General features: G+C 42.4%; 2 protein-coding genes and 1 long non-coding RNA gene across 8 annotated transcripts; all 3 read left to right on the forward strand.

Moving 5' to 3' along the window:
• The first annotated feature begins 4,313 nt into the window (after window positions 1-4,313).
• Window positions 4,314-74,194, forward strand: LOC116412109 (B-cell receptor CD22-like). Of its 5 annotated transcripts, none has more exons than XM_031905668.1 (13): window positions 4,314-4,418; window positions 13,458-13,537; window positions 16,336-16,695; window positions 19,317-19,610; window positions 21,447-21,719; window positions 22,069-22,335; window positions 22,530-22,632; window positions 25,021-25,081; window positions 25,708-25,779; window positions 67,262-67,333; window positions 71,934-72,005; window positions 72,630-72,701; window positions 73,531-74,194. In XM_031905668.1, the coding sequence occupies exons 2-13, from the start codon at window positions 13,483-13,485 to the stop codon at window positions 73,561-73,563; spliced, it is 1,734 nt and encodes a 577-aa protein (XP_031761528.1). In that variant the 5' UTR covers window positions 4,314-4,418; window positions 13,458-13,482; the 3' UTR covers window positions 73,564-74,194. The 5 variants fall into 5 exon arrangements, with proteins under 5 accessions (XP_031761528.1, XP_031761526.1, XP_031761530.1 ...); XM_031905666.1 differs by lacking the exon at window positions 4,314-4,418 and adding an exon at window positions 6,553-6,695; XM_031905670.1 differs by lacking the exons at window positions 4,314-4,418; window positions 67,262-67,333; window positions 71,934-72,005; window positions 72,630-72,701 and adding exons at window positions 6,553-6,695; window positions 26,458-26,520.
• On the forward strand, window positions 35,029-50,226 carry LOC116412111. Its single transcript, XR_004223560.1, has 3 exons — window positions 35,029-35,231; window positions 47,230-47,309; window positions 49,913-50,226. It is a non-coding gene; the product is annotated as an uncharacterized LOC116412111 (long non-coding RNA).
• A 26,253-nt stretch (window positions 74,195-100,447) lies between the features above and the next one.
• LOC101730487 (B-cell receptor CD22) lies at window positions 100,448-119,521 on the forward strand. 2 transcript variants are annotated; one of them, XM_004919781.4, is made up of 10 exons: window positions 100,448-100,629; window positions 103,071-103,433; window positions 106,441-106,734; window positions 109,848-110,120; window positions 111,263-111,529; window positions 112,158-112,272; window positions 115,809-115,863; window positions 117,610-117,668; window positions 118,678-118,741; window positions 119,095-119,521. In XM_004919781.4, the coding sequence occupies exons 1-10, from the start codon at window positions 100,575-100,577 to the stop codon at window positions 119,200-119,202; spliced, it is 1,653 nt and encodes a 550-aa protein (XP_004919838.2). In that variant the 5' UTR covers window positions 100,448-100,574; the 3' UTR covers window positions 119,203-119,521. The 2 variants fall into 2 exon arrangements, with proteins under 2 accessions (XP_004919838.2, XP_004919839.2); XM_004919782.4 differs by having other exon boundaries at window positions 112,158-112,260.
• Window positions 119,522-126,002: the final 6,481 nt, after the last annotated feature.

The raw sequence follows: 126,002 nt of genomic DNA on the forward strand, positions 1-126,002 counted from the left end.
TTAGCGCGCGATTCGCCATAGTATTATCGCGTGCGTTAAGTCGCCATTTTCGCATGCGGTATTTCTCGCACTAGTTATAATGCATGCGTTAATTTCCACGCTGAAAAGAATACGATCGCATGATTCACTATCACTTAGGCGCGCTAAATATCGCATTCAGCTATGGGAAAATTAACACCTACTACAGGCAGGCGAAAATTATAGAAAAGTACAGTAAATGAGTTTTTGCAATAAAATATGGACTTACAGTGTTATTTATACAAGTCTGTGTCTTTTTACTCAATTGGCATGTATGGAATTTCGCTACTAATATACAGTACTATAGCGGTAAAAATTTAGTCGCCAAAATATACAGTGCAATAGCGGTAAATATTTAGTCGCACAAAATACATTACTAGGTATAATAATTATAGAAAAGTACAGTAAATGAGCTTTTGCCAATAAAATATGGACTTACAGTGTTATTTATTCAAGTCTGTGTTTCCCCTAGAGTGACGCAGCCGCCAGTTTGCAGGGAAATGGTCATTTTTAATACAGTAATTTTCTGCAAGTATTGGCGTGTATGGCTAACATGGCGTGCGTTCATTTGCGCGACTATATATATGCGGCTACAAGTGATGAAATGTTTCGCCAGGCATGGATTTGCAGCGAATTTTTGGACGTGCGGCGCATTTTTCCGCAGCAAATTTTTTCATGCGTTTCGCAAAACAATCCGCCAATGGCAAAACTCATTAAAAAATTTGCCACGCGAAAATTCCCCGCACGTCCAAAAATTGATACAAGCATCAAAAAATAATAGTCGCGAGCAACAAATTTTTTGCCCGCACAACATTTTTGCCGTTTCAGGGATCTTTCAAAATTAGTACGTAGCGTATTTTCTGCCAAGTGTGATAACTCTAGCACTTCTTTTTTTTTCTTACTTATATTTTTATTGTTTTTTGGGGTTCTTTTTTTGCAAATAAACATTTATACAGCACCTCTCTAGCACTCTGCGCTCTCCCAGGGCAAAATGTTGCCATTTTTATGCTGCTGATTGTCACGTGCGTAATGTCGCGACAATTAGCGCATGTGATAAATAGCATGCATGCGAAAAATACCACGCACGCTATTTATCGCGACAAAAATATCGCATGAAATACTGCACGTAAAATAGCACGAGTATGCTTATAGTGAATCGTGCGGAAAGTCACGGAAATTAAGACGCGATAAAATTTTTACCGCACGCTATATAATATATATATATAATAGCGCACGTTTTATCGCACTTTAGTGAATCAGGCCCAGTATATCTATAACATACTATTAAAGCTATAAAAATAGGTTAAAGGCTTTAACTTAAACCAAAAGGTGATACCATCCATTGAGTTTAAATGGAATTACTACAGGAAAGGGTGACCCACTGGGACTCAGAGGCCGGGCTTGGGTGAATTGGGACACTTTACAGAACAAGAGAGGAAGAAGGGAATCCACACACTTCAATAAAGAACATTCATACAAAGAAAACAATGAATTTCACTATTTAACTGTTTTAGTTTTATTGTATTTTCTTATTGTTTGTGTTTTCTCACTCCTCCTGTCCCATTATAGTATTAGTTGTTGGAATGTGTATAATTAAAGGGGGGGGTCACCTTCTGGTTAACATTTAGGGGCACATTTACTAATCCACAAACGTCCTAAAAGCGCCCGAATGCGTTTTTTTCGTAATGATCTGTCGTGACAATTCGCAAAAGTCATAATGGCTATGGAAAGGTCGCGACAATTCACGAAAGTCGTAATGGCTATGGAAAGGTCGCGACAATTCACAAAAGTCGTAATGGCTATGAAAAAGTCGCGACAATTCACGAAAGTCGTAATGGCTATGAAAAAGTCGCGACAATTCACGAAAGTCATAATGGCTATTAAAAAGTCGCGACAATTCACGAAAGTCATAATGGCTATTAAAAAGTCGCGACAATTCACGAAAGTCGTAATGGCTATGAAAAAGTCGCGACAATTCACGAAAGTCGTAATGGCTATGAAAAAGTTGCGACAATTCACGAAAGTCGTAATGGCTATGAAAAAGTCGCGACAATTCACGAAAGTCATAATGGCTATGAAAAAGTCGCGACAATTCACGCAAGTCGTAACGGCTACGAAAAAGTTGCGACGGTGACGAAAAAATCGCAAAAAATACAAAAAAAGTCACAAAATGTTCGTTTCCAATCCGATTTTTTACCGTTCAGGATTCGGATTCATGGATTAGTAAATCAGCCCCTTAGGATGTTATAGAATGGCCTATTCTTAGCAACTTTTCAATTGTCTTCATTTCTTGTAGTTTTCAGCTTTCAAATAGGGGTCGCTGACCCCGGCAGCCATAAAACTATTGCTCTGTTATGGGATGAGAACAGGAAGCCAGTGGGGTGCAGACAGTGCCGGACTGGCCCACCAGGATACCAGGAAAACTCCCGGGGGGCCCAGGTGTCAGTGGGCCCTCCTGCTCACCCAACCATTTGCCTTGTATGCCTATACCATGGCCATTACTCAATTCTATATGAGAAGAAATAGAAGAAATGAAGGAAAGGAGAGATAATAGTATGTAAAAAGAAGTAATTAAGAGACAGAGTGAAGAGAGAAGGGGGAAAGTGGGCCTAAGGTCTAAGCTTTTCTGGTGGGCCCTTGGCAGTCCAGTCCGACACTGGGTGCAGAGGGGCCAGTGAGGTACCAAGGAGTAGACGAGGGTGGGGGTTAGACATACAGAAGTGAAGGGCAAATGGAACCAAGGCAAGTTCCAAGTTCCAAGGCAAGAATCAAACCTAAGTTGAGACAGGCAGCAATCTTGGAGAGTCAAATAGGCAAGTCCCAACAAGAGTGACCAGTCAGGGACCTCAAAATAGGCCCGAATGTTTAGTGCCATGATCAATAAAACATCACTAAGCTCAGCATAATGACACTCCACGTCAAGGCATATGGGTATGTCATTGTGTAAGGGAGACCCGCCATGTTTGCACCCAATGAACAGGTAGGTCCGGGAATGGGAAAGAGTCAAACACCAAGTGGGTAGGTGAGTATACTTACAAAAGCTTAGAGAGTTAGACTAAAACTTGTGCATTAATGAGTTTTGCACTGAAAATGAAATAAAGACTTCATTCTGGTTGGGGGAAACAATACTATTTTGTGCAAAAAAATGGCTCTATGCCCCCAGCCACAGGAGGGAGATCCCAGTGTGGGCAGCCATGTTGTGACACTAACATGCAAATGACACTTAGTGCCCCAGAATCAGACATGGGGATAAAGGGACAGACTTGTTCAGTGCTGGGAAACTGTGCTTATTGCTCCCAACTCCAATTGCAGGAACAGAGAACAGGGAGCCGGATTTACTCACATCAGCTGGGATTCTCATTGGGGGATTATTTTGCATATTTATGCAGCCACTGGCTCTGGAGAGCTGGGAAAAGTTTCATTAAACAATGCAAAAACTCTAAAACCCACATTACATTACATGGCAACACAGGAACCAGTGCAGTCTGCATATTATGATTCTTATTATTAATCAGATTCTATGGCAGATATTACCTGATGTGCTGTTTTGATAATTTACTACGTTCCCTAAGCTCCGCCTCCTAACAGCAGCCCAGAGCAAACTGAGCATGTGCAAGCCCTAAATTTTAACTAACAACGTAACAAGATGGCAGCCCCCTGTGGACAATTTTGAAAGCATAAATCATTAGGCTTCTCAATCCCTGGGCTTGTGCAGTAAGTACATAATGTTTATAGTATTTATTTAGTATTAGTTTAGTATTTAGTTGTCCTTTAATGTAGCTGTTGGCCCTGGGGAGCTGGGGCTCTCACACACATGCACATAATGAGCAAACTGGGGCACTAAGTATCATTTGTATGTTAGTGTCACAATATGGCCGCCCACACTGGGAGCCCCTCCTGTTGCTGGGGGCACAGTGCCCCAAAGGAGCATTTTTTGCACAAAATGGTATTGTTTCCCCCCAACCAGAGTGAAGCATCTATTAGCTGAAATTCTGATTTTTAAATTAGCTCTCTGCACTAGTGATGGCCCCGCCCCTCTGTGATGCTCTGAATTGTAATTTTTGGGTGCAAGGTTGGGGTGGCATCCTAAAGGCCGCCTTGGGGTGGCAGGGACACCAGACATGCCCCTCTGGGTACCACTATGGAACACATGGCTATATTAATTTAGTGTGAAGCTCCCAGAAATTGACTAGCTTTACTGGCAGACAGCATGGGACCAGTGGGCCAGTCTGACCCTGAATACAATGCATTATACTCCCCGACTACTTGTGAGAAGAAGGAAGTAACGTCTAATAAACCACTTCCCTAAAGTAACAGTAAGTGATATTATGCCTTGTGCCCGGACCCTCCGTGCCTTTACCCACGGTCCCACACCCAGGCTGGATATGAGGTGAACACTGGTAAGTACTCTGGTTATTATACTCATATAGATAGATTAGGCACAACTCATAGAATGAAAAATCTACTTTACAACTCACTTATTTGAGCTTTTGTGTGAAAGGTTATTATATACTAACATTTCCCTGCTGAATTGTGCTTAGTACAGGGGAATCCCTATGTGCCATAGTTTTATGGTATCTCTCTGTACAGGCTATGAGCAAACTTAGGGGGCTGTTCCTGCTGAATTGTGCTTAGTACAGGGGAATCCCTATGTGCCATAGTTTTATGGTATCTCTCTGTACAGGCTATGAGCAAACTTAGGGGGCTGTTCCTGCTGAATTGTGCTTAGTACAGGGGGAATCCCTATGTGCCATAGTTTTATGGTATCTCTCTGTACAGGCTATGAGCAAACTTAGGGGGCTGTTCCTGCTGAATTGTGCTTAGTACAGGGGAATCCCTATGTGCCATAGTTTTACGGTATCTCTCTGTAAAGGCTATGAGCAAACTTAGGGGGCTGTTCCTGCTGAATTGTGCTTAGTACAGGGGAATCCCTATGCTGCCATAGTTCTATGGTATCTCTCTGTACAGGCTATGAGCAAACTTAGGGGGCTGTTCCTGCTGAATTGTGCTTAGTACAGGGGAATCCCTATGCTGCCATAGTTCTATGGTATCTCTCTGTACAGGCTATGAGCAAGCAAGCAGGTTGAGATAGAAGGGGAGCAGCAGTGAGTAAATGCTTCTGGGCACCACCAAATTCTGTTTAGGGACTAAACTCTGGGAGCGCTGCCTGTTTTTCAAACACTTAATGAAATTAAATATCAGTGATTCAGTTGGTGCATTATATTCCCCAAGAAACGGTCAAAGAGGTTGGACATGGCACGGGGGCCGCTGGCATATTGGGCAGTGTTGAAAAAATGCTGGGTGATGCGCTTGGCACAGCAATAGCAGAGTTACAGATTTTCAGGCCATAATGAAGTTTTCATACAGCAGCTTAGGGTGTTTATTATATGTATGAATAAGAAAAAACTAAAAAATCTTTAGCGGTTACAGGAAAGGAAACTTCCCCTTGTGCAGCGGGGGGGTCTGTTTAGGGAAACACAGGCATCTGATATGGGGGCAGAATATTGCATTGATTCATTATCTGCTAATAGCTGCCCGAGCCGTTACTGGCTCAAAGGGGCTGCTTCCTCGCCCAAGGTGGGGGGACATTGTGGAGGCGGTAATAGTGAGAAGAGGGACTGGACCAGGGGAACTGGAAGAGGGATTGGACCACCCCACCACTGTGCCCATAGCATTCTGCCTACCCCTAGTGCTTGCCCTGCTAGAAAGGTTCCCACTGGAGGTTGGAACATTGTAGCAGGAATTTGCTTCCATTCAGCCACATGAGTTTTAATGCGGCTGGCACTGATATTGGGCACTGATATTGGAAATCCCCCCCAAAATTCACCAAACCACAAAAAATTTGTAAAACTTGGCTGCTGCGTGACTTGATTCAGCCGTAATGTATTTGACTTTTTTATGTGACCACAACTTTTTTTGCACTTTTTTGTGGCCAATTTTTGGGGCCATTCCGCAAAAAATGGTGAAATGCGGAATTCATGCCTGGCGAAAAATTATTTACTAGAGTTCCAGACAAGCAGATAATTGCCAGGACCAATGTCCTAACTACCCCCCTTTGGTATTAGAATGACAGACAGATGGTCAGATGAGAGGCAGATGGTTCGGCACTTCCGCTTCTGCCACTTCCTCTTAACTTCCTCTGTGGTCAGCGGCTTCACTGAAGTTTCACTTATTGTTGGAGAGATATTAATCCTTCTGTAGTGGGTCATGTATGTATGTTATTTAATGATTTATTAGAGTGTGAGGGTATGCATTTATTTCTAAATGACACTGTTTACATGGCAAATAATTCATTCTACCGATTAAAATGTTATTCTTGAACCAACAAATTTATTTGTATCCAATGTTCTGATAAAACCAGAATAATATGGGTTAGGCCTGGTGTGTTTGGTGTCTATGAAAAGAGAATTCCATTTCCCACATAATGCTCATGGTTCCATAATTAGGTGTATACCCATAAGTATTTGAGGCTGGAAAATAAAATAGTCACCAGATGGTGATCCGCCCTCACCTTTCTCATTGGACAGGGGCGTGACCTACCCTGTAACCTGTATATCAATGGCCCAGACAACTGGGAAGTTATATGCCTTTGGGGGCCGAGCTGCTCGGGAGGTATATGTCGCTATTTCTCCGTCCCCCCGGAAACAGGAATTACATAGGACCATTCTATTGGTGATGTATGTAGGTTTCTGCATTTTTTATCCCTTTTTAATTTATAACTGTTTTGTATAGTGATGAGTGAATCTGAGCGGAAAATTCTTTTGTTTCATGGCTATTCTTTTGTTGCCCGTGGCTATTCTTTTGTTGCCCGCGGCTATTCTTTTGTCGCCCGTGGCTATTCTTTTGTTGCATGGCTATTCTTTTGTTGCCCGCGGCTATTCTTTTGTTGCACGGCTATTCTTTTGTTGCATGGCTATTCTTTTGTTGCCCGCGGCTATTCTTTTGTTGCACGGCTATTCTTTTGTTGCATGGCTATTCTTTTGTTGCCCGCGGCTATTCTTTTGTTGCACGGCTATTCTTTTGTCGCCCGCGGCTATTCTTTTGTTGCATGGCTATTCTTTTGTTTCCCGCAGCTATTCTTTTGTTGCACGGCTATTCTTTTGTCGCCCGCGGCTATTCTTTTGTTGCACAGCTATTCTTTTGTCGTCCGCGGCTATTCTTTTGTTGCACGGCTATTCTTTTGTCGCCCATGGCTATGCTTTTGTTACAGGGCTATTCTTTTGTTGCACGGCTATTCTTTTGTTTCATGGCTATTCTTTTGTTGCCCGTGGCTATTCTTTTGTTGCCCGTGGCTATTCTTTTGTTGCACGGCTATTCTTTTGTTTCATGGCTATTCTTTTGTTGCCCGTGGCTATTCTTTTGTTGCCCGCGGCTATTCTTTTGTTGCATGACTATTCTTTTGTCGCCCGCGGCTATTCTTTTGTTGCACAGCTATTCTTTTGTCGCCCGCGGCTATTCTTTTGTTGCACGGCTATTCTTTTGTCGCCCGCGGCTATTCTTTTGTTGCATGGCTATTCTTTTGTTGCACGGCTATTCTTTTGTTTCATGGCTATTCTTTTGTTGCCCGCGGCTATTCTTTTGTTGCATGGCTATTCTTTTGTCGCCCACGGCTATTCTTTTGTTGCATGGCTATTCTTTTGTCGCCCGCGGCTATTCTTTTGTTGCATGGCTATTCTTTTGTCGCCCGCGGCTATTCTTTTGTTGCACGGCTATTCTTTTGTTGCCTGCGGCTATTCTTTTGTTGCACGGCTATTCTTTTGTCGCCCGCGGCTATTCTTTTGTTGCATGGCTATTCTTTTGTCGCCCGCGGCTATTCTTTTGCTGCATGGCTATTCTTTTGTCGCCCGCGGCTATTCTTTTGTTGCATGGCTATTCTTTTGTTTCCCGCAGCTATTCTTTTGTTGCACGGCTATTCTTTTGTCGTCCGCGGCTATTCTTTTGTTGCACGGCTATTCTTTTGTCGCCCACGGCTATGCTTTTGTTACAGGGCTATTCTTTTGTTGCACGGCTATTCTTTTGTTTCATGGCTATTCTTTTGTTGCCCGTGGCTATTCTTTTGTTGCCCGTGGCTATTCTTTTGTTGCACGGCTATTCTTTTGTTTCATGGCTATTCTTTTGTTGCCCGTGGCTATTCTTTTGTTGCCCGCGGCTATTCTTTTGTTGCATGACTATTCTTTTGTCGCCCGCGGCTATTCTTTTGTTGCACAGCTATTCTTTTGTCGCCCGCGGCTATTCTTTTGTTGCACGGCTATTCTTTTGTCGCCCGCGGCTATTCTTTTGTTGCATGGCTATTCTTTTGTTGCACGGCTATTCTTTTGTTTCATGGCTATTCTTTTGTTGCCCGCGGCTATTCTTTTGTTGCATGGCTATTCTTTTGTCGCCCACGGCTATTCTTTTGTTGCATGGCTATTCTTTTGTCGCCCGCGGCTATTCTTTTGTTGCATGGCTATTCTTTTGTCGCCCGCGGCTATTCTTTTGTTGCACGGCTATTCTTTTGTTGCCTGCGGCTATTCTTTTGTTGCACGGCTATTCTTTTGTCGCCCGCGGCTATTCTTTTGTTGCATGGCTATTCTTTTGTCGCCCGCGGCTATTCTTTTGTCGCCCGCGGCTATTCTTTTGCTGCATGGCTATTCTTTTGTTGCACGGCTATTCTTTTTTTGCATGGCTATTCTTTTGTTGCATGGCTATTCTTTTGTTGCCCCTGCCTATTCTTTTGTTGCACGGCTATTCTTTTGTCGCCCGCGGCTATTCTTTTGTTGCATGGCTATTCTTTTGTTTCCCGCGGCTATTCTTTTGTTGCACGGCTATTCTTTTGTCACCCGCGGCTATTCTTTTGTTGCACAGCTATTCTTTTGTCGCCCGCGGCTATTCTTTTGTTGCACGGCTATTCTTTTGTCGCCCACGGCTATGCTTTTGTTACAGGGCTATTCTTTTGTTGCACGGCTATTCTTTTGTTTCATGGCTATTCTTTTGTTGCCCGTGGCTATTCTTTTGTTGCCCGCGGCTATTCTTTTGTTGCATGGCTATTCTTTTGTCGCCCGCGGCTATTCTTTTGTTGCACAGCTATTCTTTTGTCGCCCGCGGCTATTCTTTTGTTGCACGGCTATTCTTTTGTCGCCCGCAGCTATTCTTTTGTTGCATGGCTATTCTTTTGTTGCACGGCTATTCTTTTGTTTCATGGCTATTCTTTTGTTGCCCGCGGCTATTCTTTTGTTGCATGGCTATTCTTTTGTCGCCCACGGCTATTCTTTTGTTGCATGGCTATTCTTTTGTCGCCCGCAGCTATTCTTTTGTTGCACGGCTATTCTTTTGTTGCCCGCGGCTATTCTTTTGTTGCACGGCTATTCTTTTGTCGCCCGCGGCTATTCTTTTGTTGCATGGCTATTCTTTTGTTGCACGGCTATTCTTTTTTTGCATGGCTATTCTTTTGTTGCATGGCTATTCTTTTGTTGCCCCTGGCTATTCTTTTGTTGCACGGCTATTCTTTTGTCGCCCGCGGCTATTCTTTTGTTGCCCGCGGCTATTCTTTTGTTGCATGGCTATTCTTTTGTTGCACGGCTATTCTTTTGTCACCCGCGGCTATTCATTTGTTGCATGGCTATTCTTTTGTTGCCCGCAGCTATTCTTTTGTTGCCCGCGGCTATTCTTTTGTTGCACGGCTATTCTTTTGTCGCCCGCAGCTATTCTTTTGTTGCACAGCTATTCTTTTGTCGCCCGCGGCTATTCTTTTGTTGCACGGCTATTCTTTTGTTGCCCGCGGCTATTCTTTTGTCGTCTGCGGCTATTCTTTAGTTGCACGGCTATTCTTTTGTCGCGCGACAAATTTTTCCTCTGCAAATTTTTTCATCCATTTCGCGAAGCAATCCGCCGATCACTAGTAACTTGTATGCCATTTTGTAACATTCACTGTTTTTATATAATATATGCACTGTCCACTTTGGATTATTAAATATAAAATTTAATAAGTTTGTCTTTGTGCTCTAAATAAACCTTTATGCCTTAAGCAGAGTGTGTATGTTAAATGTGTTTTAACCCCTTGCTAGTTATAAGGAAAGTGTGTCTGCTTAACCCTTCCTTTGCTTGCGGGAAAGTTGTGTGTTGTCTGTAGACTAACTTGCATTGTCTGTGGGAGTGTCTGTGAGAGTGTTTAGCTAAGAAGTTTAGGGTGCTTTGCCTTTGTGAAGCGTCAGGGTGCAATAGAATATCTAGACTTGGGTGCTTGTAGCCTTTAAACGCGGTGGTGGCAGTTTGTAAGTTCTGGTGGGTCGGGGCTGTTTGGGGTCAATTGCATGAGTTAGCGAGAAACTGTGTAGTTGATGTGTTAACCCTTACAGCCATCCGCCTGGTCTTGTACGACTGTGGTGGTGTTTGTGACAAAGTTGAATAAGAGTATTTGGGTTTTTCAACCCAACATAATGAACGAGTGAGGCTGAGATGGGGTAGTTAGACCAGGAGCTCAGTAAGGCAGGGTCGGATGTGAGTAATTATTTTTAAACTGAAGTATTGCTTCATACAGCGTGCAGATCCATATTTTTATATATACAGTAACAGTGAGACAAAAGGGGCTGAGTATTAACATAATGTTGGTTAAACCATAATTAAATATATTTAAAAGAAATCCATTTCAAGCCAGGAATGATGTGAAGTATTTTAAAATGAAGTGGCTCATTGATGAACAGTGGGCATGCTGGGGGGGGGAGTAATGATAGCGCAGTTGCCTATACCAACCAATACATTCTAACTGATGCTAGGTTGTTCATGATAACTAATCTAGTGCAATTAAGCACTTATCCTAGGAAAAGGGCCCTAATTCCAGAAATTGTGTGTGTGCGGTGCATTCCTCTGTGGTTTGCTTAAAGTGCAGCAATGTGTGCACCACATTTAGTGCTGAATATCAAGTAAACACTTGTTGGTGTTTTCCAAGTGGCATTTCATTATTCTGCTATTCAGTAGGCACACCTTACTAAATGCAGGTGAAAGCATTAAAGGAGAACTAAAGGTAAAAACTCAGGAAGCTTTATCAGAAAGAAATTCACAGAAGCCCCCTATCAAAAGAAATGCAGGATTTCTTTTCTTCTTTTGTGGAAACATGTTCTTCTGTGTCAGACTTCCTGCTCTTAGAAATATCCTTCAGGGCATGGAAGGAGTCTGCTCAGTTTGCTCCTCTCTCCCCAGACCTTCTCCTCCTCCCCTCCCATAAGAATTCACTCCCTCTCCCATTAGAACCTTTCTTACTCGGGTGCCACAGTCAAATATAAAAAGACTTGGGGAGCAACACAAGCACCATAAAAGTTCATGGAGGTGCCAAATAAGGGCTGTGATTGGCTATTAGGCAGCCTCTATGCACCCTATCAGCTTACAGGGGCTTTATTTGGTAGGAAATCTTGTTTTTATTCAACCAAAACTTGCCCCTAAGTCAGGAATTTAAAAATAACTACCTGCTTTGGGGGCACTGAGAGCAACATCCAAGGGGTTGGTGAGCAACATGTTGCCCCGAGTCACTGCATTAGAATATACTCCCCCCTCCCGACACTGTGTAATCTGAGCAGCTAGAGCTGCAGCACGGAAGCTACTGAGACCAAGCTAAAATGGCAGCTGCTATCTTAAACAGACAGGGAGATTCTATGGCTGTTTACTCAGGTATGGTAAAGCTTTCTGCAGAATAAATATAGCATTCTAGCTTGCACTACTGTAGCTAATCTGTTGCAATAAAATGCCAAAATGCTTTTCCTTCTGTTTTAATGCAACCCTGTGTCATAGATGGTTTAAGCTTACTGTTTTAGCAGTATGACATAACTACTTACACTCACTTGTGTCACTAGGGGTTTAATAGTAATATTCAGGTTTGTTATATTTTAAATATAAAAATGAAATATCACCTAGCAGGTAGGTAGATGGTAGAAAAAAAGTTGAAGTTGATGGATGTGGAGGTGCTACTATGATACAAACTCACAGACTATAGAGGAGACAGACACGGCAACTGCTGGGGGGACAGGAACTTTAGGGGGCAAGTGGGCTTTGACTGCTAAACAGCTGCAATATATGTTCATGGAAAAAAATATCTTGTTCCCAGAGTTTAGGGGCCCAGTGATGTTGCTACAGAGCAGAATAACCAACTATATAATTTAGTATATAGAAATATAAACAGTTAATTTTACTCTATAATAAGTAGTTCATATAATTAGTTTTAGTAATTAATGTGCTAATAAGTCAGTTCATTGGAGGGGCAGTGGAGTTTGCCCTAAGTTCAGCCCCTTCTCTCCTGCCTGCCCCGTCACACTGCCCTGCCCACTCATTGCTTCATATGGAAGTTACATACGTTTCAGTTCCTGTATAATCATTACAAACCCCAGGAGGGTGATCTAATGTGGTTTGTGGGCAATGTGCTATTGTTGTCTTCTGCTAGTCTGCAGCTCAGGATCTCTTGGTAGAGGACATTCTATGTTCTGGCCCTGCTGATGTAGGATAATAGAAAGACTATATCCAGAGAGTTGAAGCGGGCCTGGAAAAGTCCTACCTGTCCAGTGTCGGACTGGGGTGCCCACCAGAAAACCTTAGACCTTAGGCCCAATATCCAGACCACCTTTTCTTCCCTGTTCACTCACTTTAATTTCCTAATTACGTCTTTTTACATACTATTATCTATCCTTTCCTCTATTTATTCTGAGTAAAGGCCATGGTTTAGGGCTAACAAGGCAAATAGTTGGGTGAGCAGGAGGGACCACTGACACCTGGTGGGCCATTCCGACACTGCACCTGTCCCTCCTTGATGGCGGCTGTGAGCCCCAGAAGGCAAATACAGCTTTAGTATTACAGCAGGATTGGGTGCAAAATACTATTACATTTAGAAATAAAGATCATTATAACCCTATCCTTATAGATTGCAAGCTCTTTTAGGCAGGGCCCTCTTCAAATCTTGTATTGGTTATTGGTTGCTTTGTATGTAATTATGTCCAATATATAATCCCACTTAATCATCATATTTTAAAAGTATTTTCTTTAATAATAAAACAGTACCCTGTAGTTGATGGGAACTAAGCTGCAAGAATCCATTTGGGTGGCAAAACCATCATATTGGGTTTATTAAATGTTTTTTAGTAAAAATCTAAGGTATGGAGATCCAAATTAAAGAATGGTCCCTTATCTGGAAAACCCCAGGACCTAAGTATTCTGGATCACAGATCCAATACCATATTGGATTATCATTGCCTTTCCAAGCCTGGGAAGATTCAGTACAATACATGAGCTAATTCTATGATATCCGGGCTAAGAGGCAGGCTGTGTTATTTTACTATCTCAGGTACCTCCATACATTATTTGTGTTGTGTCCCTCTTTTACAAATAGATTTAAGTTGGATGCATTAAGCTAAATACATATACAGTTATTTCTTTATTCATTTTCAGTAATTATATATATTTCTGTGTGCTGTTTAATGCAGGAAGAAGGAGAGTTGTGGGGGAGACATGATGGAGCGCTACAGGCACTTACACAGGATCATTCTCATGGTTGTTCTTCAAGGTAAATCCAACCCTGAACCATAATCTACAGATAATCAAATGTTAGGAAATATTTTGTGATTTGTATGTCTCTCAGCCCAGATTACAGCAAGGAAGAGGGAGGAAGAAGGGGGAGAGGGAGAAGGGAAGGGAGGAGGGAGAAGGGAAGGGGAGAGAGGAGCAAGCTTTGCAGACTCACACCCATGCCCCGGAGGTTTGAGCTGAGAGAAGTAAATCTGATACAGAAGCCCATGTGTACATAATAGAAGCAAAGGAATGTCATGTTCCTTTTGACAGAGGAATCAGAGCAGCAGTTATGTGAGTATTTATGACTGTATAGAGCACTCTGATAAAGCTTAGGTCCATCAGCCTTGTTAGCCATGACAGGAGTTTGCTGGTCTGAAGATCCAGTCATTAAGAGGTTTTTTATGGCCACGCTAAAACTAAGACCTCCAGTGGGATCCTTTACTCCACCTTGGGACTTATTGTTTTGAAGTCTTTAGCCTCACCTCCTTTTGAACCTCTGGTCCAGGCCTCAGTTTGGAATTTGACCTTGAAGACCTTGTTTTTGGTGGCTATTTCATCGGCAGCTAGGGTGAGTCTTCTGCAGGCTTTGTCCATAACTATTTCCTCAGCAGCTAGGGTGAGTCTTCTGCAGGCTTTGTCCATAACTATTTCCTCAGCAGCTAGGGTGAGTCTTCTGCAAGCTTTGTCCATAACTATTTCCTCAGCAGCTAGGGTGAGTCTTCTGCAAGCTTTGTCCATAACTATTTCCTCAGCAGCTAGGGTGAGTCTTCTGCAAGCTTTGTCCATAACTATTTCCTCAGCAGCTAGGGTGAGTCTTCTCCAGGCTTTGTCCATAAGTCAGGAAAAGATGACTTTTCTGCCAGACAAGATTGTCCTGAAGCCGGACATCGCTTTTCTCCCTAAACTTGTTTCTACATTTCATTTAAATTCAGAAATTATCCTCCCTTCACTGTCAGTTGATTTGTCTTCCTCGGGAGATTCTCTATTCTCAAACCTGGATCTGGTTAGAAAGGTAAAACCCTTCAGAAGATCAAATAATTTGTTCATTATCCCATCAGGGGCCAGAAAAGGTCTGGTTGCCTCCACATCCTCTATGTCCAGATGGTTGGTGATCCTGAGTTCAAAGGCCTATCAGCTACAGGGCAAGCTAGCTCCTACTGGGATTAGGGCACACTTAACTAGGGCAGTGGCAACATCCTGGGCAGCGGTGGCGGAAGTTCCTATTGATTGAATTTGTCATACGGAGTCTTGGAAGTCAGCCCAAACCTTCATGAGTCACTGTTGTCTCAATGTTGGCTCTGGAGGTGTAGAGTTTGCTTCTGGAGTCCTCTGGTTCTATAACTCTAATTAAATCTTTTCTGCATTCATCTGTGGATTTTTTTTATTGCCCATCCAATTTGGTTATAATGCTGGGTACATCCCAGTGTTTATGTTGACATATAGTGGCTAGGAATAAGGAAAATTGTTTTCATACTGTAATTTTTCTTTCCAGCCACTAAATATGTCAACATACCCTCCCTTCTTGGACTTTATTATTAGACTGCTGGTTCCAGGAGGGGGGGGTTGTGTATGGTCTGTGCATGGGGGCAGGGAATCTACCCAGTGTTGATGTTGACATATTTAGTAGCTAGGAAGGGAAAATTACAGTAAGTATGAAAACAATTTTCCTTATTTTAGATGCTGAAATCCAGCTGCAAAACAGTTCTTCCCTGCATTATTTGAAATCCTGGCAGGGGAGGAGGGACTAAAACATTAATGTTATAAATTGTAACAACTTCTCCACAGCTTACAGACAGCATGCAGGAACTACATAACCCACAATGCATTGCACTGGGATGTTCCTTTCTTTATTGACATCACATGTGCAGCAGGGGATTGTGGGATTGGGAGGAGGCAGGCTGAAGGCAGGCTGAAGGCAGGCTGAGGACAGGCGACTACTGTTACATTTTATTTGAGTCACAGAGTAGTCAGCCAGATCAGCAGGGGAACAGGGGGCGGGGCTTAGGGAACTGTTCCAACAATATTATTACATTAAAAATCATGAAAAAGCTGCATAGTTTTTAATTGATGTTTATTGCAAAGTTGCTTGAAATTATGTTCAATTTTCAAAAAAGCTTACTTTGTGTTTGGGTGGATTTCCCCTTTAAGACACAATGGAGCCCTGTGCCTGCTCTTCTGAGATGTGCTGCCAATTATTGTGACTCTTTGGGGGGAATTCACAAAAGTGCTGATATTGAGACAAAATACAAAGTAAAAGTGGGGATAGATTTGTCGGATTTTCCACCTTATTCTCAAACCTCTCCACTTTTGTGGAAAAAGAAATGACAAACGGCAAATGAAATGCAGAATCCTGCTGGTAAAATCCTTCCCCCGAGGCTCCTGTCGCTGTGGGACTGGGTTTGTGGCACCGACAGATTTACTGAGAGCTAAATTCATAAAAAAATGTCGGTATAATGACAAAATCTGAAAACTGCCTGTTTATAAGACAAATTCACAAAAGTGGAGAATTAGGTGGAAAATCCGACAAATTTATCTCCACTTTTATTTTGTCTCAATATCAGCACTTTTGTGATTTCCCCCCCCTAATGTTGAGCAAATTTGCCTGTGGGCAGTAACCCATAGCAACCAGTTAACAACTGGCATTTTTCAGTCAGCTGCAGGTAGAACAATGAATGCAACAATTTGATTGGTTGTGATGTGTTGTTAATAAAGGCCCTCAGTTGTGTAATGTATCACAGCTTTGTGCTACAGTCTATGTGCTGTTTGTGTTGCACTAATGTGTCTGTTTCTCAGGGGGGTTCCCAGGTTCGTACAGTCAGGATTGGGCCCTTACCCTCCCTGAATCCATCAGAGCATTGAGAGGATCCTGTGTGGTGATTCCCTGCACATTCACCCTCCCCAGGGGCTATGGAGACTTCAATATGGTTTGGTACATAGAAAACCATCTTCAGCCTGACAATAAAATATTCAGCCAACAGAATCCCTCTGATGTGAGTGAGGGTTACAGAGGCCGCACTTCCCTGGTCGGCAATGAGCCAAACAGCTGCTCCCTGAGGATTAATGATGTGCAAGAAAATGGCACTTATTATCCCTATATATATGGGAACTGTCTTATCATCAGTGAGTGTGAGAAAGTGCAGGTTACAGTCTCAGGTAAGCCGCTCCATGGGACACATAGGGGCACCCACATAATCTCCCCCCACAGTCACAATCAGTAAATATATTTTGGGTCTGTAGGGTAGCGAGCACTTACCTACACCCAACGAGGCTTGTTACAAATAGTGGAGCTGTGAATGTTTGTAATGAGAAACTGAAACCCAGAAACAAACAACAACTATATTCTGTGCAAAGGAATACGGCTGCTGTATGTACAGAATCCCTTGAAATTAAATTGTCCAACTAACACCGAGTGATATCTATTAAAAGGTGAATACAAATTTTGCCTGGGGAAAGCACAGCTCTGCTCTGTATGAATAGGATTATCAGAATCCTCCTCTGGTGATCTGTTTGCTCGGCACCAGTATTGGCCCCAGCCGTGCTGGAGAATGTAACCATTATACAGGTATGGGATCCCTTATCCGGAAACCCGTTATCCAGAAAGCTCAGAATTACAGAAAGCCCATCTCCCATAGACTCCATTTTAATCAAATAATTCAGAATTTTAAAACTGATTTCCTTTTTCTCTGTAGTAATAAAACAGTACCTTGTAATTGATCCCAACTAAGATATAATTACCCCTTATTGGGGGCAGAACAGTCCTATTGGGTTTATTTAATGGTTAAATGATTCCCTTTTCTCTGTAATAATAAAACAGTACCTGTACTTGATCCCAACTAAGATATAATTACCCATTATTGGGGCAGAACAGCCCTATTGGGTTTATTTAATGGTTAAATGATTCCCTTTTCTCTGTAATAATAAAACAGTACCTGTACTTGATCCCAACTAAGATATAATTACCCCTTATTGGGGGCAGAACAGCCCTATTGGGTTTATTTCATGGTTAAATGATTCCCTTTTCTCTGTAATAATAAAACAGTACCTGTACTTGATCCCAACTAAGATATAATTACCCCTTATTGGGGCAAAACAGCCCTATTGGGTTTATTTCATGGTTAAATTATTCCCTTTTCTCTGTAATAATAAAACAGTACCTTGTAATTGATCCAAACTAAGATATAAAGAATCCCTATTGGATGGAAAACAATCCTATTAGGTTTATTTAATCTTTTATTGATTCTTTAGTAGACTTAAGGTATGGAGATTCAAATTACAGAAAGACCCCTTATCCAGAATACCCTTGGTCCCGAGCATTCTGGATAATGGGTCCTATACCTGTATAAGATATTTGTGCAAATGGTTCCTATACATGCACGGCCTGGGTGCAGTCATGACTTCTGCAGACTTCTGCAGTCAAGTGGGTACTGGTTGCCCAGGTTCCCGGGCTTACATTAGCCTTATACACACACCATGACAAAGGGGTGCTTCAACCCTTTAAAGAAGTATGTTATAGAATGTACTATTCCTAGCAACTTTGCAATTGGTCTTTATTATTTTTTATAGTTATTGAATTCTATGCCTTTGTTGGCTACATCTTTCCAGCGTTCACATAGGGGTCACTGACCCCGGCAGCCAAAACTACTACTCATTGAGGCTACAATTTTATTTTTATTGATACTTTTTAATCTTTATCTTTCTATTTAGTCCCTCTCCTATTCATAGTGCAGTCTCTCATTCACACTACTGCGTGGTTGCTCGGGTAAACAAGACCCTGGCAACCTGATGCTGAAACTCCAAACTGGGGAGCTGCTGAACAAAAAGCTAAATAAGTGAAAAACTACAAAAAATGAAGACCATTTGCAAATTGTCTCAGAAAATCACGTTATATAAAAACTTCATTTAAAGGTGAACAACTGCTTTAATGGCAACTGATTATAAGAACAGTTTTTTTTTCCCAGAAAACTCATTGTTTTTTCTATAGTTTACTGTTTTGTTTATTCCTTTATATGCTATCATAATTAATGTAGGTGTTATTTTTCACTCACTGAATGTCTCTACTAAGATGGGGGTTCATATATTTTCACCAATATATAGGCGTAGATGTCATGCATATCTATTAAAAACACACGGCTGTGCTTAGCAATTCTTATCAATACTTACAAAAACCCTCAATGATATTATTGGGAAATTGTTTTAGAATTAATTTTATCTCCTTTCTTCTTTATTAAGATTTGCCTAATGGTTGTATAAGGGGAACAGAGATGAGTGAACAAAGTGTATTTATATTGCAATAGTCATTTATTGTTACCTTCCTGTATGGCTAAAATGGGGTAAAGATATATGTGACAAAGAAAAGAGAGAATAAAGACTGGCTGAGTTATTATGTGTATATAGAATATTCCATACAAGTAAATGACTGGCAATCTGTTGACAAAGATATACTTTCTTATGTAAGGCGCAATATTAATCTATATTCACTAAGTGCCACTTAAATAAGGCTTGCATTTATATTCATTTGTTATAATTGGTACAGAAAATCTCCTTACCTTCATACCTACCATCATAGGCAATCTGGAATTCATTACATGGGGTTTAATGGGAGGGATATTCTGAATAAATGTCTTGTGTTTGCTTTTTGAAAAGTTGTGTTGTGCCACGTCGTAAATGACAGATATGAGGAAACTGGATGATATGAGTAATGGCTGGCAATGCTGTAATCCTACACAGGTTTCATTATTCATAAAAATAGTTACTGAGTGGATGATTTCTTTTAGATGTTCCCAGTAGGCCAGGAATACAGATACCCACAGATCTAACTGAGGGGGTATGTGCCCCCATCCCCTGCTCTGTAGAACACACGTGCCCCCCCAGGCCCCCTACTCTACAGTGGAACACAGCTGGGTATAAACTCACTGACAGGCAGCAGAGCCTTAAGGATGGAGTATGGAAAGCTGAGTCTGTAATGGAATATCTCCCCTCCTACCGGGATCATGGGGCTGAACTTGAATGTGAAGCTACGTATCCAAATGGGCTCAGATCCAAAAGCTTGGTCACTTTGAACATAAACTGTAAGTACTGACTGATCAGAAGAAATGGATCTCATTCATACAATATTTAATGACAGCTGCAGTAGTAGTAATAATAATAATAATAATAAAAATGGGATGGTGACTACAGATGTCAAGATACTGACAGCAATGATCTTACCTCTCCATCAGGGATGGATTTAGGTCCGGTGCTGCCCTAGGCATTGGACCTAAATCTGCCTCTGTGTCATGCACGTGACGTCACTCACAGTGAATGTCCCCACCCCCTACCCCCTTACCCCCCCCCAGCTCCGTCACCAGAAAAAAAAGAGAATACATGCTGCCGCCATAGGCACCGGCCCTCGGGTGCCCCATTATAAATATGGCCCTTCTCATCATTACTCTTTTTCTATAACTAACTAATTCAAGTTAAGATTTGTAGCAATTTGTTGAGTCCCCTGTAGACGTGCCTTGTAAGCAAATAACAGCAATTTTTTTTAATGTCTTTTGAGTGTTCACCACTAAAACAGTTGGATTTGACTGTTCAGTTGAGTGGAATCAGTTCTAATGAATTAGAACATTTAAAAAAGATAAATAAAAAAAAAGGTTTGGACTGGGCCACCTTAGCACCAGGAAAAAACCCGGTGGCCCAGGCCGATACTTGTCCGCGCTCCCCCAGCCGCTGGTGTCCCTCCCTGACAAGTGAATTTCACTTATGCATACCCTCCAACTGTCCCGCTTTCTGCGGGACTGTCCCGGTTTTATAGCGCATAATAGATTGTGGAAACGCGGGACATACTTTGAACTATCAAACACAGCGGGATGTGCTGGCTGTAGATGGCTGCTCTGGCTTCTTCTGCTTCTGGTGGCGTCAGGCCCTTTTATAGGGTTGCGCCCCTTGCGTATGTGTGACGTAATTATGCACGGGGCGCAACCTTATAAAAGGACCTGTCGCCACCGCAGAAGAAGGCACGTTCATGGGGGCTGCTGTCTAAGGGGGCTGCTGTGTAAGGGGGCTAATGTGTAAGGGGGCTGCTGTGTAAGGGGGCTGCTGTGTAAGGGGGCTGCTGTGAAAGGGGGCTAATGTGAAAGGGGGCTGCTGTGTAAGGGGGCTAATGTGTAAGGGGGCACTGTCTATGGGGGCCATTGGGGGCACTTACTATGGGGACTATTGGGGGCACTGTGAATGGGGGTACTGTCTATGGGGGCTATTGGGGCACTTACTATGAGGGCTATTAGGGGCACTTTCTAGGGGGGCATTGTGTATGGGGGTACTTTCTATGGGGGCACTGTGTATGGGGGTACTTTCTATGGGGGCACTGTGTATGGGGGCTACTGTCTATGGGGTCAATTGGGGGTGCTTTTTGTGGGGGTTACTGTCTATGGGGTACTGTCTTTGGGGCACTGTGTATGGGGGTACTGTCTATGGGGGCACTGTGTATGAGGAGTACTGTCTATTGGGCAATTGGGGGCACTGTGTATGAGGGGTACTGTCTATTGGGCCATTGGGGGCACTGCGTATGGGGGGTACTGACTTTTGGGCCATTGGGGTCACTGTGTATGGGGGGGCAAAGCTGGTACATAGTTATAACTCACTTATAACTGACTGCCTTGTATTTTATATGTAGGAGTTGCTATATTGTTTTAGTGCAGTTTGAGGGTATAGCACGTTTTGCATCTGATCCCGCCATTTCAACTATATAAAAGGAGAATTTTTTGGAAAAAAATGGGGGTGTGGTAATTGGGGCATGGTCACAAAAGTGGGCGTTTATATATTCCAATGGGCCCCCAAACAGGTGTAATCATTGGCCATTCCCCCTGCAGCTGAACCACCGTCCTCACCCCCCATGGCTGATAAATTTATTTCTCTTTTACCAGATTCTCCGAAAAAAACAGTAATTATTATATCTGATGGGAAGAAGGAAAGGAAAGAAGGTGATGCCGTGAATTTAACCTGTGCCAGTGATGCCAACCCTGCTGCCAATGCCTTTACCTGGTACAACAATAAGAGAGATGGAACTGTAGAGCTGAGGGAGGAGCAGGGGCGGAGCATAACTGTGACTGTGGGGCGGGGCAGAGAGACATTCTCCTGCACTGCAAGGAACCCACTGGGAACTGGGAATTCCACTCTCTCTGAGCTGCAGGTTTTATGTAAGTATTATACAGGTTTATGGGAGAATTATGTGATCTGAACCAACCAAAAGCCTAATTACAGATGCAAGAGAATTCACCAATGAGAATGGTGCTTACTAACTCCATGGATTCCATTGCACTGTAATGGGTTGTTGAATGTGAAAAGTAGCAGAAATATTTTATTGAATTATATTTATTTATATATAATACAATGTAGTAAATATGGCAACATAAAATTCAATATAAGGCGCTCAACAGCAGAATTCTAAATCACTTGTATGTGATTTATACATCGGTGCATTATGAGAAGTCGGACCGAACCAATAACAGAAAGTTGATATAACTGTATTTACCAATGTTTCTTCAGATAAAGCCAAAAATGTCACAATAGAAGGAAAAGATGAAGTGAAGGAAGGAGCAGCCCTGGAGCTTGAATGCCATTTCTCAGACTATAACCCACCAACAACTCAGTACAGCTACAGCTGGTATCTAAATGGGAATCCTGTGAATGGGGAGACTGGCAGAATATTACAGATAAATAACATTACAGAGTCCCATTCTGGCAACTACAGCTGCAATGTGCAGAACCGAGCGGGACCTTCCTATTCCCCAGGCTTTGCTGTCACAGTCATGTGTAAGTATTACAGTGTGTGTGTTACACTAACAGCAACTGGGCTTAATAAAGACCCCAAAAGTAAAGTAATTAGAAAAAGTTCCATGGATATCAAGGCAAAACTTTTTTTTGGTGTGCAGGTTCATTTCTGCTATGAAGGAATAATGGAATAACAGTGTTACCGTCAATAAAAACCTTTGTTTCTTTTCTTGCAGCTGCACCGACAGGAGAGGGACTGCCCATGAGCATTATACTCGGGGGCGGAGCTGGTGCTGTATTGGTCATACTATTGGCTCTAGGCCTTTATTTATTCCTTAGGTATGTGATTTGACTATCTTTGTAAGGGATTATACAGAAAGCCATGGATATGGATAACATGGGCCTGCGACAATACAGAAACCAGGCAGCAGCAAAGTGTATTGTTCTGTAAACCCTTTTTGGATGTAAATACAGCTAGATATGGGTTAGCGCATGGGGTACACTGAATTTTTATTAAGAGTGTTGATGAACTGCACTCCCACTGCCCTATGTTATCATATAAAATAAGGACACCAGAAGCTCTTTATGCAGCAAAACAGAACTGAACTTGTTTATTGTCCAAGACAATGATCCCCGGGGTTATGCAGCATGTGTGCCACACTCTTCCTGCCCTATACTTCATGTGTGTGCCATACTCTGCCTGCCCTATGCTGCCTGTGTGTGCCATACTCTGCCTGCCCTATGCTGCCTGTGTGTGCCATACTCTGCCTGCGCTATGCTGCCTGTGTGTGCCAAACTCTGCCTACCCCATGCTGCCTGTGTGTGCCATACTCTGCCTGCCCTATGCTGCCTGTGTGTGCCATACTCTGCCTGCCCTACCCTGCCTGTGTGTGCCATAACAGAACTGAACTTGTTTATTGTCCAAGACAATGATCCCCAGGGTTATGCAGCATGTGTGCCACACTCTTGCTGCCCTATACTGCCTGTGTGTGCCATACTCTGCCTGCCCTATACTACCTGTGTGTGCGTCATACTCTGCCTGCCCTATGCTGCCTGTGTGTGCCGTACTCTGCCTGCCCTATGCTACCTGTGTGTGCCATACTCTGCCTGACCTACCCTGCCTGTGTGTGCCATATTCTGCCTACCCCATGCTGCCTGTGTGTGCCATTCTCTGCCTGCCATATGCTGCCTGTGTGTTCCATACTCTGCCTACCCCATGCTGTCTGTGTGTGCCATACTCTGCCTGCCCTATGCTGCCTATGTGTGCCATACTCTGCCTGCCCTACCCTGCCTGTGTGTGCCATAACAGAACTGAACTTGTTTATTGTCCAAGACAATGATCCCCAGGGTTATGCAGCATGTGTGCCACACTCTTCCTGCCCTATACTGCCTGTGTGTGCCATACTCTGCCTGCCCAATACTGCCTGTGTGTGCCATACTCTGCCTGCCCTACCATGCCTGTGTGTGCCATACTCTGCCTGCCCTATGCTACCTGTGTGTGCCATACTCTGCCTGCCCTACCCTGCCTGTGTGTGCCATACTCTGCCTACCCCATGCTGCCTGTGTGTGCCATACTCTGCCTGGCCTATGCTGCCTGTGTGTGCCATACTCTGCCTACCCCATGTTGCCTGTGTGTGCCATACTCTGCCTACCCTATGCTGCCTGTGTGTGCCATACTCTGCCTGCCCTACCCTGCCTGTGTGTGCCATACTCTGCCTGTCCTATGCTGCCTGTGTATGCCATACTCTGCCTGCCCTATGCTGCCTGTGTGTGCCATACTCTGCCTCCCCCATGCTGCTTGTGTGTGCCATACTCTGCCTGCCCTATGCTGCCTGTGTGTGCCATACTCTGCCTCCCTTACCCTGCCTGTGTGTGCCATACTCTGCCTGCCCTATGCTGCCTGTTTGGGCCATACTCTGCCTGCCCTATGCTGCCTGTGTGTGTCATACTCTGCCTGCCCTATGCTGCCTGTGTGTGCCATACTCTGCCTGCCCTATGCTGCCTGTGTGTGCCATACTCTGCCTACCACATGCTGCCTGTGTGTGCCATACTCTGCCTGCCCTATGCTGCCTGTGTGTGCCATACTCTGCCTGCCCTATGCTGCCTGTGTGTGCCATACTCAGCCTACCACATGCTGCCTGTGTGTGCCATACTCTGCCTGCCCTATGCTGCCTGTGTGTGCCATATTCTGCCTGCCCTATGCTGCCTGTGGGAGGTGAATCTGGTAGGGGTTTGTTTTGGGAGTTTGTTAGCAGTTAGAAATAGCAATTGAATGGTCACTAAGGTGTGTTATTATGTGCTGGGAGTTGCTGTGCTATGACATGATATAATATTTTCACTTATGAATGATGGTTGAAATCCCCGCAGTGAGCACCAACTATTTGGGTTTTTGCTGCACTACCTCCATTAATGTGGGCATGGTCTTAAAAGCTTGTGTGGGTGTGGTTTGAAGTGGGTGCAGTTTAAAAAAAATGAGTGGTCAAAACTGGTTTCCATTAGCGGCCCTCCACTATGGCATTTGGCACCATAGAAGTTGGGCAGCACTGATATAGAACATGCTAATAGCAAAGAGGATACATGGGGCATATTAACCCTATGGGTCCCTACAGTTCTTTTGTTTAAAAATGCATTTTTTATCGTACTGTAATTCATCTTAAACTGACCAGTGCTCTGTCTTATTTTCAGCCTAATTATAGAATTAATAGACAAACTTTTCTCCCCAAACAGAGCCAAAAAGTCACAGAAAGGGGGAGAGTCAGGAGGCTGGGGAGCGGAGACTGATATTCAGGTGAGACCATAACAGTTACATGTGTCTGATTAAAGGGACAGTAAACCATAAAAAAGAATATGGATAGAAATGTTTAGCTATGTGTTTCTTGTACCAGCCCAATGTTACCAACGCTCTATAGAAATAAAGCCCCATGCCCCTGAAGATGCCCACAGTAGCTCTCCATCTTTTGCCTTGCCCAACTACTGCACATGCTCAGTCTGCTCTTGGCTGATGTCAGTGACCTGAGCTTAGGGATCGACTCACAATATTCTTCTTTCCTATGCCGGCTTCCTCTAGTCACTGCCTGGTCACTATTGAACATGCATAGAAGCCAACCAATCACAGTCCTGTCTGGCTGCTCCCTAAAAAACTTAAGTCCTGCTCTGGCACTTTGAGCTTGGAGCTAGACTTTAGCTGAATCCTTAAGTGTGTCGCTATGTTGTGACACTAACATGCAAATCATACTTAGTTCCCCAGCTTGCTCATTATGTGCATGTGTGTGAGAGCCCCAGCTCCCCAGGGCAAACAGCTTTAAGGAATGGAGATCTAAATTATGGAAAGAACCCTTATTAGGGAAACCCCAGGTCTGTGAGCATTCTGGATAATGTTCCTTATACCTGTATTTTGTTGATGTATTTTTACAGAATTCCCAGCCCACTGAGAGTCCCTACACTGCCCTACAGACAAGAGACACGGCCGTGTATTATGGAATCAAGGTAAAGTAAACTGGGGAGATATGATATTATTTCATCCCAAGTATGAATATGGGTCTTTCAGCTGATTTCCCTGATGGGTCACCTATCTGGAAATATAACAGGGATGTTAAAGAGAAGAAATGCTTATAGACAGTTACTGACACATACAGTAAATATACAGAACATACATTAGATGGGGGGAATCCAGATCTCCCTGATGATAAGGGGCAGGTGGGTCTGGGCCAGAAGAACACATCCCCTGCAGGTTGGGTGCCCTCACCCCACCCATGGTGCCATTATGGCCCACTTCTGCCTTCTTATGCCTGCCCCATTGGTGAGATGGGCAGATCAGACGTGGGTATATAAATACACTGGGTTGGCAGTGGGACAGTTGGGGTCTGTCGTGGGTCGTTTTTTTGTCATTACTGGTTCCTTATCAATTTATTGAAATTTTTCTTGAGATTGAATTTGTTACTGAGTTATTATTTTAGCCACACCATCTAGTGTAGCCTCTTTATCATGCATTTGCCTGTAGCTGGGAGACCTGGCCTTTATGTGTGGAACTAATGGGCTACAGGATAGAGGGTGTTATGTATTAGGAATATCCTGAATCTGATCTGTATTGTTTAACTGTTAACTTCTAAATTATTAGGGATCAAAACCTATAATGTAGTCAATATGTTTCTGCTGAATCCCCAGGCCACTGAGGGTCCCTACTCTGCCCTACAGATAAAAGACACGGCCGTGTATGAAGAAATCAAGGTAAAACACATTGGGCATATTTTATATTTTTCTATCCTATGAATAGGAATTGTATGGGAAGCGCTGGGACTGACCAAGGAGCCTTTTAACTGGTTTTCCTGGTTGGTCACCTGACTGCACGGTGCGAAGGATACGGTTATTGATAATCAAATATATATAGGAAAAAAAACATTCAACACAAACTGTACAATTCTGTTTGGTAATGGGCTAAAGGGGCAGGTATAGTGATTGAGATTTAACTTGTCCTTTACTTACATTATAAATGGAAATCAGTACCCCCTGTTTTAAAATATAAAGGGTAAGTGACAAAGCAATTGCACGACCTTGGAAATAAATTTCTCGGCATGTCAAGACTTAAAGGGGCACTAAACCCTGCTGCACAGCGCTGCTCAACCAAACCTTACTCAGCTGTTACTGGACTACAAATCCCAGAATAATGTAACATATAATGAAGGGTGAGGCATGCTGGGAGCTGTAGTCCAGCAACATCAGGGTTGTATTCTTAAGGCTGATGCCACACGAGGCGTAGGGCTGAAATTTTCGGCAAGACGAAAAATGCTAGCCGAAAATTCAGCCCTACGCCTGCTGCTTGTGCTTGCACCCGAATGAATGAGATATGCTCGGGTGCAGGCACATGTAGCCGATATACGCAAGAAAACGCAAGAGAATGCAAAGTCTCGCGTTTTCATGCGTATATTGGCTACATGTGTCTGCACCCGAGCGTATCTCATTCATTCGGGCGCAGGCACAAGTAGCAGGCGTAGGGCTGAATTTTCGGCTAGCATTTTTCCTCTTGCCGAAAATTTCAGCCCTACGCCTCGTGTGGCATCAGCCTAAAGCAATATTGCCCAATAAAACTTTCCCCCATTAAAATGCAAGAAATCCCCCAATGAGAATCCCAGCTGATGTGAGTAAATCCGGCTCCCTGTTCTCTGTTCCTGCAATTGGAGTTGGGAGCAATAAGCACAGTTTCCCAGCACTGAACAAGTCTGTCCCTTTATCCCCATGTCTGATTCCTGTGCCATATAATGACGGGAAAAATGCCATCATTATCTCTATATGTAAGGTACCAGCAAGGGGCCTGACACAGTGCTGGGAATCAGCATTCTCATTGGTCACTTCTCTTGCACTTATAATCAGATGGTTGCTCAGTAGAATGCTCATTGGGGAATTTCCTTGCATCTATAATGACGTTTTTTGACAACTTCTATAGCAAAACTAGGGGGCGCAGTGGGGCAGCATAAGACAGTTGGAGAATAAAATCATCTAAAACAGTCTAAAAGCCAGGGCCGGATTTCACTTCTGTGCACCCCGAAGCCGCCCCCGCTGGTCCCCACCACCCACGAGTGCGCATGCGCGATCGTGCAACACCCTCCACACAGCCCCCCCCCCCCCCCCCCCCCGCGAGTGCACATGCACAATCGCACATTTAAAGCAGGCCTCTCCACAAATCTGGGCCTGCTAAAAGCATTATGGATAATAGATCCCATACCTGTATTATTATTACTCAGTTATACAAATTTTTCACCTCAGTGTTTGTACATTTAGTTTTGTACATTACTGTATTTCTTTTGTTTTTCAGCCACAAATCCCTCAGCAGAACAGATCCAAATGAGCGCAACCAGGGGAGGCCGACCATGGAGCTGAGCGCATGTAAAACACAAACAATCTTCAGAGGGGCCCGGTTTACAGAGATCCAAACAAAAAATTGTTTTTTAAAATTATTTTTTTAGCATACTTAATGGAGATCCAAATTATAGAAAGACCAATTATCCGGAAAACCCCAGGTCCCGAGCGTTCTGGATATCAGGTCCCATACCTGTACTGTATATTTGTAAACTGTAACGAGCAGGGCCTCTTTACCTCTTTCATAGGTCAGTATTAGTATAAAGTCTCATACATTGCCCGTACAGTGCTGCTTTATATTATACACCTGTTATTAATAATAATAATAATATGCTGAATATAAGTAATAAAGCTGCTGCTTGCTGGTCACTGGAGATCCTGGTTCCCTATGGAAGACAGGGAAGGGCCACACATGACACTAGAGCGCAGGGCAGGTACCTGAGAGATGATGAGATCTCTGACTTCAATGGAAATCCCAAGTCATTTCCCAGTTCTGGATCAATTTACCTGCTATAAAGTAATGTTATGTTCTGCTGCTGCTGGATTAATTACATATGGGGGATAGTGGCATGCAGTGTATTGTACAGAGTTATTATTATTGTGTCCAATACATTTATTTATTTGCAGTTTTATTCTGGGCCAATGTGTGCAGATCTGCATGTTTAATAATATTGTCTCCCCCCCCCCCTCGGCCAACATTAGTTCATGTGGGGGGTATGCAGCTTACTTGAGGGAAGACCATGGCCCTATGGGTTGAATGATGAACATAGAACCCCTAAGAAGTCAGTGAGGCCAACGTTTGGGCCACCTACAGGCCAATATGTATATGGCAAGCGTCAGTCTTCTCTATGTAACACAAGGCTTAGCTGTGCCGTATAATCATATCCCAACAGGGTCCCTTTCCCTGATCTTATTCTGAGAAACACCTGATTCAGTTCTCTCTGAAAGGCAAATGATCAGTTTTACATGCATTTTTAATTACTGTAGGTTTACTTACCCTTTAAGACATCTCTGGTAACAGTTCCAAATAACAGGAAAATAGGAAGGAACAAACCAACACAGGCAAAGAGGGAAACTCATTTTTAAATATATTTGAAAAAAACAAACAGTAAAAATATGAAATCAAGGGAAATAAAATGTCAGGGGAACTATTTGCAAATTCCCCATTTAGAACATCCGACTGGTTTCTCTCACGGAGATTACACCCAGACATGAGAGACTGTAATAGTTCCACTGGTTGGATAGTATGGATACAGCTTCATATTAATAGCTATAAATCCCAACCTGATTGTATACTGATTGGTTTAATCAATTAGAGTGTGATTTATACCATGTATATACAGTATATATATATATGTGTGTGTAAATTACCATTTTGTCTGTGAGCCTATGATTAAATGCTGGGTAAGCATAAAACGCGTTAGGCTTTGTACATGGGGTTTATTTTAACGGATTGTAATAAAGTGATTATTTTCTAACTTTGGTATCGTGTCAGATTTATATTTTGTAGGTGTTTCCCTCTTTGGCCACCAGAGGGTATAGTTTGCACCTTGTATAGTTTTGATCCATAGCGATACTAATTTAATTGACTATGCCAGGTTTTGGCTTTTGAGGAGAATAAATCCCAGTTTTGTCTCAAAAATACTAGCAGGGGTATGGAAGAAGCAGAGCCCACAGTCGGGGGGAGGGGACAGGGACCCCGGACCATAGGGTGGCTGTGAACCGGGCCCCTCCGAAGATTTCTTTTGTGGTTTTTGTTACACCTCTGAATACTACGACACTGCGTATGAGGAGTAGGACTTGAGAGCAGAAGAAGCCAAAAATCCCTCCAATGTAAATGTAAAGGAGAACCTGTCTGTTCCCACAATGGAGCCCCATCCCAGCATTACTGACAGGCCCCCACACTCTGACACAACTTACATTAACTGTGTAACACCCCTAACTAAAGCGAGAAACATGAACAAGGGCTCACCTCAGCAAACTTGCATCTCCTTATACTGTATATAGTTTGCATAGACAGTTTCCAGGACTACATATCCCAGCATGCCTCAGAGCTGAGGACCTGGTTGGGGCTTTGAATCCACCAATGATAAGAAAAGGCACAAAATGTTGTGAGGACCAGCTTTCTGGACTATAAAAAGGGGAGAAAAGGGTATGCTGAGGAGAAATTGCTGACTGCCTGCTGTACCTGCTCTGAGTGGAAAAGCTGCCAGAGGGGAGAGAGGCCTGCAGGGATCCTGACCCAGGAGAAGCTGCTACAGGGAGAAGCTGCTACAGGGAGAAGCTGCTACAGGGGGAATCTGCTACAGGGAGAAGCTGCTACAGGGAGAAGCTGCTACAGGGAGAAGCTGCTACAGGGAGAAGTTGGTACAGGGAGAAGCTGCTACAGGGAGAAGCTGCTACAGGGAGAAGTTGGTACAGGGAGAAGCTGCTACAGGGAGAAGCTGCTACAGGTATACGCTGAGCCTACTCTCCCAGCTTAGGACTCGCACCTGTAACAGAGCTATCAGTGCCAGCCAGAAAGGGAGCAGGGGAAGCTGCCGCTGTTGGTAGGAAAGTCCCCGGCTGACAGGCTGCTCAGAGGCCCAGGGGATTACAGAGCTGCCTGCGTCCCATCTGAGCTCTGCTACTAAAGGTGATACAGTGATTTAGGCACAGACTGTGAGTAACCTGCAGCACTACTCACTATTGGCAGCGCCGGATTTCTAAATGACGCGCCCCGAGGCCGCCCCAATTCGGCGCCCCCTACCGCCCCCACCCGCCGTGCGAGCGCGCATGCGCAAACCACCTCCTCCTTCCCTGCCGCCGCGCTAACGCGCATGCGCATGCGCCAAAGTTAAAACTCCCATACGGAGCAGTGGGGAGAGGTCCCCATTGCTCCGTATGGGAGCAAAATTTTAAAAATTTGCGTGCGGCGGGGCGGCATGCCGCCCCTATGTTTATGCCGCCCTAGGCCCGGGCCTTTGTGGCCTCGCCACAAATCCGGGCCTGACTATTGGGGAACTGTGTACTATTAACATACCTCCCAACATTTGAAAAATGAAAATTTTTTTGACCACGCCCCCTTTTGTGGTCACGCCCCAATTACCACACCCCATTTAAAAAAAAATACCCCTTTTATATAGATCAAATGGCGGGAGCAGACGAAAATGTGCTATACCCTCATACTGAACGACCTAAGGAAAACAATATAGCAACTCCTACATATAAATACAAGTATAGAGAGAAGGCAGTCAGTTATAAGTGAGTTCTAACTATGTACCAGTTTTTCCCCCATACACAGTAGCCCCCAATACACAGTGCCCCAATACACAGTAGCCCCCACATACACAGTAGCCCGCCCCATACACAGTAGCCCGCCCCATACACAGTAGCCCGCCCCATACACAGTAGCCCGCCCCATACACAGTAGCCCCCCCATACACAGTAGCCCCCCATACACAGTAGCCCCCCATACACAGTAGCCCCCCCATACACAGTAGCCCCCAATACCACAGTACCCCCATACACAGTAGCCCCCAATACACAGTAGTCTCCCATACACAGTACCCCCCATACACAGTGCCCCCATACACAGTGCCCCCTATACACAGTAGCCCCCTATACACAGTGTCCCCCTATACACAGTAGCTCCCAATACACAGTGCCCCTATACACAGTAGCCCCCAATACACAGTGCCCCAATACACAGTGCCCCAATACACAGTAGCCCCCAATACACAGTACCCCCATACACAGTACCATCCAATACACAGTAGTCCCCAATACACAGTAGCCCCCAATACACAGTACCCCCATACACAGTACCATCCAATACACAGTAGCCCCCAATACACAGTAGTCTCCCATACACAGTGCCCCCTATACACAGTAGCCCCCTATACACAGTGTCCCCCTATACACAGTAGCCCCCAATACACAGTGCCCCTATACACAGTAGCCCCCCAATACACAGTGCCCCACAATACACAGTGTCCCCCAATACACAGTGTCCCCCTATCACAGTGCCCCCCTATCACAGTAGCCCCCTATCACAGTACCTCCCATAGGTGCTCCGCCTTCGTTATGCCTCTCCTTGCGCTGCGCGACAGTCTCTTTTATAAGGTTGCGCCCGTGCGTAATGACGTCACACCCACAGGCGCAACCTTATAAAAGGGACTGTCGCGCAGCGCAAGGAGAGGCATAACGAAGCAGCTGACGAAGCGTGAACATCCGGCACAGCAAGCGCATCCCGCTGTGCCAGATAGTTCCATGAATGTTCCGCAATGCGGGACATTCATGGAACTATCCGGGACAGCGGGATGCGCCATAAAGAGTGGGACTGTCCCGTGAAAAGCGGGACAGTTGGGGGGTATGTATTAACCCATAGGAGTTAACCCAATTGTTGCTGAACTATACTCTCAGCCAAATGACTTCTCACCTGGAAGGAAAGTGTTTCCTCACTAAGTTGTCAGAGTTATACGGCTAACCGGCAAATGAAAGGAACAGTGTCATTGGCCAATAACTTAAACTCAATAAGGGCCCCAACGTGCACAAATCATCTGGGACTGTGACAGGGGAATAAGCTAAAGGATTTAGTACATATCACAGGTTTATATTTGCTGCATACTCTATATAGCTATCTATATATCTTTGGTATATTGTTATATATATTGCTTTACTATTTCCAATTATAGTCAGATGCCTGCTGATTGTTTGTTACACTTAATAAAGAAAAGGGATCTTATTGTTACCATTATTGTTGTCAGTCATTGGGGTGTCACTGAGCGTGCTGGAGTTACCCATACATACAGGTATAGGACCCGTTATCCAGAATGCTCGGGACCAAGGGTATTCCGGATAATTACCCCCAATAAGGGGTAATTATATCTTAGTTGGGATCAAGTACAGGTACTGTTTTATTATTACAGAGAAAAGGGAATCATTTAACCATGAAATAAACCCAATAGGGCTGTTCTGCCCCAATAAGGGGTAATTATATCTTAGTTGGGATCAAGTACAGGTACTGTTTAATTATTACAGAGAAAAGGGAATCATTTAACCATGAAATAAACCCAATAGGGCTGTTCTGCCCCCAATAAGGGGTAATTATATCTTAGTTGGGATCAAGTACAGGTACTGTTTTATTATTACAGAGAAAAGGGAATCATTTAACCATTAAATAAACCCAATAGGGCTGTTCTGCCCCCAATAAGGGGTAATTATATCTTAGTTGGGATCAAGTACAGGTACTGTTTTATTATTACAGAGAAAAGGGAATCATTTAACCATTAAATAAACCCAATAGGGCTGTTCTGCCCCCAATAAGGGGTAATTATATCTTAGTTGGGATCAAGTACAGGTACTGCTTTATTATTACAGAGAAAAAGGGAATCCGTTTTAAAATTCTGAATTATTTGATTAAAATGGAGTCTATGGGAGACGAGCTTTCCGTAATTTGGAGATTTCTGGATAATGGGTTTCCGGATAAGGGATCCTATACCTGTATTAGTCTCACCCAAGGGTGTGCTACAAATAAATGTTGCCCCATTTATCGAAGGTTTCCCACTAAATGCGAGGGTGCCAGAGTGGTAACACGCGCAACAATTTTTGAAAACTTTTGTACAAGGATCCACAGTCACACAGGGCACATTCTTCAAACAGAGGCGCCTCAATATCCACGGTGTATAGATGGTAAATTGCCATTCAAACTGGTTAAATACACATCACCGACTACAGCTAGTCTCAAGTATTTACTTACGTTGCCCTTCCTTCTGTCCATTCGCCCCTTTCCACCTTCATCTGTGGTTATAAATGTGTACAGAGGGCCATGTGTGATGATGTCATCACATGATGACATTTCTGCCGTGTGATGATATTGGGGGAGGATCAGAGGATTTCTACCCAGAGTACCTGCTGGGGTACTAACCCATTCTCACTCCTGGGTGGGGCACAGGCTGCCCATACTAGCTGTTCTCTCTGCATCTCAATTTTGCCAGCTTTTCTGGGAAAAAAATACCAGCCTTCCCATACATTTTTCTCTATTAATAACATTGGCATCAAGCATCATTTTTACCAGTTAGGCCAGTAAAATACCAGCCAGGTGGCACCCCTACTCTCACCCCACAAGCTACCCCTGTCCTGCCTAAACCTGGCAGCTTATCCACCCAGGGTGCTTCTGTTTTTCTGCTGAGTAACATAGACATACACAGCCTATTTATTATAGTGAGAGCACAAACTCTGAACTGAGTGTCAGTCACTTTGCATATGCAAATCAGCATGCCTGGGAAGGAACATAGTGTTTGTGCAGAGGTTCCCCTGTACATATCATGTTGTTCTGCCTATACACCTACTGGCACAGTTTGGCCTCTCCCCGTGTGTAATGCACACAAACCCCCATGCAACTGCTTCATAAACACTGAATTCAGTTTCTCTATGTTCTGTCAATGTTTCCATCCTTTCTATCAAGGTGGAAGGAAAAGTCACACAATAAGGATTCAGCTAAAGTCTCACCCCAAGCTCAAAGTACCAGAGTGGGACTGGAGTTTTTTAGGGAGCAGCCAGACAGGACTGTGATTGGTTGGCCTGTATGCATGTTTAATAGTGAACAGGCAGTGACTAGAGCAAGCCGGCATAGGAAAGAAGAATATTGTGAGTCGATCCCTAAGCTCAGGTCACTGACATCAGCCAAGAGCAGACTGAGCATGTGCAGTAGTTGGGCAAAAGATGGAGAGCTACTGTGGGCATCTTCAGGGGCATGGGGCTTTATTTCTATAGAGTGTTGGTGGCTTTGGGCTGGTACAAGGGCATAAAACATAGCTAAACATTTCTAGCCATAGTTTTGTTTTAGACTTTAGTTCTCCTTTACTTTAGTGTGAGGCTCCCAGAAACTGGCTAGCTTTACAGGAAGACAGCATGGGACCAGTGGGCCAGTCTTACCCTTAATGCCATAGAGTCACCTCTTCAGTCTCTTCCTCAGAAGAAGGAAGTAACGTCTAATAAACCACTTCCCTAAAGTAACAGTAAGTAATATTATGCCTTGTGCCCGGACCCTCCGTGCCTTTACCCACGGTCCCACACCCAGGCTGGATATGAGGTGAACACTGGTATGTACTCTGGTTATTATACTCATATAGATAGATTAGGCACAACTCATAGAATGAAAAATCTACTTTACAACTCACTTATTTAAGCGTTTCTTTGAAAGGTCATTATATACTAACATTTCCCTGCTGAATTGTGCTTAGTACAGGGGAATCCCTATGTGCCATAGTTTTATGGTATCTCTCTGTACAGGCTATGTGTTAGTCCTACCATTGTACCATTAGGAAGACATAACACAATTAGATGATATTAATGTAATTGAACCCTTGATGCCCCTCCTGGATTACTAGTAAATTTGTGATCTTTGGAAATGGTTGCCTTGAAAGGAACGGCAGGTTGAGATAGACGGGGAACAGCAGTGAGTAAATGCTTCTGGGCACCACCAAATTCTGTTTAGAGACATCAAAACAAAAAAACACTTAATGAAATTAAATATCAGTCAGTGATTCAGTTGGTGCATTATATTCCCCAAGAAACGGTCAAAGAGATTGGACATGGCACATTGGCAAAAGGGGGCCGGGGTGAATGGCCCTAAAGCAATGGCAGAGTTAAAGATTTTCAGGCTTTGGGTTATCCAATAAATGTCGCTGTTTCATTCGGGGTGACCCCATTATTATGCTAGTCAAGTTTGGGGGGTGCAGCTTCAAAGCTGTAAGAGTGGCAGCAGTTTGAAAATCTTTCCTGTCAAAGTCAATGGAAAAATCGGGGGGTTCGGAGCGGCGCCACAAAAGGACGGGGGGCGGGATCACTTAGAAAAGCACAAGCAACCTGCTCTGCTATAGGGCGAAGATGTGTGGGGAGTTTGGGTGTTGTATCTTTAACACTTGTTTGGCTATTAAGGGGTTAAACCAGGCTAGTAGTGATAGGAGAGCATGTGTTACATGTGACCCTCTTTCTTAGGATGGACCTTCATTTGGTCGAAGAGACCTTAACAGAGCTGAGGGTGTAGCTGAACTAAAACTCACTGTAGCTGTGTAGTGCAATTGGTAAGAATGGATGCCAGAAAGGTTCTTGCTTGCTGAACTAGTAACAAATTTATTGTCAGAGACAAAGATGGTAAGCAGGGTTATCAGATACTCACAATGCATGCAGATATAGAGGGTAGATGACAATATCCCTTTAGGACAAGCAAATGAGGGTACCACTGGTATATGCCACCTCTTGGTAGAGTCTGGGCAGGGTAAGTACACCTGTCAACCAAATACCCTCTTGGGAGATAGCCCTGGATAGATATCTCTTCCTCAGGTTGATAACCTCTAGCATATGAGTCCTCCGTGTGACTAGGGATCAGGGTTTATTCTAACCTGTCTCCTATCTCTACTCCGTGGCCCTATTGCTGAGGCAACATTGCCGGATGGAAGGGTACTTCCAGAACACTAATTCTCCTTTGGTGGGGCTATTAGGCTGCCCTTGCTTGCTAGATGCTAACTATCTCATTTCTCCTAGAGAGTGCTATTACAAAACTGTTGTGTTACTTAAACCTCATTCACAGGACCCTGTCCCAGACTTCTCCAGATGGTATGGTGGTCTCTGGGATAGTATGGCTTTACTGGGGCCTGTTGCTGCACCCAGGCTCAGTGGGGCTGTTCTCAGGTAGCAGACAGGCAGCCAAAGAGGAAGTCACACCTCCTTGCTAGACACTATATCAGTCTGTAAGGGGCGTGTACAACCATAATAACCAATAAGGGATAGTATTAGTGCAAACTAGATACATGGGACTCTGCCCAGTAACAGTAATAGAAAGAACTAGTAGAGAATTAAAGCCATAGGAGTGCTAAACCCTATGGGTCCCTACATACCCCTAAAACTGTAGGAGGGGTAGTGAAAATGGGGGGCACTAAGCATAATAATAAGAAAAAGCGGAAGAATAAACTGAATTCGAAGAACAGTCTGTGGGTTTTTCAACCCAACATTATGCACGGGTGAGGCTGAGATGGGGTAGTTAGACCAGGAGCTCAGTAAGGCAGGGATGGATGGGAGTAATTATTTCTAAACTGAAGTATTGCTTCATACAGTGTGCAGATCCTTATTTTTATATATACAGTAACAGTGAGACAAAAGGGGCTGAATATCAACATAATGTTGGTTAAACCATCATTAAATATATTTGAAAAAAAATCTATTTCAAGCCAGGAATGATGTGAAGTATTTAAAAATGAAGTGGCTCATCAATGAACAGTGGGCATGCTGGGGGGGGAGTAATGATAGCGCACCGAATTTAATGCTGAAGTGCTGAATATCGAGTAAACACTTGTTGGTGTTTTCCAACTGGCATTTCATTATTCTGCTATTCAATAGGCACACCTTACTAAAGGCAGGTGAAAGCATTAAAGGAGAACTAAAGGTAAAAACTAAGTTAGCTTTATCAGAAAGGTCTATGTGAATACAGCCATAAGCACTCACAGAAGTCCTCTATCAAAAGAAACACAGGATTTCTTTTCTTCTTTTGTGTAAACATGTTATTCTGTGTCAGACTTCCTGCTCTCAGAAATATCCTTCAGGGCATGGAAGGAGTCTGCTCAGTTTGCTGCTCTCTCCCCAGACCTTCTCCTCCTCCCCCTCCCATAAGAATTCACTCCCTCTCCCATTAGAATTAACATCCCCCCTCCCAACACTGTGTAATCTGAGCCGCTAGAGCTGCAGCAGGAAGCTACTGAGATCAAGCTACAATGGCAGCTGCTTTCTTAAACAAACAGAGAGATTCTATGGCTGTTTATTCAGGTATGGTAAAGCTTTCTGCAGAATTAATATAACATTCTAGCTTGCACTACTGTAGCTAATATGTTGCAATAAAATGCCAAAAGGTTTTTCCTTCTCCTTTAATGCAACCCTGTATCATAGATGGTTTAAGCTTACTGGTTTAGCAGTATGACATAACTACTTAGACTCATTTGTGTCACTAGGGGTTTAATAGTAATATTCAGGTTTGTTATATTTTAAATATAAACATTAAATATCACCTAGCAGGTAGGTAGATGGTAGAAAAAAAGTTGAAGTTGATGGATGTGGAGGTGCTACTATGATACAAACTCACAGACTATAGAGGAGACAGACACGGCAACTGCTGGGGGGACAAGAACTTTAGGGGGCAAGTGGGCTTTGACTGCTAAACAGCTGCAATATATGTTCATGGAAAAAAATATCTTGTTCCCAGAGTTTAGGGGCCCAGTGATGTTGCTAGAGAGCAGAATAACCAGCTATATAATTTAGTATATAGCAATATAAACAGTTAATTTTACTCTATAATAAGTAGTTCATATAATTAGTTGTAATAATTAATGTGCTAGTAAGTCAGTTCATTGGAGGGTCAATGGAGTTTGCACTAAGTTCAGCCCCTTCTCTCCTGCCTGCCCCGTCACACTGCCCTGCTTATTGCTTCATATGGAAGTTACATACGTTTCTATGTAAGTTTAGTCAGTTTCTGTATAATCATTACAAACCCCCAGGAGGGTGATCTGATGTGGTTTGTGGGCAATGTGCTATTGTTGTCTTCTGCTAGTCTGCAGCTCAGGATCTCTTGGTAGAGAACAGTCTATGTTCTGGCCCTGCTGATGTAGGATAATAAGAAGACTATATCCGAAAGTTTGACCGGGCCTGGAAAAGTCCTACCTGTCCAATGTCGGACTGGGGTGCCAAGGGCTCACCAGAAAACCTTAGACCTTAGACCCACTCTCCAGACAAACTTTCCTTCCATGTTCACTCAACAAAATTTCCTAATTACGTCTTTCTACATAATATTATCTATCCTTTTCTCTATTTATTCTGAATAAAGGCCATGGTTTAGGCTAACAAGGCAAATATGTTTTTGTATACTTTATTTAGCCTTGGAGTGCTCCCACAACCCCTTTTTGTGTAACAAGGCAAATAGTTGGGTGAGCAGGAGGGACCACTGACACCTGGGCCCACTAGGAGTTTTCCTGGTATCCTGGTGGGCCAGTCCGACACTATACCTGTCCCTTACTAATGGCAGCTGTGAGCCCCAGGAGGCAAATACAGCTTTAGTATTACAGCAGGATTGGGTGCAAAATACTGTTACATATAGAAATAAAGATCATTATAACCCTATCCTTATAGATTGTAAGCTCTTTTGGGCAGGGCCCTCTTCAAATTTGTATTGGTTTTTGTATTGGTTATTGATTGCTTTGTATGTTACTCTGTATGTCGAATATATAATCCCACTTATTGTACAGCGCTGCGGGATATGTTGGTGCTTTATAAATACATGTTAATAACAATAATATAGTGAACAAAGTACCCCCTATTGTAACATATAGGGATATTATAAGCCCCAGAGGAGTTCCTTATAATATATAGTGAATAAAGTACCCCCTATTGTAACATATAGGGATATTATAAGTCACAGAAGAGTTCCTTATAATATATAGTGAATAAAGTACCCCCTATTGTAACATATAAGGATATTATAAGTCACAGAGGAGTTCCTTATAATATATAGTGAATAAAGTGCCCCCTATTGTAACATATAGGGATATTATAAGTCACAGAGGAGTTCCTTATAATATATAGTTAATAAAGTACCCCCTATTGTAACATATAGGGATATTATAGGTCACAGGGGAGTTCCTTATAATATATAGTGAATAAAGTGCCCCCCATTGTAACATATAGGGATATTATAAGTCCCCGAGGAGTTCCTTATAATATATAGTGAATAAAATGCCCCCTATTGTAACATATAGGGATATTATAAGCCCCAGAGGAGTTCCTTATAATATATAGTGAATAAAGTGCCCCCTATTGTAACATATAGGGATATTATAAGCCCCAGAGGAGTTCCTTATAATATATAGTGAATAAAGTGCCCCCTATTGTAACATATAGGGATATTATAAGCCCCCGAGGGGTTCCTTATAATATATAGTGAATAAAGTACCCCCTATTGTAACATATAGGGATATTATAAGCCCCCGAGGAGTTCCTTATAATATATAGTGAATAAAGTCCCCCCTATTGTAACATATAGGGATATTATAAGTCACAGAAGAGTTCCTTATAATATATAGTGAATAAAGTGCCCCCTATTGTAACATATAGGGATATTATAAGTCACAGAAGAGTTCCTTATAATATATAGTGAATAAAGTACCCCTTATTGTAACATATAAGGATATTATAAGTCACAGAGGAGTTCCTTATAATATATAGTGAATAAAGTGCCCCCTATTGTAACATATAGGGATATTATAAGTCCCCGAGGAGTTCCTTATAATATATAGTGAATAAAATGCCCCCTATTGTAACATATAGGGATATTATAAGCCCCAGAGGAGTTCCTTATAATATATAGTGAATAAAGTGCCCCCTATTGTAACATATAGGGATATTATAAGTCCCCCGAGGAGTTCCTTATAATATATAGTGAATAAAGTGCCCCCTATTGTAACATATAGGGATATTATAAGTCCCCGAGGAGTTCCTTATAATATATAGTGAATAAAATGCCCCCTATTGTAACATATAGGGATATTATAAGCCCCAGAGGAGTTCCTTATAATATATAGTGAATAAAGTGCCCCCTATTGTAACATATAGGGATATTATAAGCCCCAGAGGAGTTCCTTATAATATATAGTGAATAAAGTGCCCCCTATTGTAACATATAGGGATATTATAAGCCCCCGAGGGGTTCCTTATAATATATAGTGAATAAAGTACCCCCTATTGTAACATATAGGGATATTATAAGCCCCCGAGGAGTTCCTTATAATATATAGTGAATAAAGTCCCCCCTATTGTAACATATAGGGATATTATAAGTCACAGAAGAGTTCCTTATAATATATAGTGAATAAAGTACCCCTTATTGTAACATATAAGGATATTATAAGTCACAGAGGAGTTCCTTATAATATATAGTGAATAAAGTGCCCCCTATTGTAACATATAGGGATATTATAAGTCACAGAAGAGTTCCTTATAATATATAGTGAATAAAGTACCCCTTATTGTAACATATAAGGATATTATAAGTCACAGAGGAGTTCCTTATAATATATAGTGAATAAAGTGCCCCCTATTGTAACATATAGGGATATTATAAGTCCCCGAGGAGTTCCTTATAATATATAGTGAATAAAATGCCCCCTATTGTAACATATAGGGATATTATAAGCCCCAGAGGAGTTCCTTATAATATATAGTGAATAAAGTGCCCCCTATTGTAACATATAGGGATATTATAAGCCCCCGAGGGGTTCCTTATAATATATAGTGAATAAAGTACCCCCTATTGTAACATATAGGGATATTATAAGCCCCCGAGGAGTTCCTTATAATATATAGTGAATAAAGTCCCCCCTATTGTAACATATAGGGATATTATAAGTCACAGAAGAGTTCCTTATAATATATAGTGAATAAAGTACCCCTTATTGTAACATATAAGGATATTATAAGTCACAGAGGAGTTCCTTATAATATATAGTGAATAAAGTGCCCCCTATTGTAACATATAGGGATATTATAAGTCACAGAAGAGTTCCTTATAATATATAGTGAATAAAGTACCCCTTATTGTAACATATAAGGATATTATAAGTCACAGAGGAGTTCCTTATAATATATAGTGAATAAAGTGCCCCCTATTGTAACATATAGGGATATTATAAGTCCCCGAGGAGTTCCTTATAATATATAGTGAATAAAATGCCCCCTATTGTAACATATAGGGATATTATAAGCCCCAGAGGAGTTCCTTATAATATATAGTGAATAAAGTGCCCCCTATTGTAACATATAGGGATATTATAAGTCCCCCGAGGAGTTCCTTATAATATATAGTGAATAAAGTGCCCCCTATTGTAACATATAGGGATATTATAGGTCACAGGGGAGTTCCTTATAATATATAGTGAATAAAGTGCCCCCCATTGTAACATATAGGGATATTATAGGTCACAGGGGAGTTCCTTATAATATATAGTGAATAAAGTGCCCCCCATTGTAACATATAGGGATATTATAAGTCACTGAGGAGTTCCATGACCATATAAAGGTATATGGGCTAAAGGCTGAGTGCTTTTATACAGGTCATGAAACTCTGAGGTGACTTCTAATATACTCATATTGTACAACAGGGGGTATTTTGTTTATTATAATATACAAGTTTTAGTGAGTCCTGTGACAAAAACTCCAATTATGACTGATGACATCACTAAGCATTGTTTATAAAGATATAATTTACAGTTTGGTCCCATAGGGAAATGGTCAAACTGTATATTATAATAATAATAATAACCTCTAGTGACAGTGGCGTAACTAACTATACAGCAGACTGCTGTATTTTAGTCCCCCCTTCCCAACCCCTCTCCAACTTTTTTTTTTAAAAAGAGCAGTGTGGGCCTGGAGGTTCAGAGCAGTGTGGCCTGGAGTAGGGCAGGGGAGGAGGGACTCCCCAAAAGATTTATTTGCAGGGGTGCCTGGCATGAAATTATTAGCGAATGTTTTTACCAGGTATGGATTTTCTGGCAAAAAAAGTCAAGGTCGAGTCACATAAATTGAGTCAAAAATGCCCTAATCCTATCCTGAAAACCATTTGTTATTTTGAATGCTTTAGAAGAAAATACCTGTTAAACTTGGCTTCCGGTCATTTGAACAAAGGCGATATGGCGATGCCGGGGGAAAGTATCCGGAGATGCATCATTTATGCGGCGATCGATTGATCAAACCTAGCCTGACTCCTTCCTATACAGAAGGAAGGCTAGGCTCAATCAATCGATCGCCACATAGCAGACGCTTCCCCTGAAACTTTCCCTGGATCGCCGCATCGCCTTTGTTCAAAATTTTTAGTGTTACTTTTCCTTTAAAAATATCACCAAGGGGGTTTTGATCCTCCAGTTTGTAATGTAATAACCTATAGATCAATTGGAACATTGAAAACTGAGGAGTTGTGTCCCTGGGTAATGGGTAAAAGTGAATATCTGCTTCCCAGTACTGGATAAGGGCTGCACCCAAAATGATGGCCTTCACCCCATATTATTATCTGTCTGCCCCTCCCTATAGGCACTGCTTGCTGTTCTTTTCACTAATGCATCCTTAGCTGATCATATACAGAATTATATGTATTGGATCTGTTTTCTGCAACCAGTGAGCTAGAAAGCTCTGAAATACAGAAAGGTCATTTCCTATAGCGTCTAAGCAACCAACTATCATATTTTAACTCCTTTACTGCCAAGCACGTATGGCATACGTGCTGGCAGTAAAAGGGCTTAAACGCCAACGACGTGTCTCATACGTCGTTGGCGTTTAAGCGCTGCCCTCTGCAGCGGCGGCATGTGCCGCTGCTGCAGAGGGCTTCTAACAATGACAGCCCCCCTGGGCAATGTGCCAGGGGGGCTGTCATCAGGGTCCTGCGAGCCGATCGCTCGCAGGACCCTCCAGGAAGCAGCAGATGCGATTGCATCGCATCTGCTGCTTCCTGCTTCCTCCCTCTCCCCCAGCGCCGGCCCAAATGAGGAAGGAGGCGATCGGTCTTCAGGAACAGGTAAGGAGTTTTTTTTTTATTGCATTTACACACTTTTACACACTTATACACACATTTACATACATTTATACACACTTACATACATTTACACACACTTACAGCACACATTTTAGCATTTTTTTTTTTTTTTTCATTTTTCACACTTTTATACACTTATTTACACTCATATACACACTTACACACTATCACACAACTTTTACACATGTACACACATGTATACACAAACACTTTGGTTTTTTTTGTTTTGGTTTTTTTTTTTTTTTTTTCATTTTACCACTTTGTTTTTATTTTCTTTTACCTAAAAACTGTTTATTTTGACAGCGTAACTATTGGATCAGATATTCTGGCCACTAATTACACTGTCATGTAACTTATTTTGTTGTTTCACTGATTTGCACAATTTTTGTGGTTTTATCACATTTTATCCCTATATAAGTGTTCCTGATCTGTTTTTAGCGTAGCTTTGCCAGGTGTAACTTTGGTGTACAAAAATAACTTTACCTATTTTGAATTCATCAGAATGTGTACTTTCCAAAAATATATGGTTTTCTGGGGGTCACTGTATAGTTAGGGGGGGGTTACTGCACATAATACACTGACAGGGGGCTCTGTGTGCAAAAGCTGAGTTGGCAGGCGAGAAATCCTTATGCGCTATTTTCATTTTGGGTTCAGTACATACCGCAGACTTTGGTATATCTATGCATATTGGGCATCAATCTGTTCAGTAGACCTCTGGTGTTCCTATTTGGGGTGACTTGCCTTTGTACGCAAGAAATTGTGTGAGATAAATGCGGCAAATTGCAACATTTTTAGGCGATTTTCTGAAATCTCATAAAAACCGATAACTTTAGGAAAGCTTTGCGGCTTGGTACTTTGGTGTAGAAAGGACTCTTTACCCTTGTTGGATTTGTCAGAATGTGTACTTTCCAAAAATATATGGTTTTGTGGGGGTCTCTGTATAGTTAGGGGAAGTTTTGGCACATAATACACTGACAGGGGGCTCTGTGTGCAAAAGCTGAGCTGGCAGGCGAGAAATCCTTATGCGCTATTTTCATTTTGGGTTCAGTACATACCGCAGACTTTGGTATATCTATGCATATTGGGCATCAAACTGTTCAGTAGGCCTCTGGTGTTCCTTTTTGTGGTGATTTGTCTTTATCTGATCTTTATCAAGAAATTGTGAGAGATAAATGCGGCAAATTGCAACATTTTTATGCGATTTTCGAAAATGTCATATAAATCTGCAAACTTAGGAAAGCTTTACAGCTTGGTACTTTGTAGCAATAAGAAATATTTACCCATTATAGATTCGGGGGGATGTGTATTTTCCAAAAATATATGGCTTTCTGGGGTGAATGTACTTTTTTTGTAGCATTATCCCGCATAAAGGATGTAAATGTGTTGATTTTGCAGGAGCTGAAATGATAGATCATATGGGGGTATGTTCCCATTGGGGCCCCTACATGCCACATACTTAGGTAAACCTATACATATTGGGCATCAAACTGTTCAGTGGACCCCTGGCGTTCAAATTTAGGGTGTTTTATCTTGGTACCTAACACTATGTGGGAGATAAGATGCTGCAAAGTGGAAGCTTTGAGGGGATTTTTGGAAATGTCATCAAAATTGCTAACTTTAGAAAAGCTGTGCGGCTTGGTACTTTGGAGTAGAAAGACATGGGTACCCATTTTAGATTCGGGGGAATGTGTACTTTCCAAAAATATATGGCTTTCTGGGGTGAGCGTACTTTTTTGTAGCTTTATCTCACATATAATGATGTAAATGTGTTGATTTTGCAGAAGCTGAAATGACAGAAATGACAGTATATATGGGGGTATGTTCACATTGGGGCCCCTACATGCCACATACTTAGGTAAACCTATACATATTGGGCATCATACTGTTCAGTGGACCCCTGGCGTTCAAATTCAGGGTGTTTTATCTTGGTACCTAATGCTATGTGGGAGATAAGATGCTTCAAAGTGGAAGCTTTGAGGGGATTTTTGGAAATGTCATCAAAATTGCTAACTTTAGAAAAGCTGTGCGGCTTGGTACTTTGGAGTAGAAAGACATGGGTACCCATTTTAGATTCGGGGGAATGTGTACTTTCCAAAAATATATGACTTTCTGGGGTGAGCGTACTTTTTACTAGCTTCATCCCACATATAATGATGTAAATGTGTTGATTTTGCAGAAGCTGAAATGACAGAAATGACAGTTCATATGGGGTATGTTCACATTGGGGCCCCTACATGCCACATACTTAGGTAAACCTATACATATTGGGCATCAAACTGTTCAGTGGACCCCAGGCATTCATATTTAGGGTGTTTTATTTGGTTACTTTATGACCTGTAGGAGATAAGATACTATAGACTAGAAGCTTTGAAGCGATTTTTAAAAAAAATCACAAATTTTGATAAAAACCAATAACTTTAGGAAAGCATTGCGACTTGATAGTTTGGAGTAGACAGACAGTTGTGCCTATTCTGTATTCCCCAGAATCTGTTCTTTCCAAAAATGTACAATTTTCTGGGATAAACCTTCTGTTAGTGGAATTTTGGCCTTGAAATCCAAAGTATGCAGTTTTTTTGGAGCAGTGCTTTGGGAATTTGGTAGTGTACTGCTGGGAGTTTTTGACCTATACAAGTGAGAAATCTCCATAAAACTATATATATTTGGTATTGGCACGTTCAGGAGACATGGGACTTTCCAAATCAGTTGTATATTCGTGCATAAAATAATTTTTGTTTCTAGTATGTGTGATTATATTATGTAAAATTTGATTTTTTTTGCATTTTTAGACATTTAGAAGCCTATATCTTGTTACAGAATTGGAATTACACAAAAATTCTACCATATTTTGAAAGCTTAGGTTGTTCTGAAAAAAACGATATATTGTTTTCCTTGGTAAACTAAAAGTCCCCCCGAGGAAAGGCCCCTAAAGTGAAACAGTGCAAAATGTTCAAAAACTGTCTGGCAATACAAGTTCCGCTTTGACCAAAATGGCTGGCAGTAAAAGGGTTAAAAGCATTTTCTTTACACTAATTTATAAATAATAATAATAATAAAACAGTACCATGTAGTTGATGGAAACTAAGTTGCAAGAATCCATTTGGGTGGCAAAATCATCATATTGGGTTTACTTAAATGGTTTTTAGTAAACCTAAGGTATGGAGATCCAAATTAAAGAGTGGCCCCTATCTGGAAAACCCCAGGACCCAAATATTCTGGATAACAGATCCAATACCATATTGGATTATCATTGCCTTTCCAAGCCTGGGAAGATTCAGTACAATACACAAGCTAATTCTATGATATCCCGGCTAAGAGGCAGGCTATGTTTTTACTATCTCAGGTACCTCCATACATTATTTGTGTTGTGTCCCTCTTTTACAAATAGATTTAAGTTGGATGCATTGAACTAAATACATATAAAATTATTTCTTTATTTATTTTCAGTAATTAGATATATTTCTGTGTGCTGTTTAATGCAGGAAGAAGGAGAGTTGTGGGGGAGACATGATGGAGTGCTACAGGCACTTACACAGGATCATTCTCATGGTTGTTCTGCAAGGTAAAGTCAACCCTGACCCATAACCTACACATAATCCAGGAATAGGAAACAGTTTGTGATTTGTATGTCTCTCAGTTCAGATTACAGGGAGGATGGAGGAGGGAGGGGGAGGGGGAGAGGCAGGAGTGATGGGAGAAGGGAGGAAGGAGGAGAAGAGGGAGAAGGGAAGGGCAAAGGGAGAGAGGAGCAAGCTGTTCAGGCTCACACCCATGCCCCGGAGGTTTGAGCTGAGAGAAGGAAATCTGATACAGAAGCCCATGTGTAAACAATAGAAGCAAAGGAATGTCAGACCCAATCATCCTGACCGACACAACACCCCCAAGTCCCCAGCCCCATGCCATATTTACTTAAGGTTGGATTTTCTCCACATTCAACAGTTCCCAGGTGTATTTTTGCACCTTTTTTTTGACGTGATTTGCCAATGATGAAATGCAGAATTGCACAGTGAATCCATGCCTGGCAAAAATAAGTCACTCATCACTATTAAGTACATAATTTCAGTTGCCAAAGCTGTTTCTCTTTGGATTGACAGCATAGACATGGCATTAAAAGATGGAGCTGATAAACAAGATATTTCAGACGGGTTATCTGAGCTTAAACAAGCCTTTGTCTGTGGCTGAGTCTGTGTTCGTTACCTTTTGAAGGGGAGAGGCTCTTTGGCTCAAAACTGGACGACATAATCTCTAAATCTTTAGGAGGAAAGAGTCTGTTTCTCCCACAGGAGAAAAAGAAGCAAAAGAGTCAGTCCTTTCTTTTTCAAGGATCTGGAAGAGGCTCATCTGACACGGCGAGGTCAAACTTTAAAGAAGCAGTAAGACCCTTTTCTTAGGCTGGTTCCAGCACAGGGGCTGGGCGTGGCAGGGGGAAGTCAGCCCATTCATCCAAGATGTCTTCCTGACTATTTTTGCATGGAAAACTTCAAGGTAGCGGCCAGACTCGCGAGTTTTTCTGAACAGTGGGAGAAGACTATTTCAGACCTCTGGGTCCTGTTGGTTATCACGTGGGGTTATCAAATAGAGTTTTCCTCTCTTCCAAATCGAGGCGTTTTCATTGTGTCTCCAATCCCAAGATCTCCACAAAAAAAGGGGTACTTTAGAGTAGTATCTGCAGCGGCTGTTGTTCGAGGAAGTCATTTTTGCCAGTTCCAGAAGAAGAAAAGGGCCAATGCTTTTATTCCATTCTGTTTCTGGTGAGGAAATCTTCAGGGGGGCTGGAGGCTCATTTTAGATCTGAAAAGACTGAACTCCTTCGTAGTTCCAAAGAAGGTGTAGAGTTTGCTTCTGGAGTCCTCCCGTCCTATGAATATTTTCTGCATTCATCTGTGGAATTTTTTTATTGCCCACCCAATTTGGTTATAACACTGGGTACATCCCAGTGTTTATGCTGGCATATAGTGGACTTTATTATTAGACTGCTGACCCCAGGAGGGGGTGTGTGTGTATGGTCTGTGTATGGGGGCAGGGAATCTACCCAGTGTTGATGTTGACATATTTAGTGGCTAGGAAGGGAAAATTACAGTAAGTATGAAAACATATGTTCCTTATTTTAGATGCTGAAATCCAGCTGTAAAACAGTTTCTCTTTCTTCATTATTTGAAATCCTGGCAGGGGAGGAGGGACTAAAACACTGATGTTACAAATTGTAACAACTTCTCCACAGCTTACAGACAGCATGCAGGAACTACATAACCCACAATGCATTGCACTGGGATGTTCCTTTTCTTATTGACATCATGTGTGCAGCAGGGAATTGTGGGATTGGGAGGATTCTAGCTGAAGGCAGTTAGCCAGATCAGCAGGGGAACAGGGGGCGGGGCTTAGGGAACTGTTCCAACAATATTATTACATTAAAAATCATGAAAAAGCTGCATAGTTTTTAACTGATGTTTATTGCAAAGTTGCTTGAAATTATGTTCAATTTTCAAAAAAGCTTACATTGTGTTTGGGTGGAGTTCCCCTTTAAGACACAATGGAGCCCTGTGCCTGCTCTTCTGAGATGTGCTGAGAATTATTGTGACTCTTTGGGGGGAATTCACAAAAGTGCTGATATTGAGACAAAATAAAAGTGGGGATAGATTTGTCGGATTTTCCACCTTATTCACAAACCTCTCCACTTTTGTGGAAAAGAAATGACAAACGGCAAATGAAATGCAAAATCCTGCTGGTAAAATCCTTCCCCCGAGGCTCCTGTCGCTGTGGGACTGGGTTTGTGGCACCGACAGATTTACTAAGAGCTAAAGGCAAATTCATAAAAAAAGTCGGGAAAATTACAAAATCTGAAAACTGTCTGTTTATAAGACAAATTCACAAAAGTGGAGAATTAGGTGGAAAATCCGACAAATTTATCTCCACTTTTATTTTGTCTCAATATCACCACTTTTGTGAATTCCCCCCCTAGTGTTGAGCAAATTTGCCTGTGGGCAGTAACCCATAGCAACCAGTTAGCAACTGGCATTTTTCAGTCAGCTGCAGGTAGAACAATGAATGCAACAATTTGATGGGTTTTCATGTGTTGTTGATAAAGGCCCTCAGTTGTGTAATGTGTCACAGCTTTGTGCTACAGTCTCTGTATATTTGTGTTGCACTAATGTGTCTGTTTCTCAGGGGGGTTCCCAGGTTCGTACAGTCAGGATTGGGCCATTACCCTCCCTGAATCCATCAGAGCATTGAGAGGATCCTGTGTGGTGATTCCCTGCACATTTACCCGCCCCAGGGGCAACAAGGACTTCAGTCTGGTTTGGTACAAGGAAATCCTTCTTCCTGACATTAAAATATTCAGCCAACAGGATCCCTCTGATGTGAGTGAGGGTTACAGACGCCGCACTTCCCTGGTCGGCAATGAGCCAAACAGCTGCTCCCTGAGGATTAATGATGTGCAAGAAAGTGGCAGTTATTATCCCTATATACATGGGAACTGTCATGTCACCAGTGCGTGTCAGACAGTGAGGGTTACAGTCTCAGGTAAGCCGCTCCATGGGACACATAGGGGCACCCACATAATCTCCCCCCACAGTCACAATCAGTAAATATATTGTGGGTCTGTAGGGTAGCGAGCACTTACCTACATCCAACGAGGCTTGTTACAAATAGTGGAGCCGTGAATGTTTGTAATGAGAAACTGAAGCCCAGAGACAAACAACAACTATATTCTGTGCAGGAATACGGCTGCTGTATGTACAGAATCCCTTGAAATTAACCTTTTTAGTGCCATAGGACGTAGATTCTACGTCCTAGGCACTAAAGGACCAAAGTGCCATAGAACGTAGAATCTACGTCCTATGGCACTTTCGGGTTTACAAGCGCTGCGCTCGCTTTTAAAGCAGCGCAGCGCTTGTAAAGCCTGCACAACCCCCTAGGCAACGAGCAAGTAAGGTCATACTCACGGATCCGGTCGCCCAGCCGCACCGATCCGGTCCCTTAGCCAATGACAGCAGTGGACACGCATTGATGACGTGTCCACTGCTGTCCCTTTAAATGTCGCCGCCCCCGCGTCGCCTCTTCACTCCTGCTGTGCACGTGTGACTGCTGGAGCCCCCCTGCTGCCTTCCTGCTGCCTTCCTGCTGGATTGGTCGCCCTGATTGCCTGCCTGCATTGTGTGAGCTGAACTACAACTCTCTAACCACTGTTTATTTTGCTTATTTTATCTCAACTGTCTAAAAATTTTTTTTTTTTTTTTTTTTCCATTTCTTCTTCTATCTTTGTCATTATTACACTTTTACACACATACACACTTATTTACAACTTTCCAAAGCACACACAGACACTTACACACACACTTACACTTAGAAAAAAAAAAAAAAAAAAAAAAAAAAAACTTTCTTTCTTTTCTTTTCTTTCTTTCTTTGCTTCCTTTGGCAGTCTTTTTTTTTACTAAAACTTTATTTCTGATCTTGCTCTATAATTATCTGATTTATTTGGTTGCATTTTAGTGTTTTTTTTGGCATTTTCATAATTGATTTCTGTTTTTATTGCACTGTAACTTTTGTATTGCTATTGGGTGCTGAATTTGCAGTGACGTTGGTGGATCCAGGGCTCTGGCCACCGATTTCATTGCAATTATTGTTCTTCTGTTGGTTTAGGTGGTTTTATTCGGTTTTACTGATTTTATGGTGTTTTATCCTTGCATTGTTCTTTATTGTGTGTTTAGTGCCCCAAAAAAGGTTGCTTTTGCAGTGACATTGGTGGATCCAGGGCTCTGACCACCGATTTCATTGCAATTATTGTTCTTCTGTTGGTTTAGGTGGTTTTATTCGGTTTTACTGATTTTATGGTGTTTTATCTTTGCATTGTTCTTTATTGTGTGTTTAGTGCCCCAAAAAAGGTTGCTTTTGCAGTGACATTGGTGGATCCAGGGCTCTGACCACCGATTTCATTGCAATTATTGTTCTTCTGTTGGTTTAGGTGGTTTTATTCGGTTTTACTGATTTTATGGTGTTTTATCTTTGCATTGTTCTTTATTGTGTGTTTAGTGCCCCAAAAAAGGTTGCTTTTGCAGTGACATAGGTGGATCCAGGGCTCTGACCACCAATTTCATTGCAATTATTGTTCTTCTGTTGGTTTAGGTGGTTTTATTGGGTTTTACTGATTTTATGGTGTTTTATCTTTGCATTGTTCTTTATTGTGTGTTTAGTGCCCCAAAAAAGGTTGCTTTTGCAGTGACATTAGTGGATCCAGGGCTCTGACCACTGATTTCATTGCAATTATTGTTCTTTGATTGCTTTTAGTGGTTTTATTCCATTTGATTTCAGTTGTTCTAGAAAGGTCCAGAGGTGCTAAGTTCAGATTGTTCTGGTAGTTTCTATTGCCAAAGGTTAACTCCTGGTCATCTCTTGCTGGCTTGAGTTTATCAAAAGGTTACAGTGAGTTTTTTTTTCTAGCTTCTCCTATTACAAGTGTTCTCCTATTACATTATTACATCATTACAAGTGTTGTCTTGCTTTTTTTTTTTTTTTTTTTGCTTGCTTGTTTTGACTTTGCCTGCTGATTGCTAGATTTGTAGTTGTCTGTATATTTCTGGCACAATGGCCAAACGGTTTTACAGCACAGAGGAAGCTGCTAGGTATTGCATGGACTCCAGCTCAGAAGAATTTAGCGATTCTGGGTCTGAGTATGTTCCATCTGACCACTCTACTGAGGAATCAGAGATAGACGATAGTGACACGGTTAGCGCAGAGTTTAGTAGTGGTGGCACGCTTACTGCTGAAGAGGCAGAGGCTAGTGGTAGTGCCCAAGATGTACCCATGGATGTAGAAGAGGGTGAGGGTAGCACTGATGCAGCAGTTGGAGAGCCTGCGTGGGGGCCTCCCTGTAATTATGTCCCTGAAATTCCCCCTTTCACTGCAGTCCCTGGCCTCAGTGTGGACACCACTAATTTTGAAATTATAGATTTTTTTAATCTCTATATTACAGAGGCCATCCTACAGGACATGGTCCGTTACACAAATTTGTATGCTGAGCAGTATCTTGCCAGCAACCCTTTACCGGGTTTTTCAAGAGCCCAGGCATGGTATCCCACAAATATAAACGAAATAAAAAGATTCCTGGCTCTTACATTGGCAATGGGACTCGTAGAACGTAATTCTTTAGCTTCCTACTGGGATACCAATACAGTCCTTTCCATCCCTCTTTTTTCAGCCGTTATGGCAAGAAACCGTTATCAAATTTTATTGCGGTTTCTTCACTTTAACGACAACACAACGGCTGTTGCCCCTAATGAGCCCGGTTATGACAGGCTTTATAAATTGAGGCCCCTTATAGATAGCCTGTCTCAGCGCTTCGCAGAGGTTTACACCCCCTCCCAAAATGTCTGTGTAGATGAGTCCCTTTTGCTCTTCAAAGGGCGCCTAAAATTTCGCCAATATATCCCTAGTAAGCGTTCTCGCTATGGGATTAAATTTTACAAACTCTGTGAAAGCAGCACGGGCTACACTAGTTATTTCATGCTGTATGAGGGAAAGGACACTAATTTGGACCCCCCCGGTTGTCCCACTGACTTGACTACCAGTGGTAAAATTGTTTGGGAGCTCATAACTCCACTGCTGGGCCGAGGTTACCACTTATACGTGGATAACTTTTACACAGGCATCCCTTTATTTAGAGCCCTAAATTCTTTGGACACCCCAGCCTGCGGCACAGTCCACCGTAACCGCAAAGGACTGCCCAGGGAATTGCTGGATAAGAAACTGAAGCGTGGAGAAGTACATGCTCTAAGAAGCAATGAGCTCTTGGCCATAAAATATTCAGACACCAAAGTTGTTCTTATGCTTACTACTATCCACGATGAGACCATGATTGTCCAACACAGAAGTGGCGGTAGGCCCTCAAAAACAAAGCCCCTGTGTAGTAAAGAATATAGTAAGCATATGGGTGGTGTTGATAAATCCGACCAAATACAACATTATTATAATGCCACCCGAAAAACCAGGGCCTGGTACAAAAAAGCAGCAATTTATATGATCCAAATGGCCCTTTATAATTCTTATGTCGTTTACAAGGCGGCAGTACCAGGCCCCAGATTGTCTTATTATAATTATTTGCTGCAGTTGCTCCCTGCCTTGTTGTTTGGTGATGTAGAGGAGGTTCCTGACATGCCAGGTAATGACAATGTTGCCCGAATGGTGGGTAAGCATTTTATAGCACAAATTCCACCAACACCTAATAAAAGATATGCCCAGAGAAAATGTAAGGTTTGCCGTTCCAAGGGTGTTAGGCGAGATGTCCGGTATTATTGTCCCAAGTGTCCTAGCAAGCCTGCTTTGTGTTTCCACCCATGTTTTGAAGTGTACCATACTGTGGTACACTATGAGAGGACTTGAATTTTGTGTTTTTATAGGTAGGTTATGGTTCTCTGGGTTTGTTGGTGGAATAAGGATTTAGCATATCAGAATAGTGGACTTGGCATGTTCTAGGTTTTTATGCACAAGGTTGCAGGCCTCCAAACTTAGCTGTGCTGGCAAAGTGACGCTGTTTTTTATTTATTGAGTTTATCTATTCTGGCAGGTCCGTACTTTACTTATAACTAGGTTATAGATATATGTGATGAAAAGTTTGGTAAGGTGTGTCATATTATTGGCAAAAGTTTTTTTTTTTTTAGTAAAGTAGGGTTTTATGGTATGTGATTTTGTTTTTTGCACAGGTTGTCAGAAAAACAGTGTGTGCTTGTAGCTTGTGGTTGTTTAGACTTGTTCTTGGGCATTCAGATTTTTGTGTTTGAGCTATGGTTATTCAGGCTAGTTGCAGTGTTTCTTTGGTTATGGGGTAGGACTTGTATTGTGCTGTTGGTATAGCGAACTGAGGTGCTGGGTGACTGACAGGGCGCATGATAAAACTTGTGGTGTGTGATGAATCAATGAGATGTTTTTATCTCTAAAGCTGATGCCACAAGTCCTTTTACTGGCACCTCAAAAGCATGCCTGTCAGCGCAGTTATCTGTGCATAGTTTTGTATTATATACTTTGTATTTCTGGGCAGCATTTAACTACTGTAAGTGTAGGCCTTAAGTTTTTTGCAAAGGTTCTTGAGCACAGGATGACAGATACATTACGGTTTTTTGTGCTTGTAGTACAAATTGAATATCTACTGTATGTTCTGGTTAGGTTACACAAGTTGCAGTGGCTCTCTAAATATAAAAACTTTGCGTAATACTGGTGTGCCACTGGTGACTGCTGCACGGCACGTAATGGTGCACATAATTTTATCTCTGATGCTAATGCCCCAAGCTTTATTGTTGGCACCTTTAGTGCAACTTCTAAGGACACTTGCATCATTTATGGGCCAAATTACTATTGATTTTTTTGGCAAATATCCTTCTAAATGTGGTGCAGATTTTGTCATTTCTAAAGTAGTGTAGGAAGAAGCAAAAAACTGGTATCATAACACCACAGGAAAGATGGAACTCAAATCAAAGATGCTCCGCTAAACTGAAATAGGTGAGTAAAGTACAATTTAGGGGTTTATTTGGGGGGGGGGGTTAAAGTTAAAAAACTGCAAGGGGTGCATAGAGTGCAGCCCCAATATTATGCATTTTCAGGTTTGGCGGCCATGTACTTATGTGCAACCAGACATATGGGGTGTAATTTTATTCAGGGTAACTTGCTAATTGATACTGAGCAAGTTTTTTGATAGTTGCCATTGAGATTTTGGGGAGAAATCTAACTTTATATTTTTTTTCAGACTAAAGTCCAGCTTGTATAGGGAACTGCATCCACAATTTTGCCTGTAGAAAACCAAGAATGGTGTTTCTAAATAGCTGAAGTTGTCTATTTCAATGTATAGTTTATATGGGTTTTTTCACAGGTAAGGGGCAATTTTGTCTGAAAAACTTTGAGATGTGCACATAAATTGCAGCCCCATTATTATGCATTGCCCCTGTTTTGGGGCATTTGGTGGCTGCATCTTTATGTGCACCCATACATATGGCATATCGTTTTATTCAGGGGAACTTGCAGATTGATGTCTAGTAAGTTTTTGGTAGTTGCCATGGAGATTTTGGGGAGAAATCTAGGTTTGTATCTGGTTTTTCCTTGATTTCTGACCAAAGCGCTGACTTCTGCAAGGGACCACGGCCACAATTTTCCATGTAGAAAGAGGAGAGTGGTGTCTCTGAATAGCTGAAGTTGTCTATTTTTAATCAATGTATAGTTTATATGGGTTTTTTCACAGGTAAGGGGCAATTTTGTCTGAAAAACTTTGAGATGTGCACATAAATTGCAGCCCCATTGTAATGCATTGCCCCTGTTTTGGGGCATTTGGTGGCCACGTCTTTATGTGCACCCATACATATGGGGTATCGTTTTATTCAGGGGAACTTGCAGATTGATGTTTAGTAAGTTTTTGGTAGTTGCCATGGAGATTTTGGGGAGAAATCTAGGTTTGTATCTGTTTTTTTCTTGATTTCTGACCAAAGCGCTGACTTCTGCAAGGGACTGCGGCCACAATTTTCCATGTAGAAAGAGGAGAGTGGTGTTTCTGAATAGCTGAAGGTGTGCACTTTTCAGAAATATATAGTTTGTGGGGGTTATTTTACAGGTAGGGGGGTTAACACTGAAAAACTGCAGGAAGTGCACATAGAGTGCAGCCCCCAAAATTTCAACTGAAATTGCCCTTATGCATTGCCCCTGTTTTGGGGCATTTGGTGGCCACGTCTTTATGTGCACCCATACATATGGGGTATCGTTTTATTCAGGGGAACTTGCAGATTGATGTTTAGTAAGTTTTTGGTAGTTGCCATGGAGATTTTGGGGAGAAATCTAGGTTTGTATCTGTTTTTTTCTTGATTTCTGACCAAAGCGCTGACTTCTGCAAGGGACTGTGGCCACAATTTTCCATGTAGAAAGAGGAGAGTGGTGTTTCTGAATAGCTGAAGGTGTGCACTTTTCAGAAATATATAGTTTGTGGGGGTTATTTTACAGGTAGGGGGGTTAACACTGAAAAACTGCAGGAAGTGCACATAGAGCGCAGCCCCCAAAATTTCAACTGAAATTGCCCTTATGCATTGCCCCTGTTTTGGGGCATTTGGTGGCCACGTCTTTATGTGCACCCATACATATGGGGTATCGTTTTATTCAGGGGAACTTGCAGATTGATGTTTAGTAAGTTTTTAGTAGTTGCCATGGAGATTTTGGGGAGAAATCTAGGTTTGTATCTGTTTTTTTCTTGATTTCTGACCAAAGTGCTGACTTCTGCAAGGGACTGCGGCCACAATTTTCCATGTAGAAAGAGGAGAGTGGCGTCTCTGAATAGCTGAAGGTGTGCACTTTTCAGAAATATATAGTTTGTGGGGGTTATTTTACAGGTAGGGGGGGTTAACACTGAAAAACTGCAGGAAGTGCACATAGAGCGCAGCCCCCAAAATTTCAACTGAAATTGCCCTTATGCATTGCCCCTGTTTTGGGGCATTTGGTGGCCACGTCTTTATGTGCACCCATACATATGGGGTATCGTTTTATTCAGGGGAACTTGCAGATTGATGTTTAGTAAGTTTTTAGTAGTTGCCATGGAGATTTTGGGGAGAAATCTAGGTTTGTATCTGTTTTTTTCTTGATTTCTGACCAAAGTGCTGACTTCTGCAAGGGACTGCGGCCACAATTTTCCATGTAGAAAGAGGAGAGTGGTGTCTCTGAATAGCTGAAGGTGTGCACTTTTCAGAAATATATAGTTTGTGGGGGTTATTTTACAGGTAGGGGGGGTTAACACTGAAAAACTGCAGGAAGTGCACATAGAGCGCAGCCCCCAAAATTTCAACTGAAATTGCCCTTATGCATTGCCCCTGTTTTGGGGCATTTGGTGGCCACGTCTTTATGTGCACCCATACATATGGGGTATCGTTTTATTCAGGGGAACTTGCAGATTGATGTTTAGTAAGTTTTTAGTAGTTGCCATGGAGATTTTGGGGAGAAATCTAGGTTTGTATCTGTTTTTTTCTTGATTTCTGACCAAAGCGCTGACTTCTGCAAGGGACTGCGGCCACAATTTTCCATGTAGAAAGAGGAGAGTGGTGTTTCTGAATAGCTGAAGGTGTGCACTTTTCAGAAATATATAGTTTGTGGGGGTTATTTTACAGGTAGGGGGGGTTAACACTGAAAAACTGCAGGAAGTGCACATAGAGTGCAGCCCCCAAAATTTCAACTGAAATTGCCCTTATGCATTGCCCCTGTTTTGGGGCATTTGGTGGCCACGTCTTTATGTGCACCCATACATATGGGGTATCGTTTTATTCAGGGGAACTTGCAGATTGATGTTTAGTAAGTTTTTAGTAGTTGCCATGGAGATTTTGGGGAGAAATCTAGGTTTGTATCTGTTTTTTTCTTGATTTCTGACCAAAGCGCTGACTTCTGCAAGGGACTGCGGCCACAATTTTCCATGTAGAAAGAGGAGAGTGGTGTTTCTGAATAGCTGAAGGTGTGCACTTTTCAGAAATATATAGTTTGTGGGGGTTATTTTACAGGTAGGGGGGGTTAACACTGAAAAACTGCAGGAAGTGCACATAGAGTGCAGCCCCCAAAATTTCAACTGAAATTGCCCTTATGCATTGCCCCTGTTTTGGGGCATTTGGTGGCCACGTCTTTATGTGCTCCCATACATATGGGGTATCGTTTTATTCAGGGGAACTTGCAGATTGATGTTTAGTAAGTTTTTAGTAGTTGCCATGGAGATTTTGGGGAGAAATCTAGGTTTGTATCTGTTTTTTTCTTGATTTCTGACCAAAGCGCTGACTTCTGCAAGGGACTGCGGCCACAATTTTCCATGTAGAAAGAGGAGAGTGGTGTCTCTGAATAGCTGAAGGTGTGCACTTTTCAGAAATATATAGTTTGTGGGGGTTATTTTACAGGTAGGGGGGGTTAACACTGAAAAACTGCAGGAAGTGCACATAGAGCGCAGCCCCCAAAATTTCAACTGAAATTGCCCTTATGCATTGCCCCTGTTTTGGGGCATTTGGTGGCCACGTCTTTATGTGCACCCATACATATGGGGTATCGTTTTATTCAGGGGAACTTGCAGATTGATGTTTAGTAAGTTTTTGGTAGTTGCCATGGAGATTTTGGGGAGAAATCTAGGTTTGTATCTGTTTTTTTCTTGATTTCTGACCAAAGTGCTGACTTCTGCAAGGGACTGCGGCCACAATTTTCCATGTAGAAAGAGGAGAGTGGCGTCTGTGAATAGCTGAAGGTGTGCACTTTTCAGACATATATAGTTTGTGGGGGTTATTTCACAAGTAGGGGGGGTTAACACTGAAAAACTGCAGGTAGTGCACATGGAGCACAGCACCCACATTTTTAGCTGTAATTGCCCTTGTGCATTGCCCCTGCTTTGGAGTGTTTGATGCCCATGTCTTTATGTGCACCCATACATATGGGGCATCATTTTATTCAGGAGAAGTTTGTCTTTCAAATTTGCCTTTGTTAGAAAATTTTTATGACATTTTTTTTGTCAAATCCACATTTGATCATGCGTCCAAGTTTACGTTTTAGAAAAAAAAAAAAATGTCAAAAAAAGTTCCAAATTTCACAATGCACTGACAAAAGGTATTTGGCTTTTGAGTGAAAACTACATTGCACCTGGAAACCTGAAGGTCTGTAGTTTCTAAAGATACCAAACATGAGGGGATATTCTAGATTTACATATAAGTTATGCTGCATCAACTGTTACAAGCGCTTTTCCGCTTTGTTCTGGTGTGATATTGTACTAAGTATTGCTTTAGTTTGGGGGTTACTTCTGGACAGGAACTGTGGGGTACCACCACATATTTGGTATCGTTGGACTTGGGAGTATCAGGGCTTTTACAAACAACAAAAAAAAGTGTGTAAAATTAACTTTTCTATGGAAAAAAAACTCAAAATATACAGAAATTTTTCATAATTTTATTTTTTTTTTACATATTTCACCCAAAATACACATCATATCTCCAGAAAAATTATAAAATTTGGTATGTATGTCGAAGCCCAATTAGTGACGAAAAAAACAATATATAATTTCCCTAGTTTCATGGAGGTTTTCCTACCAAAAAACATTTTTAAAGTGAATGAGTACAAAATGCTTAAAAAACGTCTGGCACTGGGGGGAACTGAAATGACGAATTCGGCTGGCACTTAAAGGGTTAAAGGAGAACTAAAGTCTAAAAAAAGAATATGGCTAGAAATGTTTAGCTATGAGTTTTGAGCCCCTGTACCAGCCCAAAGCCACCAACGCTCTATAGAAATAAAGCCCCATGCCCCTGAAGATGCCCATAGTAGCTCTCCATCTTTTGCTCTGCCCAACTACTGCACATGCTCAGTCTGCTCTTGGCTGATGTCAGTGACCTGAGCTTAGGGACCGACTCACAATATTCTTCTTTCAACTGCCGGCTTGCTCTAGTCACTGCCTGGTCACTATTAAACATGCATACAGGCCAACCAATCACAGTCCTGTCTGGCTGCTCCCTATAAAACTCCAGTCCTGCTCTGGCACTTTGAGCTTGAGGTAAACCAATTGCAAATTGTATCAGAATAGCAATGTCTACATTATATAAAAACTTAATTTAAAGGTGCACAACTCCTTTAATGGCAACTGATTATAAGAACTGTTTTTTCCCCAGAAAATTTTCATTGTTTTTTTCTATAGTTCCCTGTTTTGTTTATTCCTTTATATGCTATCATAATTAATGTAGGTGTTATTTTTCACTCACTGAATGTCTCTACTAAGATGGGGGTTCATATATTTTCACCAATATATAGGTGTAGATGTCATGCATATCTATTAAAAACACACGGCTGTGCTGATCAATTCTTATCAATACTTACAAAACACCTCAATGATATTATTGGGAAATTGTTTTAGAATTAATTTTCTCTCCTTTCTTCTTTACTAAATGGTCTAATGGTTGTATAAGGGGAACAGAGATGAGTGAACAAAGTGTATTTATATTGCAATAGTCATTTATTGTTACCTTCCTGTATGGCTAAAATGAGAGTAATGGCTGGCAATGCTGGAATCCTACATAGGTTTCATTATATAGTAACTGAATAAATGATTTCTTTTAGATGTTCCCAATGAGCCAGCAATACAGATACCCACAGATCTAACTGAGGGGGAACGTACCCCCATCTCCTGCTCTGTAGAACACACGTGCCCCCCCAGCCCCCCTACTCTACAGTGGAACAGAGCTGGGTATAAACTCACTGAAAGGCAGCAGAGCCTTAAGGATGGGGTATGGAAAGCTGAGACTGTAATGGAATATCTCCCCTCCTACCGGGATCATGGGGCTGAACTTGAATGTGAAGCTACGTATCCAAATGGGCTCAGATCCCAACGCCGGGTCACTATAAACATCAGATGTAAGTACTGACTGATGAGAAGAAATGTATCTCATTCATACAGTATTTAATGACAGCTGAAGTAGCAATAATGATAATAATAAAAATGGGATTGTGACTACAGAAGTCCAGATACTGACAGCAATAATCTTACCTTTCCATCAGGGATGTATTTAGGTCCGGTGCTGCCCTAGGCCCTGGACCTAAATCTGCCCCTGTGTCATGCACGTGACATCACTCACAGTGAATGTCCCCAACCCCCTTACCCCCCCCCAGCTCCGTCACCAGAAAAAAAAAGAGAATACATGCTGCCACCTTAGGCACCGGCCCTTGGGTGCCCCATTATAAATATGGCCCTGCTCTCCATTACTCTTTTTCTATAACTATCACTAATTCAAGTTAAGATTACTTTCATGTACAGAACACTAAGAAATTTCTCATATTTACTCATCTTATTGTAATATGATTGTAATCATGACAGTATGATCCTCAGGTTCGGACTGGGCCACTGTGGCACCGGGAAAAACCCCAGTGGGCCCTGGCAGCCCAGACCGATACTTGTCAGCGTTCCCCCAACCGCTGGTGTCCCTCCCCGACATGTGAGTTTCACTTACGCGCACTCAGGGGAGGACATTAGGCGGGTGGGGAGGACGTCGGTGGGTGTTGGGGGCCCCTGCGGCAGGTTAGGAAGGGCTGCAGGGGCCCCTGTGGGGGGTGTGGGACCCTGGGGCTGCTGCCCCCAGTCCAACCCTGGATCCAATTATTAGAAATATGTTCCTTTTTCAAATGCTTCCTATTATTTTAAAGTTAAACTCTTTGCCCCAGTGAAACACGCCTAACTGCTGATTCATTGAAAATAAAATGTATTACCCACCATGTGGCAGCTCAGTGAGACTTGTCGGTGACTCTATAACCAGAGCTTTTTATGTCCAAGTCATGCTAGAGGAATATTAGCTTAAAAAAAATGTAATTTAAAAAGAGTATTTGTATATTTGGGAAACACTGAAAATGTTACCAAGAGTTAGAAGGTTAGTAACTGGGCTTACTGCGCTGCTATGGGGAAACGTGAGAGCTTGGAAAAATATACGTTTCAGAAAAACTGTTACAAAACAATAGAAAGAAATAAAGATAAACATATTTATGTATTTATACTTTAGTGGTCAGTAGCCCCCAGATCCCTCCTGGAGCAGAGCCCCCAGCACAGCACGTGTCCCTATCATGTTGTGAACTGCCTTTTTATTTTATGTGAAACTGCTGCCAAATAGTCCCCCCAGACTATATTCCAATGGGCCCCCAAACAAGTGTGACCATTGGCCTTTCCCCCTGCAGCTGAACCACCATCCTCACCCCCCCCCCTTCCCCCCCGGTGGCTGCTAAACATAGGGGGATTTTCAATAAGGTGCTGTGCTCTGATTGGATCCTTCTTCTTGTGGATTCTCCAATCAGAGCACAGCTTTTTTTGACAGGCAGTAAAATTGACCAATCAAGGTGCAGATGCACACAGGGATCAGGAGACAGTGCAGAATTGAAGACTAAAAAAAGAAGAATCTGCAGCTGTAACTTTACCCAAGAACCAACTTTGAACTTTTGCTGCAGTTTTCATCCCACAGGCACTATACACAGGTACTATACACAGGCACTATACACAGGTACTATACCCAGGTACTATACACAGGTACTATACCCAGGCACTATACACAGGTACTATACCCAGGCACTATACACAGGCACTATACACAGGTACTATACCCAGGCACTATACACAGGTACTATACCCAGGCACTATACACAGGCACTATACACAGGTACTATACACAGGTACTATACACAGGTACTATACACAGGTACTATACACAGGCACTATACACAGGCACTATACACAGGCACTATACACAGGTACTATACCCAGGCACTATACACAGGTACTATACCCAGGCACTATACACAGGCACTATACACAGGTACTATACACAGGCACTGTACACAGGCACTGTACACAGGCACTGTACACAGGCACTATACACAGGTACTATACACAGGCACTATACACAGGCACTATACCCAGGTACTATACCCAGGCACTATACCCAGGTACTGTACACAGGCACTGTACACAGGCACTGTACACAGGCACTATACCCAGGCACTATACCCAGGTACTATACACAGGTACTGTACACAGGCACTGTACACAGGCACTGTACACAGGCACTATACCCAGGTACTATACACAGGCACTATACACAGGTACTATACACAGGCACTATACACAGGTACTATACACAGGTACTATACACAGGCACTGTACACAGGTACTGTACACGGGTACTATACACAGGCACTGTACACAGGCACTGTACACAGGCACTATACACAGGCACTATACACAGGCACTGTACACAGGCACTATACACAGGTACTATACCCAGGTACTATACACAGGTACTATACACAGGCACTATACACAGGCACTATACACAGGCACTATACACAGGCACTATACCCAGGTACTATACACAGGCACTATACACAGGTACTATACACAGGCACTGTACACAGGCACTATACACAGGCACTGTACACAGGCACTGTACACAGGCACTATACCCAGGCACTATGCACAAGTACTATACTGTATATGTTCTAAAGGCTGACCCACTAGCCCCACTGACCCACCTGACATCTATAATATCCCTATCCTCTACCCTAACAGATGGAGGGTAAGTTAACTTTTCCCCCTGACAAAGCTCATTGTGCTTTTATATATTTGTTATGGTTTTTTGCACTTTCTACTTTTCTTTTACTTTTGTCATTGTTTTTTTCATTTCTAGTTAGTTACAGTGGGGCCAATGTTGTGTATCAGTGCCAGTGTTATAGTTCCAGGGCCTGAATATCTGACCTCAGTACCCACTGCTCCTCATGGCATATAATGTGCTGGTTTTGTATATAAAGGCTGCGTCTCACTGTATATAATGTGCCTGGGGTGTCAGTACCTGCTGCCTCTTTCTCTATAAAGCTAACTTAAACACATCTAAGGGGTGGTTCACTTTTAAGTTAACTTGTAGTATGTTATAGAATGGCCTATTCATAGCAACTTTGCAATTGGTCTTCCTAGTTAATTTGTTATAGTTTTTGAATAATTTGCCTTTCGCTTCTGCCTCTTTCCAGCTTTCAAATGAGGGTCACTGACCAAAAAGTATTGCTCTGTGAAGCTACAGTTTTATTTTTCCATGCAGGCCCCTTAACTATTCATATTCCCATCTCTTGTTTAAACCACTACCTGGTAAATAAGACCCTAGCAACCAGATAGCTGCTGAAATACCAAATGGAGAGCTGCTGAACAAAAAGCTAAATAACCGAAAAACCATTAAAAATAAAAGAGGACCAATTGCAAATTGTCTCAGAATATCAATGTCTACATCATATTAAAAGTTAATTTAAAGGTGAACTACCCCTTTAAGCTAACTGATCACAAACACAAATGTATAGAGAACCCCTAACAGAAGTGCACATATGAATGCTTTTACATCCTAAGCATTTTAGGGTTAAAAAAAAGCACCCCCAGCCGCACTTTTGCGCAGTGTCCCTGGGAGTCAGTGGGAACCACAAGAGGTAGTTGGGAGGTTAATTTTTTACACCAGCAGCGAATCCACTAAATCTCACATTAGCTGTAGGTCAGTCTGTGTAAGGGCCATCTTTAGCCTCCCCAAACCAAAAAGTCACCCTCTGCCTATGCTGCTTAATATGATTTTTATTTTTTACCAGATTCTCCAAAAAATGTAGCAGTTGTTATATCTGATGGGAAGAAGGAAAGGAAAGAGGGCGATGCAGTGAGTTTAACCTGTGCCAGTGATGCCAACCCTGCTGCCAATGCCTTTACCTGGTACAACAATAAGAGAGATGGAACTGTAGAGCTGAGGGAGGAGCAGGGGCGGAGCATAACTGTGACTGTGGGGCGGGGCAGAGAGACATTCTCCTGCACTGCAAGGAACCCACTGGGAACTGGGAATTCCACTCTCTCTGAGCTGCAGGTTTTGTGTAAGTATTATACAAGTTTATGGGAGAATTATTGTTTCTGCTACAGATAATGTGATCTGAACTAACCAAAAGCTTAATTACAAATGCAAGAAAATTCACCAATGAGAATGGTGCTTATTAACTATATTGCACTATAATGGGTTGTTGAATGTAAAATGTAGTGGAAATGTTTTATTGAATTATATTTATTTATATATAATACAACTTTGAAAATATGGCCCCATAAAATCAATATAAGGCTCCCAACAGCAGAATTCTAAAGCAATTGTATGTGATTCATACATCGGTGCATTATGAGAAGTCGGACCGAACCAATACCAGAAAGTTGATGTAACTGTATTTACCAATGTTTCTTCAGATAAAGCCATAAATGTCACAATAAAAGGAAAAGATGAAGTGAAGGAAGGAGCAGCCCTGGAGCTTGAATGCCATTTCTCAGACTATAACCCACCAACAACTCAGTACAGCTACAGCTGGTATCTAAATGGGAATCCTGTGAATGGGGAGACTGGCAGAATATTACAGATAAATAACATTACAGAGTCCCATTCTGGCACCTACAGCTGCAATGTGCAGAACCGAGCGGGACCTTCCTATTCCCCAGGCTTTGCTATTACACTGATGTGTAAGTATTACAGTGTGTGTGTTACACTAACAGCAACTGGGCTTAATAAAGATCCCCACAGTCAATTAATATTAGAAAAAGTTCCATGGATATCAAGGCAAAACTTTTTTTTTGGTGCGCAAGTTCATTTCTGCTATGAAGGAATAATGGAATAACAGTGTTACCGTCAATGAAAACCTTTGTTTCTTTTCTTGCAGCTGCACAGATAGAAGAGGGACTGCCCATGAGGATTATACTCGGGGGCGGAGCTGGTGCTGTATTGGTCATAATATTGGTTCTGGGTCTTTATTTATTCCTTAGGTATGTGATTTGACTATCTTTGTAAGGGATTATACAGAAAGCCATGGATATGGATAACATGGGCCTGGGACAAAACAGAAACCAGGCAGCAGCAAAGTGTATTGTTCTGTAACCCCTTTTTGAATGTAAATACAGACAAGTCCAGGTAGATATAGGTTAGCGCATGGGGTACACTGAATTTTTATTAAGAGTGTTGATGAACTGCACTCCCACTGCCCGATGTAATCATATAAAATAAGGACACCAGAAGCTCTTTATGCAGCAAAAACTAACTGAACGTTTATTGTCCAAGACAATGATCCTGAGGGTTATGCAGCATGTGTGCCATACTCTGCCTGCCCTATGCTGCCTGTGTGTGCCATACTCTGCCTGCCCTATGCTGCCTGTGTGTGCCATACTCTGCCTGCCCTATGCTGCCTGTGTGTGCCATACTCTGCCTGCCTTACACTGCCTGTGTGTGCCATACTCTGCCTGCCCTATGCTGCCTGTGTGTGCCATACTCTGCCTTCCCTATGCTGCCTGTGTGTGCCATACTCTGCCTTCCCTATGCTGCCTGTGTGTGCCATACTCTGCCTTCCCTATGCTGCCTGTGTGTGCTATACTCTGCCTGCCCTATGCTGCCTGTGGGAGGTGAATCTGGCAGGGGTTTGTTTTGGGAGTTTGTTAGCAGTTAGAAATAGCAATTGAATGGTCACTAAGGTGTGTAATTATGTGCTGGGAGTTGCTGTGCTATGACATGATATAATTTTTTCACATATAAATGATGGTTGAAATCCCCACAGTGAGCACCAACTATCTGGGTTTTTTCTGCACTACCACCATTAATGTGGGCATGGTCTTAAAAGCTTATGTGGGTGTGGTTTGAAGTGGGTGCAGTTTATAAAAAATGAGTGGTCAAAACTGGTTTCCATTAGCGGCCCTCCACTATGCATGTTAGAGAAATTCTGGCATTGGGCACCACAGAAGTTGGGCAGCACTGATATAGACCATGCTAATAGCAAATAGGATACATGGGACATATTAACCCTATGGGTCCCTACAGTTCTTTTGTTTAAAAATGCATTTTTTATCGTACTGTAATTCATCTTAAACTGACCAGTACTCTGTCTTATTTCCAGCCTAATTATAGAATTAATAGACGACTTTTCTCCCCAAACAGAGCCAGAAAGTCACAGAAAGGGGGAGATGTATTTTTACAGAATTCCCAGCCCACTGAGAGTCCCTACACTGCCCAAGAGACAAGAGACCCGGCCGTGTATTATATAATCACGGTAAAGTAAACTGGGGAGATATGATATTATTTTATCCCAAGTATGAATATGGGTCTTTCAGCTGATTCCCCTGATGGGTCACCTATATAGAAATATAACAGGCATAGGCGGATTTTCAATAAGGCTTGGGGAGGCTAAGCCTCCCCAAACCTGCTTTGGCATCTTAAAACCTGGCTCCCTTGCTGCACTGTCCTGCAAATCTTCCCCGGGTTCTGCAGAAATCAGCTGTGCTCTGATTGGATCTTTCTTCTTGTGGATTCTATAATCAGAGCACAGCTTTCTTGACAGGCAGTAAAACTGACCAATCAAGGCGCAGATGCAGACAGGGATTGGGAGATTTTGCAATTTGAATTGAAGACAAAAAAAAGAAGAATCTGCAGCTGTAAACTTTACCCAAGAACCAACTTTGAACTTTTGCTGCAGTTTTAATCCCACAGGCACTATACACAGGTACTATACACAGGTACTATACACAGGCACTATACACAGGCACTATACACAGGTACTATACCCAGGTACTATACACAGGTACTATACCCAGGTACTATACACAGGCACTATACCCAGGCACTATACACAGGCACTATACCCAGGCACTATACCCAGGCACTATACCCAGGCACTATACACAGGCACTATACCCAGGCACTATACACAGGCACTATACCCAGGCACTATACACAGGCACTGTACCCAGGCACTATACACAGGCACTGTACCCAGGTACTATACACAGGCACTATACCCAGGCACTATACACAGGTACTATACACAGGTACTATACACAGGCACTATACCCAGGCACTATACACAGGCACTGTACCCAGGTACTATACACAGGCACTATACCCAGGCACTATACACAGGCACTATACACAGGCACTATACACAGGTACTATACACAGGTACTATACACAGGCACTATACACAGGTACTATACACAGGCACTATACACAGGCACTATACACAGGTACTGTACACAGGTACTGTACACAGGCACTGTACCCAGGTACTATACACAGGCACTATACACAGATACTATACACAGGCACTATACACAGGCACTATACACAGGCACTATACACAGGCACTATACACAGGTACTGTACACAGGCACTGTACCCAGGTACTATACACAGGCACTATACACAGATACTATACCCAGGCACTATACCCAGGCACTATACACAGGCACTATACACAGGCACTATACACAGGCACTATACACAGGCACTATACACAGGCACTATACACAGGTACTATACACAGGCACTGTACACAGGCACTATACACAGGTACTATACACAGGCACTATACCCAGGCACTATACACAGGTACTATACAGAGGCACTGTACCCAGTCACTATACACAGGCACTATACACAGGTACTATACACAGGTACTATACACAGGTACTATACACAGGCACTATACACAGGCACTATACACACGTACTGTACACAAGTACTATACTTTATATGTTCTAAAGACTGACCCACTAGCTGAAATTAAATTGTTTTTTGTCACCTGACATCTATAATATCCCTATCCCCTACCCTAACAGATGGAGGGTAAGTTAACTTTTTCCCCCTGACAAAGCTCATTGTGCTTTTATATATTTGTTATTTGCACTTTCTATATTTCTTTTACTTTTGTCATTGCTTTTTTCATTTCTAGTTAGTTACAGTGGGGCCAATGTTGTGTATCAGTGCCAGTGTTATAGTGCCAGGGCCTGAATATCTGCCATCAGTGCCCACTGCTCCTCATGGCATATAATGTGCTGGTTTTGTATATAAAGACTGCGTCTCACTGCATATAATGTGCTGGTTTTGTATATAAAGACTGCGTCTCACTGCATATATCGTATTTTTCGCCGTATAAGACGCACTTTTTCTTCCCCAAAACTGGGGGAGAAAAGTTGGTGCGTCTTATATGACAAATACAACAAATATTGACTCACATATAGGTGCCCTGTTCCCCGTGCTCCTCATATTCCCCAGAGCGAAGCCGTGCGCACGCGCGCCCATGTACCCGCCGGCGGGTGCACAGGCGCACATGCGCACGGCTTCGCTCTGGGGAATATGAGGAGCACGGGGAACAGGGCACCTATATGTGAGTCAATATGGCAGCACGCTCCGGGGACTGTAGGCGCCTGTCAGTCCGGCGCGCTCGCAACTATATACTACAGCACCCAAGAACACACACCCCCCGTGGATGGACGGGCGCACGGCTTCACACTTAGGGGAAAATAAGGAGCACGGGGAACTTGTTGTGGCACCTATATGTGAGTATATAGTAGTAGTATATAGTTTACACACATTGTATGTGAGGAGCATGGGGACTGCATTGGGAGGGGAGTTTAGTGTACGATCTTAAGCTGTTGGTGATTTAGAACTGATTTATTTTGGGGGAAATATAGATGGTGATTCAAGAGCTTCAGGTTACTCAATTAATTTGGTTCAGAATCTTTTTTTTCTAGATTTTCCTCCTTTAAAATTGGGTGTCTTATATTCCGGAGCGTCTTATATGGCGAAAAATACGGTAATGTGCTGGTTTTGTATATAGAGACTGCGTCTCACTGTATATAACGTGCATGGGATGTCAGTACCTGCTGCCTCTCTCTCTATAAAGCTAACTTAAACCCATCTAAAGGGGAAGTTCACTTTTAAGTTAACTTGTAGTATGTTATAAAATGGCCTATTCCTAGCAACTTTGCAATTGGTCTTCCAAGTTAATTATAGTTTTTGAATAATTTGCCTTTCGCTTCTGCCTCTTTCCAGCTTTCAAATGAGGGTCGCTGACCAAAAAGTATTGCTCTGTGAGGCTACAGTTTTACTTTTCCATGCAGGCCCCTTAACTATTCATATTCCCATCTCTTGTTTAAACCACTACCTGGTATATAAGACCCTAGCAACCAGATAGCTGCTGAAATACCAAATGGAGAGCTGCTGAACAATAAGCTAAATAACCGAAAAACCATTAAAAATAAAAGAGGACCAATTGCAACTTGTCTCAGGATATCAATGTCTACATCATATTCAAAGTTAATTTAAAGGTGAACTACCCCTTGAAGCTAACTGATCACAAACACAAATGTATAAAATGAATGCTTTTACATACTAAGCATTTTAGGGTTAAAAAAAGCACCCCCACCCGCACTTTTGCACAGTATCCCTGGGAGTCAGTGGGAATGGCAAGAGGTAGTTGGGAGGTTAATTTTTTACACCAGCAGCGAATCCACTAAGTCTCACATTAGCTGTAGGTCAGTCTGTGTACGGGCCCATATTTAGCCTCCCCAAACAAAAAAGTCACCCTCCGCCTATGATAACAGGGATGCTAAAGAGAAGAAATGCTTATAGACAGTTACTGACACATACAGTAAATATACAGAACATACATTAGATGGGTGGAATCCAGATCTCCCTGATGATAAGGGGCAGGTGGGTCCGGGCCAGAAAAACACATCCAGCGCCGGGATTTCAAACCCGGGTGCCCCTAGGTCGCCCCCCATTCGCGCCCCGCGCATGTGCAAACAAACCCACCTCCCCCGTGCTGCGCCTAAGCAATCGCGCATGCGCGGGCATTTAAACTCCCATACGGAGCAGTGCGGAGAAGTCCCCATTGCTCCGTATGGGAGCAAAACGTCACAATTTTGTTGCGGCGGGGCGGCATGCCGCCCATAAATTTCTGCCGCCCTAGGCCCGGGCCTTTGTGGCCTCACCACAAATCCGGGCCTGAACACATCCTTAGCAGGTTGGGTGCCCTCACCCCACCCATGGTGCCATTATGGCCCACTTCTGCCTTCTCATGCCTGCCCCATTGGTAAGATGGGCAGATCAGACGTGGGTATATAAATACACTGGGTTGGTAGTGGGACAGTTGGGGTCTGTCGTGGGTCACTTTTCTCCCCAAACAGACCCAGAAAGTCACAGAAAGGGGGAGAGTCAGGAGTCTGGGGAGCGGAGACTGATATTCAGGTGAGAACATAACAGCTACATGTGTCTGATTAAAGGGACAGTAAACCCTAAAAAAGAATATGGATAGAAATGTTTAGCTATGTGTTTCTTGTACCAGCCCAATGTCACCAACGCTCTATAGAAATAAAGCCCCATGCCCCTGAAGATGCCCACAGTAGCTCTCCATCTTTTGCCCAACTACTGCACATGCTCAGTCTGCTCTTGGCTGATGTCAGTGACCTGAGCTTAGGGATCGACTCACAATATTCTTCTTTCCCCTGCCAGCTTGCTCTAGTCACTGCCTGTTCCCTATTGAACATGCATAGAAGCCAACCAATCACAGTCCTGTCTGGCTGCTCCCTAAAAAACTTAACTCCTGCTCTGGCACTTTGAGCTTGGGGTGAGACTTTAGCAGAATCCTTAAGTGTGGGCGGCCATGTTGTGACACTAACATGCAAATCATACTTATTGCCCCAGCTTGCTCATTATGTGCATGTGTATGAGAGCCCCAGCTCCCCAGGGCCAACAGCTTTAAGGTATGGAGATCTAAATTATGGAAAGAACCCTTATTAGGGAAACCCCAGGTCTGTGAGCATTCTGGATAATGTTCCTTATACCTGTATTTTGTTGATGTATTTTTACAGAAATCCCAGCCCACTGAGAGTCCCTACACTGCCCTACAGACAAGAGACACGGCCGTGTATTATATGATCGAGGTAAAATAAACTGGGGAGATATGATATTATTTCATCCCAAGTATGAATATGGGTTTAACATGTATGTTAAAGAGAGGAAATGCTTATAGACAGTTACTGACACATACAGTAAATATACAGAATATACATTAGATGTGTGGAATCCAGATCTCCCTGATGATAAGGGGCAGGTGGGTCTGGGCCAGAAGAACACATCCCCTGCAGGTTGGGTGCCCTCACCCCACCCATGGTGCCATTATGGCCCACTTCTGCCTTCTCATGCCTGCCCCATTGGTAAGATGGGCAGATCAGACGTGGGTATATAAATACACTGGGTTGGCAGTGGGACAGTTGGGGTCTGTCGTGGGTCGCTTTTTTGTCATTACTGGTTCCTTATCAATTTATTGAAATTTTTCTCGAGATTTAATTTGTTACTGAGTTATTATTTTAGCCACACCATCTAGTGTAGCCTCTTTATCATGCATTTGCCTGTAGCTGGGAGACCTGGCCTTTATGTGTGGAACTAATGGGCTACAGGATAGAGGGTGTTATGTATTAGGAATATCCTGAATCTGTATTGTTTAACTGTTAACTTCTAAATTATTAGGGATCAAAACCTATAATGTAGTCAATATGTTTCTGCAGAATCCCCAGGCCACTGAGAGTCTCTACACTGCCCTACAGACAAGAGACACAGCCGTGTATGAAGAAATCAAGGTAAAACACATTGGGCATATTTTATATTTTTCTATCCTATGAATAGGAATTGTATGGAAATACATTTCTCAGCATGTCAAGACTTAAAGGGGATGTAAACCCTGCAGCACAGCGCTGCTCAACCAAACGTTACTCAGCTGTTGCTGGACTACAAATCCCAGAATAATGTAACATATAATGACAATTGAGGCATGCTGGGAGCTGTAGTCCAGCAACATCAGGGTTGTATTCTTAAAGCAATATTGCACAATAAAACTTTTCCAAAATGTCTCCCTAAATCCCCAGGGCCACCGGCTGCATTAAAATGCAAGAAATCCCCCAATGAGAATCCCAGCTGATGTGAGTAAATCCGGCTCCCTGTTCTCTGTTCCTGCAATTGGAGTTGGGAGCAATAAGCACAGTTTCCCAGCACTGAACAAGTCTGTCCCTTTATCCCCATGTCTGATTCCTGGGCCATATAATGACGGGAAAAATGCCATCATTATCTCTATATATAAGGTACCAGCAAGGGGCCTGACACAGTGCTGGGAATCAGCATTCTCATTGGTCACTTCTCTTGCACTTGTAATGAGATGGTTGCTCAGTAGAATGCTCATTGGTGAATTATCTTGCATCTATAATGACGTTTTTTGACAACTTCTATAGAAAAACTAGGGGGCGCAGTGGGACAGCGTTAGACAGTGGGAGAATAAAATCATCTAAAGCAGTCTAAAAGCATTATGGATAATAGATCCCATACCTGTATTAGCATTACTTAGTTATACAAATTTTGCACCTTAGTGTTTGTACATTTAGGTTTGTACATTACTGTATTTCTTTTGTTTTTCAGCCACAAATCCATCAGCAGAACAGATCCAAATGAGCGCAACAAGGGGAGGCCGACCATTGAGCTGAGCGCATGGAAAACACAAAGCTCTGAGCTACCAACCCATTAGCTTCCTGCTGATTATTAGGCTAAAAATACATTTGGTAATATTTCTGCATAATAAAACCTTCACCCTCCATCAATAGCTTTATTCATGTAATGAGCAGAGGAACAGCACATCTGCTGCCTGCTATGGCCTTTGGGAGTTTAGAGCTCAGACTAGTTGCTCACACTCACTGGCATAACTAGTGTGTACTGGGCCCCCCCACAAACAATCTTGCCAGAGTTCCATACCCGGCCCCCACATCAGCATCTTCTGCCTGCCTGAGTCTTCCCTCCCCAGCCACCCTACTACTGTCCAGCAGAGAGGAAAAACTTACATTTATAGAGAGAGGAAGCAGCCCCACCGCCCCAGCCCCCCTTTTCCCTGGGCCCCCCTTAATCGCAGAGTATGTTTTATAGTTACGCCACCTGAGCACCCTGCCCTTCTTTATTCAGGTTTTATCTCACTTCTCTAATCCATTATACTATTAGTTGTTGGAATTTACATAACTGGCACAGGTAGGGGATCCCTTATCTAGAAACCTTATATGCAAAAATAATTCTATTTTTAAAAATGATTCCCTTTTTCTCTGTAATAATAAAACAATACCTGTACTTGATCCCAACTAAGATATAATTACCCCTTATTGGGGCAGAACAGCCCTATTGGGTTTATTTCATGGTTAAATGATTCCCTTTTTTCTGTAATAATAAAACAGTACCTGTACTTGATCCCAACTAAGATATAATTACCCCTTATTGGGGGCAGAACAGACCTATTGGGTTTATTTAATGGTTAAATGATTCCCTTTTCTCTGTAATAATAAAACAGTACCTGTACTTGATCCCAACTAAGATATAATTACCCCTTATTGGGGCAGAACAGCCCTATTGGGTTTATTTAATGGTTAAATGATTCCCTTTTCTCTGTAATAATAAAACAGTACCTGTGCTTGATCCCAACTAAGATATAATTACCCCTTATTGGGGCAGAACAGCCCTATTGGGTTTATTTCATGGTTAAATGATTCCCTTTTCTCTGTAATAATAAAACAGTACCTGTACTTGATCCCAGCTAAGATATAATTACCCCTTATTGGGGGCAGAACAGCCCTATTGGGTTTATTTCATGGTTAAATGATTCCCTTTTCTCTGTAATAATAAAACAGTACCTGTACTTGATCCCAACTAAGATATAATTACCCCTTATTGGGGGCAAAACAGCCCTATTGGGTTTATTTAATGGTTAAATGATTCCCTTTTCTCTGTAATAATAAAACAGTACCTGTACTTGATCGCAACTAAGATATAATTAATCCTTATTGGGGGCAGAACAGCCCTATTGGGTTTATTTAATGGTTAAATGATTCCCTTTTCTCTGTAATAATAAAACAGTACCTGTACTTGATCCCAGCTAAGATATAATTACCCCTTATTGGGGGCAGAACAGCCCTATTGGGTTTATTTCATGGTTAAATGATTCCCTTTTCTCTGTAATAATAAAACAGTACCTGTACTTGATCCCAACTAAGATATAATTACCCCTTATTGGGGGCAGAACAGCCCTATTGGGTTTATTTAATGGTTAAATGATTCCCTTTTCTCTGTAATAATAAAACAGTACCTGTACTTGATCCCAACTAAGATATAATTACCCCTTATTGGGGCAGAACAGCCTTATTGGGTTTATTTAATGGTTAAATGATTCCCTTTTCTCTGTAATAATAAAACAGTACCTGTACTTGATCCCAGCTAAGATATAATTACCCCTTATTGGGGGCAGAACAGCCCTATTGGGTTTATTTCATGGTTAAATGATTCCCTTTTCTCTGTAATAATAAAACAGTACCTGTACTTGATCCCAACTAAGATATAATTACCCCTTATTGGGGGCAGAACAGTCCTATTGGGTTTATTTCATGGTTAAATGATTCCCTTTTCTCTGTAATAATAAAACAGTACCTGTACTTGATCGCAACTAAGATATAATTAATCCTTATTGGGGGCAGAACAGGGCAGGGCCTCTTTACCCCTTTCATAGGTCAGTATTAGTATGTAGTCAGTAGGTTTGCCTCATACATTGCCCATACAGTGCTGCTGAATATAGCGCTTTATATTATACACATGGTATTAATAATAATATGCTGAATATAACTAATAAAGCTGCTGCTTGCTGGTCACTGGAGATCCCGGTTCCCTATGGAAGACAGGGAAGGGCCACACATGACACTAGAGCGCAGGGCAGGTACCTGAGAGATGATGAGATCTCTGGCTTCAATGGAAATCCCAAGTCATTTCCCAGTTCTGGATCAATTTACCTGCTATAAAGTAATGTTATGTTCTGCTGCTGCTGGATTAATTACATATGGGGGATAGTGGCATGCAGTGTATTGTACAGAGTTAGAGGAACAATTAAACACCACAACATTATTGCCTTATTACTGTGTCCAATACATTTATTTATTTGCAGTTTTTTTCTGGGCAAATGTGTGCAGATCTGCTTGTTTGATAATATTGTCTCCCCCCCCCAGCCAACATTAGTTCATGTGGGGGGTATGCAGGTTACTTGAGGGAAGACCATGGCCCTATGGGTTAAATGATGAACATAGAACCCTGTCAGTGAGGCCAACGTTTGGGCCACCTACAGGCCAATATGTATATGGCAAGCGTCAGTCTTCTCTATGTAACAGGAGGCTTAGCTGTGCCGTATAATCATATCCCAACAGGGTCCCTTTCCCTGATCTGATCCTGAGAAACACCTGATTCAGTTCTCTCTGAAAGGCAAATGATCAATTTTACATGCATTTTTAATTACTGTAGGTTTACTTACCCTTTAAGACTTCTCCGGTAACAGTTCCAAATAACAGGGGAATGGAAAGGAACAAACCAACACAGGCAAAGAGGGAAACTCATTTTTAAATATATTTGAAAAAAACAAACAGTAAAAATATGAAATCAAGTGAAATAAAATGTGAGGGGAACTATTTGTGAAAGTGAATTCCCCATTTAGAACATCCGACTGGTTTCTCTCACGGAGATTATACCCAGACATGAGAGACTGTAATAGTTCCACTGGTTGTATAGTATGGATACAGCTTCATATTAATAGCTATAAATCCCAACCTGATTGTATACTGATTGGTTTAATCAATTAGAGTGTGATTTATACCATGTATATACAGTATATATATATATATGTGTGTGTAAATTACCATTTTGTCTGTGAGCCTATGATTACATGCTGGGTAAGCATAAAACGTGTTAGGCTTTGTACATGGGGTTTATTTTAACGGATTGTAATAAAGTGATTATTTTCTAACTTTGGTATCGTGTCAGATTTATATTATGTAGGTGTTTCCCTCTTTGGCCACTAGAGGGTATAGTTTGCACCTTGTATAGTTTTGATCCATAGCGATACTAATTTAATTGACTATCCCAGGTTTTGGCTTTTGAGGAGAATAAATCCCAGTTTTGTCTCAAAAATACTAGCAGGGGTATGGGAGAAGCAGAGCCCACAGTCGGGGGGAGGGGACAGGGACCCCGGACCATAGGGTGGCTGTGAACCGGGCCCCGCCGAAGATTTTTTTTGTGGTTTTTGTTACGCCTCTGAATACTAGGGCACTGTATATGAGGAGTAGGACTTGAGAGCTGAAGAAGCCAAAAATCCCTCCAATGTTAATGTAAAGGAGAACCTGTCTGTTCCCACAATGGAGCCCCATCCCAGCATTACTGACAGGCCCCCCACACTCTGACACAACTTACATTAACTGTGTAACACCCCTAACTAAACCGAGAAACATGAACAAGTGCTCACAGCAAACTTGCAACTCCTTATACTGTATATAGTTTGCATAAACAGTTTCCAGGACTACATATCCCAGCATGCCTCAGTGCTGAGGACCTGGCTTGATAAGAAAAGGCACAAAATGGTGTGAGGACCAGATTTCTGGACTATAAAAATCGGAGAAAAGGGTATGCTGAGGAGAAATTGCTGACTGCCGACTGGCTGCTGACTGCCTGCTGTACCTGCTTTGAGTGGAAGAGCTGCCAGAGGGGAGAGAGGCCTGCAGGGATCCTGGCCCAGGAGAAGCTGCTACAGGTATACGCTTACGCTGCTCTCCCAGCTTGGGACTCGCACCTGTAACAGAGCTATCAGTGCCAGCCAGAAAGGGAGCAGGGGAAGCTGCCGCTGTTGGTAGGAAAGCCCCAGGCTGACAGGCTGCTCAGAGGCCCAGGGGATTACAGAGCTGCCTGCGTCCCATCTGAGCTCTGCTACTAAAGGTGATACAGTGATTTAGGCACAGACTGTGAGTAACCTGCAGCACTACTCACTATTGGGGAACTGTGTATTATTAACCCATCTGTTGCTGAACTATACTCTCTGCCGAGTGACTTCTCACCTGGAAGGAAAGTGTTTCCTCACTAAGTCGTCAGAGTTATACTGCTAACCGGCAAATGAAAGGAACAGTGTCATTGGCCAATAACTTAAACTCAATAAGGGCCCCAATGTGCACAAATCATCTGGGACTGTGACAGGGGAATAAGCTAAAGGATTTAGCACATATTATAGTTTAATATTTGCTGCATACTCTATAACAGCAATTTAAATTGTGTTATTGTTCTTTGGTATAGTATTATATATATATTGCTTTAATATTTTCAGTTATAGTCAGATCCCTGCTGATTGTTTGTTACACATACTAAAGCAAAGGGATCTTATTGTTACCATTATTGTGGTCAGTCATTGGGGTGTCACTGAGCATGCTGGGGTTACCCATATATATTAGTCTCACCCAAGGGTGGGCTACAACTGTACCTACATAAATAAAAGTTGCCCCATTTACCCAAGGTTTCCCACTAAATGCGAGGGTGCCAGAGTTGTATCACACGTAACAATTTTTTAAAACTTTTGTACAAGGATCCACAGTCACACAGGGCACATTCTTCAAACAGAGGCGCCTCAATATCCACGGTGTATAGATGGCAAATTGCATTCAAACTGGTTAAATACACATCACCGACTACAGCTAGTCTCAAGTATTTACTTGTGTTGCCCTTCCTTCTGTCCATTTGCCCCTTTCCACCTTCAGCTGGGGTTATAAATGTGTACACAGGGCTGTGTATGATGATGTAGGGGGAGGATCGGAGGATTTCTACCCAGTTTCCAGAATGTTGAAAACTGGGCAGAAGGTTTTGACCCAGAAAGCCCTTTTAAAAAACAGGTTGCTGGATCAAACCAGACAGGTGGCAACCCTACCTTCAGCCTCCAGTACCTTTCCCTTAAGCAGGGTCTCATACCCCCTTATACAGGAATTAACCCAACGGTACCAGCTTTGCCAGGTGCTTTCTACTGGGTCCCTCTGAACACCTTCTTAGGAATTAGGCTTTAAGCACAATAGGGTCCTTCCCATACCCTGCACTATCCACTTGGGCCCTAACTTGTGGGGTACCTGCTGGGGTACTAACCCCTTCTCACTCCTGGGTGGGGCACAGGCTGCCCATACTAGCTGTTCTCTCTGCATCTCATCTAAGGTTGCCAACTTTTCTGGGAAAAAATACCGGCCTTCCTATACATTTTTCTCTATTAATAACATTGGCATCAAGCATCATTTTTACCAGCTAGGTCAGTAAAATACCAGCCAGGCGGCACCCCTACTCTCACCCCACAAATTACCCCTCTCCTGCCTAAACCTGGCAGCTTCCCCACCCAGGGTGCTACTGCTTTTATTCTGAGCCCAGTACCTCGGGCTCCCAATTGCTTCCTTAGATGTTTCTGTTGACCAAAGGGGACAATGCCCATCCCTTCCTTCCTTTTATACCCTTAGGGCCCCTCCCTCTTTGATAGAATATTCACAGGGAGATTCCTTTTTGGTGACTTGTAATTACTCCTTTTAAAGGAAAAGTAAGTAAAAAAATCTATTCTACCCTGCTCCAATAATTGCCCTATCCTGCACACCATTTATTACTTTGAATGCTTTATTAGAAAATACCTGCTAAAACTTGGCTTCCGGTCATTTGAAATAAGGTGATACGGCGATGCAGGGGAAGCATCCACTATGCAATGATCGATTGATCGATCCTAGCCTGACTCCTTCCTTTATAGAAGAAAGGCTAGGATCGATCAATCAATGGTCGCATAGTGGATTCTTTCCTGCAAATGCTGGGAAACTGTGCTTATTGCTCCCAACTCCAATTGCAGGAACAGAGAACAGGGAGCCGGATTTACTCACATCAGCTGGGATTCTCATTGGGGGATTTCTTGCATTTTAATGGGGATTTGGGGGAAAGATTTATTGTGCAATATTGTTGCCATGTTGTTACTTTGTTAGACCATCTTTTATAAGATTTGGCTTCTGCACATGCTCAGTTTGCTCTGGGCTGCTGTTGAGAGGCGGAGCTTGGGGAACATAGTAAATTATCAAAACAGCACATCAGGTAATATCTTCCATAGAAGCTGATTAATAATAAGAACCATAATATGCAGGCTGCACTGGTTCCTGTGTTGCCATGTAATGTAATGTGGGGTTTAGTGTTTTTGCATTGTTTAATGAAACATTTCCCAGCTCTCCAGAGCCAGTGGCTGCATAAATATGCAAAATACTCCCCCAATGAGAATCCCAGCTGATGTGAGTAAATCCGGCTCCCTGTTCTCTGTTCCTGCAATTGGAGTTGGGAGCAATAAGCACAGTTTCCCAGCACTGAACAAGTCTGTCCCTTTATCCCCATGTCTGATTCCTGTGCCATATAATGATGGGAAAAATGACATAATTATCTCTATATGTAAGATAATATCAAAATGGCTGATATAGTGCTGGGAACCTAATTAGCATTCTGATTGGTCAATTCTCTTGTGTATATAATTTTTTCTTCAACCTCTATAGAGAACTAGGGGGAATCTAAAGATTAATCCATAAATGATACTGGCCAAATTATTCCATTGGCACAGAGACACAGGTGCATCATGGGTACAGGTACATATAAACTAGTGCTGCCCTATTATACACATTGGGTCTAGCAGAAAACTATTGTACTTTCTAAACAAAAAAAGAGCTTCTGGATACAATCATTCTACAAATAACTTACACACACACAGCCTATTTATTATAGTGAGAGCACAAACTCTGAACTGAGTGTCAGTCACTTTGGGAAGGAACATAGTGTTAGTGCAGAGGTTCCCCTGTACATATCATGTTGTTCTGCCTATACACCTACTGGCACAGTTTGGCCTCTCCCCGTGTGTAATGCACACAAACCCCCATGCAACTGCTTCATAAACACTGAATTCAGTTTTTCTAAGTTCTGTCAATGTTTCCATCCTTTCTAACAAGGTGGAAAGAAAAGACACACAATAAGGATTCAGCTAAAGTCTCGCCCCAAGCTCAAAGTACCAGAGCGGGACTTAAAAGACAACTAAAGTCTAAAAAAAGAATATGGCTAGAAATGTTTAGCTATGTGTTTTGAGCCCCTGTACCAGCCCAAAGCCAGTAACACTCTATAGAAATAAAGCCCCATGCCCCTGAAGATGCCCACAGTAGCTCTCCATCTTTTGCCCAACTACTGCACATGCTCAGTCTGCTCTTGGCTGATGTCAGTGTCCTGAGCTTAGGGATCGACTCACAATATTCTTTTCTCCCCTGCCGGCTTGCTCTAGTCACTATTAAACATGCATACAGGCCAACCAATCACAGTCCTGTCTGGCTGCTCTCTAAAAAACTCCAGTCCTGCTCTGGCACTTTGAGCTTGGGGCGAAACTTTAGCTGAATCCTTATTGTGTGACTTCTCCTTCCAAATGATGATTCCAAACACTGAGCTGTGTAACAAATATAAGTTACAAAGGTTGGAAACATAGGGAGAAGCTGTGACAAAAGTTTTAGTCACTTTGCTATTACCCAACAGCCCATCTGGGAATATATTTTCCCATTGGAAAGGATTCTCTGTATGTAATACAGTGACTGTATATGCCCCTTACACCCTCCCCTATGGGTAAGGTACAGAATATTACTAGCTTTAGCACTGGGGCTTTTTTTTTTTTTTTTTGCTTTTATATATAACTACATAACAGACAAACAACATCTCTCAAAGTGTTTATGAAGCAGTTGCATGGGGGTTTGTGTGCATTACACACGGGGAGAGGCCAAACTGTGCCAGTAGGTGTATAGGCAGAACAACATGATATGTACAGGGGAACCTCTGCACAAACACTATGTTCCTTCCCAAAGTGAATGACACTGAGCTCAGAGTTTGGGCTCTCACTATAATAAATAGGCTGTGTATGGAAACCCCAGTCTGCTCAGCAAACTCTTGCTTTGGAAAGTGTAATACAAGTCATTTGTAGAAGGACAGAATTGAGAATGTGTTTTGGTTAGAAAAAGCCACAATTATCTTCTGAACTGACATTTTGGGGGATGGAGATATGGCAATATTTGTGAGTCTGTTGTAAACAAGTTATGTCTAAATACTGAGCATAGGCGGATTTTCAGTAAGGCTTGGGGAGGCTAAGCCTCCCCAAACCTGCTTTGGCATCTTAAAACCTGGCTCCCTTGCTGCACTGTCCTGCAAATCTTCCCCGGGTTCTGCAGAAATCAGCTATGCTCTGATTGGCTCTTTCTTCTTGTGGATTCTATAATCAGAGCACAGCTTTCTTGACAGGCAGTAAAATTGACCAATCAAGGCGCAGATGCAGACAGGGATTGGGAGATTTTGCAATTTGAATTGAAGACAAAAAAAAGAAGAATCTGCAGCTGTAAACTTTACCCAAGAACCAACTTTGAACTTTTGCTGCAGTTTTAATCCCACAGGTACTATACACAGGCACTATACACAGGTACTATACCCAGGCACTATACACAGGCACTATACCCAGGTACTATACCCAGGCACTATACACAGGTACTATACCCAGGCACTATACACAGGCACTATACCCAGGTACTATACCCAGGCACTATACACAGGCATGGGCGTCCACAGAAGGGGGCAAGAGGGGGCACTTGCCCCCCCCTGGAAAAGTAGCAAAAAAACAAAAACCTTACTCCGTTTCTGCACTTTCCTCTCAAGCCCGTTTTTGCTGTGCTCCAATTGGATCTTTCTTCTTGTGGATTCTCCAATCAGAGCACAGCTTCCTTGACAGACAGTAAAATTGACCAATCAGAGCACAGATGCACACAGGGATCGGGAGATTTTGCAAACTGGAAACCGAAATAAAGACTGAAAAGAACAATCTGCAGCTGTAACTTTACCTAAGAACCAACTCTCAACTTTTGCTGCAGTTTTCATCCCACAGGTACTATACACAGGTACTATACACAGGCACTATACCCAGGCACTATACACAGGTACTATACACAGGTACTATACACAGGTACTATACACAGGCACTATACACAGGTACTATACCCAGGTACTATACCCAGGCACTATACCCAGGCACTATACACAGGCACTATACCCAGGTACTATACCCAGGCACTATACACAGGCACTATACACAGGCACTATACACAGGTACTATACCCAGGCACTATACACAGGCACTATACACAGGTACTATACCCAGGCACTATACACAGGTACTATACACAGGTACTATACACAGGTACTATACACAGGCACTATACCCAGGCACTATACACAGGTACTATACACAGGTACTATACCCAGGCACTATACACAGGCACTATACACAGGTACTATACACAGGTACTATACACAGGTACTATACACAGGTACTATACCCAGGCACTATACACAGGTACTATATACACAGGCACTATACACAGGTACTATACCCAGGCACTATACACAGGCACTATACACAGGCACTATACACAGGCACTATACACAGGCACTATACACAGGTACTATACCCAGACACTATACACAGGTACTATATACCCAGGTACTATACCCAGGCACTATACACAGGTACTATACCCAGGTACTATACCCAGGCACTATACACAGGCACTATACCCAGGCACTATACACAGGCACTATACACAGGTACTATACCCAGGTACTATACACAGGCACTATACCCAGGCACTATACACAGGCACTATACACAGGTACTATACCCAGGCACTATACACAGGCACTATACCCAGGCACTATACACAGGCACTATACACAGGTACTATACCCAGGCACTATACACAGGTACTATACCCAGGCGCTATACACAGGCGCTATACCCAGGCACTATACCCAGGTACTATACCCAGGTACTATACCCAGGCACTATACCCAGACACTATACCCAGGCACTATACCCAGGTACTATACACAGGTACTATACACAGGCACTATACACAGGCACTATACACAGGTACTATACACAGGCACTATACAGTTCTAAAGAATCACTAGCTGACATTAAATTGTTTTTTGCCTGACCTGACATCTATAATAATTTATAATCTATCCCCTACCCTAACACATGGAGGGTAAGTTAACTCTTTCCCTCTGAAAAAGCTCATTGTGTGTTTATATATGTGTTGTTGTTTTTTGCACTTACTATTTTTTTTTTTTTTTGTCATTGTTTTGTTCATTTATAGTAAGTTACAGTGGGGCCAATGTTGTGTATCAGTGCCAGTGTTATAGTGCCAGGGCCTGAATATCTGCCATCAGTACCCACTGCATCTCCCTGTATATAATGTGCTGGGTTTGTAAATACGGACTGCGTCTCACTGTATATAATGGGGAGTCAGTACCCACTGCCTTTCTTGCTATAAAACTAACATAAACACATCTAAAGGGGTGGTTCACTTTTAAGTTAACCTTTAGTATGTTATAAAATGGCCTATTCCTAGCAACTTTGCAATTGGTCTTTCTAATTAATTTTTTTGAATAATTTGCCTTTCTCTTCTGCCTCTATACAGATTTCAAATGGGGGCCAAAAAATATTGCTCTGTGAGGCTACAATTTTATTATTATTATAATTTTGTATTACTTATTTTTCTAAGTAGGCCCCTTAACTATTCATATTCCCATCTCTTGTTTAACCCTTTAAGTGCCAGCCGAATTCGTCATTTCAGTTCCCCCCAGTGCCAGACGTTTTTTAAGCATTTTGTACTCATTCACTTTAAAAATGTTTTTTGGTAGGAAAACCTCCATGAAACTAGGGAAATTATATATTGTTTTTTTCGTCACTAATTGGGCTTCGACATACATACCAAATTTTATAATTTTTCTGGAGATATGATGTGTATTTTGGGTGAAATATGTAAAAAAAAAATAAAATTATGAAAAATTTCTGTATATTTTGAGTTTTTTTTCCATAGAAAAGTTAATTTTACACACTTTTTTTTGTTGTTTGTAAAAGCCCTGATACTCCCAAGTCCAACGATACCAAATATGTGGTGGTACCCCACAGTTCCTGTCCAGAAGTAACCCCCAAACTAAAGCAATACTTAGTACAATATCACACCAGAACAAAGCGGAAAAGCGCTTGTAACAGTTGATGCAGCATAACTTATATGTAAATCTAGAATATCCCCTCATGTTTGGTATCTTTAGAAACTACAGACCTTCAGGTTTCCAGGTGCAATGTAGTTTTCACTCAAAAGCCAAATACCTTTTGTCAGTGCATTGTGAAATTTGGAACTTTTTTTGACATTTTTTTTTTTTTCTAAAACGTAAACTTGGACGCATGATCAAATGTGGATTTGACAAAAAAAAAATCTCATAAAAATTTTCTAACAAAGGCAAATTTGAAAGACAAACTTCTCCTGAATAAAATGATGCCCCATATGTATGGGTGCACATAAAGACATGGGCATCAAACACTCCAAAGCAGGGGCAATGCACAAGGGCAATTACAGCTAAAAATGTGGGTGCTGTGCTCCATGTGCACTACCTGCAGTTTTTCAGTGTTAACCCCCCCTACTTGTGAAATAACCCCCACAAACTATATATGTCTGAAAAGTGCACACCTTCAGCTATTCAGAGACGCCACTCTCCTCTTTCTACATGGAAAATTGTGGCCGCAGTCCCTTGCAGAAGTCAGCACTTTGGTCAGAAATCAAGAAAAAAACAGATACAAACCTAGATTTCTCCCCAAAATCTCCATGGCAACTACCAAAAACTTACTAAACATCAATCTGCAAGTTCCCCTGAATAAAACGATACCCCATATGTATGGGTGCACATAAAGACGTGGCCACCAAATGCCCCAAAACAGGGGCAATGCATAAGGGCAATTTCAGTTGAAATTTTGGGGGCTGCGCTCTATGTGCACTTCCTGCAGTTTTTCAGTGTTAACCCCCCCTACCTGTGAAATAACCCCCACAATCTATATATTTCTGAAAAGTGCACACCTTCAGCTATTCAGAAACACCACTCTCCTCTTTCTACATGGAAAATTGTGGCCGCAGTCCCTTGCAGAAGTCAGCGCTTTGGTCAGAAATCAAGAAAAAAACAGATACAAACCTAGATTTCTCCCCAAAATCTCCATGGCAACTACTAAAAACTTACTAAACATCAATCTGCAAGTTCCCCTGAATAAAACGATACCCCATATGTATGGGTGCACATAAAGACGTGGCCACCAAATGCCCCAAAACAGGGGCAATGCATAAGGGCAATTTCAGTTGAAATTTTGGGGGCTGCACTCTATGTGCACTTCCTGCAGTTTTTCAGTGTTAACCCCCCCTACCTGTAAAATAACCCCCACAAACTATATATTTCTGAAAAGTGCACACCTTCAGCTATTCAGAAACACCACTCTCCTCTTTCTACATGGAAAATTGTGTCCGCAGTCCCTTGCAGAAGTCAGCGCTTTGGTCAGAAATCAAGAAAAAAACAGATACAAACCTAGATTTCTCCCCAAAATCTTCATGGCAACTACTAAAAACTTACTAAACATCAATCTGCAAGTTCCCCTGAATAAAACGATACCCCATATGTATGGGTGCACATAAAGACGTGGCCACCAAATGCCCCAAAACAGGGGCAATGCATAAGGGCAATTTCAGTTGAAATTTTGGGGGCTGCACTCTATGTGCACTTCCTGCAGTTTTTCAGTGTTAACCCCCCCTACCTGTAAAATAACCCCCACAAACTATATATTTCTGAAAAGTGCACACCTTCAGCTATTCAGAGACACCACTCTCCTCTTTCTACATGGAAAATTGTGGCCGCAGTCCCTTGCAGAAGTCAGCACTTTGGTCAGAAATCAAGAAAAAAAACAGATACAAACCTAGATTTCTCCCCAAAATCTCCATGGCAACTACTAAAAACTTACTAAACATCAATCTGCAAGTTCCCCTGAATAAAACGATACCCCATATGTATGGGTGCACATAAAGACGTGGCCACCAAATGCCCCAAAACAGGGGCAATGCATAAGGGCAATTTCAGTTGAAATTTTGGGGGCTGCGCTCTATGTGCACTTCCTGCAGTTTTTCAGTGTTAACCCCCCCTAACTGTAAAATAACCCCCACAAACTATATATTTCTGAAAAGTGCACACCTTCAGCTATTCAGAGACACCACTCTCCTCTTTCTACATGGAAAATTGTGGCCGCAGTCCCTTGCAGAAGTCAGCACTTTGGTCAGAAATCAAGAAAAAAACAGATACAAACCTAGATTTCTCCCCAAAATCTCCATGGCAACTACTAAAAACTTACTAAACATCAATCTGCAAGTTCCCCTGAATAAAACGATACCCCATATGTATGGGTGCACATAAAGACGTGGCCACCAAATGCCCCAAAACAGGGGCAATGCATTACAATGGGGCTGCAATTTATGTGCACATCTCAAAGTTTTTCAGACAAAATTGCCCCTTACCTGTGAAAAAACCCATATAAACTATACATTGATTAAAAATAGACAACTTCAGCTATTCAGAGACACCACTCTCCTCTTTCTACATGGAAAATTGTGGCCGTGGTCCCTTGCAGAAGTCAGCGCTTTGGTCAGAAATCAAGGAAAAACCAGATACAAACCTAGATTTCTCCCCAAAATCTCCATGGCAACTACCAAAAACTTACTAAACATCAATCTGCAAGTTCCCCTGAATAAAACGATATGCCATATGTATGGGTGCACATAAAGATGCAGCCACCAAATGCCCCAAAACAGGGGCAATGCATAATAATGGGGCTGCAATTTATGTGCACATCTCAAAGTTTTCAGACAAAATTGCCCCTTACCTGTGAAAAAACCCCATATAAACTATACATTGAAATAGACAACTTCAGCTATTTAGAAACACCATTCTTGGTTTTCTACAGGCAAAATTGTGGATGCAGTTCCCTATACAAGCTGGACTTTAGTCTGAAAAAAAATATAAAGTTAGATTTCTCCCCAAAATCTCAATGGCAACTATCAAAAAACTTGCTCAGTATCAATTAGCAAGTTACCCTGAATAAAATTACACCCCATATGTCTGGTTGCACATAAGTACATGGCCGCCAAACCTGAAAATGCATAATATTGGGGCTGCACTCTATGCACCCCTTGCAGTTTTTTAACTTTAACCCCCCCCCCCCAAATAAACCCCTAAATTGTACTTTACTCACCTATTTCAGTTTAGCGGAGCATCTTTGATTTGAGTTCCATCTTTCCTGTGGTGTTATGATACCAGTTTTTTGCTTCTTCCTACACTACTTTAGAAATGACAAAATCTGCACCACATTTAGAAGGATATTTGCCAAAAAATCCATAGTAATTTGGCCCATAAATGATGCAAGTGTCCTTAGAAGTTGCACTAAAGGTGCCAACAATAAAGCTTGGGGCATTAGCATCAGAGATAAAATTATGTGCACCATTACGTGCCGTGCAGCAGTCACCAGTGGCACACCAGTATTACGCAAAGTTTTTATATTTAGAGAGCCACTGCAACTTGTGTAACCTAACCAGAACATACAGTAGATATTCAATTTGTACTACAAGCACAAAAAACCGTAATGTATCTGTCATCCTGTGCTCAAGAACCTTTGCAAAAAACTTAAGGCCTACACTTACAGTAGTTAAATGCTGCCCAGAAATACAAAAGTATATAATACAAAACTATGCACAGATAACTGCGCTGACAGGCATGCTTTTGAGGTGCCAGTAAAAGGACTTGTGGCATCAGCTTTAGAGATAAAAATATCTCATTGATTCATCACACACCACAAGTTTTATCATGCGCCCTGTCAGTCACCCAGCACCTCAGTTCGCTATACCAACAGCACAATACAAGTCCTACCCCATAACCAAAGAAACACTGCAACTAGCCTGAATAACCATAGCTCAAACACAAAAATCTGAATGCCCAAGAACAAGTCTAAACAACCACAAGCTACAAGCACACACTGTTTTTCTGACAACCTGTGCAAAAAACAAAATCACATACCATAAAACCCTACTTTACTAAAAAAAAAAAAACTTTTGCCAATAATATGACACACCTTACCAAACTTTTCATCACATATATCTATAACCTAGTTATAAGTAAAGTACGGACCTGCCAGAATAGATAAACTCAATAAATAAAAAACAGCGTCACTTTGCCAGCACAGCTAAGTTTGGAGGCCTGCAACCTTGTGCATAAAAACCTAGAACATGCCAAGTCCACTATTCTGATATGCTAAATCCTTATTCCACCAACAAACCCAGAGAACCATAACCTACCTATAAAAACACAAAATTCAAGTCCTCTCATAGTGTACCACAGTATGGTACACTTCAAAACATGGGTGGAAACACAAAGCAGGCTTGCTAGGACACTTGGGACAATAATACCGGACATCTCGCCTAACACCCTTGGAACGGCAAACCTTACATTTTCTCTGGGCATATCTTTTATTAGGTGTTGGTGGAATTTGTGCTATAAAATGCTTACCCACCATTCGGGCAACATTGTCATTACCTGGCATGTCAGGAACCTCCTCTACATCACCAAACAACAAGGCAGGGAGCAACTGCAGCAAATAATTATAATAAGACAATCTGGGGCCTGGTACTGCCGCCTTGTAAACGACATAAGAATTATAAAGGGCCATTTGGATCATATAAATTGCTGCTTTTTTGTACCAGGCCCTGGTTTTTCGGGTGGCATTATAATAATGTTGTATTTGGTCGGATTTATCAACACCACCCATATGCTTACTATATTCTTTACTACACAGGGGCTTTGTTTTTGAGGGCCTACCGCCACTTCTGTGTTGGACAATCATGGTCTCATCGTGGATAGTAGTAAGCATAAGAACAACTTTGGTGTCTGAATATTTTATGGCCAAGAGCTCATTGCTTCTTAGAGCATGTACTTCTCCACGCTTCAGTTTCTTATCCAGCAATTCCCTGGGCAGTCCTTTGCGGTTACGGTGGACTGTGCCGCAGGCTGGGGTGTCCAAAGAATTTAGGGCTCTAAATAAAGGGATGCCTGTGTAAAAGTTATCCACGTATAAGTGGTAACCTCGGCCCAGCAGTGGAGTTATGAGCTCCCAAACAATTTTACCACTGGTAGTCAAGTCAGTGGGACAACCGGGGGGGTCCAAATTAGTGTCCTTTCCCTCATACAGCATGAAATAACTAGTGTAGCCCGTGCTGCTTTCACAGAGTTTGTAAAATTTAATCCCATAGCGAGAACGCTTACTAGGGATATATTGGCGAAATTTTAGGCGCCCTTTGAAGAGCAAAAGGGACTCATCTACACAGACATTTTGGGAGGGGGTGTAAACCTCTGCGAAGCGCTGAGACAGGCTATCTATAAGGGGCCTCAATTTATAAAGCCTGTCATAACCGGGCTCATTAGGGGCAACAGCCGTTGTGTTGTCGTTAAAGTGAAGAAACCGCAATAAAACGGTTTCTTGCCATAACGGCTGAAAAAAGAGGGATGGAAAGGACTGTATTGGTATCCCAGTAGGAAGCTAAAGAATTACGTTCTACGAGTCCCATTGCCAATGTAAGAGCCAGGAATCTTTTTATTTCGTTTATATTTGTGGGATACCATGCCTGGGCTCTTGAAAAACCCGGTAAAGGGTTGCTGGCAAGATACTGCTCAGCATACAAATTTGTGTAACGGACCATGTCCTGTAGGATGGCCTCTGTAATATAGAGATTAAAAAAATCTATAATTTCAAAATTAGTGGTGTCCACACTGAGGCCAGGGACTGCAGTGAAAGGGGGAATTTCAGGGACATAATTACAGGGAGGCCCCCACGCAGGCTCTCCAACTGCTGCATCAGTGCTACCCTCACCCTCTTCTACATCCATGGGTACATCTTGGGCACTACCACTAGCCTCTGCCTCTTCAGCAGTAAGCGTGCCACCACTACTAAACTCTGCGCTAACCGTGTCACTATCCTCTATCTCTGATTCCTCAGTAGAGTGGTCAGATGGAACATACTCAGACCCAGAATCGCTAAATTCTTCTGAGCTGGAGTCCATGCAATACCTAGCAGCTTCCTCTGTGCTGTAAAACCGTTTGGCCATTGTGCCAGAAATATACAGACAACTACAAATCTAGCAATCAGCAGGCAAAGTCAAAACAAGCAAGCAAAAAAAAAAAAAAAAAAAAGCAAGACAACACTTGTAATGATGTAATAATGTAATAGGAGAACACTTGTAATAGGAGAAGCTAGAAAAAAAAACTCACTGTAACCTTTTGATAAACTCAAGCCAGCAAGAGATGACCAGGAGTTAACCTTTGGCAATAGAAACTACCAGAACAATCTGAACTTAGCACCTCTGGACCTTTCTAGAACAACTGAAATCAAATGGAATAAAACCACTAAAAGCAATCAAAGAACAATAATTGCAATGAAATCAGTGGTCAGAGCCCTGGATCCACTAATGTCACTGCAAAAGCAACCTTTTTTGGGGCACTAAACACACAATAAAGAACAATGCAAAGATAAAACACCATAAAATCAGTAAAACCCAATAAAACCACCTAAACCAACAGAAGAACAATAATTGCAATGAAATTGGTGGTCAGAGCCCTGGATCCACCTATGTCACTGCAAAAGCAACCTTTTTTGGGGCACTAAACACACAATAAAGAACAATGCAAAGATAAAACACCATAAAATCAGTAAAACCGAATAAAACCACCTAAACCAACAGAAGAACAATAATTGCAATGAAATCGGTGGTCAGAGCCCTGGATCCACCAATGTCACTGCAAAAGCAACCTTTTTTGGGGCACTAAACACACAATAAAGAACAATGCAAAGATAAAACACCATAAAATCAGTAAAACCGAATAAAACCACCTAAACCAACAGAAGAACAATAATTGCAATGAAATCGGTGGTCAGAGCCCTGGATCCACCAATGTCACTGCAAAAGCAACCTTTTTTGGGGCACTAAACACACAATAAAGAACAATGCAAGGATAAAACACCATAAAATCAGTAAAACCGAATAAAACCACCTAAACCAACAGAAGAACAATAATTGCAATGAAATCGGTGGTCAGAGCCCTGGATCCACCAATGTCACTGCAAAAGCAACCTTTTTTGGGGCACTAAACACACAATAAAGAACAATGCAAGGATAAAACACCATAAAATCAGTAAAACCGAATAAAACCACCTAAACCAACAGAAGAACAATAATTGCAATGAAATCGGTGGTCAGAGCCCTGGATCCACCAATGTCACTGCAAAAGCAACCTTTTTTGGGGCACTAAACACACAATAAAGAACAATGCAAGGATAAAACACCGTAAAATCAGTAAAACCCAATAAAACCACCTAAACCAACAGAAGAACAATAATTGCAATGAAATCGGTGGCCAGAGCCCTGGATCCACCAACGTCACTGCAAATTCAGCACCCAATAGCAATACAAAAGTTACAGTGCAATAAAAACAGAAATCAATTATGAAAATGCCAAAAAAAACACTAAAATGCAACCAAATAAATCAGATAATTATAGAGCAAGATCAGAAATAAAGTTTTAGTAAAAAAAAAGACTGCCAAAGAAAGCAAAGAAAGAAAGAAAAGAAAAGAAAGAAAGTTTTTTTTTTTTTTTTTTTTTTTTTTTCTAAGTGTAAGTGTGTGTGTAAGTGTCTGTGTGTGCTTTGGAAAGTTGTAAATAAGTGTGTATGTGTGTAAAAGTGTAATAATGACAAAGATAGAAGAAGAAATGGAAAAAAAAAAAAAAAAAAATTTTAGACAGTTGAGATAAAATAAGCAAAATAAACAGTGGTTAGAGAGTTGTAGTTCAGCTCACACAATGCAGGCAGGCAATCAGGGCGACCAATCCAGCAGGAAGGCAGCAGGAAGGCAGCAGGGGGGCTCCAGCAGTCACACGTGCACAGCAGGAGTGAAGAGGCGACGCGGGGGCGGCGACATTTAAAGGGACAGCAGTGGACACGTCATCAATGCGTGTCCACTGCTGTCATTGGCTAAGGGACCGGATCGGTGCGGCTGGGCGACCGGATCGGTGAGTATGACCATTCACGCTCGTTGCCTAGGGGGTTGTGCAGGCTTTACAAGCGCTGCGCTGCTTTAAAAGCGAGCGCAGCGCTTGTAAACCTGATAGTGCCATAGGACGTAGATTCTACGTTCTATGGCACTTTGGTCCTTTAGTGCCTAGGACGTAGAATCTACGTCCTATGGCACTAAAAAGGTTAAACCACTACCTGGTTGCTAGGGTCTTATTTATACACAGGTACTATACACAGGTACTATACACAGGTACTATACCCAGGCACTATACACAGGTACTATACACAGGTACTATACACAGGTACTATACACAGGCACTATACACAGGTACTATACACAGGCACTATACACAGGCACTATACACAGGTACTATACACAGGCACTATACACAGGCACTATACACAGGCACTATACCCAGGTACTATACCCAGGCACTATACCCAGGCACTATACACAGGTACTATACCCAGGTACTATACCCAGGTACTATACCCAGGTACTATACCCAGGTACTATACACAGGCACTATACACGGGTACTATACACGGGTACTATACACAGGCACTATACACGGGTACTATACACGGGTACTATACCCAGGTACTATACCCAGGTACTATACCCAGGTACTATACCCAGGCACTATACACAGGTACTATACACAGGTACTATACACAGGCACTATACACAGGCACTATACACGGGTACTATACACGGGTACTATACACGGGCACTATACACGGGCACTATACACAGGCACTATACACAGGCACTATACACAGGCACTATACACGGGTACTATACACGGGTACTATACACGGGTACTATACACGGGTACTATACACAGGCACTATACACAGGCACTATACACGGGTACTATACACGGGTACTATACACGGGTACTATACACGGGTACTATACACGGGCACTATACCCAGGCACTATACCCGGGTACTATACACGGGTACTATACACGGGTACTATACACGGGTACTATAGACAGGCACTATACACAGGTACTATACACAGGTACTATACACAGGTACTATACACAGGCACTATACACAGGTACTATACCCAGGCACTATACCCAGGTACTATACCCAGGTACTATACCCAGGTACTATACCCAGGTACTATACACAGGCACTATACACAGGTACTATACACAGGCACTATACACATCAGCACTATACACAGGCACTATACACATCAGCACTACACACAGGCACTATACACAGGCACTATACACAGTTACTATACACAGGTACTATACATAGGCACTATACACAGGTACTGTACACAAGTACTATACTTTATATGTTCTAAAGACTGACCCACTAGCTGAAATTAAATTGTTTTTTGTCACCTGACATCTATAATATCCCTATCCCCTACACTAACAGATGGAGGGTAAGTTAATTTTTCCCCCTGACAAAGCTCATTGTGCTTTTATATATTTGTTATTTGCACTTTCTATATTTCTTTTACTTTTGTCATTGTTTTTTTCATTTCTAGTTAGTTACAGTGGAGCCAATGTTGTGTATCAGTGCCAGTGTTATAGTGCCAGGGCCTGAATATCTGCCATCAGTGCCCACTGCTCCTCACTGCATATAATGTGCTGGTTTTGTATATAAAGACTGCGTCTCACTGCATATAATGTGCTGGTTTTGTATATAAAGACTGCGTCTCACTGCATATAATGTGCTGGTTTTGTATATAAAGACTGCGTCTCACTGCATATATCGTATTTTTCGCCGTATAAGACGCACTTTTTCTTCCCCAAAACTGTATTTTATGACAAATACAACAAATATTGACTCACATATAGGTGCCCTGTTCCCCGTGCTCCTCATATTCCCCAGAGCGAAGCCGTGCGCACGCGCGCCCGTGTACCCGCCGGCGGGTGCACAGGCGCGCATGCGCACGGCTTCACTCTGGGGAATATGAGGAGCACGGGGAACAGGGCACCTATATGTGAGTCAATATGGCAGCACGCTCCAGGGACTGTAGGCGCCTGTCAGTCCGGCGCGCTCGCAACTATATACTACAGCACCCAAGAACACACACCCCCCGTGGATGGACGGGCGCACGGCTTCACACTTAGGGGAAAATAAGGAGCGCAGGGAACTTGTTGTGGCACCTATATGTGAGTATATAGTAGTAGTATATAGTTTACACACATTGTATGTGAGGAGCATGGGGACTGCATTGCGAGGGGAGTTTAGTGTACGATCTTAAGCTGTTGGTGATTTAGAACTGATTTATTTTGGGGGAAATATAGATGGTGATTCAAGAGCTTCAGGTTACTCAATTGATTTGGTTCAGAATCTTTTTTTTCTAGATTTTCCTCCTTTAAAATTTGGTGTGTCTTATATTCCGGAGCGCCTTATATGGCGAAAAATACGGTAATGTGCTGGTTACTCCAATTGCAGGAACAGAGAACAGGGAGCCGGATTTACTCACATCAGCTGGGATTCTCATTGGGGGATTATTTTGCATATTTATGCAGCCACTGGCTTTGAAGTCACGTAATGAGCCACTTCCCTATAATGAACTTTATGTGAGAGATACCGAGGCGCCCGCGCTCTTATACCCACCGTCACTCACCAGGCTGGGCATGAGATGCACACTGGCTACTAACTAACTACCCAGGTATGTAGTTATGCTCTGGTATTATTTAGTGTGAATGAGAGATTGTAGAATGAAAAAGTTGCTTTTCTTTTAAACTCATTATATCCTAATATTTTCCTGCTGAATTGTGCTTAGTACAGGGGAATCCCTATGTGCCATAGTTTTATGGTATCTCTCTGTACAGGCTATGAGCAAACTTAGGGGGCTGTTCCTGCTGAATTGTGCTTAGTACAGGGGAATCCCTATGTGCCATAGTTTTATGGTATCTCTCTGTACAGGCTATGAGCAAACGTAGGGGGCTGTTCCTGCTGAATTGTGCTTAGTACAGGGGAATCCCTATGTGCCATAGTTTTATGGTATCTCTCTACAGGCTATGGGCAAACTTAGGGGGCTGTTCCTGCTGAATTGTGCTTAGTACAGGGGAATCCCTATGCTGCCATAGTTTTATGGTATCTCTCTGTACAGGCTATGGGCAAACTTAGGGGGCTGTTCCTGCTGAATTGTGCTTAGTACAGGGGAATCCCTATGCGCCATAGTTTTATGGTATCTCTCTGTACAGGCTATGAGCAAACTTAGGGGGCTGTTCCTGCTGAATTGTGCTTATTACAGGGGAATCCCTATGCTGCCATAGTTTTATGGTATCTCTCTACAGGCTATGGGCAAACTTAGGGGGCTGTTCCTGCTGAATTGTGCTTAGTACAGGGGAATCCCTATGCTGCCATAGTTTTATGGTATCTCTCTGTACAGGCTATGGGCAAACTTAGGGGGCTGTTCCTGCTGAATTGTGCTTAGTACAGGGGAATCCCTATGCTGCCATAGTTTTATGGTATCTCTCTGTACAGGCTATGGGCAAACTTAGGGGGCTGTTCCTGCTGAATTGTGCTTAGTACAGGGGAAAGTCTGTTTACAGGACATAGTGATGTTTTCATACAAACAGTTTGGGTTTATTAGTTACAATATGCAAATAAGAAAATAAACTGAAGAAACATTAGCAGTAACAGGAAAGGAAACTTCCCCTTGTGCAGCGGGGGGGGGGGGGGGGGGGTCTGTTTAGGGAAACACATTCAGAAAGGGAAGGGACAGAATATTACATTTCATTATATGTTACTGAGCCCTGATTGGGAATGGGGTGATGCCATTTTATTCTGTAAGGTTAAGATTTCCTTATTCTATACCAGGGACCCAAACTGGCAGTATTTATTCAGGCAGGGAGTGCTCTCCTGGTTTCTGCCCAAACCAGACTCAAACTGCCAGCTGGAGGAGGGCCATTCACTGCCCCACAGAACGAGTTAGCACTGCCCCAGAGGAAAGTGACAATGTACACCGAGGCACGGCATTGCCCATGGTGTTTATTGGCTTTAGGGCAATTGCTTTAAGATGGATACATTTGGCCAAATCTGTTCCTGGATACTTTTGCCAATATATTATATTATTATAATGAGATTTTGAACTTGTATGGGTCATTCATGAAAAATATGGGAGGGCTGACATGTCTGCAGCTTCTGAATCAATGTATCCCTCTAGTGCCGGTAACAATCCTATTTTTTTATATATATTTTTAAATATTTTTGACCATTCCAAAGTGTAGAACCAATTTTTTCAGCACCAGGTCATTGAGGCCTTAATCCAGTACATTTTGTTATGTATATTTGGTGTTTGTTCTCAAACCAGTTGCAGGTTATTTTTTTTTTCACATGTTTAACACATTCAGAGCAGGGGACTGTTAGCCCCCACTGCCGTGTCACTTTTAGCCCCCGCTAACTCCGGTTTGGGCAAGAACATATACAAGTACAATATCTATACTCTGTTGAGCAGGATATTTTGACCAACGTGTGACTTGTGCCAGATCTCTTATCTATACAGTATGAGCTCTCAGTACTCACACTAGACTAGACCTCACCAGTTATCCTGTAGCGGAACAGAAATAAATCCCAGCAACAATGTTCCAACATCTAGTGAGAACCTTTTCAGAGGAGATGGGGCTGTTATAGCAGCAAAGGGAGAATCAACTTCAAATAAATGAGATGTGGGACAGGCAGGGGCCAGTAGCCTTTTCACTGTAAAGCCTAATCTGCTGCTGTTGGGTGTTCTTCAGCTTCCTCTGTTGTTAGCGGCTTTAGGAAAGCTTTTTATAATCCCTGTTGCACTTATTGCTGCAGAGAGTGCATAATAATGAGCCACACCCGTACGGGGACTGTATGAACAAGAGATTTTTACTGCTGTTTAATTCCCACTCTCCCAGTCCCCAGGGCAGCAGTAGGAAAGGGTTACGTGTAGGGAGGGAGAGGGTTGTAGGCATTGGGGTGGGTGCACAAGGGTGTGGTGGTTTTGGGTGAGCCTAGGGCACACCGCATTGAAATTGTTTTATGCTTTATATCAACAGAATAAAATAGGAGATGGAAAATATACAGGGTGGTAAGGATCTTATTTTAGGGTTGTAGATAATTCTATTTCGTCCCCAGCAGCGTTAGAATCTGCAATAGGGTGTAGGTGGTTATTTAAACACTAAGGAGCTACAGACACATACCAAACAGCAAATGAAAAATAACCCATCTACAATTGATAAGATGTTGGGCTAAAATGGCTAATAATTAGGGCATGGCCTGCATGGCTTCTTGAATGGACATTTGCCTCTGTCACAACTATCCCAAACCTGCCTCTCTGGGCAACCTTACACTCCAACACCAAAGCCACAACATATCTCCTGGCTCTCCCTGGATCATGGGTGGAAACAAGGCACAAAAATCACAAGCAGGTGCTGTTGCTAAGCTTGGACAGTCTACATCTACACAAGATGGAGGCCCCATGCCACCTAGACAGGATGACAAACCTTTCACCTCATCTTCTCTACAGAAACAAGTGATCCACAGCCATTACAGACAGCCGAGCAGCCTTATCCTCCAAGATGAGGAGGTGAAAACTGATCTCTCCTTCCTCCGAGTTGACCTGCAAAACCAGGGCTGTGGAGTCGGAGTCGAGGAGTCGGAGTCAGAGGCAATTTTGGGTACCTGGAGTCGGAGTCGGCAAAAAATGAACCGACTCCTACTAAATTTATATGGGAATAAAAAAAAAAATAAAGCAAGTTTAAATGTCCCAATTCACAAACAGTCATAATTAATTACTTCTCTGCTATAAGAATAAAGCCCAATGCAGAGCCAGTAGTTGTGTTAAATGACATGTATGTCTCCTTCCTTTCCTTCAATGAATGTATAAAATACATTAGCCTATTAAAAACAGAGGAGTCGAAGTCGTGGAGTCGGAAGTATCAGAAACTGAGGAGTCGGAGTCGGAGAATTTATCTACGGACTCCACAGCCCTGTGCAAAACTCGAGAGAGAGAACAACAGAGGCGGAGGGTCTCAAATGACACTTGGTGGCCTACACATACCCCTCCACCTTCTCCTCTCATTCTAGGGGCACCACCATATTGATAAAAAAAAGTACTTGCCAATTGAGATACACACTGACCACTGTGGCAGATATGTGATACTGTCCTGTGTAATTGCTAACCATTTACCTTAGTAAATATGTATGTTCCACCACCATCCTCCTCAGCTCTACTAAATAAGGTATTGAAACCATGGCGGACCTTCCCTGTGCCCCTATATGCATGGTGGGAAACTTTAACACAGTTTTAGACCTGGACAAAGACAGACTTAATATAACCATTCCATTTAACAAGTTTTCTCTATGGGTTGATGTTAATGGAGTCAAAGGGGACCTGTCACCCCAAGAAATAATTCCAAATTATATTCTATTGTGTTTGTCAAGCAAAAATACACTTCACCAATAATATATAAAGTATATAAATCTTATTTGCGTCAGTCTTGGAATTACACAATCATAACAAGTAGGCAGGCGCCATTTTGTGGACCCTGTTATTAGGGCAAGCTTTGTATCATGCCAAAATCTTGTTTATCTGCCAGAATGGGGGACCTAATGCCCATGCACTGGCTGCACAAGTAGATGGTGAGAAGGGAGGGGGAAAGTGAGTGCTGAATGGAAAGTTAAAGTTTTTGTCTGCCTAAGGCATAGAGACAGGGCAGGCAATATATGACTGACATCTGGGATTCTTAAATGCCTTTATAATTAACCTTAAACACACATGACCATCTAACTAAGGTCTTGCCCACAGAATATCTCCCAAAGGAAAGGTCAGATCGTGCTCCATTGCTACTAATGCTCCCCAAAAATGAGTGCAAACAATGTAGATTTCCCCCCTTCTGTATCAGATGAAACCATTTCTAACTGAGGCTTTAAGAGACTATTGGAAATTAAATGCTGAGATGGTCTCCCCCCAACCCTTTGGGTGCAAGGCCACAATGCCTGGCTGCCTCATCGGCACAATAGCCGGGGTGAGAAGTAGGGCCTCGGAAGAGTTAGAACAAGCCCAAAACATTTTAACCCAAACTGAAACTGCCTTTGCTGAAAACCCCAGCCGGGATACCCTACAAGCCTGCAATGCAGTACAACCAGCCCTAGAAACAGCCAGGACCAAAACAGTCAGGAAAAAATTGCTATACACCATGCAACACACCTTTGACAGGGGCAAAAAGAATGGCAAGCTACTTGCTATACTTAGTAACCCCACAGCTGTTCCCAGGATACAACTAGACAGCGGAGAGGTGCCTACAAAACCCTCCGAAATTACACAAATTACATATTTCTTTGCTAGCTTCTACAAGTCCCTGTACACAACCAGGGCTAACTACACCCCCACCCAGTTAAGCAGTTTCTTAGCTGCGCCGCACCTGAAATTGATATGCTGGGAGTGGTTGACAAGGTTGTAAAAACCAACCCACAGAGAGATCTCTGGAGAAATCTTCTTTTTATGGCCAGGAAATCAATAGTCACCAACTGGATGTCTACTAGTGCTCCAAATAGATAACTAGATGATGTTGTTGTTTCTTTTCTAATGCAGGAAGAAGGAGAGTTGTGGGGGAGACATGATGGAGCGCTACAGGCACTTACACAGGATCATTCTCATGGTTGTTCTGCAAGGTAAATCCAACCCTCCCCATACCCTACACATAGGAAACATTAAGTGATTGAACTGAATATCTCCGCTCATTGAGTAAAACAGAAGTATTAACTGATGGCTCAGGGGCCCTTTTCTTTACCAACATAATTTAGCACAAAACACCTGAAAATAAATATATCCCACAGTGAATGATCAGTAACATGATGATAATCTTCTCTATTATTAGAATATTATTATTCTTCTGTATTATTAGAACATATGCAGTTACACTGCCTGCCATAATAACAGATACTGGCAGCTCCAGACATATAAAGTACAGTGGTTAGCTTGAGGGCATTACTTACTAACAATGATCAGCCTCTTAAAGGAACAGTAACATCAATAATGAAAGCATTTTAAAAGAATGGCAATATAATGTACTGATGCCCTGCAGCTGTGTAGCCATGGGGAAAGCCATTCAAGCACAGGATACACAGTTGATAACAGATACGCTGTGCAGAATCCCATTGTACACTACAGAGTCTATCTGCTATAAACAAGCTACACAGCAGCTTGTTTATAGTAAAGTTTCAGAAACAAAGGCACCAGTTGTATCAGTGCGGGGCAGCAGTACATTATATTTAATTACTTTTAAACTCCTTCATTTTTTGGCATTACTGTTCCTTTAATGCCATACGGCTAACTCATGCCCCTTAAAGGGACATACTTTTGTGTAACTGCTCATACTCTTGTCGGCAGGTGAATTGTCGCTCATTGTGTGTAAAGTTGAAGTATGAGCTTCAGTTTTCAAGTATACAAATGGCTAAAGTGACTTTATTTACAGTATATATACTTTTGCCAATAATTATTGTCTGTGCAATAGGCTAAATATACAATATTTATACAAAATCTGCCTAAAACAGAGTCTATTGTAGCCATACAGTAATGATATTGCACATTAATTGATTAAACCATGGGTATTGCTGGACTCAATAAGCAACTTCATGGAATACTGTATATCAAAACCAAATTAAAATAATTTAATAGAGGGGATTATAGGCAGTTGGGGGATGTTCTTTTTTCCCATAAAAACAATCAGCGCACCAGAGGTCACCCCTATAGATTAGAGGAACAGAGCTTCCATTTGAAGCAGCGTAGGGGGTTCCTCACGGTGAGGGCAGTGAGGGGGTTGGGGAATGCCCTGCCGGGGGATGTTGGGTAGGGGGTTCCTCACAGTGAGGGCAGTGAGGGGGTTGGGGAATGCCCTGCCGGGGGATGTTGGGTAGGGGGATCCTCACGGTGAGGGCAGTGAGGGGGTTGGGGAATGCCCTGCCGGGGGATGTTGGGTAGGGGGTTCCTCATGGTGAGGGCAGTGAGGGGGTTGGGGAATGCCCTGCCGGGGGATGTTGGGTAGGGGGTTCCTCACGGTGAGGGCAGTGAGGGGGTTGGGGAATGCCCTGCCGGGGGATGTTGGGTAGGGGGTTCCTCACGGTGAGGGCAGTGAGGTTGGGGAATGCCCTGCCGGGGGATGTTGGGTAGGGGGTTCCTCAGGGTGAGGGCAGTGAGGTTGGGGAATGCCCTTCCTAGTGATGGGGTAATGGCAGATTCTGTTAATGCCTATAAGAGGGGCCTGGATGAGTTCTTGAACAAGCAGAGTACCCAAGGCTATTGTGATACTAATATCTACAGTTAGTACTAGTGTTTGTATTTATAGTTTATGTATGTGAGTGTATAGATTGGTAGGTGGGTGTGCTGGGTTTACTTGGATGGGTTGAACTTGATGGACACTGGTCTTTTTTCAACCCTATGTAACTATGTAACTAACTATGTAACTACTATGTGAATCAGTTCTAGTTCAGCAACAACCTAGTGTTGTTTTCTACCATTCACTGAAGCTTAAATCACATTTCCACCTTCCCACTGCTGCCGATACAGCCTCGTGCTATAAGCAAGTCTGACATTTTAATGGGGGGCTCCGTTACGGGCATTTATGAACCCAAGTGCAGTACAGTATTTGAATGCAAATCTCCATGTTTTTACACAGAATGGAGTGTTTTCCCATAATACCAGATTGACTGGCGCAATTTCTAAATTTTTTAAATCTGGATTTGATCGTTTCCGGTGCTTGGTGTCAAAGTGACGTCTGTATCATATAAGAATGAAGACTGCCACAACTGCAGTTGTAGTTATAAATGACCCCTTATTCATTATCATTGTTCCTGTTTAATCCCTCCTGTATATTTTCTTGGTTAAGGTTAAGGCAGGTCTACAGCCCCTCCTGTAGGGGCTATATCACCAGGACTTATACTGTATAATATCTCATGCTATATGCCTTGGTTCCCATTGACTCTATAATATAAACTTTTTACTTTTTATATAATGATCACATTTTCAATCAATCTTGATATTGTGTAATGTGTCACAACTTTGTGCTACAGTCTCTATGTGCTGTTTGTGTTGCACTAATGTGTCTGTTTCTCAGGGGGGTTCCCAGGTTCGTACAGTCAGGATTGGGCCATTACCCTCCCTGAATCCATCAGAGCATTGAGAGGATCATGTGTGGAGATTCCCTGCGCATTCACCCTCCCCAGGGGCAACAAGGACTTCCGTCTGGTTTGGTATAATTTAGACTCTACTCCTGACGAAATAATATTCAGCCAGCAGGATCCCTCTGATGTGAGTGAGGGTTACAGAGGCCGCACTTCCCTGGTCGGCAATGAGCCAAACAGCTGCTCCCTGAGGATTAATGATGTGCGAGAAAGTGACAGTTATTATCCCTACATAGATTGGAAATGTCGTGTCTATAATTTCGCTAGGTGTCAGAGTGTGAGGGTTGAAGTCTCAGGTAAATGTCTCCATGGGAAATACTGTATAAAGCTTCTGTAACCAGGGCTAGCTCAATGGCAGGGCTAATGAGTCACTGAGTCACTTTATGCCCATAGGGTTGGAGGCCCCCTCAGTTTCATGAGAAGCTTTTTTTTATGCGAGGTCTGAGCCCCTGAAATACTCAGCATACACAATTAAATATTTTGTGTTAAGGAATTGTTAAAGAGATACTGGCACCAAAAATGAAACTTTTTTTTACATCTATCATAACATATTATATTATATTTGTATTTCCATGCTATTTATAATTGTGTCTTAAAAGTATTTGCCCAATGCTTTTATATTACCTGCCAGATCCCCCATGTTCCCCTATGAGGGGGCGGCCATATTTGTGCAGCAGTAGGCTGTTAGCATTAGAAGCTATAACTGACAGGCTGAGAAGGGACAGTCAGGTTGGCAAAACAGTCAGGTTTAGGGACTTCAAGTAACAATTAGTTTCAGAAGCAGCCCTATCAGTGAAAAATGAACAACATGGCCTATAAGGAACTTACATTCATATTTTGAAGAGCAGTTTTTTGGTGTCACTATCACTATTTAATACAGAATGCATGGAGGGCTGGAGGAGCAGGGATGGAACTAAAAAGTTGCTTTTTTTATACCCAGTGTAGATATTAGGGCACCCATCCTCCAAATAAATCAGCACAATGTGACTGCCCAGTATGCTCATGAGTGACATATATTTGGGGAAAGGACACCCTGATATATACACTGTATGTTCTGTTTATATCTGTATACCTACCTACCTATTGTATATGAATTGGGCACAAGATATATAAATGATGGGGCATGGTGGCATATGAATAGTAGAGAGAGGAGACATGGAATAGGGATTCAGGGAGAAGAACAGATGGATATGAGCTGGGTATAGGTGTTATATGAACCTGGGGGGGACAGGCATAGTAATTAGGGGAGAGGAAGGTTTTCAAGTTTTCAAGTTTTATTGTCATATACAAATAACAATGAAGCATCATTACTGTCATGAAATTAGAAAATGGTGGTTCACTATCTGAACTGAGCAGAGAAGAAAGTTAGGGGGTTAGTCAGTTTTTACAAGTAACAGTGCCATCTACTGATCATACATTAACAGTCAATACACAACAGTTATGTAATAAAAGCTGCCCAGGAGCAGTAACCCATAGCAACCAATCAGCAGGAAGCATTTACCGGTCACCTGTTTAATAGCAGACAACTTATTAGTTGCTATAGGTTACTGCTTCTGGGCAAACTCAGTGCCTCTTATTACATATGGGGGTTATTTACTTGAATTTAGCCCACAAATAATTATCATTGGGGACCCATGCATATACACATAGTTTATTATTTGGAGCCTGCTGTTCAGTAGAATAATCATTCTTACAGTTTGACTCCCATTACACCCTAAGGGCTGGTGTTATATTAACTTTAGGCCCCAGACTTTGTTGAGTCAGCCCTGATGGTAACTGAGAGTAATTATGTGTATGTACTGGTTTCAAAACCAACTGTTCCATATTCCATTGTTCATGTATTAATGTGGAGAACTGCAAAATCAAATCAGGATGAGCAGCAAAATCCATGTTTTTGCCAGTGATGAGAATTTTTGCAGATTTTGCCCTGTGTTTTGTTTTGCCAAAAACATCTTTTAGAAAAGATGTGATAAGAACTGGCAATGGCAATTTATGAGTTTTGCTAGGCATTTTGTTTTAACAAAATAATCCAGTTTTTGGCACTAGAAAAAAAAAACGCTAATAAGAATTTCTCCATGCAAAACTGTGTTCTTTTGCACAGGGAAAATTGTCTCAGTTAAACCTGACGCAAGAAAAATACTGACATTGACTCCAACGCACTTGGAAAATTAGTTCAAATCTCACCATTTCGAAAATGTTCTCACAAAGTTTTGGTGAAACAGGTTGTTTTGTTAATTACAAATCACATAGAAGGAATTATAATTGTACATTTCTAATGCAAGGGTGGCTTTGCGGGGGGGTTTGTTAGATATTTACTTCTCAACATGTGTTTCAATTTAGTAGCTTAGAAGCAATGCCAGATAAGGAAAATGTCCTTTATGATATTCATGTAATATTCACTAAGCCCATTCATTCATCAATGTTAAGATGTTAAAAGAAAAGGCGATACCTTTATTTAATCCAGTGATCCCCAATCAGTGGCTCAGGGCAACATGTTGCTCCCCAACCCCTTGGCTGTTGCTCTCAGTGCTAATCAGAGTTATTTTTGAATTCCTGACTTGGGGGCAAGTTTTGGTTGAATAAAAACAAGATTTCCTACCAAATAAAGCCCCTGTAAGCTGATAGGGTGCATAGAGGCTGCCTAATAGCCAATCACAGCCCTTATTTGGCTCCTCCATGAACTTTGGCGAGGTTGCATAAAAAAAATAGGCGCAGTCATGTCAAAAATAGGCTAATAAAAAACACATGGACAAAAAAACACAGGTGAAAAAAATGACGCAGGCGAAAAAAAAGTCGCATGACAAACACGTTTCCCAGATTTTCCGCTGTTCGTGAATTCTCTGGTCTCTGGAATACAACAATGCTATGCTTTTTTATTTTATTTTTTTTTTTTGTCTGTTTTTAGATAAAAGGGGAAATAGATGATGATTTTGTTAAATTCCTAATGCCCCCTAGTTTATCTAAAGCACAACAGGGAGGGGGCAAATACACGGGGGCTTTCACTGGTGGTAGAATCTTTAAAAATATCATGTACAGCCGCAGTTGCTCCGAGGAGCTGGGGTTACGTGTAAATGAAACACTTTTCTGTATTGTTTATGAATTTTGAAACGGAAATGATGTGTATTCAACAGTATCCCTATTTATTGGGCTCAGGTTGAAGACATGTGAAGTTTGTTTTTATAAGAGCTGCAAGTGATGGGAATGAGGGGTGAGGGGCAAAGTGGTTAAGGGGTAGATATGAGGGAAGGCGGACAATGCCCATATTCACTCAGATTAACAATATAAACTAAATTATTCCTTTAGATGTTCCCAATAAGCCAGCAATACAGATACCCACAGATCTAACTGAGGGGGTACGTACCAACATCTCCTGCTCTGTAGAACACACGTGCCCCCCCAGCCCCCCTACTCTACAGTGGAACACAGTTGGGTATAAACTCACTGACAGGCAGCAGAGCCTTAAGGATGGAGTATGGAAAGCTGAGACTGTAATGGAATATCTCCCCTCCTACCGGGATCATGGGGCTGAACTTGAATGTGAAGCTACGTATCCAAATGGGCTCAGATCCCAACGCCGGGTCACTTTAATCATAACATGTAAGTACTGACTGATGAGAATAAATTCATATTCATTATACCTTCAATGGAAGATGCAGCAGCAACTATAATAACAATCATATAATGGCTGTAATTAAGGGTGCCCAGCTACAGACCAAAGCAATTATGTTTTCACCATAAATAATATTTAATTTGTGAACAGTCTCTTATATAGGTGGGCTTACTGCCTGCTCTCTCCTCCACCCCCACCTAGTGCTGTAGCACTTGCATCCTCAACAGGTCCCACCAGCCCAATAAATAGTGACTGTCTGTCTATGGCATCTTAGAGCAGCCCCAGTTTACAGATTGCCAGTCTGGGCCTGGATCCCAAGTTGAGTAAATGACTCCTGTTATCTTTCTATACAAGCATTCTTCCTTCACATCTTGCTGCTAGCTCTTTTGTGTCCATCATCTGTCTGGATGAAACTGTCATGATTTTTATGGGGTACTTTTTATTTCTAAATGACACTGTTACACAAAAAATAATTCCCTCTGCCATTTAACATTTTATTCTTGAACCAACAAATGTATTTGTAGCTGTAATATTGGTGTGTAGGCGCCATCTCAGTGCATTGTGCCTGAGTCTGAGCTTTCAGCCAGCGCTACCCATTAGAACTGCTTTCAGCTAACCTATTGTTTCTCCTACTCCCATGTAACTGGAGGAGTCCCAAGCCGGACTTGGATGTCTTACTATTGAGTGCTATTCTGATACCTACTGGGAGCTGCTATCTTGCTCCCTTCCCATTGTTCTGCTGATCGGCTGCTGGGGGGGGGAGGGAATATCACTCCAACTTGCAGCGCAGCAGTAAAGTGTGAGTGAAGTTTATCAGAGCACAGGTCACCTCCCGTTTTTATAATTCTGTTTAGTGTTTATGAAAATGTGAAATATGAAGTGTCAGCATCAGTGTATCTACTTTAGTGCAGCAAGGCTTTGAACTTACAGCTATGCAAAGTGCCAGTAAATAGGGATACAATCCCAACTAGAGTTAGTAATAATCATCGTCCTTTCCTTATTACCGAGCAAACTCCAGTTTCCCCTTCCATACAGTGGGGCATGGGGGTCAGAACCAATATCCAGCATATTGGATCTTTAAACTGCCCCCCATACACCCCGGCCCCACTGTATGGAAGGGGAAACTGGAGTTTGCTCGGTATCTTTATACCCCCCAACCCAGCAAGGGGGAAAGCTATAGACTTGATTTACTGACAAGAGCAGAGCTATAGAGAAGGTGTTATTAAATAGCAGGTAACTTTATAATGGATGTGTATAATAATCATTTTAGAAAAAAAAAAGTTTTTTATTTTCTTATCTATTGAAAAACCTGAAGAAGAAAAAATAACATGATGGTGGGAAAAAAATGCACCCAATCCTCTGCTGAGATTATTAATAAACCGGCCCATAAATTTAGAGGGTTTTTCATTTCCCATTTCTCACATACTTATGTTAACCCACACGGTTAATACGTCCCTATGGCTTTAAGCCCTACCATTTCCTATATCTTCCTGTTACTGGGCAAAGATCCCCTGTATCTAGTTTGATATTAGCATATTGTGTCTTATTGGTTTATAGGTAGGCCCCTCCCTTTGCACTTGCACTAATATAGTACTAGGTAAAGGGGTGGATCCTCCTCTTTGGCTGCATCTGTTGACTCCGGTGGAAGTTCCACTGAGCCTGGGATCAACAGGGCCCCCAGTAAAGCCAACTTACCCTAGAAGCTATGTCTACCTCTAGTGAAGTCGGGAAGCAGGGACCCCGTAAAAATCAGGATAATATCGTTAAAAGCACTTTCTAGGAAAGTGAGATAGTTAGTCCAGTTAGAGCAGTTTCTGGCTTCATCTGTTGACTCAGGTGGAAGGTCCACTGAGCCTGGGATCAACAGGGCCGCAGTAAAGCCAACTTACCCTAGAGGCTATTTTCTACCTCTAGTGAAGTCGGGGAGCAGTGACCCCGTAAGAATCAGGATAATATCATTAAAAGCACTTTCTAGGAAAGTGAGATAGTTAGTCCAGTTAGATAGAGCAGTTTCTGGCTTCATCTGTTGACTCAGGTGGAAGCTCCATTGAGCCTGGGATCATCAGGGCCCCAGTAAAGCATTCTACCCTAGAGTGTATGTGAAAACAAGTGGTGTCTCTCCTTTATAAAAGCAAGGGAGATACTGACCCCTCCTGGCCAAATCTTACATGGAAAGGGAAACACTCACCCTCCAACTCTAAATTAGGCCCAGCTCTTAGCTGGCCAAAGCCAGGAACTTTCCAACCAGTTGGGATTTCCAAGCCATAGGGGAAGTTAACCCTAGGGACCCCTACATAAGCTTTAAGTTTGTATTATTTATTTATAAAATAAACTTGACATTTTATCCTTTATTTGCCCAATCTTTACGCTAACTTAGCACATCCACATTCTATTATTTTAATTATTTGAATACATCTGCCTGCTTCTATACTGAGAGAACCATATTTAAAGAAGCATAAAAGGAAAACATCCCATTCTATAAATAATAAAACAGGTTGTAATCTCTGGTTAAATCCTTACGCCACAGATGGTGTAACTTGAAAATCCACCATACCTCTTATTTTTATAGGGGCAAAACCCCGTCACCCCCTGCTCGGCGGGGGGCGGGTAGGGGTTTGGGTGATCACACAAATGCGGGGGGGGGGGGGAAAGAATGGGGGCAGCCTCGGGGTGCACGGATCAGAAATCTGGCGCTGATTACTTCTGTTAAGGTACATTAGGTTTACTTTGTATTATTGTGATGTTGTACATTGCTAGTAAACTACAGTTCAGCTTCCATTGTTCAGCAGCTGTGACCCTAACATATTGAGAACTCCATGTTGCAATACTGTATCCATATGTAAGACTTCACAAGTGCATTTAGATTACCCATGTTCATAATTTAGGGTGCTAATAATTTCCACCAAGGGATAAAGCTTGTCAAGACAAACAGCAACCAAAACCAAGGAGTGCCTGTGTAGTACTTGTACTCTGACTAAACCTAGGACATGTGTTATAACGTTAGTAATGGCCACACCACACCCCGCAGCTGTACAGCCACTTTCACCCCCCCCAACCCCTATGGCACCCCTGATAATGAATAGAATTTCTCTTTTACCAGATTCTCCCAAAAATGTAGCAGTTGTTATATCTGATGGGAAGAAGGAAAGGAAAGAAGGCGATGCAGTGAGTTTAACCTGTGCCAGTGATGCCAACCCTGCTGCCAATGCCTTTACCTGGTACAACAATAAGAGAGATGAAACTGTAGAGCTGAGGGAGGAGCAGGGGCGGAGCATAACTGTGACTGTGGGGCGGGGCAGAGAGACATTCTCCTGCACTGCAAGGAACCCACTGGGAACTGGGAATTCCACTCTCTCTGAGCTGCAGGTTTTGTGTAAGTAGTAACTATAGTTTTGCTATTTAATCCATTAAAAATGGTCTTGTTTTTACCGATGAGCTGAACTGATCTGATTTACTTAGAAAACCAGAGCATAAACTATTCTGCTGGCTGCAGTACTTACCTGGCTTTAGGTCACCACATGCTTATTATCTCTACTTTTTTTCCCTCTACAAGTGTTTTACGTAAGACGTTTTTATAACACAAATGTGCTAATTATAATTATTTGTATAGGGATAGAAATAACTCTCATACAAGATGTCCTGGATCTCTTTGAGATGACAAATCAGCTTCACAGCACTGTGTCCTATTGCAACTATACAATGCTGTTTAAAGGAGAAGGAAAGGCATTTTTGCATTTTATTGCCAATAGAGTACCCACAATAGTACAAGCTAGAACACTATATTTATTCTGCAGAAAGCTTTACCATACCTGAGTAAACAGCCCTAGAAGTGCCCTCTGTTTGTTTAAGATAGCAGCTGCCATTTTAGCTTGGTCTCAGAAGCTTCCTGCTGCAGCTCTGGCTGCTGGTAGCTCAGATTACACAGAGATGGGAGGGGGAGTGAATTCTGATAGAAAGGGGAGGAGGAAAATGGTGGTGGAGAGGGAGAGTGGAGAAAACTAAGCAGACTCATGCCCCTGCCCTGAAGGATCTGCTCCCCCCTAGCCTGACAGGAAAAATAAATCTGCAACGGCAGGTCCAATTAAAATATCACTGGCTGTCATTTTCCTTGCACAAGTTAGCTTATAGGTGACCTACCGCTTTTATTCAAGATGGGTGGGACCATGGGTAGGCTGGTATTACCATGCTGCTTTTTCTACCTACTCATCTGGATTCACAATTGTAATAACTAGAGCTAAACCCTTCAGTCTGGAGTTCCCTACATCCTAATATAAGGGGAGATACTTGTTTATACATGGTTATTGGCAAGCACAAGAAATTGTAATACCTACCATCTATATTCCTCCGCCATATCATGATCATTGTATAGTAACAACAGTGATATCCCATAGTGTTAATGAACCTATATTAATATAACCACATGTGTTTCCAAGAGCAACATTTTGTATCAATGTGAAGATGGCCCTCAAAAATAGCAGAAAGTTGATGTAACTGTATTAATTGCTATTTTTTCAGATAAAGCCCAAAATGTCACAATTGAAGGAAAAGATGAAGTGAAGGAAGGAGCAGCCTTGGAGCTTGAATGCCATTTCTCAGACTATAACCCACAAACAACTCAGTACAGCTACAGCTGGTATCTAAATGGGAATCCTGTGAATGGGGAGACTGGCAGAATATTACAGATAAATAACATTACAGAGTCCCATTCTGGCACCTACAGCTGCAATGTGCAGAACGGAGTGGGACCTTCCTATTCCCCAGGCTTTGCTGTTACACTGATGTGTAAGTATTAACTGCCAATATAATGAATTTTCTACCAACAGCACCACCTGCTGGTCAGTTTCTGTAACTGTACAGACAAAGAGATGTCCCTTGATAAGTAAAACAGAGAAGGGTTCTGATGTTGCTCTGCTCAGGAAAGAGCCTCAGATGCCCATTTCCATCTCCTTCCTGAGCAGAACAGTTTTACTTATCCTTTATTGTCCCGTGTACAGAAAGTGTGTGCTATAAAGTGTCCATATCAGGACATCTAGCCACTATCTTCAGACCGAAACTGAATTATATCTCAGTGATTCTAATCCTGATATCTGATCCAGATACCTGAGATGAAGATCTAAATTCCATCTATGGTGCCCTAGGGCAATCTATTTTGTACCCCCCCATGGTTCTGCTCTGCTCAGGAAAGGGATGGAAAAGGGCATCTGTGGTTTCTGATCTCTTTCCTCAGCAGAGCAACATCAGAACCCTTCTCTGGATATCAAAAGTCATTTTATTGTAGCTTTTACTTAGCAATGGACATAAAAATAAATGCATTATAATTATGCCTCAGTTTCTTTGGTTTTCATTATGTATTAATACATTTATAGACTTCTACCGCACTTGTATACATTGTTCTTTTCTTCTATTGCAGCTGCACAGACAGGAGAGAAACTGCCCATGTGGATTATACTCGGGGGTGGAGCCGGTTCTCTATTGGTCATACTATTGGTTCTAGCTCTATATGTATTCCTTAGGTATGAATCTAGGTAAATAGACAGACTGCACAAAATAAAAAATGTTCTCAATATAGTTAGTTAGAAAATGTAATCTATAAAGGCTGTTTAGCATAAGAGGGGTTTGGGTGATTCCTTGAACAAGCATAGTGTCAAAGGCTATTGTGATACTAAAATCTACAGTTAGTATTGATGTTGGTATATATGGTTTATATATGTGAGTGTATAGATAGGTCAGTATGGGTCTGTATGTGAGTGGATAGATAGGTCAGTGTGGGTCTGTATGTGAGTGGATAGATAGGTCAGTGTGGGTCTGTATGTGAGTGGATAGATAGGTCAGTGTGGGTCTGTATGTGAGTGGATAGGTCAGTGTGGGTCTGTATGTGAGTGTATAGATAGGTCAGTATGGGTCTGTATGTGAGTGTATAGATAGGTCAGTATGGGTCTGTATGTGAGTGGATAGGTCAGTGTGGGTCTGTATGTGAGTGGATAGATAGGTCAGTATGCGTCTGTATGTGAGTGGATAGATAGGTCAGTGTGGGTCTGTATGTGAGTGGATAGGTCAGTGTGGGTCTGTATGTGAGTGGATAGATAGGTCAGTATGCGTCTGTATGTGAGTAGATAGATAGGTCAGTGTGGGTCTGTATGTGAGTGGATAGATAGGTCAGTATGGGTCTGTATGTGAGTGGATAGATAGGTCAGTGTGGGTCTGTATGTGAGTGGATAGATAGGTCAGTGTGGGTCTGTATGTGAGTGTATAGATAGGTCAGTGTGGGTCTGTATGTGAGTGGATAGATAGGTCAGTGTGGGTCTGTATGTGAGTGGATAGGTCAGTATGGGTCTGTATGTGAGTGGATAGATAGGTCAGTGTGGGTCTGTATGTGAGTGGATAGATAGGTCAGTGTGGGTCTGTATGTGAGTGGATAGGTCAGTGTGGGTCTGTATGTGAGTGGATAGATAGGTCAGTATGGGTCTGTATGTGAGTGGATAGGTCAGTGTGGGTCTGTATGTGAGTGGATAGATAGGTCAGTGTGGGTCTGTATGTGAGTGGATAGGTCAGTGTGGGTCTATATGTGAGTGGATAGATAGGTCAGTGTGGGTCTGTATGTGAGTGGATAGATAGGTCAGTGTGGGTCTGTATGTGAGTGGATAGGTCAGTGTGGGTCTGTATGTGAGTGGATAGATAGGTCAGTATGGGTCTGTATGTGAGTGTATAGATAGGTCAGTGTGGGTCTGTATGTGAGTGGATAGTTAGGTCAGTGTGGGTCTGTATGTGAGTGTATAGATAGGTCAGTATGGGTCTGTATGTGAGTGGATAGGTCAGTGTGGGTCTGTATGTGAGTGGATAGATAGGTCAGTGTGGGTCTGTATGTGAGTGGATAGATAGGTCAGTGTGGGTCTGTATGTGAGTGGATAGGTCAGTGTGGGTCTGTATGTGAGTGGATAGATAGGTCAGTATGGGTCTGTATGTGAGTGTATAGATAGGTCAGTGTGGGTCTGTATGTGAGTGGATAGTTAGGTCAGTGTGGGTCTGTATGTGAGTGTATAGATAGGTCAGTATGGGTCTGTATGTGAGTGGATAGGTCAGTGTGGGTCTGTATGTGAGTGGATAGATAGGTCAGTGTGGGTCTGTATGTGAGTGGATAGATAGGTCAGTATGGGTCTGTATGTGAGTGGATAGGTCAGTGTGGGTCTGTATGTGAGTGGATAGATAGGTCAGTGTGGGTCTGTATGTGAGTGGATAGATAGGTCAGTATGGGTCTGTATGTGAGTGGATAGGTCAGTGTGGGTCTGTATGTGAGTGGATAGATAGGTCAGTATGGGTCTGTATGTGAGTGGATAGGTCAGTGTGGGTCTGTATGTGAGTGGATAGATAGGTCAGTGTGGGTCTGTATGTGAGTGGATAGGTCAGTGTGGGTCTATATGTGAGTGGATAGATAGGTCAGTATGGGTCTGTATGTGAGTGTATAGATAGGTCAGTATGGGTCTGTATGTGAGTGGATAGTTAGGTCAGTGTGGGTCTGTATGTGAGTGGATAGATAGGTCAGTGTGGGTCTGTATGTGAGTGGATAGATAGGTCAGTGTGGGTCTGTATGTGAGTGGATAGATAGGTCAGTGTGGGTCTGTATGTGAGTGGATAGATAGGTCAGTGTGGGTCTGTATGTGAGTAGATAGATAGGTCAGTGTGGGTCTGTATGTGAGTGGATAGATAGGTCAGTGTGGGTCTGTATGTGAGTGGATAGATAGGTCAGTGTGGGTCTGTATGTGAGTGGATAGATAGGTCAGTGTGGGTCTGTATGTGAGTGGATAGATAGGTCAGTGTGGGTCTGTATGTGAGTGGATAGATAGGTCAGTGTGGGTCTGTATGTGAGTGTATAGATAGGTCAGTGTGGGTCTGTATGTGAGTGGATAGGTCAGTATGGGTCTGTATGTGAGTGGATAGATAGGTCAGTGTGGGTCTGTATGTGAGTGTATAGATAGGTCAGTGTGGGTCTGTATGTGAGTGGATAGGTCAGTATGGGTCTGTATGTGAGTGGATAGATAGGTCAGTGTGGGTCTGTATGTGAGTGGATAGATAGGTCAGTGTGGGTCTGTATGTGAGTGGATAGATAGGTCAGTGTGGGTCTGTATGTGAGTGTATAGATAGGTCAGTGTGGGTCTGTATGTGAGTGGATAGGTCAGTATGGGTCTGTATGTGAGTGGATAGGTCAGTATGGGTCTGTATGTGAGTGGATAGATAGGTCAGTGTGGGTCTGTATGTGAGTGGATAGGTCAGTATGGGTCTGTATGTGAGTGGATAGATAGGTCAGTATGGGTCTGTATGTGAGTGGATAGATAGGTCAGTATGGGTCTGTATGTGAGTGGATAGGTCAGTATGGGTCTGTATGTGAGTGGATAGGTCAGTATGGGTCTGTATGTGAGTGGATAGATAGGTCAGTATGGGTCTGTATGTGAGTGGATAGATAGGTCAGTATGGGTCTGTATGTGAGTGGATAGGTCAGTATGGGTCTGTATGTGAGTGGATAGATAGGTCAGTATGGGTCTGTATGTGAGTGGATAGATAGGTCAGTGTGGGTCTGTATGTGAGTGGATAGATAGGTCAGTGTGGGTCTGTATGTGAGTGGATAGATAGGTCAGTATGGGTCTGTATGTGAGTGGATAGGTCAGTGTGGGTCTGTATGTGAGTGGATAGGTCAGTATGGGTCTGTATGTGAGTGGATAGATAGGTCAGTATGGGTCTGTATGTGAGTGGATAGATAGGTCAGTATGGGTCTGTATGTGAGTGGATAGATAGGTCAGTGTGGGTCTGTATGTGAGTGGATAGATAGGTCAGTGTGGGTTTATGTGTGTGTGAGTTGGGACAATTGGAGGGTTGAACCTTATGTTTATGGTCTTTTTTCAAACCAACTTTACTATGGAACTATGTAACATTTTATTTTTTTCTAGTTTCTGTTGAAAATTTATTATACAGTGATATTTATAAATGAACAGTGGTTTATCTTTCTTTCTAGTCTATGGTTTTCATTGTCTTGACGTTACACTAACTCTTTTCTCCCAAAAATATCCAGAAAGTCACAGAAACTAGAGGCTTCAGGAGGCAGGAGAACAGAGACCAACATTCATGTAAGGCCAATAAGATGTGTCTATGAATGTGCCTATAAGCTTACCAGTAGTGCTATAATAAGGATTATTTAACTTGATGTGACTACCTTTCCTTATGGCTTTTCCATAGCTTTTTCATAGTGTTTATTAACTACCAATATAATACATTTTGTATCAACGCCACCTGCTGGTCAGTTCATGTAACTGTACAGACAAAGAGATATCCCTTGAGAAGGAAAACAGGGAAGGGTTCTGATGTTGCTCTGCTCAGGAAAGAGCCTCAGATGCCCATTTCCATCTCCTTCCTGAGCAGAACAGTTTTACTTATCCTTTATTGTCCTGTGTACAGAAAGTGTGTGCTATAAAGTGTCCATATCTGGACATTTAGCCACTATCTTCAGACTTACACTGAAAGCTGAATTATATCTTAGTTGATTCTGATCCTGTCATCTCATCTTGATACCCGAGATAAAGATCTAATTTTTATCTATTATGCCCTAGGGCAGTGCTGTCCAACTTCTGCGGTGCCGAGGGCCGGAATTTCTCGCGCATACATGGTGGAGGGCCGCTAATGGAAGCCACTCCCCCCTTTTAAACCACACCCACTTCAAACCACACCCATTTTATCACAATGGTGGTAGTGCAGCAAAAACCCAAATGCTTGGTCCTCACTGCAGGGATATCAACCATCATTCATATGTGAAAGAATTATATTATGTCATATTAAGACACACCCTAAAATCCATATGACTCTTCCCCTCTGGATAGCACAGCAACCCCCAGTACATAATTACACACCTTAGGGACCATTTACTGGCTATTTCCAACTGCTAACAAACTCCCAGAACAAACCCCTGCCAGGTTCACCTCCCACAGGCAGCATAGGGTAGCACTCTGCCTGCCCTACGCTACCTGTGTGTGCCATACTCTGCCTGCCCCATGATGCCTGTGTGTGCCATATGCTGCCTGTGTGTGCCATACTCTGCCTGCCCTATGATGCCTGTGTGTGCCATACTCTGCCCTACCCTGCCTGTGTGTGCCATACTCTGCCTGCCATATGCTGCCTGTGTGTGCCATACTCTACTCTACCCTGCCTGTGTGCCATACTCTACCTGCCATATGCTGCCTGTGTGTGCCATACTCTGCCCTACCCTGCCTGTGTGTGCCATACTCTGCCCTACCCTGCCTGTGTGTTCAATACCCTACCTGTCCTATGCTGCCTGTTTGTGCCATACCCTCCCTGCCCCATGCTGCCTAAGTGCCATACTCTGCCTACCCTATGCTGCCTACACACAGGCCTGACGCGGGCCGCCAGTTGGACAGCACTGCCCTAGGGCAATCTTATTTGTACCACCCCCCCCCCCCATGGTTCCAATTCGATGATCCATTTCCCCAATACCCTGCAGCTCATTTAAATAAAATACGTAGCAAATACTTATTAAATCACCCCTCTCTATTGATTTCAGCTTCCCATAATAACAGATTTAAAAGCCAAAGCCTAAGAAAACTGTGGACAGATTTTAAATAAACAGACAGTGGTGCATAACTTAGTCCTGCTGTGCTGGGGTCTTATGTTCGATTCCAGCCAAGGCACCATCTGCAGTGCGGTTGTATGTTTTACCCATATTTAAGTTGGTTTAATTTTTTTATGGCCTATAATTATGGGATATAGATGCCTAGATACTGTAGCATGGCTACATACTGAATTTTCATGTTTAGATGAGACTAATTGACTTCTAATTCAAACACTTTACAACAAACCAACAGGGGGACGGACCAAACGAAGGACCAGAGAACTATTACTGCAACGTCTCAGCCATTGCAGGGTAAATATGGGAGCACCTAAATGAAGAAGCAGATACTCACAGTTTGCTTTTAAAGTGTTATTCTGTCTAAACGGCAGTTTTTGTATTAAATTGTTTAGATATATTACTTTGAAAGTAGGATTGTTTTGCCTCCAATAAGGATTATTTATATCTTAGTTGGTATCAAGTACAGGTACTGTTTTATTATTACAGAGAAAAGGGAATCATTTAACCATTAAATAAACCCAATAGGGCTGTTCTGCCCCCAATAAGGGGTAATTATATCTTAGTTGGGATCAAGTACAGGTACTGTTTTATTATTACAGAGAAAAGGGAATCATTTAACCATTAAATAAACCCAATAGGGCTGTTCTGCCCCCAATAAGGGGTAATTATATCTTAGTTGGGATCAAGTACAGGTACTGTTTTATTATTACAGAGTAAAAGGAAATCAGTTTTAAAATTCTGAATCATTTGATTAAAATGGAGTCTATGGAAGATGGGCTTTCCATAATTCAGAGCTTTCCGGATAAAGGGTTTCCGGGTAACTGATCCCATCCTTGTACATACATACATACATACATTCAAAGAATGTTGGCCACCACCTACCTGAGCAGGAAATGCTGGGACCTTGCTATGACTGAATCACAAGTTTAGTCATTATCTTGCAAATAAGTGAAACTATTTAATATATAAATATTACAATTATGGTTCCAAATATATTACTTAATACTTAGGAAAATGTATATAAAGGTGAACAACCCCTTTAAGATGCCAAGCTCAGCTTTAACCAGGATTGGGTGGCATCTCTTATATTGGGAAAGTTTATTCATTCTATCTATGCAGACCGTTCACCCCGACCTGAGAATGGAAGCTCAGTTAGTACGTTCCTATAGGAGTAACTCACTACGTCCTTGGTGGAGCACAGGACTGCACATTAATATATATCTGATGAAGTGTCAAGGCTCCTTCAGAACATGCTATCTGCTTGTCTTACCTCAATATCAGTCTTACATTGTCTGTGTCACAGGAACGGCACAGCAGGGACCCAGATGGTTGAGATTGAGTTAGAAGATCTTTACACCGAGCCAAAGGTAGGTATTATGGATGGAATATGGAAAGCTTCATGGAACAGAAATGACCTGTGATAATGGATATAGACACAAGCCACAGAGTAGCAATTCACAGGTATCATTTGAACCCTGCCAACCTTAATGTGGGCACCATAAGTAGAGAATAATGAGGATTTATGGAGCCTTAACTTCTGCAAATTGACTGCAACTGTTTTATTGGATTCATATATAATATAAGTTATTCCATGGAAACCCTTCTATTAGAAGCCTCCCCAAACAGAAATGGGTAATCCCAGTGGGACAGATTCCATTTCCAATAATTAATTTTACAAATTCATATGTTTTTCTTTTCTGTTTCTATAAACACAATGAAGGAGCCAATGGAGGTTGAGTATACTTTGGTGGATCATGTGCCGGGTAAAGAAGACTCTCAAATGCAGAACCCTACGGACGAGACAGAATATTCCTATGTGACCTGCTGATTTAGGAGCGAAGAGAAAAATTCTTCTGTTCATAGTGAAGACCAAAGGAAAGAAACATCTCACATGGTTTCTAGTGGTTTTTATTCTGTTTACATAGGGACACTGACACTGGGATTTCTTAGCAGACTGATATTTATGAAACTCTTTTTTTCACCCAACCCCTGTCTGTCAGCAGAACATAAACAATGGAGATGCGGAGTCTAATTTAGGGAAAGAAGCAAATAATGGGCACACAAAGATGTCTTCCTTCGGAAAAAAAGAAGCCCTTTGCTTCTTTTTCCGAAGTTGCCTGCAGGAGGAAACTTTGTGATGCAAATGGCTTTCCACCAGGGACTCCTGTTGTTGCCGGTGGAAAGCCTTTTTGGGGTGGTTTACCACCCGCCATAGCAGAGATCTATCTTGGGCAACTCAACTGCTCCGTGGGTTCTTACCCTATGGGTGAAAACACACGGAGCTACTTAGTAACGGCTACTAAACGCCAGAAAATCCCCTGCCAGAGACAATACTGAGAATTACCTCTGCTAAAACACATGTAGAGACAATTATCAGTAAATGATCAGCATTGACTGTTTTAGTAGCCATGACAAGTAGCTGCTACTAGTAGCTCTGTGTGGCTTCACCCTAAGGGTGTCATATTCTTTGATACCTGGTCCAGCCCTGATATCAGACTTATAAGGAAGCCATACCATTTGGCTAGTTGCAGCCTATGGAGGGGCACTTCACATTAAATCATAACTAGTGATGGGTGAAATGTTTCGCCAGGCTTGGATTTGCGGCGAATTTCCGCATTTCGCCATTGTCGGATTGTTTTGCGAAACGGATGAAAACATTTGCTACGGAAAAATTCCCCGCACATCTACAAATTGTCGCCCGCATCAAAAGAATAGTCGCATGTCAAAAAAGAATAGTCACGGGCATCAAAAGAATAACCACGCGACAAAAGAATAGCCGCGGGTGACAAAAGAATAGCAGCGCGACAAAAGAATAGTCGCGGGCAGCAAAAGAATAGCCACGTGACAAAAGAATAGCCGCGGGTGACAAAAGAATAGCCGCGGGTGACAAAAGAATAGCCGCGGGTGACAAAAGAATAGCTGCGTGAGAAAAGAATAGCCGCGTGAGAAAAGAATAGCCGCATGAGAAAAGAATAGCCGCGGGCGACAAAAGCATAGCCGCGTGAGAAAAGAATAGCCGTGGGTGACAAAAGAATAGCAGCGCGACAAAAGAATGGTTGTGGGCAGCAAAAGAATAGCCGCGTGACAAAAGAATAGCCGCGGGCAACAAAAGCATAGCCACATGAGAAAAGAATAGCCGTGTGAGAAAAGAATAGCCGAGGGCGACAAAAGAATAGCCACGGGCAACAAAAGAATAGCCGCGTGACAAAAGAATAGCCACCGAATTTTCGCAAAGATTCGCAAATTTTCCGCCAAAGCGAAATGGGACAGATTCGCTCATCACTAATCATAAACTGAAAACGATTTATCATTTCAGAATCCCTACATGTTAAACCAACAGTATAATAAACTGGATACAAGTATAATGCAATTTCAGCTACCAAATAAGTGCAAACACGACTCCCTCACCCAATTGGCTTATCAGATATAAATATCTGGGCGGGGCAGGTTACTCAGCATTGATGGAACCAATTGTAAATTTTATGATCTATAAATATCATATAATCTCTCTACTACTGTATGTTCATGTATAGAGTTATGGGCATTATATTATTGGTCTTGTCCATATACCTACAGGGGTCATAAAGCTCAAGCTGTGTCCTGCTAATGGTGACTCCCCCTTGGGGTGGGGGTGTATATACTTAGCTGATGCCTCTGTCCAAATGCTACTTTGGGGGACCAATTTCTGATCAGGGTGCCATCTTGCCTTCAGCCTGCCTCTAGGACTCAGAATAATGGTATATTTTTTATTATATAACTGTTTGTATTTGTATATTTTATGTATGTTCTTTTTATAATACAGTCTATATTTTGTACATATTCACTGTTAATGTAAAATATAAAATGTAATTGTACATGTAAATGTTAGTTTTGTCCTTGTTGCTCTATGGAACCCAAAGCCCCCATGAATGTGTATCTGTGTGAAAGCAGAACTAAAGTCTAAAATATATTATATAATTATACTGAACAATAATACAATACGCTCAGAAGTTGTCAAAAAACATATAGATGCAAGGAAATTCCCAAATGAGCATTCTACTGAGCAAACATCTGATTGTAAGTGCAAGAGAAGTGACCAATGAGAATGCTGATTCCCAGCACTGTGTCAGGCCCCTTGCTGGTACCTTACATATAGAGATAATGATGGCATTTTTCCCGTCATTATATGGCACAGGAATCAGACATGGGGATAAAGGGACAGACTTGTTCAGTGCTGGGAAACTGTGCTTATTGCTCCCAACTCCAATTGCAGGAACAGAGAACAGGGAGCCGGATTTACTCACATCAGCTGGGATTCTCATTGGGGGATTTCTTGCATTTTAATGGGGATTTGGGGGAAAGTTTTATTGGGCAATATTGCTTTAAGAATACAACCCTGATGTTGCTGGACTACAGCTCCCAGCATGCCTCACCCTTCATTATATGTTACATTATTCTGGGATTTGTAGTCCAGCAACAGCTGAGTAAGGTTTGGTTGAGCAGCGCTGTGCAGCAGGGTTTAGTTCCCCTTTAAATTTCTACAGGAAACCCACTAGGTCTCACAGGCTGGGCTCGGGTGAATTGGGACACTTTACAGACCAAGAGAGGTACCAGTACAAATAAGATGTAATAGTAAAACAATGAATCTTGCTTTATTGTTTATTCATTACTTTATTGTATTATTGTTTTTTCAGTGTTGGTTTTTTCTCATTCCTCTGGCTTATTATAGTATTAGTTGTTGAAATGGGCATAACAAATGATATACAGTACACCATGCAGAATTATTTGTACTGTGTATGTATAAGCTCTAATGAGCTTATGGGCCTCTTTGCCTCTTTCATTGGTCAGTATTTGGCCAGTCTGACCCTGAATACAATGCATTATATTCCCTACTTGTGAGAAGAAGGAAGTAACGTCTAATAAACCACTTCCCTAAAGTAACAGTAAGTGATATTATGCCTTGTGCCCGGACCCTCCGTGCCTTTACCCACGGTCCCACACCCAGGCTGGATATGAGGTGAACACTGGTATGTACTCTGGTTACTATACTCATATAGATAGATTAGGCACAACTAATAGAATGAAAAATCTACTTTACAACTCACTTATTTGAACTTTTCTTTGAAAGGTCATTATATACTAACATTTCCCTGCTGAATTGTGCTTAGTACAGGGGAATCCCTATGTGCCATAGTTTTATGGTATCTCTCTGTACAGGCTATGAGCAAACTTAGGGACCTGTTCCTGCTGAATTGTGCTTAGTACAGGGGAATCCCTATGTGCCATAGTTTTATGGTATCTCTCTGTACAGGCTATGAGCAAACTTAGGGACCTGTTCCTGCTGAATTGTGCTTAGTACAGGGGAATCCCTATGTGCCATAGTTTTATGGTATCTCTCTGTACAGGCTATGAGCAAAATTAGGGGGCTGTTCCTGCTGAATTGTGCTTAGTACAGGGGAATCCCTATGTGCCATAGTTTTATGGTATCTCTCTGTACAGGCTATGAGCAAACTTAGGGGGCTGTTCCTGCTGAATTGTGCTTAGTACAGGGGAATCCCTATGTGCCATAGTTTTATGGTATCTCTCTGTACTGGCTATGAGCAAACTTAGGGGGCTGTTCCTGCTGAATTGTGCTTAGTACAGGGGAATCCCTATGTGCCATAGTTGTATGGTATCTCTCTGCACTTAGGGGGCTATACCTGCTGAAAATGATGGGCAATCTACACCAGTTACAGGTTTCAGCCCCACTCACATCCATGACAACAGTAAAGGCTGCATATTTTACAGCAGAACAACCCCTGTGTTAGTCCTACCATTGTACCATTAGGAAGACGTAACACAATTAGATGATATTAATGTCGCTGAACCCTTGGTGCCCCTCCTGGATTACTAGTAAATTTGTGATCATGAGTAACGGCTGCCATGAAAGGATCAGATAGAAGGGGAGCAGCACTTAGTGAAATTAAATATCAGTCAGTGATTCAGTTGGTGCATTTTATTCCCCAAGAAACAAGAAAAAATGATTGAATGTGGCACGGGCAATGGGGGCTGCCGGCAGATGGGGAAAAAGTGGGTGATATTCTTGGAAAAAAGGGTCCGGGGAGAGTAACAGATTTTCAGGCCATAATGAAGTTTTCATACAGCAGCCTGGGGTGTTTATTATAAATGAAGAAACTTTAGCGGTTACAGGAAAGGAAACTTCCCCTTGTGCAGCGGGGGGGACTGTTTAGGGAAACACAGGCATCTGATATGGGGGCAGAATATTGTATTTCATTATCTGTTAATAGCAGGCCCGGGCCCGTTACTAGCAATCTGTGGGTTCTGGCAAATGCCAGAGGGGCTGCTTCCTCGCCAAATTGCACCCCCCCATTGTGGAGCCAGCGATAGAAGAAAGAGGGACTGGACTAGGGGTGCCAAACAGGGGCGGGCCAAGCCGATCGGGCGCCCTAGGCAACCTGGTCAGCCAACTCCGCCCACCTCCCCACCCCCCCGAACGGCGAATGCGCGCCAAAGCACAGGAGGAGGTGCAGGGTGGCGGTGCGATTAGATCGGTCATTGCCTCCGCCGCTAATGACAAGCGGCGGAGGCAATGACAAAGTAGCACTAGGGGTAGGCAGGAGAGGCTCCTGCCTGGCGCCCCTCAATCGTTGTGCCCTAGGCAGCTGCCTCTTCTGCCTACTCCTAGTTCCGGCCCTGGTGCCAAAGGGGTACATGCCACCGCCCCTCGCCCTAATCATGTGTCTCTTCCGCCTACCCCTCCCTGGTTCCGGCCCTGCTATAAAGGTTCCCACTAGAGGTTGGAACATTGTTCCATTCAGACAGTTTTAACGAGACTGGCACTGAATTTGGGCACTGATATTGGGAAGCCCACCCAAAAATTTGCAAAACCGTGAAAAATTTGTGAAACTCGGCTACATGGCTTTTTTGACGCTGCCGTGATGTATTTGACTTTTTTTATGTGACCGCAACTTTTTTTGTGCCAATTTTTTGTGCCTATTTAATGGGAAAAAAATTGCCAATGGGTGAAATGCAGAATTTCACAGCGAATCCATGCCTGGCAAAACATTTTGCTCATCATTATTAGCTACATTTAAAGACAAGTGGGCAACTGTCAGGACCAATTTCCTTATGAACTTGCCTGGAATGAGAGGCTGGCAATTGGTTCCGCTTCTGCCACTCATGGGTGTTCCTCTTAGCTTCCTCTGCGGTCAGCGGCTTCACTGGAAAGAGAACTTTTGTTACTTCCCGTTGCGAGTTTGCTGGAGAGAGTCTGATAATAATCCTTCTGTAGTGATACATGTAAATATATATAATAAATGTTAAATACCCTCTATTCCACTGATTCCTGAACGCGTGCCAAGCGCAAGAAAAAACCACTGAAACGCAAATGGAGCAAAATGCAACTCTGAACGCTAATGTAAGATATTTTCACAGAATTATAATTCCACAGCAAATGAAATATATACCTATCATTCACACATACTTGTAAGTTAATTTGGGAAAGGACTGAGCACGCCTTTTAACATATGCTCTTGCCTTTTATAGATACTTGGGGGGTAGGGACATACTGACACCAGGCATATACTGTACTGTGGGACACAAGTCTCTTGCTCTCTCTTCCCAGGAGGGACAGACACATCTCACTCTCTGGAGGGACAGACAGGTCTCTCTTCCTGAGAGATGGGCACACATCCAGACACACACACATATATATGAAACACACACACATATCACATATACTTAACATTATTTTTATATGCATTAATTGTACAGATTACTCCTGTGAGCTATCAAGGGTACGTTTGACTGGCTGTTTGTTCTTTGCATATAATTTGTAACTCCACACAATAAAGATATTTTGTTATCACCTTGGTGAGTGGTACTTTGGCCATAATACTTACACAAAATGTTATAATAAATAGATGAGATGGTATAGCTCATGAGTACAACCAGGAAGAGTATAATGGAATCAATTAGAGAATGTGTTTAGGTGCGCATATTAAATCCACATCCTGCATGGCTAGTTAGCAAATAGTTTAGAAGCCTGCTGCATGGCTACACATAAATCAGTTCTGCAGCATGCACCTAAATTAATTGCTAACTAGCCATGTGGATTCAATAGATGGTATAAAAGGGGTGATGTGGAAACCCTAGGTAAACACTAAGGTACTATACACACACTTAACCATTGTGTGTGTATATATATATATAATATAAATCTTGTTACAATATATATGGTGGTATGTTAATGGCTACTAATTGAAATGAATGAGTGTGGCTGAGATGGGATAGTTAGACTAGGAGCTCAGTAAGGCAGGGATGGATGTAAGTGATTATTTATACACAGTAAAGTATTGCTTCATATGCAGATCCTCTTTTATATATACAGTAACAGTGAGACAAAGGGGCTCAGTATTAATCTACACATAAGAGCTGGGGCACCTCTATTAAAATTCATATCACTAATTCCAGCTAGTGATGAGTGAATCTGTCCCGTTTCGCTTTGCCCAAAAAACTGATGAAAAATTTGCGACAGTGAAAAATTTGTGAAATGTATTGAAGTCAATAAGCAAAATTTCTTTCTTTCTTAGGCATGTAACTTTTTTCTCTCTCTAAATGCATTAAAGGAGAAGTCAAATTCTTAATTCA

The sequence above is a fragment of the Xenopus tropicalis genome, chromosome 7 (genome assembly GCF_000004195.4).
Source record: "Xenopus tropicalis strain Nigerian chromosome 7, UCB_Xtro_10.0, whole genome shotgun sequence".
In the NCBI taxonomy this organism is placed as follows: domain Eukaryota; kingdom Metazoa; phylum Chordata; class Amphibia; order Anura; family Pipidae; genus Xenopus; species Xenopus tropicalis.

Excerpts from the sequence above, each read along its gene's own strand:
- LOC116412109 (XM_031905666.1), top strand. The coding sequence starts at position 6,577 with ATGGCCCAGACAACTGGGAAGTTATATGCCTTTGGGGGCCGAGCTGCT. Across the intron at positions 21,720-22,068 it reads CTCTGAGCTGCAGGTTTTAT|ATAAAGCCAAAAATGTCACA; the intron begins GTAAGTATTATA and ends ATGTTTCTTCAG. Across the intron at positions 25,082-25,707 it reads GAGCGGAGACTGATATTCAG|AATTCCCAGCCCACTGAGAG; the intron begins GTGAGACCATAA and ends GTATTTTTACAG.
- LOC101730487 (XM_004919781.4), top strand. The coding sequence starts at position 100,575 with ATGATGGAGCGCTACAGGCACTTACACAGGATCATTCTCATGGTTGTT. Across the intron at positions 100,630-103,070 it reads TCTCATGGTTGTTCTGCAAG|GGGGGTTCCCAGGTTCGTAC; the intron begins GTAAATCCAACC and ends TCTGTTTCTCAG. Across the intron at positions 117,669-118,677 it reads AACGTCTCAGCCATTGCAGG|GAACGGCACAGCAGGGACCC; the intron begins GTAAATATGGGA and ends TCTGTGTCACAG.